We start from the raw sequence: 144179 nt of genomic DNA on the forward strand, positions 1-144179 counted from the left end.
GCGGTCAGCAGTGGTGCACGTCAACCCTATCTATTGTGGACCGATAGCGGTCCTTACAGAACAGCAGACTGTACCGCACTCAAGCCTATGTACCGTAGCACCCTATACCAAGTTACCAGTCCTTATAAGAACTTTTGTGGACCAAGCAGGTTGTGTATTAGTGTTTAGCAGACTGTACGTCAGTCCCTATACCGCTGAAGGACTGCTGCAGTATAGGGCAGCGGTCAGCAGTGGTGCACGTCAACCCTATCTATTGTGGACCGATAGCGGTCCTTACAGAACAGCAGACTGTACCGCACTCAAGCCTATGTACCGTAGCACCCTATACCAAGTTACCAGTCCTTATAAGAACTTTTGTGGAACAAGCAGGTTGTGTGTTAGTGATTAGCAGACTGTACGTCAGTCCCTATACCGCTGAAGGACTGCTGCAGTATAGGTGAGCGGTCAGCAGTGGTGCACGTCAACCCTATCTATTGTGGACCGATAGCGGTCCTTACAGAACAGCAGACTGTACCGCACTCAAGCCTATGTACCGTAGCACCCTATACCAAGTTACCAGTCCTTATAAGAACTTTTGTGGACCAAGCAGGTTGTGTATTAGTGTTTAGCAGACTGTACGTCAGTCCCTATACCGCTGAAGGACTGCTGCAGTATAGGGCAGCGGTCAGCAGTGGTGCACGTCAACCCTATCTATTGTGGACCGATAGCGGTCCTTACAGAACAGCAGACTGTACCGCACTCAAGCCTATGTACCGTAGCACCCTATACCAAGTTACCAGTCCTTATAAGAACTTTTGTGGAACAAGCAGGTTGTGTATTAGTGTTTAGCAGACTGTACGTCAGTCCCTATACCGCTGAAGGACTGCTGCAGTATAGGTGAGCGGTCAGCAGTGGTGCACGTCAACCCTATCTATTGTGGACCGATAGCGGTCCTTACAGAACAGCAGACTGTACCGCACTCAAGCCTATGTACCGTAGCACCCTATACCAAGTTACCAGTCCTTATAAGAACTTTTGTGGAACAAGCAGGTTGTGTGTTAGTGATTAGCAGACTGTACGTCAGTCCCTATACCGCTGAAGGACTGCTGCAGTATAGGTGAGCGGTCAGCAGTGGTGCACGTCAACCCTATCTATTGTGGACCGATAGCGGTCCTTACAGAACAGCAGACTGTACCGCACTCAAGCCTATGTACCGTAGCACCCTATACCAAGTTACCAGTCCTTATAAGAACTTTTGTGGAACAAGCAGGTTGTGTATTAGTGTTTAGCAGACTGTACGTCAGTCCCTATACCGCTGAAGGACTGCTGCAGTATAGGTGAGCGGTCAGCAGTGGTGCACGTCAACCCTATCTATTGTGGACCGATAGCGGTCCTTACAGAACAGCAGACTGTACCGCACTCAAGCCTATGTACCGTAGCACCCTATACCAAGTTACCAGTCCTTATAAGAACTTTTGTGGACCAAGCAGGTTGTGTATTAGTTTTTAGCAGACTGTACGTCAGTCCCTATACCGCTGAAGGACTGCTGCAGTATAGGGCAGCGGTCAGCAGTGGTGCACGTCAACCCTATCTATTGTGGACCGATAGCGGTCCTTACAGAACAGCAGACTGTACCGCACTCAAGCCTATGTACCGTAGCACCCTATACCAAGTTACCAGTCCTTATAAGAACTTTTGTGGAACAAGCAGGTTGTGTGTTAGTGATTAGCAGACTGTACGTCAGTCCCTATACCGCTGAAGGACTGCTGCAGTATAGGGCAGCGGTCAGCAGTGGTGCACGTCAACCCTATCTATTGTGGACCGATAGCGGTCCTTACAGAACAGCAGACTGTACCGCACTCAAGCCTATGTACCGTAGCACCCTATACCAAGTTACCAGTCCTTATAAGAACTTTTGTGGAACAAGCAGGTTGTGTATTAGTGTTTAGCAGACTGTACGTCAGTCCCTATACCGCTGAAGGACTGCTGCAGTATAGGTGAGCGGTCAGCAGTGGTGCACGTCAACCCTATCTATTGTGGACCGATAGCGGTCCTTACAGAACAGCAGACTGTACCGCACTCAAGCCTATGTACCGTAGCACCCTATACCAAGTTACCAGTCCTTATAAGAACTTTTGTGGACCAAGCAGGTTGTGTATTAGTTTTTAGCAGACTGTACGTCAGTCCCTATACCGCTGAAGGACTGCTGCAGTATAGGGCAGCGGTCAGCAGTGGTGCACGTCAACCCTATCTATTGTGGACCGATAGCGGTCCTTACAGAACAGCAGACTGTACCGCACTCAAGCCTATGTACCGTAGCACCCTATACCAAGTTACCAGTCCTTATAAGAACTTTTGTGGAACAAGCAGGTTGTGTGTTAGTGATTAGCAGACTGTACGTCAGTCCCTATACCGCTGAAGGACTGCTGCAGTATAGGGCAGCGGTCAGCAGTGGTGCACGTCAACCCTATCTATTGTGGACCGATAGCGGTCCTTACAGAACAGCAGACTGTACCGCACTCAAGCCTATGTACCGTAGCACCCTATACCAAGTTACCAGTCCTTATAAGAACTTTTGTGGAACAAGTGAGTTGTGAATGTTTAGCAGACTGCAGCAGAAGGGCAGCAGTCAAGTATAATATCCTTTCTATATTTGGAAGAAAGAATATTATACATGTACAAGCCTATTACTGTACCACTGATACCAGTCCTGAAAAGAACCTTTGTGGAACTAATAATAACAGCAAGTCTTTAAAATTACCCTCACTGCCTGACAACACTGCTTCCTTCCTGTCCCTATACAAATTGGCAAAAAAAGAGAACGATTAGTGGTTACTGGAACAGCTCTTTTGTGGACCTTGATAGTAACAGCTAATGATGATGATGATGATGATGATGATGAAAGACTAATCTGGCTGTCCCTGTAGCATACACCGTCCTTTCCCTTTCTCTAAACTAACAAAAGACACTCAGGCTGCTGCAAGAATCAGCAGCACAGCAAACCTATCAACACCTAACACCTATACCAGTCCTGAAAAGAACTTTTGTGTACCAAATAGCTAGTGGTTTATCTCTCCCTACTCCACACAGGAACCTGTCCCTATCTTAACAGAAGAAAGAATGTAAAATGGCCACCGGATCGGGTGTATTTATAGGTTAGGGGGAATGTACAAGTGTCCATGTGCTGTCATGTCTCAATTGGCTGTCCTGTATCACATGATAAACGTGTCACCAAAGGTTAAAGTTCTTGTATACATTAAACACGTAAGTCCGCCGCGGCGAACGACGGAAAAAGGCGTTCGAACGTGCGGACCGCGAATGTCGGAAATTCGCCGCGAAACGACCGCCGGGCGAACCGTTCGGCCATCACTACTACTGAGTACACATCAGTCACTTTGTTCATCCAATACATTGGGGGTTATTTACTAACGAAAAATCCACTTTGTGCACTTGGAAGTAAAGTCGCTGTAGATCCAAGGGGAGCATGCAAGGAAAAAAACACAAAAAAAACCCCAGCATTTTAGCTTGCACATGATTGGATGATAAAATCAGCAGAGCTTCCCCTCATTTCACATCTACCCCTTAGATTAAGAGCGACTGCACTTCCAAGTGCACTTTCAGTGTAAAGTGGATTTGTCTTTCGTAAATAACCCCCATTGTGTTACATACTTTAACACAGGGAATAACACACCATTTATATTAGTATTTGATTCCTTCCTGGTCTTGAGTAGCAGCCGTTCCACCAATTCAGACCAGCGCAGAGATTTATACACGAATATCAATCTGTGGTCGAATTCCCCCTCCCCCCCTTTTTTTTTTTTTTAATATATGAAGAAAAAATTGTATTGGGTGTAACCATTAGCCTTTAGGTAGCTAAACATATACAATACAAAACATAGGGTAGCCAACTTCCAAAAGACAGACATTACATAAGATAGGATGGTCAAAGCTGACATACCCAGTAACACCGCAGAACTGCTGAAAGGAGGTTCCAGGGGTCAGCAGTGTCTTGGGTGACCGAATGGGCTGTTCTGATTATAACAAGATCTGGAGGACCAGCAACGGGCCGCATGGTGCAAGCTGGCTGACCCTGTTTGACAGTACTCGATCAGTGATTGACTTCTGTTGAATGGGCAAGCTGGAAAACTTTTGTTGATCAGTGGTTGCAGAAGTTGATCAGAGTATGCTGACAATGGCGGGTTCCTGCTGTCAGAATACAATGGCCCAGCAGGGAGAATTCCTCTATCCACCTCGTTTGTGTGGATAGTGTAATCTGGCTGGCTGAATGTGGAAAAAAAAGAGAGGTGTGTGTGTGTGTGTGTGTGTATTATATATATATATATATATATATATATATATATATATATATATATATATATATACACCGAAACTGAAGAATATTTGCCCATATATACGCTTTATAAAAGTGCTTTCTAGCAGTTATACTTTTTTTTTTTTTTTTCTTTTTGTCACAACACATTTTTCTGGTGCCTGGGATGCCCTGGAGCTGTGTACAGCTACCCATAGGCATGAATGGGTGAAGGCATATGTATGCAGCCCACATGTCCCACTATTAGGCTGCTTTCACACTGGGGCGGTATTCAGGCGTTACAGCGCTAAAAATAGCACCTGTGTAACGCCTGAAAAAAACCGGCCCCTTTAACTCCAGTGTGAAAGCCGGAGGGCTTTCACACTGGAGCGATGCGCTGGCAGGACGGTGAAAAAAGTCCTGCTAGCCGCATCTTTGCAGCGGTGAAGGAGCGGTGTATTCACCGCTCCTATACCGCTCCTACCCATTGAAATCAATGGGACACCGCGGCAATACCGCCGGCAATACCGCCGGCAAAGCGCCGCTGCAGCGGCGCTTTGCGGGCGGGTTTAACCCCTTTTCGGCCGCTAGCGGGGGTTAAAACCACCCCGCTAGCGCCCGCACACCGCCGCTAAAACGACGGCAAAGCGCCGCTAAAAATAGCGGCGCTTTACCGCCGACGCCACTCCCGCCCCAGTGTGAAAGCAGCCTTAGTGAAAAGTAGCACACTCACATTGCTGTAACATCCCCAATGCACACTACCTGTGATTGGGATGCTATTGGGGGAGATTTGCTAAAACTGGTGCACACAGAATCTGGCGCAGCTGTGTTTAGTAGCCAATCAGCTTCTAGGTTTCAGCTTCTAGGTTTTATTGTCAAAGCTTAAAACCTACATTCACTTTTATTAAATAAATGCACAATTTTTGTCAGGTAAAGGTGCATTTATTATTATTATTTTTTGGAGTGGTGCCCCATTCAAAAAGTGACAGCTAGTACAGGTAACGTCTATCGGTACTGCTGTCACAGGGAGGGGGGAATCAGGCCACAGCTGCAGCATTGGGAACATGTTACATTATTCGTCATAAAAACAGGTGGAACACGTAACATGTTCCCAAAGGTGAACTTATCCAGTGAACAAGCTAACGTTAGAAGCTGGTTACTATGCGCAGCTGCACCAGTTTTAGTAAATCTCCCATGTCTGTGTATGTGCTCTACTTTATACTAAGGCTGGGTTCACATATATGTGAATTGGATGTGTTTTTAATCACATCCAATTTGCATAACATGTGACTGTGACCACTTCTCGGCGGAACCGGTTCACACAAGTCTGGGGCGGCCACAGTGCCATTTTGAAAAGGGTCCTGTGGGTTTTTGGGTCCCGTTCAGGTGTGAATTTAGGCAAAAATGTGCACCTGAATCGCACCTTACATAGGTTGAAAAAAGACACAAGTCCCTCCAGTTCAACCACAAAAAAATAAAAATATAAAAATATATATATCATACAATCCCATATACCTAATTCTATACCCACAGTTGATCCAGAGGAAGGTGAAAAACCCCAGCAGAGCATGATCCAATTTGCTAAAGCAGGGGAAAAAATTCCTTTCTGATCCCCCGAGAGGCAATCGGATTTTCCCCGGATCAACTTTACCTATAAATGTTAGTACCCCAATAAATGTTAGTACCGGTGCCTGAACCGGTGAACAGAAACGCACCGGACTCTGGACTGCAAACCACAGCTGGACATGTGTGAACCCAGCCTAATAGCTTTATACAGCTATCTCCTATGCATGTCTTTGACCAGCTGCATGCAACACCAGATCATCCAAGGTACCAACATTTGGAGCATATTTATGCCGCACGTGCATAAAAAACTTTATATTGTGATATAAAACAATGATCAGATGTAGCCAAACACAATAGTTAAAGAGCACTGATGATCAGTTGTATATCTCTTGCCAGGAATATTTTTTCAAACCTTTTAACCCTTTCAGGTTAGGAGTCATTTTATTGTTATCAGCATATAAAAATAATTTCTAGGGACTCTGAGCCAGAGAACCTCATCTAAAGCTTTTCCATACATAAAACACATGAACACTAAAGCTGCACTGGTTATAATAGACACAGATGGGAAGATTTGACTTTCAGTACAGTGTGGTCTGATCCCTGTTCAGTATCACACCACTGCATTTCTTTATTCAATGAGGAGATCGCCTGATCCTCATGTCTTGTCTTCCCATAAAAATCCTCTACTGGTTAAAGTGGGAGAAGAGTGGAAGCCGGAGGAGAAGGAGGGACAGAGGGAGTGAACAGCAAAGAATGGAGAGGGGGAGGAGATGCAGAGTGGATGGCTCCATGAAATCACCAGAGGAACATTATTAGTTCACTGATCGGCTGCAGGCAGAGCTGGGGAGAGAAGCTGTGGCTGAGATCAGGAGGTAAGGACCCCCTTTGTATAACAGCTCCACTTATATTAGGTCATACTGCCTCTGGATTATAGCAGTGATGGGGAAAACAGGCTCATCAGATGTTTTGACATGAAAAGCAACTTAGATTTAACCAGTTCAGACACTGCAAGAGTGAATTGTGTCTTTGATAGGAACATGCACCTATGACCTTTTGGTTAGTAGAGGTCTCTGTACTGGTAAATGCATTAGATCTGTATTAGCTATATCTAGATGGAGCTTTCACTCTTATTTCTTAAAAAAAAAAAAAAAAAAATTTAATACAAAAGCAAAGAGCATATTATAAAGCCCCATACATACTATCAGATTTTCTGCAGATTATTTATTGTCTTCAGATTTGCCATAACCATGTAGTGCCTGATTGCATACAAATTTAAACTCCTAAGGTTTGACCTCATATATTATATGGTTTTGGTAAATCTGAAGACAACAATCAGCAGAAAATATATTATAGTGTGTATGAGGGCTTTAGATCAGACCATAGAAAATGTAGGATGGATTTACTTGCCAGCTGTCAAAAGTTGTATAATGAATGCCAAGCTTTGTTTAGATTTGCTTCCAGTACAAGTTGTCTGTTCTTTAGGATGCTGATCACTACAAAGTTAGTAAAGTAAAGTTGTTTTTATTCATAAGTCCTCATTCATTAGTTTTCTGATGGCTACAAAGTTATGGTATTGTTATATTCATCCTCATTCATTGGCTTTTTGTTCTTCTGGATGTTGTTTGTTACAAAGTTGGTAATGGTATTGTTGCTGCTTTTATATTGTTGTTGCATTAGTAAACCATCATTCATTAGCTTTCAGTTCTTTTTGATGTTTATATTATTACTTGCTATGTTAATCTCTCATCCATTGACTTTTTGTTCTTCTGGATACTGTGGTTTACAAAGTTGTTATGGTATCATTTACTGTTATTAGTAAATCCTCATTCACTGGCTTGCGAAGATAAGATTTAAAAACAAACATACAGTATCTGTCTAAAAGAGCTGCCCTGCCATTCCTATAAGTCTGATTGAAATCCTGTATGGGTCTACTGCTACTAGTAGGTTGCTCTGCAAATGTGCCAGCTATAGCAGTGCCTTTTGTGTATATCGTTTATTCTTGTGTGGGTTGGGGTCTTTTTTTTTTTTTTTTTTTTTTCTCCCGCCCCTATTTGTGCCTAATTTGCTGTTGCTGGGCATCCCAGACCTTTGGTTTAGTAATTCTTGTTGCAATATCCCTCATGTCAAGTTATGAGACTGAGCAGATCAGTAGGAGTCTGGATAGGGATGTATGTAGTATGCTCATTACATGTTGTTGGCTTGGCAAATGAGGTGTAATGGAAACTGATTCTGCACAAGGATGACTATGGATAGGTAGGTGATTCCTAACGAGTCAAGGACTTCTGGCCCCCTTGCCCACAAGGCTGCTTTTAGAAAACACAGGGCCCATACAGCCTACCTGACAAGCCCCCCAAAAATATCAAATGATGCACAACAAAATTCCTGCTGAAGCTCTTCGTGTGTATGCGGTATTGGGGCTCATTCACTTGGAAGCTGTGGCTGGAGCTGTGTGCAGGCAGCCTGTGTTCTAAGGGGATGAAGCAGTTGTACAAACTCAGTTACAGGGCCTAGTTTGAGTAATGCCGCGTACACATGATTGGAAATTCGGCCAGCAAAAGACAGATTAGAGCTTTTGGTCGGAAAATGCGATCCTGTGTATGCTCCATCGGACTTTTGCTGGCCAAATTTTGGCCAGCAAAAGATTGAGAGCATATTCTCAATTTTTCGGTCGGAAAAAGGTTCCTATCTGAAAATGCGTTCATGTGTATGCAATTTCAACGTGCAAAAACTCTTGCATGCTCAAATTCAACTATGAGACAGACGCTATAGGCTATTGAACTTCCCTTTTCTAGTCCCATCGTACGTTCACTGTGTTCTTGACGGTCGGAATTTGGTGTCCCTGTGTGTATGCAATACAGCTTGAGCGAAATCCCGCCGGAATTCCGTTGGGAAAACCAAAGAGCTTTTTCCGACCAAAATTCTGATTATTAGAGTAACAGGTGAACAATTCACACAGCCAGAGTCCTTAGGGCTCATTTGCATGTGAGGTTTGGGGGGGGAGGGGGGCTGTAAAATTCCATGGTTGAGCTGCACTTTTACAGATTATGGCCAACCTTTACTGTAATTTATGTGCTTATGTGTGTGTTTAGGGTGTGGGGTGTTTTTTTTTTTTTTTTTTTTTTTTACTATACCATATAAACAGGGAAGGGAATAGCTGAGTGGTTGCCATGGTCAGCACAGGGAGTTAAGCTGGCCATAGACGGGTTGAATCTCAGCCAGTTGCACAGGACTCGCCAAGATTCAAGCCATGTATGGGCAGGCTAATTGTACCAAAATTGATTGATTAATTTGGATACAACCAGCCTGCTAGATTTTTCATGCGATTATAGCCACTGGTAATAATCACTGTGTGTTCTCCTGGCCGGGTAGCCGTGGGAATTGAGCGAAAGAAAATCAGTTCTATGATCCGCCTTAATCTTTTACACTCAGTCTTATGGCAGAACTAAACTTGCTTTACAGCTGAACTCCAGGGATTTATTTTTTATTAACCTTACATTGGGTCATTTTGGTTACATGTAATTATCCACGTATCTTGCCTGGAGGGCTGCTGGAGATGCTGACATTGACGGTCATAGTCCGTGCTGCCCTGTTCCTGGTGCTGCTGGAGCGACTTGCCAGCTGTTTACTGCACACAGTCAGTCGCTCCCATACCTCCTGCCATTTAGTAAACATCTACTATTTTATTTTTTTCAATGAATTCAAGGTGTCCTCTAAATAAATTAGACAAGGTGGAGACCAAGGGCAGATGATATCACAATCACCATGTTGTCCAATCAGAGAAAGCTTTGTATAAGGCGAAGACAAATTCTAGATTTGCTGATAGTGGAAGTAAACGAGTGACCAACTTCCTCTGTTCAGAGTACAGATGGCATGTCGCTCCAGCAGCACCCAGAACAGGACAGCGCTGACTGTATGTAGCACAGGCTACTACAGTGTATTTTGGCATACCCAGCGGCCCTCCCAGTGTGATACGTAACCAAACTGGCCCAATGCATGTTTAAAAAAAAATAAAAATAGACAATTTCTGAAGTTCAGAGTTTAATGAAAAATCACAATGAGGTGTGTGTGTGTGTTTGCTCCTTTTTTTTTTTTCCCCCCCTGTGTAAAATGCAGTGTACAGCTTGGCTCTGTTCCCCACAACTTAGTTATTTATACCTGTTGAACCTGCTTTTATTTGTCAACTCCCTTTCACAGACCAAACTGGGTAGCAAAGGTGGAAGTTGGAGTGTTGAGACAAACCATTTAACACTGACAGTGGTCAGCTTTTATTCCAAAAGGGGGGAGGAGGACTGTTGCTGTATCTGCTTTTTAAGTGTTAGCTGGTATTAAGCTTTAAAGGGGTTAAAAAGGCAGAAGGGGTGTGTGGTGTGGGTTTATTTAAAAAATCTTAATGCATTCCCAGCCCCTCTAATACTTACATGAGCCCCATCTCTTTCCAGCAATGTCCATGAGTGCCTCGGCCATCCATGACTCTCCCTCCTGATTGGCTAACTGACTTTCATTGACAGCAGCAGGTGCCGCTACTGTGTCTCAGCCAATCAGGAGAGGGAGAGAGGGCGGGGCGGAGCTGAACTGGGGCTCCACATCTGAATGGACACATGGAGCTGCAGCTCGGCTCGGGTGCCCCCATAGCAAGCTGCTTGCTGTGGGGGCACTCAACAGGAGGAAGAGGCAGGGAGAGCAGAAGAGGGACCAGATAAGGAGGATCTGGGCTGCTCTGTGCCAAACTGCTGCACAGGGCAGGTAAGTATAAGGCCTCATGCACACTGGACTTGATTAAAAAGGTAGAATGAGCTTTTCAGCGTTTTTGCATTTTTTATTATTATTTTTTTTTCAAAGCTATACTCCCACAAAAGGTTATGGCTTGAAAAATGCTGATGAATACTGACTAGTTAAATTTTTTTTTTTTTTTTTTCAGTGTTTTTAAGCTTTTATCAGCATTGGAGCTAAAAAAACTGCTCTTAACCCACTAGTTCTGGGTTTTTTTTCCAGCAGGAAAATGCTCCTACCAAAAAAAACACAGATAATAGCCTATGTGTGCATGGGCACATAAGATAAACTGCTGGGGAGTCTACTGGCTGTAGAAAAAAAAATGTCTGAAGCTAAAAACAGCAGCTGTAAAAACGTTCAGTGTGCATGAGGCCTAACATGTTCATTCTTTTTATAGAAAAAAAACAAACTTTTTAGTCCTTTACATAAAGTTCATACTACCCTGTCCAAGGGTGACTACATTGCTCCTCCATTAATGGAGAAATGTGCCTGGCTGTATCACCAGATGGGGGGGGCTAAAAGAAAACAAATATAGCCACCACATCTAAGGATTGGTAAGCTGAAATATATTAAAATTATGATGTTGGGTTTAATACACGATATTCAGATTTTAAATACTGCTTCCCTTTAATTTGTTCTGTTTTTGGATATAGCACAAGATGTGGTACTTGCATTTAATAAGAAGTTCTGGTAGGTGCTATGTTAGTTGAAATCATACATCCCCTGCCCCCTTACAGTAGCCCTCATCTTCTGGTGTTAATATAGCCACTGGACCATTGGCCGTCCTCTATTCATACACTGCTTTCCATTGAGGAAAGCTATAGTACAATTTCAATGAATGGGGTAGTCGGCACTATTGACTAGTGCTTATGACATGTCCAGTGGCTGTATTAACCCCTGTAGCACTGGTAGATTACCACTTTGGGGGTTGGAGGGTTGGAAGATTTCAACTATGGAAGAAGCAACTAGCACAAGGGACACTCTACATTCAATGTAAGTACTGTCCCCTGTGGTACAAGTGACCAGTACAAAGACAAATTGAGGAAGTTGTTGTAAGAACATTTAACTTGATTATATGGGTATCTTTCATATTTGTCTAAACTTTTTGATCAGTGTAAGATTCAGGTTGCTAACATTTTCAAAATGAGAAATGCCATGGCTGATCTATTAGTACAGATTTACAATAGCTGTGTGCAGTAGTGATGTGGCGGTAAAGGGCAGGAACCAATTAGTGTTGCAGGGGACACACAAGATCAATACTCCTGGAAATGGACATTTCCCAGAGGAATTCAGGGGGAAATCCTTCATGTGACACTAAAGCAGTGTTTCTCAAATCCAGTCCTCAGGCCCCCCCAACAGGTCATGTTTTCAGGATTTCCCTCAGATGAAACGGCTGTGGTAATTGCTAAGGCAGTGAAACTGATCAAATCACCTGTGAAAATTAATGGAAAACCTGAAAACATGACCTGTTGGGGGGGCCTGAGGACTGGATTTGAGAAACGCTGCACTAAAGGCTCCAACGCATTTCTGGATACTGGCTGTTTTGTTTGACAGGTGCAGGATTATGTTACTCCCTCATAAGTATGGAAGTGCAGACATACTGGCATGTAAACTGATATGTGTAGCTCGGTGTACATCTCGCAGAGGATTGTAAATGGGCAAGTAAATCCTCCAATCCTTTACCGCCATGGAAGCTGACATCTTAGTTTCATATGCAGTTGCCATGGTGCTGTACATGGGATCAGTTATGACATCAGCCATGTTGATGGCTGGGTTTAGTTCCGCTTTAATGTTGGGACTCTCTGGTTGCCCAACCAAGAGTGAGCAGATACTTCAGGCTTATGTTGGGGATTCATTAGACCAGGTTCCATTGGCACAGGACCTCCTCTAACCCCCCCCCCCCCCCCCCCGCCAGTGTGTGTGTGTTGCCTTTCATTTATATTTTAAACTGAATGGGTTGTTGTATAAGGTAAGAGTTCATATTTAACTTTTAAAGCGGCCTTTCTCAACTGGAGTGCTGTGACAAAATTCTAAAGTGAGCCAACAAAAGCAAGTGGATCAGGTAACATGATCAAAGCCTACCTTATTTTAAGGCGTCTCACAGGTTGAAGCCTTGACCCTGTGCTGGGCCTCCCACACGCATCATACCAACCAATGATGTCATAAATCCTAAGGAGCACAGCATCCTTAGTTCCCCTTACTCGCCTCCCCAATAGTGGAGGTTTCCCAGAAACCAAGGGGGTGCTTAGCAACTTCTCCCCAAGCAGATGGAGGTGGTGGGTGGGACCAGTGATGTGGTCAGCTTCTTCACTTCTTGCACAGGTGGCTGCTATGACTCATCCAGCAGCTGAAGATAGAAGAGTAACAGAGATAGCAGCCCTGCAAGTCCTTCATCTCCAGTGGTGCGGTAAGTAGCTGATGGGGAGAGGCTTCTCCAGGAATTCCATATGTCTCTGCTCACTGATCACCACTATATACTGCACTATCCTGCCACTATATATTGGTCATTGACTGCCTGGCCACCAGTGGGGTGGCTTCTGGGGCTATAGCCCCGAATCTCTGCAGAGGTCCCCAACCACCGGGCCATGGCCTCTCTGCAGCCAGGCCACATGACAGAACTGGAGAGCGGGTGGGCCACATTGCAGAGCCAGCTGGCAGAACGGGAGAGCAGACAGGAAGCATGGGAGACCTGGTAGGCGGGTGAGAGTGCACAGAGGTGACATCATCTCTCACTGCCTGTGCTGCATCACCGCTGTTCCACCCTCACTGTGCAGCTGCAATTATCTCTTTGTTGCCATCTATCACTGCCTGCCCTCTCTCTGGGGACCCTAATGTAAGCAGGGAGGCTCTTTGGGGACCCTGATGTAATGATACTGTGTGTGTGTATATGTATGTGTATATGTGTGTATATATATCACCCAAGTGAATACATCCCTTACATTTTTTTGTAAATATTTTATTATATCTTTTCATGTGACAACACTGAAAAAAATTACACTTTGCTACAATGTAAAGTAGTGAGTGTACAGCTTGTATAACAATGTAAATTTGCTGTCCCCTTTTTAATATAACCCAACACACAGCCATTAATGTCTAAACCACTGGCAACAAGTGAGTACACCCCTAAATGAAAATGTCCAAAGTGTCAATATTTTGTATTGCCACCATTATTTTCGTAAACTACCTTAACCCTCTTGGGCATGGAATTCACCAGAGATTCACAGGTTGCCACTGGAGTCCTCTTCCATTTCCATTGTGACATAATGGAGCTGGTGGATGTTGGAGACCTTGCGCTCCTCAACTTCTGTCTGAGGATGCCCCATAGAATCTCAATAGGGTTTAGGTCTGGAGACGTGCTTGGCCAGACAATCACATTTACCCTCAGCTTCTTTAGCAAGACAGTGGTAGTCTTAGAGGTGTTTTTGCGGTCGTTATCATGTTGGAATACTGCCCTGCGGCCCAGTCTCCAAAGGGAGGGGATCATGCTCTGTTTCAGTATATCATAGTACATGTTGGCATTCATGGTTCCGTCAATGAACTGTAGCTGAACTCGCCAAACACTTGATACGTGTGAATGTCTTTATTGTATGCAGATTAATGCTGAGCCCCAGTGGGTGTTTTTGTAAGGGTAATGCCGCGTACACACGACTGGACTTTTTGACAAAAAAAGGAACAAGTCCGTCGGACAATTTGATCCTCTGGGACTGTGACACCATAATGGGCGGGGACATCATCCGGCGATGTCCCTATACAAGTCGCCGCGCTTCACGTCGGTGCCATTGTGAGTGGAGGATGCGACGAGGCAACATCTGAACAGAAGGCGGCGACAGAAGACCGGGCCACCGCCTGTAAAAGAGCTAGAAGAAGAGGTGGCCCGGCAAGAAGAACCGAAGAGGGGGACAAGACCCCCGAAGAGGGGGACAAGACCCCCGAAGTCGGAAGAAGAGGGCGGCGGCGAGGAAGAAAGCCGGGCTCCTCCGCTAGTAAAAGAGCTAGAAGAAGATAGCGGAGTCCGGCGAGAAGACCCCCGGAGCTGTGCAATAAACTATTTTAACCCTTGTGTGTTTTTTTTTTTTTTACTTTATTTTACAGGTGAATGGGTAGGGGTACATTGTACCCCATACTCATTCACATAGGGTGGGGGGCTGGGATCCGAGGGCCCCCTTATTAAAGGGGGCTCCCGGATTCCGATAAACCCACCTCCCGCAGACCCCGACAACCAACGGCCAGGGTTGTCGGGAAGAGGCCCTTGTCCTCATCAACATGGGGACAAGGTGCTTTGGGGTGGGGGGGCCGCGCGGCCCCCCTTCCCCAAGGCACCCCCCCATGTTGAGGGCACGCGGCCTGGTACGGCTCAGGAGGGGGGGGGCTCGCTTGTCCCCCACCTTTCCTGGCCGGCCGGGTAGCGTGCTCGGACAAGGGTCTGATGTGGACCTGGACCCCACGCCGATTTTTTTAATTTTTTTTTCCCAGCGTTGGGGTTCCCCTTTAAGTCCATACCAGGTGGCGGGGCTAGTGACGTCTCCTTCGCGGCCCCGCCTACCTAGAGACGCGCTCAAAATGAGCAGACTTTTCTCCGCGTGGGAAAAGTCCGTTCATTTCAAAAGTACGGCGGACTGGCATACGCACGGCCGGCTTGTCCGGCGGGAAGATTGGAGTGCAAAACTACTTTCTAAGTCCGCTGTACTTTCGGGTCAAAAAAGTCCGCCGGAGGCTACACACGGGGGGATTGTCCGGCGGACTTGAGTTTGCCGGACTTTTCTACCCGATTGTTTGATCGTGTGTACAAGGCATTAGGATTGCAAAGGAACACACAAGGAAGAGGAAGTTGCCCCACATTAAGGGGAAGGGAAATACAGAAATACCATGCAATACAAAGAGTGGTCATAAAATGACAAAAATCCATCGACCAGAAAACACAGGCTGTATACTCAAACGCAACTGCATTTTCTATGTGCTTTGTGTACGGAGGCAGCACACCTATTCTGTGCAATGATGCATAAAGATTAATGAATGGATATTAACAATCTCCACTTATTTTATTTTCACTAGGCCTAAAACCTGATAAGGGCAGTGTTTCAACATGCATGCATTTCTTTACATCAGTTTTGCAAACTAATGCCCCATATACACGATCAGAAATTCCGTCAGAAAAAACATTGTTTTTTCGATGGAATTCCGCTCAAGCTTGCCTTGCATACACACGGTCACACAAAAATTCTCTGAACTTTCGACCGCCAAGAAAGCGGTGACATACAACACTACGACGAGCCGAGAATATGAAGTTCAATGCTTCTGAGCGTGTGTTTGTTTTGTTTTTTGCACGTCTGCATTGCATACAGATGAATGCATTTTCGGATAGGACATTTTTCCGATTGAAAAATAGAGAACCTGCTCTCAATATTTTGCTGGCTGGAATTCTGCCAGCAAAAGTCCGCTGGAGCATACACACGGTAGGACTTTCTGACCAAAAGCTCACATCCGACTTTTGCTAGCAGAATTTCTGATCATGTGTATGGGGCATTAGTGTTTTCAAGCACATTTTGAAATGTGTTAAAGGGAGCAGAAAAATTTAAATGCATGTAAAACGTGTGCGGTGTGTACCTGCCAGGCATTTTGAGGTGCACCACATATTTATGTTTGAAGGACTGAAAAAAACATACACACTGGGCTATTATAGCACAATTACACTTTTTATGTTCATTTTAACAGATTTACCTATATCTAATATGCGCAAGTTGACCAGGACCAAAAGTATTGTTTGATTTTTGCGTTGTGCTGGGGGTCCAGCATGTGTAAATACTACTTATTCTTTATGTCTTAATGTCAGGAACTTCTTCTGGCTCCAGATTTTCCCACAGATTGAAGTGGGATAAAACTGATACACTTATCACAGAAAAGGAAGTACTTGATGAGGGACTTTTATCTTGGCAGATCATGAAAATTTAAGTAGTGAAGTTAAATGGGTTGTCTAGGATCATGTGAAACTTCCAACTTATGTTGGCTGGGCCAAAGGATAAGCTTCATCTGAAGCCCTCTGTAAAGGTAAAACCTAGTATGAATCCAAATTAAAGATGGTGTCCATCTTTCTCAGCACTTCTCGGATAAACAATGTCCATAGTGTGGAAACTACAGTCCAAACAAGGGGGTTAGGGATGATGTTTTCCAGTATAACTCCTGCAGCTCCTTAAAGATCTGGGATGGATATCTGTACATGAATTGAAAAAGCAGAGAAATTTACAATATAGTGTATAGTGCAGGAGTCTGTTAAGCTGCCCATAGACACTCACTTGTTCCCCAGTACAATCTACTATTTCTCAGGTTACACATCCCCCCCCCCCCCCCCCCATTTCCCCAGATCAGTCTGTTGCATCCTGCACAATTTCCACTCCCCTTTCTGAATTCATAGACCTCACCTTAGACAGACCTGCCCACTTTAAAAACTCCCCCTCTTCCACCATGGCTTCAGTTATTGTTTCCTCCATGGTGGAAGCATGTGCCTGGAACCAGGGAAGCTACACTCTCTTCGGGGGAGAGCAGGCTTACCGGTGGTGGTGTTTGTGTTTGAGTTGGCCTGCCAGCAGCCCCTCCAGGGGCGAGGGGTGGTCTTGTGCTCCCGGTCCCGCCATCTCAGGGGAGTAAGGACCATCAGGGGGCCGGCGTCGTGTGCTTGGAGTCCGCTGGTTAGCTCAGGGAGGGCTCTGTAGCTGGCGGGAGTCGCTGCAGGTCAGCGGCATATCCCCGTTCTCAGATCCAGGTCCCGGCCGGCGAATGCGTAGTTTCCGACAAAGCAGGGCGCTCTGAGGGGGTGTGGCGCAGTGGTTCCAAGCACCTTGAACGCAGGGACTAGGAGGCGGGTCAGGTGACCGGCGCTACCGAGCAGGGCTGATGATGCGGCGGCCAGGAAATTCAAAGGAATGGCGGAATTCTAACAGAAACAGGCTATCCTACTCGGCAGAATGGGCAAGACAGCCATGGTGGAGGCAGGCGCCCGTAGCACTGATCCAGCCCAGGTAGGTGGGGTGCAGTGGCGCCTTCATTATGGATTGCTTGTTTGGGTCTTTTTTGTGTTCCTCCCTGTCAGGGGCCTGTCGCTACAGGGTCAGAGGTGACGTCACTCGTACCCTGCAGCATGGTTCAGGGGTCTTAATTGTTACCTGTTGGTGATGGGTCTCTGCACTGGCTTGGTGGCGGTCGGTTAGCAGTTAGTCACTAAGTGAGTCATTTCAGGAAAAATCACTAGGAAAGCCTAAACCAAGCCACAGGAAATGCCCTTCTTGCAAGAATCCCCTTAGAGATTCGTGGCAGAAGGCGATGTGAAGAGTTGGTATCAAGGAATTGGTGGAGGAAGAGACATCTCAGCAGTATAAGGACCTGTTTTCCTCGGTCAAAGAGCTGACAAACTCACTGAGTTCGGTCAGGTCCATCCTGATACAAAACCCTTTAGGGCAGACTGAACCTCAGAACCTGCCGCCTAGTCCTAAGGCATCGTTATCTAGACCAATAGAGACTGAGGACTCAGGCGATGAAGGGGGGAGTACTCTTGTCTCCCTCAGGGATTCTGAAGAAGATAGCGGGGCCACTCGGTACAAGCTATCACTAGAGGAGGTAGATGACCTTTTAAGGGCGATCTACACGACTCTGGAAATTCAGGAGGAAAAGGTACAATTGTCAATCCAAGACAAGATTTACCAGGGGATGGACGAAACAAAACGCAGAGTTTTTCCGGTTCACAGGGTCCTTTCGGATTCAGTTAAAAAAGAGTGGAAGGACCCAGAAAGAGCCCCTTTTTTCTCCAAGTCCCTTCGGAGGAGGTTCCCCTTTGTGGACAAGGACTCGGAGGTATGGAACAAGAAGCCTCGAGTGGATGCAGTATTTTCTCAGGTCTCTAGGCACACGGACTTAGCCTTTGAGGATATGGGAATCTTAAAGGATCCGATGGACAAAAAAGCTGACTCCATCCTCAAAAAAGCCTGGGATGCAGCATCAGTTAGTCTTAAGCCGGCTATGGCTGCCACGGTGGTGACCAGAAACCTGGAATGCTGGGTGGAAAAGCTAAAAAGCCATGTAGAAGCGGGTACATCTCGCAAAGATCTCTTAGAATCTTTTCCCCTAATCTTGAATGCAGTCAGGTATATGGCGGACGCTTCTGTTGAGTCTGTTAAGTTAGCTGCAAGGTCTTCGGCATTAGTAAATTCAGCCAGGAGGGCAATCTGGCTGAAAACATGGTCAGGGGACACAGCGTCTAAGGTTAAGCTATGTAGCTTGCCCTTTTCAGGAGATCTTCTTTTTTGGGCCCGACTTGGAGTCAGTTTTTGACAGGACAGCTGACAAGAAAAAGGCCTTCCCAGCTAAGAAAAAGCAAACCATCAAGAAAAACTTCTGTGCTCTTCAACAGTCCCATGAGAGTAAAGACCAGGACCGTAAAAGCCAGTGGGGCTCCCAGAGAGGCAGAGTTCTCTTTAGATCTCCCCCAGATCAGGCCTCTAAAAATAAGTGACAATCTCACCCCAGTGGGGGGGGGGGGGGGGGATTGTCAGCTTTCCATGAGCAGTGGGACTTGGTTTCTCCAAGTCTGTTCGTGAAAAGCGTTATCGCTCAGGGGTACAGGTTGGAGTTCTCAGAACCACCCCCGAGCAGGTTTTACGTAACAGCCCTACCAAGGGATCAGGAGAAGGCATCTGCGATGATGTGCCTGTTACAGGAACTGATACAGCAAGAGGTCATGATCCAAGTTCCTAAAAGTCAGGAGGGCAGGGGTTTCTACGCCCATATTTTTCTGGTGAGGAAACCTTCAGGAAAGTACCGTTTTGCTCTTGAACCTAAAAATTCTGAAAAGGTCAATACGGTACAAACATTTCAGGATGGATTTTTTTCCATCACAAAGTTATTGACCCCACGCTGTTTCATGGCATCCCTGGATTTAAGGGATGCCTATCTTCATGTACCCATTCACCTGGCGTCCCAGCAGTTTTTGTGCCTGGCAGTGGATCTAGGGAGTTCTGTGTGGCACCTCCAATTCAGGGCTCTGCCGTTCGGACTCTCGTCCTCCCCCAGAGTCTTAACAAAGATTTATGGCAGAGGCTTTGGAACCCCTGAAGCTAAAGGGGATTTCAGTCGTTCCTTATCTGGACGACCTTTTATTTTCACGGACTCCAGGGAGCAGGTCTTGGTGAATCTTCAGGCGTCCCAGTCTCACCTCTGATATCTGGGGTGGCTTCTGAACCTTGAGAAGTCAAATCTGGTTCCCTCGCAGGAGATTACGTTTCTGGGTTATTCCATAAACTCTGTTCTCCAGAAAGCGAGAAAGGATACAGTCAGCAGTAAAGCGAGTGCAGAGCAACCAGCCAGTTTCGAGCCAGGTCGGCCATGGCAGTTCTGAGCCTGCTTATAGCAGCAATCTCGGCCATCCAGCGGGCCAAGGTTACACTCCAGACCCCTTCAGATGAACATTCTATTCAACTGGTCCTATCAAGATCCCCTAGAGAAACGGATAAGGATCTCTACAAAGCCAAAAAGGGCTCTCTGGTGGTGGAGAGACCAGGCAAACCTGTCAAAGGGCCTCTTGGGGTTTCCCCATGGACAAGCGTCTGACGATGGACGCAAGCACCTGGGGCTGGGGGGCTCGCCTGGATGCTCAGACGTCTTGGGGTCTGGTCCAAGGGGGAAGCTCAAAGGTCTTCCAACTCCTTTTCAGCAGGTATTGAGGGGTCATCACGTTCAGGTGTTGTCAGACAACACAACCGCAGTAACCTATATAATGAAGCAGGGGGGAACCAGGAGCAGAGGTCTGATGGAGTTGGCCAGTCTCTTGTTGACCTGGGCAGAGCAGAATACGGCTTCACTGTCGGCAGTTCATCTGAAAGGTTCTTGGAACCTGTTGGCAGATCTTCTAAGCAGGCGGAAATTGATAGAAGCAGAGTGGAGTCTGAATCAAGAGGTCTTCCTGATGATTTCCGAGGCTTGGGATCTTCCCCAAATAGATCTTTTTGCCAGTCAACAAAATTTGAAAGTAAGCAGATTCTTTTCTCTTCACCGAGGGGACGAAGAGGTAGGTCTGGATGCGTTTGCCCACCCTTGGCATTACCCGCTGTGCTACGCTTCCCCCCCCCCCCTTCTCTCTGATTCCACTAGTTCTGAGAATTCAGAGAGGAAAAGACGGATCTTATTCTAGTCACTCCATTTTGGCAAAAGGGCCTTGGTTCGTGGTGCTTCTAAATATAGCCACGAAACCCCCATGGAAGCTACCGGTCAGAAAATACTTATCTCAAGGGGCAGTAAACCATCCGGAGGTGGAGTTTCTGCAGCTAACCGCCTGGTTACCTAGGAGGACCTATTGAAAGCAAAGGGACTCTCAGACAAGGTGGTAAAAAACCTGCTATCTAGCAGGAAAGAAGTCACACAGGCGATTTACATGAAGGTCTGGAAGGAATTTAATTCCTGGTGTGCGTCCAGAGACCTCAAAGTCAAGAGCACGGTGTCCGTTCTGGAGTTTCTCCATGAAGGAATGGAGAAGGGTCTAGCAGCCAGCACCCTGAAGACTCAGGTGGCAGCCTTATCAGTTTTCTTTGAAAAGACGTTTGTCGAAAGAAACTTTAATTTCTAGATTTTTTTTTTTTTAGGACTCTCGCTCGAAGTAGGCCAGTAACCCTTAAAGACTTTCCCAGTTGGGATTTGTCTGATTTGCAGGGTCTCTCGGGAGCTCTGTTTGAACCCTTACGAGAAGCTTCTCTACAGAAGGTGGTTCTCAAAACTATTTTTCTAGTGGCCATTACCTCGGCCAGGAGAATCAGGGAGCTACAAGCCTTGGCGTTTACAGAACCTTTCTTAAAGGTGTTTGCGGACAGAGTGATGAATGAATGAATGAAATGTATAGCGCACAATGCGAACTGAATCGCCTCTAGGTGATCCTTCAGACAGACCCAGCGTTTCTACCAAAAAGTATCTTCAGCCTTTCATCGGAAACGGCAACTAGTGTTGCCTACCTTTTTTCTGCAACCCCAGCTAATGCAGGGGAAGAGGCTTTCCACACATTAGACGTGAGAAGATGTTTGCTGCAATTTCTCAAGATGACCAAGGAGTTTAGAAGATCAAACGCCCTTTTCGTGGTCTTCCCGAGAGCACGCAGGGGAGAGAAAGCTTCAAAAAGTACGCTGGTTAGGTGGCTTAAGCTGGCTATAGCAGAAGCCTATAAAGCAAAAGGAGAAATACCTCCCTCAGGTATTGCTGCTCATTCTACCAGATTTATGGCAGTTTCCTGGGCTGAAAGGGCCGGTGCGACGCCTGAACAGATTTGCAAGGCTGCCACGTGGTCCAGTTATTCAACGTTTCTCCAACACTACCGTCTGGATTTACTGTCTGTGGCAGATCAGGCCTTCGGCAGGAAGGTACTGCAGGCAGTAGTCCCACCCTAGGGTAATTTTCTTGGTTATCCTCTCCGGGGTTGTCCTGAAAGGCGATTCAAGAAAGACTGACTTAGACTTATCGGTGACGGTATTTCTAAGAGCCTTTCAGGACAACTGTTACTTCCCTCCCTAGGTTAATCTTAGTAGTAATATTAAAGAGGAAGTAAACCCTGATGAGTTTACTTCCTCTTTCATTCCCTGCAAAGGTAAAGCATAATGGACTACTATGCATCCTTACAGCGAAGTCACCGCTGTCCTCTGTAGTCTGGCGTATTCATCTTCTCGTGGGTCTCGCCGCTGTCATTCGGCGAAGCCGCGATGACGTCACTCCTGCGCATGCGCACGGGAGCCGCCACACGCGGCATATCACCGTTGACGGCGGTGCGCCTGCGCGCCGCTGTCTATGGCGCATGCGCCGTAGGCAGCGGTGTCTGTCTTTCGGCAAATATCTCCTAAACTGTGTAGGTTTAGGAGATATTTCTTGGACCTACAGGTAAGCCTTAATCTAGTCTTACCTGTAGGTCAAAGTGTGTTTGTAAGGGCTTACAACCACTTTAAGTGTCTATCATGGTTGTGTGGTTTTCTGTGCTTTGTTTTTCAGTGTCGGAAGACCACAATAACTGAAGCCATGGTGGAAGAGGGGGCATGTTTTTCCTGAGGAGAAGGTGGAGCTACACTCGCTTTTTTTTCCCTCCCATGTCTTCCAGGTTCTTCTTTTCTGCTGCTTAATGTCTGTTTTCAAAAGCTCAAGTTGAAATTGAGACACACAAGCACAAATCTATGCTCTGTTCTGGAAACATTTTTGTTTCCCATAGCAACCACCATTTTTCCAATTCTACATTTCTGCAGTTGAGAAATAAAACAGATTCTGAATGCTTGTTATGAGCAAAATTTCTGGTTAAAATGGAAGTAAACCCATCGATTTTAAACAGTTAAAAAAAAAAAAGGCATGCCGGGAATGCTAACTGCACATTGGCTGTGCTCTAAGCCAAACTATCAAACCATCCAATGGCTGGTGTCATAACGAATCACATGTGCAGCACCATAGCAGTTGAAGATTAAACAGAGGCAAAGATGGCAGCTTCCTTGGCTGAAAACGATAGGGGAGTTTACTTCCACTTTAACGCACTATTCATATGCCAGTCCTTTATATTTTTTTATTATTTATTTTTTTGAGTATCACTGGAAATTTTGATCTGGACAGCACCAACCAATCGCTAGCTCCAGAAATTCAACCTTGTTGGGCTCTTGCATTGATAAAGCTAGATACATGATATTCATGTGATTTAAAGCTGGAAAGAACACCGACATGCCTAAAAAATAAATATAACCTTCATTTTTGCAAATGCAGTTGACCAATTCTCTACTCTCTCTTCACAAAAAAGTAAATAAAAAATCACTTGCTCTTATGGCCACTCAAGCAGGCAGTGTCTTTTAAGAAAGCCCAGCATGCTTTGCAAACTGAATGTTATGGAATAATGTTAGTAGTAGTGTGTGTGTGTTTGTTTTTTTTAAAGGTAAATAAAAAAATAAACATGTCATACTTACCTGCTCTGTGCAATAATATTGCCCCGATCCTCCCTTCTTCCTCCCCATCGGCGCTCCTGCCTCCTCCTCTTCTCTAAATGCCCCCAGCAACCAAGCCATTTGCTATGAGGGCATTCTTGTGTGCTCACTTCTGAGCCAGCTCTGTGTGTCCATAGGATGCAAAGAACGGGGCTCGGCCCCACCCCCACTCACTCCTCACTGGCTGTGATTGACAGCAGTGGGAGCCAATGGCTCCCTCTTCTGTATTGCAGCCAATGAAGAGACCTGGGAGAGCAGCTGCTCTTGTGCACATTTTTTTAATTTTTATTTTTTCGGGCTTGACTTGCTATGCCCTCTTCCCCAATTCCCCTCATTCCCCCTCTAAACACATACCTGACGCCTGGATTGATCAAGCACTGTGCCCGGCTGCAGTCTTCTCTCCTTCTTCAAGCAGGTACTGATAGGCAGCAGTGGGAGCCATTGGCTCCTGTTGCTGTTGGCCAAACTCAATGAGGGGGAGGCGGGGTTGAGCTGCAGTCTGTGTGTCAATAGACTCACACAGCCCAGGCTCGGGAACGAACCCACATGTCTACCCACATAGCAAGCAGACAGAGATGAGAAGGTGCAGAAAGCGCCAGAAGAGGAGGTTTGAGGCTGCTCTGTGCAATATCATTTCACAGAGCAGGTAAATATGTTTTTGTTATTTTAGTCTGTGTTTTTTCAAAAGGGTTAGAACCACTTTCATTTAATAAAAAGAAAAAAAAAAAAAAAGAAAAAAAAGTAAAGTAACACCAGAGTTTATAAATTAAGAAAAAACTAGGATTATATTATTCATGAACTCATCTGCATCTGTGACTGCTCCAAATAATAAGTGTAAGTAGTGGGGTGTTTTTATTTATTTATTTTTTTGTTCGTTTACTTCAAAGCGGTGTAAGTCATGACGTTCATATAAAAGAACATCGTATTCTACCATGGGCTAGTATTCTTTGAGTGATGCAAATATTTGCTATTTAAGGCATATTCAAAGGATAAAGAGATTGTCTTTGTTCCCGTTCAGGGTCATGTAAACATCAGTCTGTGAGCAGCAATAGACACTTTAAATGCTAATTTTATATTTTATATTTTAGGCACGTCAGGTCAACATCAGGGAAAGCTAGCAAGACTATCATTTAGGTTTGTTTACTTCTTAGCTGTTTACTGCTGGAAAATTCACTTTTTTTATTTTTATTTTTTTTGTGTTTTTATTTAAATCCACCAAACAAATATTTTGTCCCTCTTGGCTCAAAGTAAATATACAAATCTTCCAATTACTGTATTGTTTGTTAGTCAGTAAACTAAGGAAATTGCCTTGGGTGCCTAGATGGCAGTATCTTTTTTTTTTTTTTTTTTTTTTTTTTTTATTAAAATTTGTGACCCCGTAATTGGCTGTCTGGGTGTCGCAATTACTGAGGGATCTAAAATATTTTATTCAAACACTTTAATGCATTATTAAAATGGTTATCCACTTTAAAAATAGACTGGTGTATTATAGCCTTTGTTGAAATAATAATTCTATAAGCAACAGAGGAACCCTTATCCAGCATAAGAAAGCACATCCCAAAGCCTGTGTGTCTCTAAGTTAATTTTAATTATAAGTGGGGGGTTAAGGTGTTGTCATGTTTGGTGAATCTCAATATGCTTTCTCAGGTCAAGCAATAGAGAGGCTTTCTACATTAAATCTTATTTCTGAAAGCACATAAGTAGAATAAAAAGACGGTGCTCCTTTTTTAAATTGCGAAATGGTGAAAACTGAACAGACGCAAAAGTGTAAATATCCAAATTTCTCCAAATCTGCAGGTTTTCATTTTTCCCCTTACAGCTTTCAGGATTTGTGAAAGATCCCCAAAACCATATATTTTCCGAAAGAATGTGACCGCTAGAATGATGAATGTGACTGCTACTGATATTTTTTATTTTTTGACCACTAGGTATTTGCGCAAATGTTTATCGAACCAATATATTGGCAAAAAATACACTAAAACCATTATTGGCAGATAAAAACAACTAATAATTTACAAAATTCCTGCTAAATCCCTACTAAATTTTAAAAGCTTAACCTGTATGGAATCAATAAATAACAAATATTTGTACATTTTAAATTGCGCCTTTTTGCAAAATAGTGAAAATTGAACGAACCCAAAAATTTCTCACAAAAATCTGGAAGTTTTCATTTCTCAATTACAGCTTTCAGAATTTGAAAAGACATTTTCTAAAAGCACGTGGTCAGTAGAATAAAAAAAGTGCTATTGATTATTATTGTGTGTGTGTGTGTGTGTGTGTGTGTGTGTGTGTGTGTATATATATAATATAATAAATTATATATATATATATATATATATATATATATATATATATATATATATATATATATATATATATATATATATATATTTGAGCACTATTTTCACAAAAAATACTAGGAATTCCATTCCCTATCCATCTACCAGATCGGATGGTATCTGATGGAAATGGACAAGCGATCAGTTTCCATCCGACCGTTCCATAGAGAATAGCTAGCTGTGTTCGTATCTGCTGCTCCCCTGCAGCGTGCCGAACATGAGGCTCTAACTGGCTTGAAAAAAGTTGGGCTCGGGAGCATAGCATTGCACCCCGTACCCACCCACTTGTGAGTTGTGACAATAGCGAATTAATATTTGCGATCATCTTCCGGCTTCTCCTACTGGTCAATGAAGACTGATCGGGTTGGCCCTGGAGGAAAAGCTGAGGTATTCGTGGAGGGGTGAGTGCCGACGGACCTGGGGGTCTTGCGGTGTGTGTGTGTGTGTGTCTTTTGAGATATTAGAGGTCTAAGCAGATACCCATAACTTTTTTGGGGGGATCTTAGTCAACGCATGTTTACTAAAGCCCCTACTTCACCAAGATCGCAAGGGCCCCCTGTACTCTTCGATAGGGGGTGAGGCTGAGAGAAGCTCCCCGATCATCAGTCGAACTGTAATCGGCACTGTGCGGGGAGCTCCTCACATTAGCCTAAGTGAAAGCCCAGTGTGTGCTTTGTCTCCCCCCGGCAGGAAGAGCCAAGGTAAATGTCTGTCTGCTTTTTTTTTTTTTTTTTTTTTTATAAGAGTAGCTACTGTATTTGTGGTGTGTGTGTGTGTGTGTGTGTGTGTGTGTGTGTATATATGCGAGTGTGCATGTATGCATATGTATGTGAATGTGCATGTGTTTATCAGTGGTTCATCCAAAAGGGTGCACAGGTGCCGCCCCCTCTATGACCAATGTATAGATTCATGCATAGCATGAATCTATCCATGGCTACCACTGCCACCCCCATATTTAGGTGTCTGGTCCCTTTTTTGGGGTGCCGGGTGCCTGAATTACAGCGGCGCGGGGTGTTTTGAAGCACCTGATTAGAGCCATTGGCTCTAATAGGCTTCAAAATAGGTGAACTGCGGGCACCATGCTTGACGCTCACAGTTCACCCAGGTGTGTTAGCAAAGTGAATTAATATTCACTTTCCTAACACTGAACTGCCTCTCCATCAATCAGGTGTGCGGGTCTGTTACCCGTCACCTGATTTCAAAACAATCCAAAAACACTGCGCTATTCAAAAGTGTAACTAATATACAAACAGCAGCTAACACAACATCTAGGTGTACAAATGTGACGTAATAAATTTTGTGAAAAACAGTGTAGCGCTTATTTGTTTTTACCACATTACAATGTGACCAATGTAGTTAATACATATATTAAACTGTGCAAAGAAAATAAAAAAACATTTAAACATTCATTGCTGTGTATGCAAAGCTGGAATGTCCAGATAAATGTATAAAAAGATGTGTCCAAAAAAATGGAAATGGAAAAACAGCATGAAAACCAGTGAAGAGTTCTCCGAATTTTCCAAAATATCTGTATGTGATACGATGAAGTGAAGACAATCCTACACCTCCTCCAAGGAATAGTCACACAATCACCGCGTGAACCCTCCACCACATAAAATGGGGGCTTACCAGATTTAATAGATCCTGCTCAAAATTATATTTGGAGGATCATATATGCTTGTAGATATGCAAAGGCTGTTTTTGAGGTGTTGTCCTTTTCTGGAAAACTTTCAAGTGTGGCTATTTCCTCTGCGGTATGTCTCCATCCACATAAATCATCATAGGTAATGGGATAGATATAAAGGAAGAAAGCAGGGACCACAATAGTGTAACTCCGTTTTTCGTTTCAAGCAATTTAATAAATTTTTTTTTATCAAACTCACGTGTACAAAGAACATAAGCGCTTTTTCAATAAAATCTCAGGCTGCAGTGAAGTCCCGACGCGTTTCGTCTTAAGCAGACATCATCTGGGGTTACCTGATTGGCTGAAACGATAGGCGCAGCTATTGGACGCCTATCAGGAGGAGAGGACGGGAGATGAGGATGGCAGGAGATGCATGGAGGATCCCGCTCATGGCTGTCACCTGCAGCCCCACCAAAACAGGTTAAGTGGCGGGCAGACGGCGAGCGGGGGATTCACAGAGGCGGCGTTTGATGGGCACAGTGGCTGTAATTGATGTTTTTTTTTTTTTTTTTTTCAGAATTTTTCAGTTTGCTTGCGCCCCCCTAAAAATTGCTGCCACTGGTATATAGGTGTGTGTGTGTGTGTGTGTGTGTGTGTGTATATATATATATATATATATATATGTGTTTACATGTATGTATGTATGCACATTTTATGTAAAATGCTGTTTCTCTGAAAAGCGACCCATGCTCAGATCACTTTTCAGAGGCATTTGACAGCCGGTAGAGAGGCAATATGCTGACCACCTGTTTTAACCCCTTAAATGCATCATCACTATGCTGCAACTGCATGCAATGCACACAGTTGCAGGGGGGTTGAGTGCAGCTCCAATCACCTAGGGTTATACTTCAAGGGTGCCCTGACTGAAAAAAGATTGTGAAACACCGACCTAGAGGAACTGATCTCTCCATTTTCCTCCTGCAGCCGCTGAATGCCTGTGGGTGGGAGAGGAGGAAAAGCTGGGGGGAAATGGAGAAATCGGTTCCTTTTATATGCAGCCACCCACTTAGGACTGGGCCCTGGTGTTCCCCCATCGGGCTCGGAGAAAAGAGCCCTGCCCAAAGGTGGGGGGGGGGGGGGCTCCATGGTTTCTTGCATCGGGGCCCTGAAGGTTCTAGTTACGCCACTGGGGTGAAGGCAAAATACTGTAGCTGCTGATTTTTTTTTTATATAAGGACACGTACCTGTCCAGGGAGCCTGCAGTGTCGGCACCCCTAGCCGATCCGCAAATCTCCTTCGGGGGCAGGTTCTGCATCCTACTACACATGCGCAAGTCATGCAGCGCTTTCTAAATGGTCCCGCTGTCTTCTGGGACCTGTGTGTCTCCCAGAAGGCAGTGGAGGAGGAGGGGTCAGACATTGCGTAGCTCGCATTGCTCTCAACCAAACTGTCAAACCATCAAATGGCTGGTGTAATAACTGCTCACACGTACAGCACCATGGCAACAGCAGATCAATTGGTGGCTAAGATGGCAGACTCCTTGGATGTAAAGGACAGGAGGGTTTCTTTCCACATTAACAGAATGCAAGACCTTTTTTAAATGGACTAGCTGCAGAGCCATAGATCTACGTACTTCAGGCAGAACTGTAAGTTTTAGTGCTGAACAATTGGGTGCTGATTGTACTGTACTTGGGTAATGAACAAATACATTTCTAACTGTAAATTGGGTTTTTGTTTGGGAAATGACGTTCATTCCAAAAAAAAAAAAAAAAAAAATGTATAAAGCACACACAATGTACTTTAGAAAGGACATTTGTCCAGTCATTGATTTATACTCGGAATTCAGTACAAATGTTCTCAAATCTACTAGTGTTTTGCCAGCTTAAGAGCAGTAAACACTTAAAGTTGAAAATTACTCTTTCCAAAGCTTAAAACCTATTTTTTTACTTATAGCTCTACTTTAAATAACAACGCTCTGTGACCAGATGTGGTTTAGAGCCTTTTGCAAAGCTGACTAACTTTCCTCTGAAGCATGATCCACATTCGGATTGTGCATCAGAGGCAACTGTAATGCCTCCTCACCAGCTCTTTTAACCCCCCTTTTCGCCAACAAATGCTCTGCAACTGCGTGCATTGCACAGGGTTGTGGGACGCTTGCGGCACTTTCCCATTTGCATAAATGTGTTTGGCTACATGTTGGGTAGACTTTGCCATGGGCACCAAAGGAAGCATCTCAACCATGGCATATAAACTCCCATATGCTGCCTATTGCAGCTTAAGGGGGATGGGGTTGGCGGGCACAAAAGCGAGGTACAACAGCGCATTTTTCCTGCCACCCAACCACACATCTAAACAAAGCCTAACTGACAGCGGAGCCAAAATGTATCCAGCAGAGAACAGCGGTAGTTGTATGCTGACCACATACATGAGAGGACACAGGTCCCTCCACAGTAGCTGGCTTTACCACACAGGAAGATTACAGACACCGAGAACTGTTTTAGACTCAGTCGAGGTATTTTTAGGGTTCACTACTTCAACAGAGCTTTGCAATTCTCTCCCTAAGCCTTTCTAATTTTTCCAAAGAAAAACGTTGCCGTTACTAAACGCTGACAATGCTTGTTTGTGACACAAGCCATTTCGTAATATAATGTTATTAAAATCAGATTTTCATGTCCTATGTTCCTGCTCAGGGTTCTTCCTTTTTAAAAGCTTTAGGCCTCATGTACGCTGCTGCTGGTAAACGGACATTCAGAGACAGTTGGATGCTTTTTTCAGCTGCCCCTGAACTTCATCCAATGTTATCTTATGTGTACATGTACACAGGTTAGTTTTAATGTCCTTTTTAGGCAGTTGCGTTTTATAGTCCCCTTTTGTTTGTTTTTTTTGTTTTTTTTCTTTGAAGGCAAAAAAATTTGTTCCGACGCCAAATGCGGTAACATTTAGCCATGTTTCATTTACAGGCGTTTTTTCATTTATGGCAATTTTTTTTTTTTAATTAACAACTTACTGACCGAGTTTGAAGATGGATATTTCAGTAACGGCAGCAGCTGCTGCCACAACCGAGGTATCCATCTTTAGAACCGGTGGTTCTGTTTGAGATAATGGTCTCTGTGGTGGATTCGCCCGCAAGATCACAGTTATCTAACAGCAGAAGAGGTGCCACCCCCCCGCCCCTCTCCAATGCACTCTGCGCTTACCAGAGCCGTCACCAGCGGCGGAGGCGATCGGGTCCTATCAGTGGCTGGGTATAGAGATGAGTGAGGCTAAGATGGCCCCCAACCATCTCCATACCATAGCAGGGCGGAAGCGACGTCAAAACGTCACGTACGCCCATACCTCCTTCTTTTTTTTTTTTTTTTTTGCATTTAAGTCCAAATATGAGACCTGAGGACTTTTTTTTTTTTTCCCCCCAGATCTCATATTTAAGAGGACCTGTCATGCTTCTTTCTATTACAAGGGATGTTTACATTCCTTGTAATAGGAGTAAAAGTGACCCAAATTTTTCTTTTTAAAAAAAACTGTAAAAATCAAATAAAATTACCCATATTTTTTTTTAAATTTTTTTAAAAGGCACCCCGTCCCAACAAGCTCGCGCGCAGAATTGAGCGTATACGTGTGTAGCGCCCACATATGAAAACTCCTCTGTAATTCAAAACATACAACCTGTAGAATTTTTTTTTTTTTAAACGTCGCCTATGGAGAGTGTTTTAAGGGTAAAAGTTTGACGCCATTCCACCAGCGGGTGCAATTTTGAATCGTGACATGTTGGGTATCACTTTTACTTGACGTAACATTATCTTTCACAGTATTAAAAAATTGGGCTAACTTTACTGTTGTCTTATAATTTTTTTTTTTTTTTTATTATTCAAAAAAGTTAATTTTTTTCCAAAAAAAGGGCTCTTGTAAGACCGCTGTGCAAATACAGTGTGACAAAGTATTGCAATGACCGCCATTTTATTCTCTAGGGTGTTGGGGGGGGGAGAGAGTATAATGTTTGGGGGTTCTAAGTAATTTTCTAGCAAAAAAAGTGTTTACAAGTTAAAAACGCTGAGTCTCAAAAGAGCCCTGGTCTTTAAATGCGGGTTACTATCTGTGAAGTTATACTTGATGCTTGGGCATTTACACCAGAAGACTGCACAAGTCACACAAGTCAAGTAAGACATACATTGCAATGGAAGTTGAATTCTAGGGAATGCTTTGTGTATGTATGTGTGTGTGTGTGTGTGTGTGTGTGTGTGTGTATATATATATATATATATTTTTTTTTTTTCTTCTGATGTGTATTAGCAATTATAATGAAAGTCTATGGACAATTCTATAGCTTAGTGTTTGGCGCCATCTAACAGCCAAATACTGAAAGTGAACTTAAATGATTTTTGGCTTTCAAGCATTAACCTATTTACAGGAAGTGACTGTTATTTACATTGGAGAGTTGACCCTTTTACCCTGGATGCCGGGTGACCTACCCATGGACACCCTCTCTTGCATTGCATGCTGGGTAGGAGATAAAAGGACCCTGAGCGGCCATTTTAGGTCTCTGGGGAACGCATGGCCTGCATGTGAAGACTTGTGCGGAGGCCTCCCGGAGGAAGCGGCCTATTGCCCTTGCGGAACGTAACCCTGCTTGGTTGTGTGAGTGACCTGAAGTGCCAGAGAGACAGTGATCAGATTGAGGGGATCCAGACACTCGTTTGAGCATCGGAAGACCAGGTCCACCTGTCGGAATGGGATGGAGTGACGGTGCAGCAAGCTGCAACCATTGGACCAAAGTCGCCATACCAAGTTCCTTCAGTTGGTGAGCGGGTTACTACCCACCGTTTTCTAAACCATTGCACCTAGTCAGGCTTATATACAGGTCTCGCTGAGATACTTAGTCCCACGGAGGAGGAGTATAGCAACTGACGCTAGGCAGGCATAAGGCCTACTTACTATCACACTTCAAGCACTGTATTATATTTGTGGAAGCAACACTAGGATCATCCTTAATTCAAATTTAACTGCTTTAACTTTGGAATACAAATTTATAAGGAGTTATCATTGCTAGCGAAGATCAGAAGATAAAGACTGTGTACTTTAAGTGAGATCTCACGCATTGCTATAAAAGTAGGGGGAGCTCACAGATTTTATATATCAATGGTCAGCTCAGGTTGGAGCCGCTGTACTGAATCTGATGTTAGTAGTTGTGTTCTGATGGGGGGGGGGGGGGGCACTTTCCATTGGCTGAGAGCTCTGACCAGGAGCCAGTTGGCAGACCTTTTCCAATCATGAGCCTTCGACAGAAGCTGGACTTGCTGCCATACACACGGCCTGAATGTCGGACAGTTTCTATTGAACCAGCTGACATTCGGTCTGTGTGAACTAGGATTAAGGCTCATAGTTAACTGTGCATTACAGATCTACTTATTTAATCACTGAAATTTCTTTGGCTGGTAAGACCCCATGATTTGGCAAACCACTTTCTCTTTGCTATAGCTAAATCTTGGAGACTGAGCCAGCCGCTACCTCCACAGCCTGGTGCCCCAGTGAGCTATGCCGGGGCACAGCAGAGAGCCACTGACTGACATGCACCACCTTTCTACTCATTAATTGCTGAGAACCAAACAACCGCTCAGTTCTTGGTCTTAGAGGCAGAAGTGGACAGATGCAGCTGGGATCGGTGCTGCAGCTATCTAGACGCGTGTGTTTTTTTTCTCAAACCGCCTTTCAGGATAACCCCGTAGAGTGTGTAGCTCCACCTTCTTCTCAGGAAACGCATGCCCACTTTAAAAACACCTCCTCTTCCCCCATGGCTTCAGTTATTGTGTTTCCTCCATGGGGGAAGCATGTGCCTGGAACCAGGGAAAGCTACACACTCCCCGGGGGAGAGTAGGCTTACCAGCAGTGTGGATTGTTTCTCCATGACTCCCAGCAGCTTCTCCAGGGGTGAGGAGTGTCCTGGGGCTCCTGGTCTCACCATCTTGGGCGAGCGAGGACCCTCAGAGCGCTGGCGTCGTGAGCCTGGAGGCCGCTGGATAGCGCAGGGAGGGCTCGGTTTCTGGCGGGGGTCGCTGCAGGTCAGTGGCACGTCCCCGTTTTCGGGTCCAGGTCCCGGCCGGCGACAGCGTAGTTTCTGTCGACGCAGGGCATTTTGAGGGGCGTGGCGCCGTGGTTCAAGCGCCTGGAACGCAGGGACCAAGGGGCGGATCAGGTGACTGGTGCTTCCGCTTCTGGCCGGCACTAATGACGCGGCGGCTGGGAAAATTCAAATGAATGGCGGAATTGAATGGAAAAGAGCTGTCCTACTCGGTGGAATAGACGAGGGCAAGACGGCGATGGCGGAGGCAGGCGCCCCCAGCACCGGTCCAGCCCAGGTAGGTGAGGTGCAGCAGCACCTTCTTGCTGCCCTAATGGGCTGTCCTTGGGGTGTTTTGTTTGTCCCCCCCCCCCCCCCCCCTGTCGGGGGCCTGTCACTGCAGGGTCAGACGTGACGTCTCTTGAACCCTGCAGCATGGTTCAGGGGTCTCACTGGTGGCCTGTTGGTGGTGGGTCTCTGCAGTGGCTTGGTGGTAGTGTGGTTTCAGTTAATCACTTAGTGAGTTAAAACTGTATGTCATTTCAGGAAAAGTCACTAGGAAAGTCTAAACTAAGCCAGAGGAAATGTCCTTCTTGCAGGAACCCCCTTAGAGACTCATGGCAGAAGGCGATGTGCAGAGTTTGTATCAAGGAGTTGGTGGAAGAGGAAACATCCCAGCAGTATAAGGAGTTATTTTCCTCGGGTTAAGGAGCTGACAAACTCATTGAGTTCGGTCAGGTCCATCTTGATACAAAACCCATCTGGGCAGGCCGAGCCTCAGAACCTACCGCCTAGTCCCAAGGCATCTTCTTCTAGACCAGTAGAGACCGAGGACTCTGGCGATGAAGGGGGTAGTACTCCTGTCTCCCTCAGGGACTCTGTAGAGGAAGAAGATAGCAGGACCTCTCGGTACAAGCTATCACTAGAGGCGGTAGATGATATTTTAAGGGCAATCTACACGACTCTGGAAATTCAGGAGGAAAAAGTACAGCTGTCGTTTCATGACAAGATGTACTAGGGGATGGACAAAACAAAACGTAGTTTTTCCAGTCCACAGGGTCCTCTCAGATACAGTTAAAAAAGAATGGAAAGACCCAGAAAGAGCCCCTTCTTTTTTTTTTTTTTTTTTCTCCAAAGCTCTCAAGAGAAGATTTCCTTTTGAGGACAAAGACTCGGAGGTATGGAACAAGAGGCCTCGAGTCGATGCAGCTTTTTTGCAAGTATCTAGACGAACGGACCTGGCTTTTGAGGATATGGGAATCCTAAAAGACCCGATGGACAAAAAAGCTGACATCCTTAAAAAAGCCTGGGATGCAGCGTCAGTTAGTCTGAAGCCAGCCATGGCCGCTACAGTGGTGGCCAGGAACCTGGAATGCTGGGTGGAGAAATTAAAAAGCCATGTGGAAGCGGGTACGTGCCGCAAGGATCTCTTGGAGTCTTTTCCGCTAATCTTGAATGCGGTCAAGTATATGGTGGATGCATCAGCAGAGTCTGTTAAGTTGCCCGCCAGGTCTTCAGCTCTCGTAAATTCGGCCTGGAGGGCAATCTGGCTGAAAACGTGGGCGGGGACACAGCCTCTAAGGTCAAGCTTTTGTAGTTTGCCCCTTTTCAGGTGATTTTTCTCTTCGGTCCTGACCTAGAGTCAGTGTTGGACAGGACGGCTGACAAGAAAAAGCTCTTCCCAGCTAAGAAAAAGCAAACTGTTAAGAAAAATTTTTGTGCTCTTCAACAGTCCCACAAGAAAGACCAGGACTGTAAGAGCCGGTGGGGTTTACAGAGGGGTAGAGGTAGGGGCAGAGTTATCTTTAGATCTCCCCCAGATCAGGCCTCTAAAAGTAAGTGACAATCTCTCCCCAGTGGGGGGGGGAGACTGTCAGCTTTTCACGAACAGTGGGACGCAGTGTCTCCAAGTCTGTTCGTGAAAAGCGTTATCGCTCAGGGGTACAGGCTGGAGTTCTCAGAACCACCCCCGTGCAGGTTCTATGTCACGGCCTTACCGAGGGAACAGGAGAAAGCCTCTGCAATGATGTTCCTATTGCAGGAACTGATACTGGAACTTGGATCAAGACCCTTTGCTGTAAGTCAGCAAGGCAGGGGTTTCTACTTCCATATTTTTTTGGTGAGGAAACCCTCAGGGAAGTACTGTCTGATCTTGAACTTAAAAGTTCTGAACAGGTCAATACAGTACAAACACTTCAGGATGGATATGATTTTTTTCCATCACAAAGTTGATGACCCTGGATTGTTTCATGGTATCCCTGGATTTAAGGAATGCCTACCTCCATGTACCCATTCACCAGGCATCTCAGCAGTTTTTGCTCCTGGCAGTGGATCTAGGGAGTTCGGTATGGCACCTCCAATTCAGGGCTCTGCCATTCGGACTCTCGTCCTCCCCCAGAGTCTTTACAAAGATTATGGCAGAGGCTCTGGAGCCCTTGAAGCTAAAGGGGATTTCAGTCGTCCCTTATTTGGGTGACCTTTTATTTTTTGCGGACTCCAGGGAGCAAGTCCTAGTCAATCTTCACACGTCCCAATCCCACCTCAAAAGTTTGGGGTGGATTCTGAACCTGGAGAAGTCAAATCTGGTTCCCTCACAGGAGATGAGGTTTCTGGGTTATTCTATAGATTCGGTTCTCCAGAAAGTGTTCTTGCCGCTAGAAAAGCAGAAAGATACAGTTAGCGGTAAAGCAGGTACAGAGCAATCAGACAGTGTTGGTCAGGTCGGCCATGGCAGTTCTGGGTCTGCTTACGGCAGCAATCCCGGCTGTTCAGTGCGCCAGGTTACATTCCAGACCCCTTCAGAGAAACATTTTGTTCAACTGGTCCTATCGGGATCCTCTGGAGAAACAGATAAGGATCTCTACAAAGACGAAAAGGGCTCTCTGGTGGTGGAGAGACCAAGCAAACTTCTCAGGGGGTCTGGTGTGGGCTTTTCCCATGGACGAGCGGCTGACGACAGACACAAGCGCCTGGGGCTTGGAGGCTCACCTGGACAGTCAAACGTTTCAGGGGGTCTGGTCTAAGGGGGGAAGTTTGAAGATCTTCCAACTGGAGGGAGCTGAAAGCAATCTTTCTGGGTTTGTTGGCCTTTCAGCAGGTGTTGAGGGGTCATCCCATCCAGGTGTTGTCAGACAACACAACCACGGTAACCTATATAATGAAACAGGGGGGACCAGGAGCAGAGGCTTGATGGAGTTAGCCAATCTGTTATTGGCCTTGAAAAAGCAGAATACGGCTTCACTGTTGGCAGTGCATTTGAAAGGTTCTCAGAACTTGGCAGATCTCCTAAGCAGGTGGAAATTGATAGAGGCAGAGTGGAGTCTGAATCAGGAGGTATTCTTGATGATTTCCGAGGCTTGGGGGGGTTCCCCAGATAGACCTTTTTGCCAGTCAGCAAAATTTGAAAGTGAGACGTTTCTTTTCTTTTCACCGAGGGGACAAAGCGGTAGGGCTGGATGTGTTCGCCCACCCTTGGCACCACCAGCTTTGCTACGCTTTTCCCCCCTTCTCTCTAATTCCAATGGTTCTGAGGAAATTCAGAGAAGAAAAGACGGATCTAATTCTAGTCACTCCATTTTGGCCAAAAAGACCTTGGTACTTCAGAATCTGGCCGCAAAACCCCCATGGAAGTTACCGGTCAGAAAAGACCTGTCATCCCAAGGGGCAGTAAACCATCCAGAGGTGGAGCTTCTGCAGTTAACGGCCTTGTTTCTGAGGAGGACCTCTTGAAAGCAAAGGGACTCTCGGACATGGTGGTAAAAACTCTGCTATCCAGCAGGAAACCAGTCACACAGGCGATTTTTACATGAAGGTCTGGAAGAAATTTAACTCCTGGTGTAGGTCCAGAGACCTCAGAGTCAAGAGCACAGTGTCCGTTCTGGAGTTTCTCCATGAAGGAATGGAGAAGGGGCTAGCAGCTAGTACCTTGAAGATCCAGGTGGCGGCCTTATCAGTTTTCTTTGGAAAGACTTTGTCAAAAGAAACTTTAATTTCTAGATTTTTTAGGGCTCTCGCTCGAAGTAGACTGGTCGCCCTTAAAGACATTCCCAGTTGGGATTTGTCTACAGTTTTGCAGGGTCTCTCGGGAGCTCCGTTTGAACCCTTACGAGAAGCTTCATTACAGAAGGTGGTTCTTAAAATGATCTCTCTAGTGGCCATCACCTCGGCTAGGAGGATCAGCGAGCTGCAAGCCTTGGCGGTTACGGAACCTTTTCTAAAGGCATTTCCGGACAGAGTGGTTCTTCAAACAGACCCAGCATTTCTACCTTTAAGTATCCTCAGCCTTTCATCGAACGCAGGAAATAGTGTTGCCTACCTTTTCTGCAACTCCACCTAATGCAGGGGAAGAGGCTTTTCACACGTTGGACATCAGAAGATGCTTGCTGCAATTTCTAAAAGTAACCAAGGAGTTTAGAAGATCAAACGCCCTTTTCGTGGTCTTCTCGGGATCATGCAAGGGAGAGAAAGCTTCAAAAAGTACGCTGGGAAGGTGGCTTAAGCTGGCCATAGCAGAAGCCTATAAAGCAAAAGGAGAAATACCTCCCTCAGGTATTGCTGCTCACTCTACTAGATCCACGGCAGTTTCCTGGGCTGAAAGGGCCAGTGCGATGCCTGAACAGATTTGCAAGGCTGCCACTTGGTCCAGTTATTCAATATTTCTCCAGCACTATCGACTAGATCTACTGTCTGCGGTAGATCAGGCCTTTGGCAGAAAGGTACTGCAGGCAGTAGTCCCACCCTAGGGTAAGTTTCTCGGTTATCGTCTCCGGGGTTGTCCTGAAAGGCGATTTGAGAAAAACTTGTTTAGACTTACTGGAGACTGTATTTCTAAAAGCCTTTCAGGACAACTGTTACTTCCCTCCCTAGGTTAATCTTAGTAATTGTATTAAGTTTCTATCATGGTGGTGTGGTTCTTCTGTGCATTGTTTTCCAGTGTCGGAAGGCCACAATAACTGAAGCCATGGGGGAAGAGGAGGTGTTTTTAAAGTGGGCATGTGTTTCCTGAGAAGAAAGTGGAGCTACACACTCTCCGTGGTTGTCCTGAAAGGCTTTTTTTTTTTGTTTCCATCCTCAACTTCTCTTTTTAACCGCATCACTCCCGCCCGATGTCATAACGTGGCGGACTTTGAGCAGGTATATCTGAACGATGCTTGTAGCTACAGACATCATTCATATATTTCCGTTTTCAGCCAGCGATTTCCTATACCACAAGAACTATCATAGCAGCTGTTCCCCTGCTTGATCGTTCTTACGGGAGGTGAGAGGGGACATCCCCACCCCCCCCCCCCCTCTGGTGCTTCTACCGACTCACCGATCATAGCGTATCCACCGGCCCCGGATGTTGATAATAGAGATTTCCGGTGGACCAGATGGTTGCCAGAGTCTCTATGATAGTCAAAGCCCAGGCACGATGTTATGACGTCGTGCCCGGCCTCTGCATTCAAAAGAAAACTGCGCCGCTTCAGCTGGGAAGCGGTGATCGGTTTATTTTTTTTATATATATTTTTTTATTACAGGTTTCCCAGCCTAGTGGTGAGATATGGGGTCAATAAGACCCCACATCTCACTATAAAGACGACCTGTCATGTCATATTCCTATTACAAGGGATGTTTACATTCCTTGTAATAGGAATAAAAGTGATAAACAAAACTTAGTTTTTTTTTTTTTTTAAAGCACACCTGTCCGTGTGCTTGCACGCAGAAGTGACTGCATAAGCAAGTCCCGCCCACATATGAAAATGGTGTTCAAACTATATACATGTGAGGTATCGATGCAAACGGAGCAAGAGCAATAATTTTGTCCCTAGACCTCGTCTGTAACTCAAAATATGTAACCAGTAAAAAAAAAAAAATTTGAATTTTTAAGTACTGAACTTTGGCACCATTCCACAAGCATGTGCAATTTTGAAGCGCAATATGTTTGGTATCTATTTACTCGGCGTAATTCCATCACAGCACAAACTGTTTCTTTCCCAAAAAAAAAAATGCAGTTGAAAAATTTCTGCACAAATACCATGCTAGATAAAAAGTTGCAACAACCACCATTGTATGCTCTAGGGTCCTTGCTAAAAAAAAACATATATAATGTTTGGGGTCCTAGCTAAATTTTCGAGCAAAAAAATGATGCTTTTTTACATGTAGGAGAGAAATATCAGAATTGGCCTGGGTGGTTAAAGTTATTCTGTAAAATAAAGCACTAAGACCCCACACTGCCAGCGTTTTTCAGGCGCTACAGTGCTAAAAAATAGCACCTGAACAAAGCGGCTCCATTCACTCCAGTGTGGAAGCCCGAGGGCTTTCACGCTGGAGTGGTGCACTGGCCAGCAGCTTCTTAGGAGCGGTGAGTTACACCGCTCCTCTCCATTGAAATCGAGGGGGCAGCGCTGCGGTACTGCTGGCAAAATGCCACTCCGGCTGTGTTTTGCGGGCGGATTTAACCCCTTGTGCCCGCTAGCGGGGGGGGGGGGTTAAAACAAATGGCGCCGCTTTACTGCCCACGCCCAGGGCGGCTCGGCGTGAGATCCCTCTAAAATGGGTGCAAGCAGCAAATAGTTGACCTATGTAAAACTAAATTAATTTGAACTTTCTTGCAGATCCTTGCTTTTGTATTGCTGTTGGGTGCTTAATTGGCTTATGTTTTGTGTGTGCTAATAATTTTGCAAAGTCATTTAGAGATTGAATAGTTATATAGGTCTGCCAGCCTAATATTTCCTCAATTGCCCTGCCAGACAAGTCGCATAGCTCCAGAACGGAAATCCCTTTTTGTTTTAATGCAATTTTTTTTCAATTCTGCATTCTTGTGTCCAAAGTATGAGAAAAACATTGGCTTTGAATCATGTTTCATATTCCTCTCAGCCAATCAGTGTAGGGGTGTGTACTCTGTTAGTGGGAAAGTGAAGTTAATTCCAGTTGCTACTAAATAAAGCTTTGTTCCGTGTACATATAATGAACCTGCAATTATGTTGCAGGCGTCAAAGAGCACTGGTCAGGATTATTTCTTGCTATTGGAGGAAGGAGTCTGGTCCTGTTCTCATGGGCTGTGAGAACCACTTTCTCTGTTCTCTTTTGTTTCTCATATCCAGTTTTTGAGCACCGAACAGGTCACCTTTTTTAGGATCCCCTAAATCTGCACATACACTTTAACCACTTAAGGACCTTAATGACGGGGCCATTTTTTCGTGATGCTGTACTGAGTCGCTTTAATTCGTGTGACGTTTTACACAAACAGGGAAGGGGTTAACTTTAGGGGGCAATCAAGGGAGTTAAATGTGTGTGTCTGTGTGTTGGGGGATGGGACTGACTGGAGTAGGAGAGAGATTGCTGTCCCTAATCACTAGGAACAGCAGATCTGTTTCTATTCCCCTGTCAGAATGGGGAGTTGTTTACATTGACAGATTCCCGTTCTGGCTCTCTGGAGCGATCGCGAGTGGCCTTGGCTCCGGCATTGCTCCACGGGGGTTCCCCCTATCACTCTTTAAGCGCCCGATGTACACCTACGGCGATTTGCCCAAGAGAGCCAACCTGCTGCAGTATAATGATGGCGGCTGGTGTTTAAGTGGCTGCAATACCTAACCGGTTTTTACCATAAAGCGGAGTTCCAGCCTGTATAAAAATGTTGTAGATTGCCGCATTCGTTGTGCGGCGATCTTACCCCGAAGTGGGAGCAAAGTGTACAAACAAATTGTGTTAAATGATATCACGCTATGGAGTCTCTTTCTACTGTTTTGAATATGAGGATACAGCATCAGTGAGCAGTCTGGATCCATACAGCTAACTTAGAATCCCTGAGCTGATTCATATGCATGTTTGACCAAATTTAATTGCGAGGTCACACACTAAGGTGAGCGGCCATTGCCTGAGGGTGGGGAGCACCTGAGCGTGGACACCGAAACACGTTTTTATGATGTCACCATTATACCTTCTTAATAAGGACTATATACCGATTTATGTTGGCCTGATCTGCATTTGATTAGAATGTCACTGTTATATGCACTATAGCACATTATGATTCACGTTTGTGGCACCATATATTTAACTTTTATTAGTTTGCTTATTTTATCTGTGGAATGTGACACTTAACACAGAAATTATCATCACGGCAATCAAACTCTGTATACAGTTTTGTAAAATATTCTATTTTATCAAATTTTTTCAATATATATATATATATATATATATATATATATATATATATATATATATATATATATATATATATATATATATATATATATATATATATATATATATATATATATATATATATATATATATATAATTTACACATTTATTTATTTTTTCTTTTGTAAATCATCATTGTAAAGTAGGCACTTTAAAAGTATTTGTTGGAACTGATGTTGGGGGATAGCGCAGCATAGTACTTTTCTATTTATAAAGTAAGTATAACCTGATTGTTATTGTAAAGAAGAAGAAGCTTTTAAGATTTAAGAGACAGTCAGCCCCCCTGATGATGTAGCACATGCTCCCTAGAGTACCATGCGGTGTCCTGAAATTTGTGATGTTGGTATCCAAGGAGGTTGTGAGTGCTGTAAATGTTAGTCTCACCTAGGTGGGAAACCAGGAGGCACAAGGAGGGGTTTCAAAGGAAAGTATGCCTTTTGAGAGGGGGGGGGGGGGGGGGGGCCGCAAGTGAATGGAAGAGTTTATGTAAGGGAGAAGGTCTGCTTTAAACATTGCATTAGCTTTGGTGTAAAAAAAAAATAAAAAAAAATCATATCATGTTTGTGGTGAATTTTGCAGCAACATAAGCAATTTACACCCCTATAACAAACCCTTGAAGCTGAACTCCAGGATAAACTATTTTATTGTCTAAATACAAGAGCCTGTAGTAGGTGGATCTGCTGATTCCCTCTTACAGTTCTGCTCTTTGCACAGCTATGTACAGCATAGTGATGATGCAACCACTACTTTTACAAGGTAATATCTCAGTTTGCAGAGGCATTTGGGGCCCATAATGTGGGATTGTATTTATTTGGCTATTTAACCTCCAACTCTGGTTGGAGGAGGGTGCGTAGACCATGCTCCTTCCATCTGCTTCAGCTTCTCACATCTCTGCTGCTGACAGGGGCTGTAATGTTAAAAGTCACCAGTGCCAACCAGAGGCAACATTTAGAGGCTTCAGGAAGAATGTGCATCGGGCTCTAGGTAACTGACTGGAATGCCTTCAGAGATCGCTGTGAGAAACAATTCAATTTAATGAGTGAGGATGTGTAGCCTCAAATAATTTGCACTGTGGTGATAGTTTACCAGTTTGCAGATGGTGTTAGAGCAGTGTTTCTCAACCTTTTTTCAGTCAAAGAACCTTTTAAAAAAATGATTCACAATCTCGAGGCACCCTATAAAAAATGGACAGTCTTGTGACAAATTCCCCCCCCCCCCCCCATTCTAAGGCTCGTTTCACTACAGGTAAGCCTAGATTAAGGCTTACCTGTAGGTCCAAGAAATATCTCCTAAACCTATACAGTTTAGGAGATATTTGCCCGAAGACAGGCACCGCTGTCTATGGCGCATGCGCACTGAGCGCGGCATTCTCAACGACGGAGCTGCCGCGCGAGTCGGCTCCCGTGCGCATGCGCGGGAGTGACGTCATCGCCGAATGACAGCGGCGGAGCTGCGAGACCCCACCAAGAAGATGGATGCGCCGGAATATAGGGGACAGCGGTGACATCGCTGGCTCCTGTGTCAGGTAAGTGACACATAATGGGCTACTATGCGATGCATAGTAGTCCATTATGCTTTACCTTTGCAGGGAATGAAAGAGGAAGTAAACTCATCAGGATTTACTTCCTCTTTTAAATGTTGCTTCTACAGGAGTTGTGTGTTATTCCATGTTATTCCATGTGTCCATGTACTTTAGGACGATTAGAGGCATATTTTTGAGCTCAACTTTTAGAGGAAGAAAAAAAACCTTCTGTATCACGTTTTCTGATTGGAGCTAACTGACAGAAAAAAATGTAAAACTCTCCTAAACTTGTCTAGACTTTGTACAAAAAATGTATATCTATATGAGTGTCTTTTACTCCCAAGAGAACAGAGGTGAGGTGGGTTGGTTTGTTTGTTTTTTGCCCAGTGTGCATGGAGCCTTATGCCCCGTACACCCGATCAGACTTTCCAACAACAAAACCATGGATTTTTTTTTTTCCAAAGGTTGTTGGCTCCAATTTGTCTTCCATACACACGGTCACACAAATGTTGGCCAACAATTACGAGCGTAGTGATGTAAAAGGTGCATGTGATATCTCCATTGTGAACACTAGTTTTACAAGACCGAGTGCTTCCGGCTCGTACTTGATTCCAAGCATGCATGGACTTTTGTCCAACGGACTTTGTATACACATGATCGGAAAGTCTAACGCCAAACATGTGTTGGCGAAAATTTGAGAGCCTGCTAGCCAACATTTGTTGACGGAAAATTTTAAAACTTGCTAGCCAACATTTGTTGGTGGAAATTCCAACAACAAATGTTCAATGGAACATACACACGGTCAGATTTTCCAACAACAAGCTCACATCCAACGTTTGTTGTCTGCAAATCAGATTGTGTGTATGGGGCATAATAGTTTGCTGCATTATGTAAATGTCCACACACGTAGGACACCCATCCTTTAGAGGTGTTTTATTATTCCAAAGTAAATACACATTTACAAACTGGTACTGACTAGTATTCCAATGCATCTCTTCTCACTCAGTTTTTCTCCATCACTCAGCTAATGTGACCCCCCTATCGCTGATGGAGAGGGGTAGGGGAGGGTCAAACAAGGATGCAGGCGACTGACATCCTTATCAAATGATGACGCCATTAGTCGCTAGGACGCAGGCAGCTAGGAAGTTGTAATGGTGCACAATGAGAACCTGTGGCTTTGTGTAACTAATAGGCAGGCTTCATCCACATGCTGGTTTGTATACAATTTTAAGGTATTTTGCCAAGGCAACTTGGTTGTAAGTCTGTGCTAGAGTAGTAATTAAATGATATTATGTAGGATATGTTATTATTTATTTTTTTATCCCGTGTAATACTTATTTTGTGGGTCAGACAGAAGGAAAGTCTGCATAGCAGCAGTGTGCCCTGTAGCCCTGAGAGCTGGTTCACACAGGGGCAACACGACTTTCAACACGACGTTTAGAGGCAACTTGGACACGACTTATCAACACAACTTGGGGCAACTTACAACACAACTTTAAGTCGTCCCAGGCTAGGCAACTTTTGCCGTGGCCAATCAGAGAATGAGTTCTCAAGGGTGAACTCCACGCCAAATAAAAAAAAAAAAACGGCGTGGGTTCCCCCTTCAGGAGCATACCAGGCCCTTAAGTCTGGTATGGATTTTAAGGGGAACCCCCTACGCAGAAAAAACGGCGTGGGGGTCCCCCCCAGATCCATACCAGACCCTTATCTGAGCACGCTACCCGGCCGGCCAGGAAAGGGGGTGGGGACGAGCGAGTGCCCCCCCCGAGCCATACCAGGCCTCGTGCCCTCAACATGGGGGGTGTTTTGGGGAAGGGGGGGCCGCGTGCCCCCCCCCCACCCCAAAGCACCTTGTCCCCATGTTGATGAGGACAAGGGCCTCTTCCCGACAACCCTGGCCGTTGGTTGTCGGGGTCTGTGGGCGGGGGGCTTATCGGAATCCGTGAGCCTCCTTTAATAAGGGGGCCCCCGGATCCTGGCCCCCCACCCTATGTGAATGTGTATGGGGTACTATGTACCTCTACCCATTCACCTGTGAAAAAAAAAAAAAAAAAAAACACAACACACAAGGGTTGAAATAGTTTATTGCACAGCTCCGGGGGTCTTCTTCCGTCTTCGGGGGTCTTCTCACCGGACTCCTCCGCTATCTTCTGCTAGCTCTTTTATTAGCGAAGGAGCCCGGCTTTCTTCTTCGCTGCCGCCCTCTTCTTCTGACTTCGGGGGTCTTGTCCCCCTCTTCGGTTCTTCTTGCCGAGCCACCGCGCCTTCTTCTAGCTCTGCCACCGTCTTCTGTTCTTCTCTTCTGGAGATGTTGCCTCGTTGCTGTCTCCGGTCACAATGACAGGACACGCGGCGTGCGGCAACTTATATAGGGACATCGCCAGATGATGTGCCCGCCCATTATGATGTCACAGTCCCAGCATCCTCTGGGACTGTGATAAATTTGGCATGGAGTTCCCTTTTTTGAGAGCTGATAATTCTTTGAGAGTCGCCTCCGTATAGACGGAGATCCGACTTGGAGGCGACCTCCATTGAAATCAATGGGTACCAGTCGCCATCAAGTCCGGTAGAAGTAGTACAGGAACCTTTTCTGAAGTCGGAGCGACTTCAGTAGTGTGCATTAAGACGGCTCTCATTCACTTGCATTGATTTTTACATGTAACGCGACTAGGGGTGACCTGAAGTCGGATCTGAGTCGCCCCTGTGTGAACCGACTCTTAGAAATAATGTACCCGCTCGGAAATATCAAATTGGATTTTGGATAAAAATGCACTGAAATCATTGTTTGCGGACACACGCACCACAAAATGAATCCTCTGGGTTCATGTGAAGTTGGGTGGTGGTAAAAACCCCATGATTGGGCTGCACTTATGCCAACCGCTACCCCCTTTAGCAACAAAGACAGTGGCTAGGAGTGCACACATGCCATGCCGCCATGGCAGAAATTATAGAGCGCGTGTGTGTATGTATAATGTGTGTGTAATATTAATATATATATATATATATATATATATATATAATAATTTTTTTTTTTTTTTTTTTACTCCCCTGTTGGAGAGGCTTTGTTGAAACTTCAGGGGTCTATATAGATCCCTAATGTTGCGCATTTCAGACTGAGAAAGGGACATACTAATAATTTTGATCCCTTGCAGATTTTGTCCACTTACAAAGAAATGAAGGGTATATAATTTTTTATCATAGGTGTATTTTAAATGATAGCGACAGCATAGCTCGTACAGACATAAAATCACACACATAGGTTGGACTTGTGTCTTTTTTCAACCTTGCCTACTATGTAACTATATCAACCAAAAATCCAGAAACACATGATACACATGTAGTATAACATTTGCTGTGTGTGTGTGTGTTTGTAACCATATTATCATGTTTACCTTTTTTGTTTCTGGCATATTGTTGTGTTTTGTGCAGTTGCTTACATACTGGCACACCTTACTCTTTTCTGTCCACGCATTGTAAATCTTGCCAGTTTGCTGCCTACATAACAGTTGATTGTGCCTGTGTACTGTATGCATTTTCCCATTAGCTGCCCATGTATTATCTGATTTAGACACACTTTTTTTTTTTTTTTCTTCCCACTGCTGTTTAGAGCATCATATTATGTAAAATGTATTCCTCTGTACAACTGCCTATTACTGGCATTCATTTAATTTCGCAATTACACCCCAAAAAAATGTTGACGTTTTAGAGGAGTGTGGGGTGTTAATGAAAAAAAACTGCCCAGGCATCACTTAAGCTTTTGTAGTATTTCTTATTTGTTACTGAACTGTGTGAATCCATAGACTCACACGGCACTGGAAGGCCCCACTTCCTTCTCGCAGGGGTTTGACATATGGCAGACAGACTATGAATCCACTGCCCTCAGTTTCTCTTGTAATCGGGAAGTGAGGTGAGTGATGCTGGAGTTGAAGGCAGTGACATGGAACCTGGAAAGTCTTTAGAGATGAGGGGTAGGCCAGATCTTGGGTTGTTGTTCACCTTTAAAGTGTCACTAAACCCACATCATAAAAAAAAAAAAACAATAACTTCTGTATTGCATGCAGTTCATACTCATTATACTCGTACAAAAAAGACTGAGACTCGTACAAATTTTTTGTATGCTGAAAAAATCCTGGTTTATTCTGCTGCTCTCTATTTCCATTTTCCATGTCTCCAATTTAGTTGTGGTGGCCACTCTGCACATGCTGTTTTCAGTGAAATTTCTATGCTGAGCATTTCCTCCCTATTACATCTGAGCAGCCCATGTGACACAGGTGGGCGTACACACAGTGGTAAATGACGGCCCGCTCCCTCACTCCCTCCTCCATGCCCATTAACCATCTAAACACAAAGGGGGCACGATATTGCATGTCAATTTTTAATGGTGCACCTCCCTCTTAGTCTAGACACAGGGTGGAGGGGCGTGAGACAGCCTGTGACTAAAGATGAGCTTCGGCGTGTTCACACACCCCACGTGCCGAGCCCGCCAGGAAGTCGGCACTGCGCTAATTAGGCAGAGAGACGTTGTCCCGATGCGCGGCTGCAGAGATCGGGAAATGTCTCATTGCCTGTGATTAGCACAGCGCAATGCAGACTTCCTGTCTGGCTCTACATTTTGGGTGTGCTAACACGCTGGAGCTCATCCTTACCTGTGACCAGCAGAATTCCACCCACATCATGTTGTTTCCATAAAATAAAGATTTGATTAAATCACCATTACAAAATATATATTTGTAAACAGTTTATTGATATTTTTACTCTGTATTCCAAAGGCTGTTTATTTTTTTATATTTTGAACATGTGACCAACAGCAGAGCTGCTCTTGCTTGTTTCCCTGCAGACAGGCTGGGGAAGAGCTGGGTCATATGACGACTGCATATTGATTAGGAAAAGGGTACTATAGGGAATAATATATAAATGCATTAAAAAATGATATATCTCTCTCTCTATATATCTATATTATTATTTTTATATAATATATTAAAATGGTGCCATCATCCCCATACAGAAATAGAAGGGACAATGTACATTAAACAGCTTTTTGTTATTTTACATTTTGTGCTAGTTTTTTGTTTCATAGCTTTTTCCTTTTTAAACTCATCAGTATGTACGAAATAGCAGATAGTGTTGCTTTGTTTCTAAGTTTTTAATGGTCTTCTCATAAGAAACATTTTAACAGATTCTGTTGAGCCAAACTCTTTGTGAAATATGAGTTCTACTCAACTGAAAGATATTGTATTACCAACTCCCATCTGTTCAGCTGCCAAGAGCAACTGATAACAAATGTAGATGAGACTGGATGGAATCAAGTTTTATAAATGTATTGAAGGAAAAGGTGTTAAATGATTTAGGTTTGGACAGCTTAAGTTTAAAAAAAAAATGCTCATCAAGGATCGTTGGTTAGACATTTTCTGTCCTCAGAAGGGAGTAAACACTTTTCACTATCCTTCACAATCCTGGTCAATTACTGCTGCACCAAAATCGCACAGCCTGTCGCATGCATGTACTCCTTTCCCACTCTTTGTGGGAGTTGAACCACCACCAGCGGTCCCTGAAAGGCAGAATCTGTCCTCTTGACATTACTGGAGGCAATTTCGCTTTTGTCCCTGCAGAAAGCTAGAACAGTTTTTTTAGTTTCCTCCAGTCCTCCAAGTCTAAGTTCAAACATCAGTTTCATCTCAGACCTTTGGCCTTGGACACACAAATCTTCTTGGCCTTTGCAGCCACATGGACATGGATTGCTTGGCAGTCTAGAGGTAAAACCTCAACTTTTGGTTATAAAGGACCTGATCGCAGTGCCCAGAAAAAAACGCAGTTTTTTGTCACCAGTATTGCCTACAACCTCACTACAGCTAAAAAAAATGTTTTAGTTACTTCTTACTGAATTTCTATGCTTTGTTCCACATTGTATGAGGGCTGCTATCTTTGTAGACCTTTGCTGCCACCTGATGACTGGAATAATAATAAAGAAGCAGCAGGACAGGTGGAGGAAACGCAGACCCACAGAGTGAATGAAGAAAAAACAGGGAGATCTTGGACTGCAGGTCCTCAGACAACGCTAAAGCCGCGTACACACGGGCGGACTGTATGGCCTACTTAGTCCGTCATACAATCCGACGGACAGTCCGTCCTACTTTCGAATGAACGGACTTGACCACACACGGATGCACAAACAGTCCGTCGAAAGCTTGCACGGTGACGTGTACAGCACGTACGACGGGACTAGAAATAGGAAGTCCAATACACAGCAATGCAACCTTTCGCCGTGTAAATCCTTTCTGAGCATGCACCATTCTTAGTCAGTCGAACTAGCCTACTGACGAGCAGATTGTCCGCTGAAACCAAAGTATGACGGACAGTATTTCGAAAAATCTGAAATACTTAGTACGCCAGACTGCACGCTGAAAAAGTTCGCTGAAGCCCACACACGAGCGGACTGTCCGCTGAAATGTGTTTTGATGGACTAAGTAGGCCATACAGTCCGCCCGTGTGTACGCGGCTTTACTCTTAAGCAGTGAAGACCGTTGGCGGCAACAGTAATTTCTCCAAAACTCTCTCTAGCAGCCAGAGGGCGCAGTGCCTCAGATGATCTTGCATATACAAGTGGCCAAGGTATCTAGCCACACGAATTACACTGCTGATATAATTTTTTTTTATTTGTAATGTTTAGGCATAAACAACATCGCTAGAAGTTCCCTATGTTATAGCCAATCTTCTTCTTCTTTTTTTTTTTTTTTTTTTTTTGGAGTCCACTTTGAAGCGTGTTTAATCAGGACCTTTGCAATCTCCTGGGTTGAGCACAAGGATTCTAAATAGCTGGGCGCAATATCGGCATCGCCAAAAAATTAGGTGCGGGGGGATTCAGTCTTCTGACACCTACTCCAATCTAAAAAAATGAGTGTAAAAATAAAGTGAATAAACAAAGAGAAAAATGAAGCCCATGCTCGTCTGTAATTTCAGGGGAGTCAAGTTCTAAATATTCTAAAAAATATTTTAGTCCATGTTTGTGTGTTTTTTGTTTTATATTTACTTTTCTCATTTGCTTTCTTTTGCCAGCATAGTCGGTAAACTGGGAATTTACTGTATGCTTTCAGTGAGACTAGTCTAAACAAGGTTGTTAGGAAATGACTGGGTATAGTCTAAGGTGTCTATGAAGAGTCTTAAATTAGATTCTTGCTTATGCCATAGTGATGACCACTTATGATGAAGCAGAATTTTTCAGACTGCTGTGCCAGTATATTTGATGTGATCATTTTGTTCCATTATAAATCATGCTGCAATATTGCTTAGAAACTTTTGTTTATTTTATTTTTTTCTTCCTCAGATTGGTCATTACGACCAGTCTGGTTTTCTGGCAGTGGAAAGCTAAATTGGTAAAAACAAACAAAATCTGTTTTTGCTTCGTAACACGGGCAGTGAAAAATTGTGCTCATTAAAAGGTCAGTCTGCTCATAACTGAATCGACTTGTTGGTAGATGTTGACGAGTCAAAACTTTTAGAGCGTTTTCTGTATCTCCACAGGAGATCGCCAATACTGAATTTTCAGGGTCTGTGTAACTACGTTGGCCATTAAGAGGGGACCCTTCTCTCCCTGTTGGATGTTTAATTTATTTGATATTTTTAATGGAACACTAGGTGCTAAAACCATGCAAAGGGGTCCAAGAATGTCCTTTTTAAACTCTCAGGTGGACAGGAACAGAGTGGGGAAGGCAAGGCTATTTGAAAACCCAAAAGAAACAGAGTTGACTAAATTGATCGGGCTAAGCCTTTTACAAACATATCAGTTTTTGAATAAACTGATCCTTTTTTAGTTCTAAAAAAACCTTTTATGTTTTTGAAGACTTTCATTCTGGTGCTAGTTTGCTTTCTTACATTTTGAGTACAGCTATATCCAACCACAATAGGGTTTTAGCAGGAATATAAATATGTAGTAATTTTATTATAATTTGTGCAAGCCAACTTAAATTTCAGCTGGATAGTTGGGAGATCAGCTGTTAACTTAATTCTAACATTTTCTTTTAACTAGAATTGCTATCAAGTGACCTGTCCCACTTAGAATTGGGGTAAATAGAAACTGACCAGCAAACTATAGGATTAAAAGGTAATTTGGGAACTAAGGGGGACAAACTATTTGGTTGAGATGAGGAGGGGGTATGGGCAGTCATGACAAATTTTAGACCTCCCCCTTACACAGCTTTAGGCCTAGGCCCCCATCCCCCTCCCCCGAGACTGACCACCAATATTCCCAAGGGCTTGCCCACAGGCCATCCCACCGAATCCACACACCGGCCACCTCACTATTTGCACTCAGCCCCCCTCACACCTGTAATTATGCCAGCCCCCCTTGTGTGTGTGTGTGTGTGTGTGTGTGTGTGTGTGTAGCCTCACACATACACAAATCTGTAAACGCACAAGCCTCTGGCCCTTCCCTTTACACAATGGCCCCCCCTCCCTTTCCTTCACAGCCCCTACTTGTAAAGGAAATCTTCCTACTTGGTCCCAGATAGTTTTCACAAAGCTGACATGTTGCTGACAGAGGAGCACAGTACAGGCAGCTCAACTCCAGGAGTGCACATAGTAGCCAGAGGTGGCAGTAAAGAGCTTGATGTCTGAGCTCAGTGACATGGAGCAGCAGAAGCTTCAAGATCATTTCTATATTTCACAACACGGCTCCCTTTCATCCCTTAATTGTATCGGCTGTACCCCCCCGCCCCCCCGATGGTGGCCCTGATTGGGGTGTCCTGGTGGTGTTAAAACAAGTCTCTCTCTGGTTCCAGGATATCTAAATCTATAAATGCATTAAGGACCATGTGGCAGCAGTCTGTCAGGATTTTGAAGTACCTTTTTTATAAAATTCAATTGAAAACCTGTCAAGTCCTGGTACTCTATGCAGCTTCATATCTTTTAACACTGCCTGTAATTCTTCTGAGAGTGGAGCTTCTAGGGACAGGGTGAACTCTTTGGAAAGTTTGGGAATACCTGCTTCTGAAAGACAATGATGTCTTCAGTTTTGCTGCATGCATACTTTCCTTTACCCATGTTCATGTTTGGGATAGATGATTTTAGTCTAGTTTCTTTCAGGGCTCTCTAGTGAAGGCCTTGACTGGCTTATTACCAAATAAGTCTGCTATTAAGTAGGGATGGTGGTTCGACTCGAATATTGGGTGTTCGTTTGCTCACAAACAAACCAAACATATGGGGCGCGGAAAATTCGACCACCGCGGAGAACCCCATAATGCACTGCAAGATTGCAGTGCATTGACGGATGGTGATTGCCCAAAGCATGCACTTGACCTGCATGCTTTGGCCAATCGCAGTGCGTGCTGCTGTGAAAGCCATGATTGGCCATAGGCAGGGTGCCTTTAGCCACTCATGGCTCAGGGGGCCAAGTCCAATAAATATATATTTACATTTACTGTTGCGCTTCCGCTTGGGTTGCCGTTCCTCCCTGCAATCTTCTGGGACACATCACAAGTCCCAGAAGATTGCCCTGCTATGCAGTGAAGCTGCAAGCTGTCACAGCCAGATGCCCACAGTAGTATTGCCGTGCCATGGACAGGCGGGGGAGAGAATGGAGGGTTTGGGTGACCACATCGCTGGATTGTGGGGCAGGTGAGTGTGTCTTTTTTTTATTTATTTATTTTTTTTTTATTTATTAAGTCGGAAGATAAACTTTGTAGCTGTTGACTTCTAATAAACCAAAAATTTACTGGAACTCTGCTTTGAACTAAGTGACCTCACTCCCTTAAAGTGGAGTTCCACCCAAAAGTGGAACTTCTGCTTTAAGCACTCCTCGCCCCCTGACATGCCACATTTGGCATGTGTGTGTTTTTTTTTCTTTTTTCGTGGGACTTTCTGTCCCGGCCACCTAGGTGAAACCTCTTGCCCTAGGTGGCCCCTCCCTCCCAGCTATCATCTGGGACACAACACAGGTCCCAGAAGATTGGCTGGCCAATGGCAGTGTGCGCCTGGCTGTGAAGCCGTAAGCTGTCACGGCCGGGTGCCACTGCCCACAGTAGATATGATGGCGCCCAGGAGAGGAGGGGGGAGAGGAGCGAGGCTCCGTGCGACCGCATTGATGGACCATGGGACAGGTGAATGTCGGCTTAATAAATGTCAGAAGCTAAACTTTTTTGTAGCTGCTGACTTTTAATAAACTAAAAACCGGGTGATACTCTGCTTTTAAGATGTGCACTACACGGTACAGGAATTCACACACTGCTGCTGGGAGGTCAGGAAGAATTATTAGAATCCACAACTGACAAACAGCCCTGTGAAGTTCCCTATACTACTGTCTCTGTGCTGATATTTCTCTGGGCTCCCCCGTTTGCACCTTCCAGCACACCAGGAGTTGACACAGTGTAATGTGCAAATGGGGTGAAGCCGGGGAAATGTCAGCACAGAGCACGTGTAAGAGTACAAACAGATTTTTATGTTCACATAGGGGACAGACCGGGGGCTTCCATATTCCAATAAGCGCCTGCAGACCCCCACAACCACTGGGCCAGGGTTGTGGGGGCCAAGGCCTTTGTCCCCATCAACATGGTTTAACACTTTATCTGTACTGACAGACTGAATCATTAATTACTACACTTACAATTAATATGGTGTTTAAGCCAGCTTTCTGCTCATTTACAGACTGAATTGTTTAAGCCTCTAGACCATAACTTAAACATTATTAGTTATCTTTGAGGAACTATGTCATATGCTCTTGCAGAGTATACTATATCTACAGCCAAGTTTTTGCTTTACTTCCTCAAAAAAAGAAAGCCGATTTTGTTTGACAACCTCGTTCTTTCAGGAATCTGTGATGACTGTTACTTAGGGGTTTCTGCTAGAAAACAATATCTTATGTGGGGCTTTTATCAAATCTTCCAGAGTATAGACATTAAACAGGTCTATAGCTACGTGTGAAGACTTTGATCACTTTTTAAGTCTAGGCATTACATTGCTCTTGTGCTAATCTTCTGGTTTGATTCTAGTCCTTACTTCTAAAAATGTAGTAAATATGGCTTTGAAACAATAGAGCTCAGCTTTTTGATGATACGTGGGTGTAAGCCATCGGCTCCAAGTGCTTTATTCACGTTTTTATTTTGTCTAACTGTTCAGTTTTAAGATGAAGACCGCATTTAGTAAATTTGCCTTCTCACTGTCTTCAGTCACCGACTCTGAGTTATCTTGAAAGGCACCTACATGCTCCAGTTCTGAACTTTTTAGTATTAATATATTTAAATCATTTTTGAAGGTTTGTCTTGTTCTCTTTCACAGCCTGATGTTGGCTTTGAATTCTCATTATCCTGATTTTCTTTTATAAATTATTATTTTTTTTTTTGTAACTTTCAAATGATGTTCCTTCAGTTTTATATACCATATTTATTTATTGGCGTATAACGTGCACCTTCATTTTAAGAATTAAGTTTCATGGAAAAATGTGTGTGAATGTATATGTGAATTTTTTATATATATATATATATATATACATACTTGTCTGCCCTGTGTAATGGTTTTACATATAGCAGTCCCAATCCTTCTTTTCTTGGGTCCCCCATAGCACGAGTCAGCTCTGTGTTTCCATAAGACACAGAGTGGCTTGCCCCACACTGGCTGTGATTGACAGCAGCAGGTGGAACCAGTGACTCCCTTTGCTGTGTCTGAGCCAATGAGGAAAGAGCCTCTGCTCTCGTGCACATGACTCGATCGAGATCAGGCTCAGGTAAGTATTTAGGGGGGCTGTAAGGGGAAACTACATGCAAAAGTTGTGTGGGGGGTGTTTGTGTGTGTTTATTTTTTTTTTTTTTTTTTTTAGAATGCATTTTTGCAAGAATGTAGTTATTGTAGGGACAGATCAGCCTTTGTAGCTACAGGAGGGAATGCTGACCCTTTCCTTCAGGCTTTTCCGTAAAGGTAAGTCCATAGGAAAAAGGTTTGCAATCTTTGCACGATAGAATTGCGTAGGGGTATGAAATGTAATGCATGAAAAACAGAAGCAGGAATAAATTTAAACTAAAGCTAGTAAAAATCATTGCTGTGGTATCCCTGATGGTTGCAAAAACAAAAAAGTAAAAATTCAGAACTTTTACTTACAGGAAAGTTTGATGTGCATGAATGTCCATCTGATATGGACCTAAACTGTATTTAAAATAAAAACTATGTTCCAAATGCACTGCAGGCTCTATGCCTCCCTTGTGTACTGGCTGTAAGCAATTAGGATTACAACATCCAACTAACTTCCTGGATTTTGGCTCCCATTTCTCTCTCAGCTGATTAGAAACCCTCTAGGCTTCTTCCCTCCCTTCTATTTCCTGTACTGGCATAATTCCTGCTGCAGTGAATCTGAATTACTATACTCTGTGTTTGGCAAACGTCGTCATCATTTGGAACTTCCAGTTTATCCTTGGGAAAACAACAAGCATTTGATTTCTCTCCAGTACTCTGCTTTTCAAAAAAAAAAAGTTCACACTATAGCAATAATAAAAGGTCTTTACTACTTTTGGTTAGTTGAATTTACTGAGCTGAAATGGCTTTTTTTTTTTTCCCCTACGCTGTTAAAGTGATACTAAGCTTATAAGTGTTAATTGCCAGAATTCATTCATATATATCGTGCCACTGCCTTGTTGTTTATGATTATTATTATTTTATCCTCTAAGTACCATATTCCTGCAGCGCTGTGTGTGGTTTCCATGATCTTTGGTTTAGCACTAACCCCCGAAGAAGCTGCTGGTTTGATTGGGCTTACGGTTACCTTCTCCTTGATTTACGTTAAGGGGTTTCCCGTGGTAGATGGCCCAGTAACTTTAGAGACTGATGACAGATCCGCATAAAGGGATTTTTATTTGCAAAACTGTACTTAACAAACAGTCTCTTAAATTGGGATCAGAGGGTTAGGGGGAAAGTTCAGGTACTCATAGTGTCAAAGTCAATAATAAAAGACTTTCTTACTTTGACTAAATCCAGAGAATAGCCATTCACAACTGCATGTTCACTCAAGTTGGGTAGTCCCTCTCTCACAAGGCCTAGCAACCAACAAGGTACTTGAATTAGGAACAAGTCTGTGCCACAGACGTTGTTGTAGAACATGTAGGAAACTAGAACTTGTATAACCCTCGTGTGATACCTGGATCTTTCAGCCAGTTTAGCAATACCCACAAGATTGGATTCGCTTAGGTCCCTCAGCCTCACCAGGTTCTTGCTAAGAAGCGAACCCATAGGTGGCCTTCTTCCGAAGAGTCCTCCCCTGGATAGCTACGAAGTTGTTGGACCTCTCCACGACCGGAGACGGCACCGGACCACCTTGGAATCCTTTCTTTAGTTTCCTTGCCTCGGGCTAGCCAGCCCGAGACATAGTCGGGTGGATCCGCACCCCAGGCCATAGCCTTCCTGGGGGCTGGTCAGGAGGACCAGGACCATTGAGTCAGAACATATTTCTGGACTGGAACCCCGAACCATGTGACATCCGCATCTTAAGTACTCTCTCCCAGAAAGCACAGCAAGAGGGACACTCCCACTGGGCGGGCTCAGAGAGAAAGTAACCTTAAAGCACCCAACCAGACTGTAGTTCCATGCCTGCCAGAAGACCGTTTCCCCTATGGCTAGGCCGAAGACCCTATAGTCCAGTCAAACTGATGCTGAGGTCCAAATTTGGAACAATTATACCCAAACCAAACTGCAGTTCAGGTGTAACATTAACTTTCAAAACATATAGCGCATGCTCTTCAGGATCCGGCGTGACATTGGCATCTGCAGGGAAAGATCCTTGGGAGGGGCTTCTATTACTCCTTACATCAGCAGAGCACATCTGCAGTATGAGTCTGTGTCTGCGCAGCCTTGATTGGTGCTGTGCTGGTCACAAGACTATAAAAAAAAAAAGTTCCAGAAGAGCAGTTCAAATTAAAAGTCTAAATATCAAAAATGTGACGCCGCCTCAGTATGAGCTGCAAGATGGGATGGGCCCTCTGTTCTTTGCCTCAATCGTCTCCAAAAACCTTAGCCCCTCTGACGCACCAGGTTGAGTGGACAAACCTACAATATCACAGGAAATCACTGAAAGTTATACTTGGTACCCAATAGTAGTGCTTTATCAAAGAGAACCAGCACCAAGCCAGGTAGGAAAGGCAACATTAATATATTGTCAGCCAGTATCGTTGGTAACTAGGCAAGCATACAATTATTAACATAGTAATAACACAGTTAAGCATACAACGTGATAAACGGTAAGGCGTAGGCATTGGATGACATTTTGGCATCCAGATCAGCATAAACAGTAACAAGGCCACCTCAAGTGCGGCAGTGAGCTGCAGTAACATTTAATCTGCCAAGTTCTGGAACTAAACTGCCACGTTTATGGTGGCAATGCTAGTCCTAGACCAACTGGGTATGTACTGTCCAAAAGAAGAGGATGGTAACGGAGGGAGCAGGGGATCAAGGGCTTTGCAGAATGATTGATTGTTATGGGAATGGCAGTCCTTTTTGAGATGTTCTTCTGGCTATTGTCGGAGCCCATTAAGAGCGTCTCTGCACTTAGCTACAGTTAAACTGAATGCGGGCTAGGTATAGTCTTGGTACAGGTGCAATGTAGATGTGGCTCAGAAAAGGTTTGTTATAATGTGGTATAGGTGCTGTTGAGGTGTGCCATGCGGTATGGATTGGGTACACTTGTTATCCTGCTCTGTCTCTGCAAGCAGTGTCACTAATGGGCAGATGGCCCTCTTACCAGTTCCAGGGATGTCTGCTGTAGAAGGGGGGGGGGGGGGAGCCCTTAGTCTCTTCCTGAAAGCCTTTGGTGATCAGTAGGAAATAGCGGTTGAATCAACATGCCAGGCTCTCTGCGGCAGTGGCGCAGGATCTGTGATGTGGACAGTGCTGCGCTGCCCTCAGGTGTCCTTATTCTCAGTCTCCAGGCTCGCATCCCTGCTGGCAGGTAAATACTCAGATAGAGGTGCTCTGCTCTCCCTCCCTCTCTCCTTGGCGCCAAGAAGACCCTTCATGGGCAGTTTAACAAAAATCCTCTCCACTCCTTTTACTGCACAATTTCCATGGGGATTTGTAGTCCAAAGAGTCCATGCCCAGAACTCTCAGCACTCTGCATAGAGGTCTATGGACTTGCTTGACTTGAGTTCCTCTCTGCTGGCCAGAGAAGAATGGTGCAGCACAACATCAAGATCTAGAGTAGAGGGAGAGAAGAATAAAAGACAATGCCTCCTTCACTGTACTGCTGTAGCCTAGCACTTGGCTACAAAAAAATGGTTCTACAGCTCTCTATGAATCTTTATTGAACATCAAATGTGTATTTTTTGTGCATTAATATGGTGTAGGCAGAGTAAAAGATTCTAGCTTTTATTGAGTTCATTATTTTGTATTTAATACTGATTTATGTTAAAACTAAGCTTTCTTTGTGAGTTTCTTAGTGAACGTAATCAGTCAGCATACTTTATACTGCCTCAATAGAGTTTAGCAGTAGGAAAACCTAGAGAAGGGAGGGGAATAGCCTTTTACCTGTGTGTATGTATGTGTAAATATATATATATATATATATATATATATATATATATATATATATATATATATATATATATATATATATATATATATATATATATATATATATATATATATATATATATATATATTGTGTGTGTGTATGTGTGTGTGTGTGTGTGTGTGTCACATGGGCTGCACAGAACCACTAGACTTCCAGATCCAATCGCCACTGAATCTCCTGAGCTCTTCCACAGCTAGCACATTGTATACTTCTCAAGGGTCACTGCTATCCTGCTGGGTCCCTGAATTGGCACTTGCTGACGCTTCCTCCTTCTTTCCCCGGCTGGTAAGAAGACTGCTTGGGTACTGGCTCCAGATTACTCACTGTAGTTTCCGGTAACAAGGTGGAATGTCCCTTTAGTGGTGACAGCTTCCCCTCTATCTCCGACCACAACTGATTCCCCATCTGGCTGAACCTTCACAACTTTGTTGAACTCCAACCCTACAATGCTTCTCTTGCTCCTGGATAGGACTCGGGCAGCCTAGCAGCCAGGTGTCCCTGGGATAGGCCTCTGGCTTGGCCTAGCAACCCGGGGTGACATAACACACATCCACCCAGACAGATGTCCAGGTGGCACAGAACCCGCGATCACCTGGCTGCACCTAAATAAGCTCTCCCAGCAGGCCAAGGGATCAATAAATCCTGACCAATTGGCTTTAACACCCCATCCATCCATAATCTGACCATACTAGTGCTACACCCTTGTCAAGCTAATGCCACCAGCAAACGCCAACTAGTGACAGAAGAGAAAAGGTACAGCAATCGAGAGTAGGAGAGGAATCGGTGGATCTTCTAACAATCAGCCAGGATGATTAATACCTGACAAACTAAATTTAGTAGCAACCCTGTCTAAACAAAATGCTACACATGTAATGAGAGTTGTTCTTAGTCTGGGTTTATTAACACTTTAAATCAGATATTGCCTATAGCATGCTACACAGTACATTAGACAAGCCTTTTTCAACCAATGTGCCCGGGCTTCCTAGGTTACTTTCAGGTTTCTTCAGGGGTGCCTTGATAAAATGACTAAAAGATGCCCAAAAATTGTATGCAATCCAGCGGGTGGATGAAGCCTGACTTTGTTCTACAAAGCCATAGGTTTTCATTGTGCACCATTACTACCTTCCAGCCACCAGCATTCTAACAACCAGTGATGTCGTCAGTCGATGAGGACATCGGACACCTGTACAGTATCCTTGTTTACCCCTCTTCCGCCCCTTCAATCAGCCCCCAAAGATGTATTTTGCTTTGAAAAAATAAATCCCCTCTAATGTTGGGTGTCCAACGTGTGTGTGTGTGTGTGTGTGTGTGTGTTGCTGTGTTGTGCAAAACTTTTTAGAATTAGGGGTGCTTCGATTTTAACCCCTTCTCGACCAGCCACCGCAGTTGTAACCGACATAACTGTACGTCAGTTCGCCTTTTGACCACCGGAGCTGATGCGCGTGCCTGGCGGTCGTGATGACCACCAGGCACCCACGATCACTCCACACAGAGTCCAAGGAGATCAGGTTCTTTCCTCGGCTGAGTATGGAGACGAGTGAGGCTAAGATGGCCCCCACTTGTCTCTATACCATAGGAGGGCGGAAGCGACGTCAAAACGTCACTTCCGCCCATACCTCTTAAAGGAACATTTTTTTTTATTTTTTCAAATGACTTATTTTTTTTTTTTTTTTTTATTGCATTTAACTCAAAATATGAGATCTGAGGACTTTTTGACCCCAGATCTCATATTTAAGAGGACCTGTCATGCTTTTTTCTAATTTTTAAAAGGGATGTTTACATTCCTTGTAATAGAAATAAAAGTGATCCCTTTTTTTTTTTTTTTAAGTGTAAAAATAAATAAAATCAAGTAAAATAAGAAAAAACACCCCGTCCCGACGAGCTCGTGAGCAGAAGCGAACGCATACGTGGGTAGCACCGCATATGAAAATGGAAGTCAAACCACACATGAGGTATCACCACGATCGGTAGAGCGAGAACAATAATTCTAGCCCTAGACCTCCTCTGTAACTCAAAACATGCAACCTGTACAATTTTTTTAAATGTCGCTTATGGAGATATTTGAGGGTAAAAGTTTGATGCCATTCCACGAGCGGGCGCAATTTTGAAGCATGACATGTTGGGTGTCAATTTACTTGGCGTAACATTATCTTTCACAAAATAAAAATTAGGCAAATTTTACTGTTTTTTATTTTTATTTTTTATTCAAAAAAGTGAAATTTATAAAAAGTGTGCTTGCAAGACCGCTGCGCAAATACGGTGTGAAAAAAAGTATTGCAATGACCGCCATTTTATTCTCTAGGGTGTTAGAACCCCCAAACATTATATATTGTTTTTTTTTCCTAAGTAATTTTCTAGCAAAAAAAAACTGTTTTAAACATGTAAACGCCAAATCTGAAAAAGAGGCCTGGGCCTTAAGTGGCTAGGGAACACAGTTAACCCCTTTACCACCCCCTGGTGTTAACTTTCCCTGCCAGTGACATTTACACAATTGATGCATTTTTTAGATCACTGATCGCTGTATACCGTATTTTCCGGCGTATAAGATAAACTTTTAACAAAAAAAAGGCCAAAAATTGGGGGTCGTCTTATACGTCGGGTTTAAAATGCTGCCCGCTGGATGTGCGGTAATACTGTATGTAGCTTTAGCCAATCTACATATAATACTGTATGTAGCTGAGCCAATCCCGGCGAGCGATGTATTTTCTTCTATTAATAAATACAGAGCCTGCTCGGGTTGGCTTTCAGAGAGAGGCGCTGGCTAATGTTGCAGCCTCTGGCAATCCGAGTAGGCTTTGTATTCATTAAAAGAATACATCGGTCACCATACTTCCATGGGTAAATCCATTCACTGATCTCCCACTACTCTACATCCTGCTGTTTGCCTTTTGAGGTTCCAGGCACCCAAGAGGGACAGGTGAATCTGGGACATATGACAGTGGGTGGTTGTATTACTAGTGAATTTATTACATTTATTAAATGCATTTTGGTGGACAATTCCCATAGACTGTAACCCAAAAGTGGTATAGTTTTGGTTGGTGAAAATTCTGCTTTCCAGAGGTGTGGTATTCAAGAGATCTGTGTTTATAGATTTATAAAAAAAAATTTAAATGTTGCCTTGGAAGGGGGATAGTCTTTTTATATGGTGAGTATAGGCCAAAACATATGTTTTCACTGGAAAAATATAGGGGGTCGTCTTATACGCCCAGTCACCGTATACACCGACAAATACGGTAAATACCAATTGTCCCAAAAATGTGTCAAAAGTGTCTGATCTTTCTGCCATAATGTCGCAGTCCCGATAAAAATCGCAGATCGCTGCCATTACTAGTTACAAAAAAAAAATGCCAAATCTTTCCCCTATTTTGTAGATGCTATAACTTTTGCGCAAACCAATCAATATACGCTTATTGCGAGAATATGCGGTGCCTTGACTCAAAAAAGGTTGAAAAATACTGCACTAGACATATGTTCCTTTTTTTAAATGCCTGCAATGTTTTTACAACAATCACACAGAACCACACATGCTCCAAGGCCAGTTTGGCTGGTAACTGAAGATTATTTTTGGCTTGGGGAATAAAATATGGCCAAATATAAGTAGAAACGCCCCATGAGGTTAATGTCCTAGTAGGAAGTCATCACTGATGACCTTTAGGCCACAATGCTGCTGCCACTGTTGGTTTCTTTTTGTTTTTAGTGTGCTATATTATATGATACCATTTTTTTTTTTTTTCATCCTTTATGGGTAAATAGTATAAAGTATTTGCTGTAGGCATGTAAGAATTACGCTGTAATTAAATATTCCTTTCGTCCTTGCAGGTGTTTAAGTTTGCGCTTTAAAAGATCATGACGAGGCTCCTCTTGGCTTTATTTGCGGTGCTATATTGGACTTCAGCGCAGTCACAGGTTAATCCTATATCCCTTGAGGAACTTGGATCGGACATTGGAATTCAGGTGTTCAATCAGGTGGTGAAGACGAAACCTCATGAAAATGTGGTCATATCCCCTCATGGAATTGCTTCTGTATTGGGAATGCTTCAACTGGGGGCTGATGGGAAGACGAAAAAGCAGTTGACAACAGCAATGCGCTATAAAGTGAATGGTCTGTTTTTTATTTTTATTTTTTTCTCACTCGCTTTTTTTTTTTTTTTTTTTTTACTTTTGTTTGGATTATAACAATTTTGCATTTAGAGTTCTTTATGGAAATCGTGGTCTTGTGTATGGAAATGTCAAATTTTGCAGATCAAATGATTACTACATAAGACACCTTCTGACAAACAGGTGGTTGTATGGCCTTTCAAGCATGTCTGTGTTGCTGCACTGCATCATAAGGATAGCCAAAGCCTGAACAACACATGTTGATATTTTGGACTCTATCCCTTTTCTGTTCAATCCCAAACAGAAAAGTTACATTTTGGCTGGAGCTGGGCTTTAAGAAACCGCTTCACGCATTCTTCATCTAGCTCCATTCTAACTGATGTGTCCTGCTTGCCCAGAAATAACATGCAAATGAGTAAAAACATACACTAACATTGCTAAACCCTTCAGGTACAAATGGCAATTTATAATTGTGCCCTGATATAAACCTATGATGACTTTTCTCTACAGCAGTGGTCTCCAAACTGTGACCCGATGGCTGGATTCGCCCCTTCGCTTGCCTTTATCCAGCCCTTGAGACGCTGTTTATTTCCTTTCTGACACCACCAATGGGGGCATAATTCTTGCCACTAACACCAAAAATGGAGCACTATTCCTCCCACTGACACCAATGATGGGGCACTTCCGCCGAACTGACGACAATAATGGAGCACTTATACCACTTATGGGCACCCTTCCATCCATTAACACTAATGATGGGGTACTATTCCTCTGCCAACAATGATAGGGCATTATTCTTTCCACTAAAAATGTGGCATTAGTTACTTCCACTGACACCATGACATGTTCTGCTCCCACTGGCCACAGTCCAGCCCCCCTAAAGTCTAAAGGACAGAAACTGTCCCTTTGTTTAGAAAGTTTGGAGACCCCTGCTCTACAGTCTTGTTTTAAAAACCTATTATTCCTCTTACACTGTATGGAATTTAGTCCAATTTTTTTAAAATGTAGCACAAAATGGAAGTTACATAGTTACTAAGGTTGAATAAAGACACCAGTCCATCCAGTTCAACCTGAGTGAGTGTCTACAATTATCCCTATCCCTGTACATTGCACATTCACATCAGTACCTACCCTCCAAGGAGCCCACAATCCAAGGTCCCCATTCTTATACTAGGGCCAATTTTGGACAGAAGCCAATTAATCTACCTGCATGTCTTTGGCGTGCGGAAGGAAACCGGAGTACCTGGAGGAAACCCGCACAGGGAGAACATGCAAACTCCAGGCAGGTGGTGTCATGGTTGGGATTCAAACCAGCGACCCTTTTTACTGCTAGGTGAGAGTGCTAACCACTGTACCACTGTGTCGCCAAGTTGATTTGTTTCCCATAGCATCTTTCACTTTTATAGAGTAAAAATATTGAAGTTGAAGTCAGCCCAAAATGTTTTTAGTTTTGGATATTGTGGGGATGGGTAAGAAACCCTTGACTCAGATGGAACAACACAAAAATGGAATAGGGAGTGAGGGGGCCTATACCCATACAGTAACTACCTGACAATGGTTCTAATTTCTCAACTCCAACCTATCCTAAACTCCCCCCCCCGTGATAGTTGTTTAGGTAATGAAGGGTACGGTCATAACTTGACATAAAAGATGTTGTTGCATTTTTAACCCTTCCTTGCTATTTTAAAAAGGTGTTTTTGGTTTTGTTGATTTGAGAAATGCGGTGATTGTGTGTTGACAAAGGCTGCCCTTTTGTTTAAATGTTGTTGTATATGACATGAAAACCAAAGAAATGCGAGCAGCCCACTTAATGAGGAAGGGGCAGTGCCTCTGTTCAAAAAAACTTTTTATAGAAGGTTCCCTTTGGGGATCTGTACAGCCTTCATTGGGGCTAGTAGCGGGCTACCATTGTCTGTCTGTTAGAGGCTCTCAAACCCTTCCTTACTCTATCTAAGCTGAAATAAATGATTTTGACTTGAGTTGGACTTTAATACTTATTTAATGTGATAAAAATTTACTTTGCTTTACACATATAGTCAAATATATTATACCACTAAAATCCAAGTTTACCAAAAACAGATCTTATTTTATGAGATACAAGATTTTACCAATATTCCAAGAAATCATTTTAAAATACGTTAGAACAGAAATTTTTGCAGTCAAATATTTACACGGCTGTATTGATTACAATATATATTTTTTCCCAAATGTTCACAGACACAAACACAGGGATTTCTTTAGAATAAGGTGCCTTTCACATTGGCTGTCTGACCCCGGGGATTTTGCTTTGCTCAGCAGGGGATCGATCCACTGATTTCCACTGAGCAGGCATCTGACAGGTCCGTCTCTGCTCACTGTGCAGAGATGGACATGTCAGAGCCCCACTCCCCTATATGGGAGATCGGATGAAAACAGACTGCCTGTCTGTTTTCATCCAATCTGCCAGACAGATGGAAAATAGGGTCACCATCCGTCTAAATTTCACAGACAGGATCTGATCGGCTAGCAGCTGGTGTCAAAGGACAGCTGACATCCGTCACTCCATAGAAGTGAATGGAGCGGCCAATCAGGTTAGCCTGAAAAACTGACAGGCGGACCTGATCGGAAAGCCTGTGTGAAAGGGGCCTAACAAAAGAACTGCAACCTAGTTTGTGAAAATCCTTGTAATGTACATAAATCTCCCAGAGGGGAATGTTGTAGGTTTTTTTTTTTTGTTTGTTTTTTTTTTTTTTTTTCTCAACAAAAGTGGAGTTACTCTTTTCTAAAGGTAAAAGAAAATAATGTTCATTAATGGTAATCTACAAATGTCACACAAATCAGAAAATTGTGTTGGATATTTTTTTTGCAATCACACCTTCTTAGGTTAATAAATATGCATGTGTTTTTGTTGTGTGCAGTGGTTGGGAAAATACTAAAGCGAATCAACAAGGCAATAGTAGCAAAGAAGAATAAGGACATTGTCACCACGGCCAATGCTGTGTTTGCAAACAATGGATTCCAGATGGAGGATGCCTTTGTCATCAAGAATAGAGAGATTTTTCAGAGCCATGTAAGACATGTTGACTTCCAGGACAGTTACACAGCTGCTGCTATGATCAACCAGTGGGTAAAGAATGAAACCAAGGGTGAGTATTTCTCAGATGTTCTGCTAGTGTCTATTACAGGGGACAGTTGAATTAAATTCTAAGCATGGAAAAATTAATAAGCTCATTAGTAACCTGGAATTTCATGCCCCATTTACTGTGCAGAGCAAATGGGATGTGTGTATGTATGTATGTATGTATGTATAATATATATATATATATACACTTACATTTTAGTTTACTTGTCAAGACTTGAATATTGGCTTTAACCAACATGGTTTCTGTTTTTTCTACTAGTTTAGCTCAGATTTTCCAGTTACGCTAGTAAAAGTGTGCCTGTTCATTGAGCAGTATGGAATGCTGAAGTCCTGGTGGTATGAATAACCTATGTACAGGGCCGTCTTTAATATTGATTGGGCCCTGTGCAAACATTTTCTTGGGGGCTTCTGAGACATACAAAAAAAATAGTGGGTGGACTCAGAATCAATTTACTGCAGCAGATCACGCAGCAATTGCAATTGGTTGCTAGAGGTTACAGCCTATCTTTACCGCTCACTGGCTGGTTGCTAGAGGTTACAACACATAATTTCTGCTTGCCAATTTGTTGCTAGAGGTTACTGCACATTATTAGCACTCACTGATTGGTCGCTAGGGGTTACAGAATATCATTACCATAATTACCACTCGCTGATTGGTTGCTAGAGACTACAGCAGATCACTACTGTTCACTGATTGGTTGCTACAGGTTAATGCACATTATTGCCACTCACTGAGAAGTGTAGCAATCCCAAATAATTGAGCAAGTAAAATGGCACATTAATACAAATACTACAGGAGATAAGAGACTGCGGTCATGCTTCAGGTGACAATCAGAAACTGCAAACTTTATACAGGAGATGGTCAGAACTTTCAGCAATGCACAGCTTTACAGTTGAATAACACAGCTCAGGGTTCAGCAGTCAGGCATTTTATGGGTGTAAGGACATATCTGGCCAGCCAAGCTCACTGCATACATTCAGAGGTCCAGGGCGGGGCTTCCACTCTGCTCTCACTACAACTGCTCCACCCTGAGCATACAGGCATAGGGCGGGGTTAGAGCATCAGTGTAGCTCCTGCCCGTCCTCTGTATTCCCCAGCCAGTATAGAAGGGGCAGAGCCTGAAGCTACACTGACGCTCCCACTCCGATCACTGCTCTCACTACAGCTGTGCTGCTCTGTTCCGAGCATACAGGCTGCATAGGGCGGGGTCAGAGCATCAGTGAAGATGGCTAGCTCGGGAATACAGCCTCCCATATCCTCTATGCACTCTGCAAAGCGTCATCGGGCCCCAATTCGTGGGTAGTGTGGGCTCAATGCTTTGGATCCCCCCCAACAAATATTGGTCCCAGGGCAGGTGCCCGTTTGCCCTGCATTAAAGACAGCCCTGCCTAATGTGCATTATATTGGCAATACTGTAATCATTAAGGGATAACTATACTTAGTAATGTTATGCTACAGCCTATGCCTATCCCATCTCCGCTCCCCACGCCCATAAACCACCACCCATCCCACAGCCATACCTGAGTCCGATCAATGGGCCAAAGCCTGCAGCAATTTTCAGTCTGCTACTGAAGTTTTCATGCAGCTTGTTGCTTCTGTATATCCCTTTTAAACTTCTATGGGGGCATCTCCCAAAAGTCTCCTGTATTTCAAGAAGACTCAAAGAAACATGCCAGGAATTACTATGCAGGTATGGCTAGTGGGAAGATTTTGGCTGGAGGATCCGAAGAATGTTACAGGCTGTGGTCAAGACAATTGCACACTGAGGCAAAAAGGGTAACTGTTCTTTCTCATTCAGTGGTATTATAAAATATAACCTTTTAGCTAAAGTAAATTTTGGGACAAATTCTCTGCAGGAAGAAAAAAAAAACGAATTCCCAGCACACCTGGGAATGGGTCTTCTACCCAATATTAAATCTTTTTCTGTTGGGACTGTATATATGCAGTGCATGCGACACCTTTTTATTATCTGCTGCTCCAGATACATAGTATTTAGTATAGATAGTGCCATCTTATATGCACTCTATTTGATAATCCTTTTAATGATCATATGAATCTTATGTCTTGTAGGCATGATCGACAACCTGTTGTCCTCCGATTTATTGGACAGTTCCCTGACAAGGTTAGTTGTAGTCAATGCACTGTATTTCAAGGGACTTTGGAAATCTCGTTTCCAGCCTGAAAACACAAAAAAACGAACTTTCCATGGACCAGATGGCAAGGCTTCTCAAGTACCAATGCTGGCCCAGCTTTCTCTGTTCAGGAGTGGTAGGTATTTTTTATTTGGTATAGACTTTATTCTCAAACATTAAAGTGTTTGTTACCCTAAATATTTTTTTTCCTTATGTACAGTATGTTTACATATGTGCATTATATAATTTGTAGTCTATATTATTTTTATGTTCTACATCTTCCTGTCCATCACCTTTCTTCCTTGTTCTAAACAGACCACGCACAGAACAGAAACTGAGATCTGCTTGCGTAGTCAGTTTTTATCCTTTTTATCTGGCCATTCAGAAATGTGCAGACACGCAGCATGCCTGTATTAGGTAGGTTGTTCATCTACCACGCCCCCTGATCAATTAGAGCATGCCTGTTGCTCACATCCCCTTCTAACCACAGCCTGCCTCCTGCTCAAGAACAACCTAAATCTTGCCTCAAGCTAAACAGCCTATGAAATGCTGACAGTGTCCTGCAGGGACGTGCGGTGAGGTCAGTGGCTGGTAAGGCACTGGCTAATATCGGAGCCAGATACACACAGGCTACATACACTGCGAATGTAAGAGCGAGAACAATAATTTCAGCACTAGACCTCCTCTGTAACTCTAAACATGTAACCTGTAAAAATTTTTTACAGTGTTGCCTATGGAGATTTTTAAGTACTGAAGTTTGGCGCCATTCCACCAGTTGCATGTCTCTTGTCCTAGGGTGACACTCGATGTACTGGTATCTTTGGAAGTGCAGCATTGCCTACCTAGGACAGGAATTATACAACACATCACACCTCGTCTCTGTAATATTGGAAGGTGTTGTGTAGTCCAGAGGGAGCTAGGGACATGCTAACTAATGAGTTGGCAAAGATGGTGTTATTGGCTCACTGGACATTTGTACTTGTTGAACAGATATAATGCTTTCAATGGTTTATGAAAAAAAAAAACCTCAAAAGTAAGTTTGGGTTTATATAGACTTTACATTTTGGTATTTAAGCCAGTTTTACTGAAATTCTGTTTAGAATAACAGTTGTATTCTGCTGGGGATGTTTTTTTTTTATTTTTTTTTATTTTTTTCCCCCACTTCATCTTTTGACTTTCAGGGACTTTGAGGTGTAGATGGGAGTGAGAGAGTGTCTAGTATGGGGGCTGTGGATACTTGCATAGCTTTTGCAGAGGATGATTTTTTTACTTTTCTTTACATGAATTTTATCTTGGCTCTGGCCAGGACAAAAAAACTTTCTTTTTTTTTTCCTGGTAAATATTGAATATGCAAATGTTTTACCCTGTACACCAAGCTTTTACTTTTTTACACTCTTCCCTAGTTCCTGTTGCAAAAATCCCATTTGCCTAGCTCAGTAGGTGAAAGCCTCCAGCCAGACACCATTTCTGTATTTGTAGGACCACTGTCTCCTATGGCAACGATCTTGTAGTAGTTACTAGCGGCAATTGCATTCAACTATTTCATCAACACTATATATCAATACTATATTAACACGAACAGTTCTCAGCTTAAAGTCAAATCGATATTCCTATTGCGCACTCATTCCTGGTATCAATGGCTCATAAAATAGCGGGTGCTGCAGCGATTACCAGTTGGGTCCTGGAAGCATCAAACAAGCATACATATTCGCAAGCACACCATGGATTGACAAATTTTTGTCCAAAAGGTTTAATGAAGAGGATTGCATCACAAAAGAAAAGTGCAATGTTTTGGAGCCACACAGGACCCCTTCGTCAGGCATGTGATCAGTTCCTAGCTTACTCCACAATCACTCAGTGTGGGTCTTCACTCAAAGAACTCCCAGTCTTTCACTAGACTTCGGATCCAATAGCCACTGGATCCCCTAAGCTCTTCCACTTCTAGCACTCAGTATCTTCAAGTGCCACCCCCGCTTCCCTTCAGGGTCCCTGGCTTGGCACTCAGATACTCTTCAAGCGTCGCCTCTGCTGTCTTGCTGGGTCCCTGACTTGGCACTTGCTAAGGGTTTTCTCACTTCTTCACCGTCCCCAGCTGGTGAGAAGACTACTCTTTTACTGTCCTCAGCTTACTCAGTGGTTTCCGGTAACAAGGTCCCTTAGTGACTGCTGCTTCCCCTTTCTACCTCTGACCACAGATGGTTCCCTGTCCGGCGGAACCACTACTTCTGTTTGGACTACAAGTCAGCAGTCCCAACCCTGCATTGCTCTCCTGCTTCTGGATAGGCCCTCAGACAGCCTAGCAGCCAGATGTCCCCGGGATAGGCCTCAGACTTCTGGCCTAGCAGCCTGAGGCTGCATAACACACGTCCACCTAGACAGCCGCCCAGGTGGCATGGAACCCCCCGATCACCTGACTCCACCCAAATTGGCTCTCCCAGCAGTCCAGGGGACTTAAAGAAACACCTGACAATTGGCTGGCACACCCCATCCACTTATAATCTGTCCTTGCTGTGCCCTTGTCTTAGCTAATGTCAGCAGCTACAAGAGAGAAGTGCAGAATTAGGGGGAAATCAATTGCTCTCCTAACATCAATTGGCCAAGGCAACTATCGCCTGGCCACTAAATTTCATAAACCCTGCCTAAACATCAGGGTGCTACATGTACATATGTAAGTGTACAGGGCTCTTAATTATTTATTTTATTCATCCGGTATGTGCCACTATCTGAACCTCTGGCAGACACATGTCCTGGGTGTATACAGTGTATGCCAGTAAACAACAGTGGAGGTATGTCCCCTTTTCAGACTCCCTGTCAGCGCAATGACAGGCAGGACAGCTGATCACTGCTGTCACATGTACGTGTGTCGGGACAAAGGAAGTTACACTACTCACTTTCTTTGCCCAGCTCTGACTGATGACATCATCTAATTCAGAACATGGCAAAAGAAGGGAGGCTTGTACATGTCCCTCTGCCCCGCTTCTTTGTTCACATGTGATGGCAGCAATTGTTTGTGCTGTCTGTCGCTGCATCTTCTCCTGGTCCATACTGACAGGAGGCCTGAAATGGGCACAACTTTTAACTAAAGGAACAAATGCCTCTCAACATCTGTGGGTCTGATTAGTGTTGGTGTCGCTACAATCGATACGGGTTCACTCTGATGGCGGTCTGAATGGGGCAGAGAGCATTATATTAAGTTTAAAAAAAAAAAAAATCTTTGCTTTTACAATCCATATGCCATGTGCATGTTTCCTATTCTGCCACAGCTCATTCAATATGCCATGCTGTACATTTCCTAATCTGTACCCCCTCAATCTATATACTTTGTTGTTCCTTCCACACCACCTCATTCTGTTCACTGTGGTTTACATTCCTTACTGTGCACCAGCCTTTCCGGCCCAGCAGCTGTAGTGTGTACGCATGTGTTGAATGTGCCAGAACATCAAATGTGTGGACAAGGGCACAATTTCATTGTGTGCCATGCAGGGCCATCTTTAATATTGATATATATGTGTATACCCGAGGGATGAGAGAGAGGAGCACATGTGTATTTCCAAGTAGTGAGGAGCCAGCATGCGACCAGCACCAAAGGCGGCTGAACTCCGGCGGGCAGCGCAGGGCCCCCCAACAATGACCGGGCCCTGGGTAGATGCCCCTTTTGCCCTGCGGTAAAGACAGCCCTGGTGCCATGGGTGCAATGTACCCACAGTTATGCCCCTAAATGGGGATGCTTGGGTGTGATAAAGCCCCCCCCCCCACCCCAATCATTCTCCAGCCCCCAAACAGCTGACATGTTTTTGTAATATTTAACCATGTTACAATACTTTCAATGAACGGTAAAATAGGGCAGTTCCTGATATGAGATAGATCCACTGCGTCCCACTCTCTTTAAGACGGACTCTGTCTCTGCCTCTCAATAAATTGACAGAAGAAGAGGAAGCAAATGTGTCCCCAGTAGCAACTTCTAAGTCTTGACTGCCTGTGTTTTTCACTACAGCAAATACTATGGATGATTGCTGCAGACAATATTCCTTTTATTTTCTACCCCTACCTGAACTGGCTCGCAGATTGTGTATCCTCCCTTCTAGATTGTAAGCTCTAACGAGCAGGGCCCTCTAGTCCCTTCTGTATTGATTTGTATTGTAAGTGTACTGTCTGCCCTCATGTTGTAAAGTGTTGCGCAAACTGTTGGCGCTATATAAATCCTGTATTATTATTATTATTATTATTATAATAATAATAAATAAAGAGGGGTCCATTGTTGTTGCAGGGGGGTTATTGATATTTCTGGGGGATTTATTTATGCTAGAGATTTTATTGCTGATGGAGTGTCAGGACCTTATATTACTACCTCTCAATCTGAGGCCATAACCTTCTTTTCTTTTTTGTTTTAATAAAAAAAAATACAGGGTCAGCCAGTACTCCTAGTGGCCTGTGGTACAATGTGATAGAGCTGCCTTATCATGGTGGAAGTGTCAGTATGCTGGTGGCACTGCCCACTGATGAAAACACCCCTCTCTCTGCAATTATTCCTCACATCAGTACGAAAACCTTGCAGAGTTGGATGACCATGACACCGAAGAGAGTCCAGCTCATTTTACCAAAGTAAGTGCTTGGCAGAAGCTTAATTTAATTTATTTTCAGGAAACAAAGAAAATGTGTGTACCCTTTCATTACCAAACGGACTACCGCACTACCATTCAAGCACTTGCCTACACAACTGTTTTAGATACTTTTTCTGCAGTGTCTCGGGGGCTGTAATCCAGATTTCTCCACTTAATAAGCTGATCTTCCTCCCCTGCTCTCCTGGATATGCCTACTAGCCCATCACTGTTTTGTCTCAAATGTCACTTTATGAAATAAACATACCTCCGAGTCCTGAGGCCCAATATTGTATGGAGGATACGGTGGCTTGCCAATTTTAACAAAAACCCACAGGCAGATTATCCCGCTAAGACAGGGAGGAAAAATCTAATGAAAAATAAATAAAACCCCCGCACTATGGCTGGATAATACCTGAATATATATAAATATCAGCTGCTCCCCTCAAAGTGCAATAAATTGACTTTGTGACATGTGGGTTGTATAAGAAATAAGAGGACGCTAAAAAACAAACAAACAAAAAAATTTATACTATGGTTAAATAGCATAAACATAAAGTGCAATAGTGCTGTGCAATCAATAGTAATAATAAAGGGCTTCTAAATCATCAAGGTATTTCAAACCAAACCAAGCTTCATTTGACTTGCCTTTTTTATTAAAGAGGTCATGGTGATTTGGTAAGTAGGCTATTTACCCTTATCTACCGGGTGTGTTCATCCATAAATCGTTGTGATGGTGTAAAGATCTGAATAATTTCAGATAGTTTTGGACATTTTTTGTGATACCCCGGATCAAATTTGCCTTTTTATAGTTATAGACTTTATTCACTTTGATATTCTTTATGTACTTTGATTTAGAAGCACTTTATTATTACTGTTGATTGCACAGCACTATTGCACTTTGGTTATGCTATTTAACCATAGTATATAGTGTACAGGTTTTTTTTTTTTTGCGCCCTGTTATTTCTTGTACAACCCACAGGAAGAATCTAATGTAGTTCAATACCATTACTGGCCTATAATGATGTGAGAGTCATATTTTACACTACTCACCTGTTCTCTCTCTCTCTCTCCCCCCCAAAATAGAAACCGAGACATTGCAGTGAGTTATCATCCTAGGCCATTGGTAGGCCACCCCTATGTTGTTCATACAAGGACCTCTACTTTTTATATTAAACTTTGTTAGCTTTTGTATTCCGGTTTGTAAGGAATTCTACAAATAATATTTGTGTATGAAGAGGTTCATGTCATGTTCATGTGCATGTCATGAGATGAGCAGACTACCTCTTTGGTATTTGCAAATATGTGCCACGATTGTACTGTATACTGTTTTTATGCATTAGGGACTTTTCTTCTTTTTTGTGCTGTTAGCATTCACAACTGAATGGTGTTGTGACCCTTGCAAACGTTTCCCTGTATAGCAGTGTTTTTTAAACTAGGGACGGGACCCAAACTGGGTTATGAACATGCTTGGGATAAGTCACACTTGACTTTGTGGAGGAGCAATTAGCAGATCATTGGCAAATTATGGCACAGTGACTATAATTTACAGCATGGACATCTATAGGGAACTGGAGCATGTACAAGGTCAAGTGGCAGTTACCAAGACAAGGATGGGAGATGAAGAGACCCAGTGCTAGTTGGTAATGCCTACTACTAAAAGATACAAAATGACCAAGCTGTCCAGCAAATGTGGCAGTTATGGGGTTGAGAAACTGTTTTTAACAGTGACAGGGATATTTACAATGATCAGCTTTTATTTATGTAAATTCTTTATCCCAATTGGGATTAGAAAACCAGACTAATAGTTCAGCACAGTTTCATACGCATGCAAAACCATTAATGCAAATAATAAAAGGAAGTCTAAATGACAGGGCAGTGCACTAAACTATTTTGATTTCAGCTGCTCAGACTTGCTACTTCTGCTAACTGGCTGCTGTAATACAGCTCATTGCTTTATGAGGATATGGAGTAAACTAAATGTGGGTGGTAGAAGCTGTTTAATTGTTATATAATGTTATAATCATGGGTATATGTTCCCAATTAGCCATATTATTTATGTTGGGTGGGACCTGTTTGGAACTCCTGAAAGTGCGTGCACATCTGTTTGGCTTCTCCATTGTGTCTGCTATAGATATTGTAATCCTTTGGAATTTGCACACCCTGAAAGTTGTTAATTTTAAAGTAGTATTTTTTTTTTTTACGCTCCTTTTAAAAATGGGCGCTTGGGTGGTTTATGCCATAATGTACTAGTATGCAGTGCATATTCATACATTATTACAGTCTTGATTGTCAAAGAGTGCTGCGCTGTCAGCACTTCCGAGGGTCCCGATCACTTCCACCTTCACCCAGTCCTCCGTCCAGGCTCTATTTTTTGGCCATTTGAATAGCCAGGCTGCAATGACCTCACTCCAGCACATGTGCGTAAGTTGCATATTTTTGGCAGAGGGAAGGAATTTTGACAGAAAAGACGGAATGGGTCTCTTCTATCATTAAAAGCTCTGTTTGTCAGAATCTTTTTGAACATTTTAGTTGTACAAGTTAAATTCCACTTTTAAGATTAGATGACTTAAAGCAATGCTAAATGATATCCTTGTTCTCCAAAAATAATCCATGCACATCCATTCATTACTTAATAGCCTTTTAATTTTATTTTTTAATGTTTCTCTGCCTCTAATGTCTTCTAGACACTTCTGAACCTCTCCTTTTCCTGGGCAATGAAAAGCAGTTTATGAATGAAGGACAAGTGAATAATTAAAAAGTCTGCCTCCTCCATTCATAGAATGCTTTTCTTTGCTGGAATGTATAGTACAGCTTCTATGAATGGAACAGTGGGGTGGAAAGGGTGGGCATAGTCAACACTTTTAATGCGTGCCTGTGACCGGTAAACCCCACATCACTGGAGATTACAGCTGTGAGGGTATCCAGGAGGTCACAAGACTAAAGATTTAAAGGAACAGAGCAGCCACCAGCACTCGAGACTCTCCCCATTCATCCATTCATGTAAATACTGTAGCTAGTGCCGAGATGTATATGTATGTATGTATGTATATATATATATTTTTTTTTTTTGCTTTAACCCTTAACACAATAAGATGTACCTGTACATCCTTTGGTTTAGGTGTAGACAAAACAAAAAAAATATACCACTCTAATGCTCCTATTGCTCCTATCACTGATATCAGCCAGCATGACATGTAATGAACTGATGCAGCTGCAGCCATGCCTGGTGTCCTTTGTTCCAGCTGGCTCTTTAATGTAAATGTGATCCCAGCGGCTTTATAGTCACGCATTCACTTTTGCAGGAGGCAGAAGGGGTTTGCAAATCCCCCCCCCCCCCCCCCCCGCCTTTTCCGGGCTCTTCTGTTCCAGCAGGGAGCCTGGGACTGATGTGAATGGTCAGACCAGCTTGCCATAGAGGGAGGAGGAACATCTGTTCCCTTATCTCTACGGTGTATGAAGAGTTAATTACTTCTGGTTTCAGTCCTTTAATTACTGTCTGTTACCCGCTAGTAAATCAGTTGATCAAACCAATCTTGGTTTAATTGGCTGCTTTGAAGGGCAGAGGAGAGATCTGGAATCTAATAGACCCCAGCTCTCTCTATAAAGAGTAACTCTAAACTGGTAGTCTGTAAAGGCTTGTAAAGCCTACCGTAGTTTGTCACCATTCCATGGGGGTGCACAATTTTCAAGTGTGACTTATATCTATATCCATTTACTTGATGTAATGTAATGTTTTATATTTTACCAAAAAAGTGTAGTATTTTGCTTGTGTGCACTAAAATTCGTTAAAGTATTTATTTTTTTTCTGGAAATTTTGCCCTGCAAATATTGTGTGACATAAAAAAATTGCAACGACCACCCCAAGGCCTTTTGCTTTCAGAAATTTTATATAATAATTGGGTGTTCTATATAATTTTGTACTTAAAACAAAAAAAACCCCAGATCTTTACATTTTATTTATAATGTAAGAATTAACAGAATTTTGGTTCGGGTAACAACTGGTTATTGTCCATAGTTTGGCCACACTGGTTCACTTTCACATGATTGGTTGCTCGTGTATTCATAAACTATTATTTTTTTTTTTTTTTTGTGATTTGGAATGGGCATTTACAAACATACCACCATCTAATTCTTATGGGCACTTTTATTTTGTGCATGTTTACCTGCTAATACCACAAATGTTAAACTTTTTTTTTTTTTTTCTTGTAATGCATACTTTTAATAGGTTCACAGTGGAGGCCGACGCTAATTTAAAAGAACCTCTGAAAAACCTTGGCATCACTGATATGTTTGACTCGTATAAAGCTAACTTCACAAAAATTACCAGTAAGTCTCTTAATGACTTTGCTCAATTCAAATCTTTTAGATTTATCTTTGCAAATATCTCCCTTTTTTAGTTTTGAGTTATGATCTCATTTTACTTTTTACTTTTAACTTTTTTTTTTTTTCTATGTGCACATTTGCATTATAACTAATGGAGGTTCAAGGTAAAGCAAAGACTTCCAGATTCTGAAAGACTGCCATGAGTATGATATTGCAATAGCAGCTGCTCATTATGAAGGAGACTTATTGTAAAGGGAGATTCACAGCATGAGTTTTAGGGATTTGAAAAATGGAATATATTTACCTTGAAAGTCAGACATTGATCATTATCACAAGACATGTCTTCTATGTAGTGTCTTGGCAGTTTGTATAAAAAAAAAAGTGCTGAGGATTGATGTGGAGAAAAGCTGCAGTGTTTTAGTGCTATATACATGAAGAAAGATGGGCATACTACTTACTTGTCTCTGCTAGCTAGGGATGAGCTCAAGATTCGGTTTGAACACAACTTCAGAATGAAGATTGGCTGCTTGTGTGTTCTATCGCTATGCCACCATATATGACTGCTTTCCATCAACTATGCTACTATATATGCCTGCTAAGCAAGTAGTGGGGGTATGGAATTTGCAGAGGACCCTATGTGCCCCCCCCCCCAGGTGTCTTTCTTGACATCCATACCAGACTGTCATCAAGGACAAGGTTCTGGTATGTGTTTTTGGGTAGCCCCTTTTAATATAAATATCAGACCTTCATCTAGGATTAGAGTATGGTATAGATCAGGGGTCTCCAAACCTTCTAAACCAAGAGCCAGTTTACTGTACTTTAGACTATAGGGGAGGCTAGACTGTGGCCATTGGGAGTTGAACATGTCCCAGCATCAGTTGAAGTAAACAATGACCCATATTTGGTGTTATTGAGAGGAATTGTGCACCATCAATGGTGTCATTGGGCCTCAATGTCAGTGGGAGGAACTGTGTACTAACGTGGGTGTCATTGGTAGGATGTGGTTGTTCCCCACAATTGTTGGTATAGATAGATAGCGGTGCGCAGGTGCACTGAGCGCGCCGCTGACAACGGCGATATGCCGCGAGTGGCGGCTCCAGTGCGCATGCGCGGGAGTGACGTAATTGCGGCTTCGTCGAATGACAGCAGCGGAGCAGGAGACCCACCGAGAAGATGGATGCTCCGGACTACAGGGGACAGCAGTGACATCGCTGGCTCCTGTGTCAGGTAAGTGACACATAATGGATTACTATGCGTTGCATAGTAGTCCATTATGCTTTACCTTTGCAGGGAATCAAAGAGGAAGTAAACTCATCAGGGTTTTACTTCCTCTTTAAACAGGTTTTTTGTTTTTTTTCTTTGTAATTAGGTTGTGCTGCACAAATGTGCCACTTCACAGGTTATGGGCATCCCCCAGGCATATTATTTAAAGGAATTTTGAAATTATGTTGACCTTAAACTTTTTTTTTTTAATTTTTTTTCTGTTTTGCTACATGTCCTCTAGGGCAGTGGTTTTCAACCTCTGTCCTCAGGTATCCCCTGTCATTGATATTGATTTAAAGCGGCTTTGCAAAGTAAAAGAAAACCTGAAAACATGGCCCATCGGGGGTACTTGAATGAATATATAATATAGTGTGTGTATATGTATGTGTGTATATATATATATATATATATATATATATATATATATATATATATATATATATATATATATATATATATATATATATATATATATATATATATATATATATATATATGTTACTTTTTGGGGGGGGGGGGGGGCGGCAATATAACAGTATTCTAACAGAAATGTCACAATCTGAAATTTGAGCATAATTAAACCTACCTATCAACTGTTGTAGCATTGAGAGTTGCTTATCAGTCTGGTGCAGTGTAGTTATGTGGAGAAGTGGGATCCGCAATGTCAGAGCATTGTTCAGACTGGGGATTTACTTGGATGGCTCTGCCTGAACATTAATGTATGTTCTTAAACTAAACTTAAAATGAAAAATAAAAGCACATTTTAAGTCAGTTCATAGTATAGTGGATACTGCACTTTGGACGTTTTTCCTCTGCGTTTTATTGAATATTCATTTTTCCCCTGAATAGTTCTTTGTAATATGTAACTTTGTGCCATCTAGTGTTTTTAGTATTGCTCATTTCTAATATCATATAATCTTGTGCCATCTAGTGTTCAGTATTGATACTGCTATTTTACCTACAACTTTTCAACTCTTTGAGTTACTTTGTAAATTTAGAGTGAACCTATGAGGAGAAAAAACGACTGCCTTAATTCTAAAACTACAGGCATCAAGCAAGGCACTGATTCTGGCCCAGGCTTAACCCCCTAATCAGTTTTTTGAAACAACCAATCAGTAAAGTCTGAAAAGTCTAAACTCCAATTCTTCGATATTTGATCTAATTAGGTGGTGAAGCTAGAATTAGGATGACACATTCCAAATTGCAGCACAGTTATTCTTCACCATCGTTATGTGTTTTCTTTAAATTAGTGTTTATTTTCAACATTGGGCACTATTAAAAAAAAAAAAAAAAAAAAAAAGTTTACCAGTAAATTTGTCAAAATTGCTACCTCGGAATTTGCAATTTACAACCTTCAATGCTTCAGGCTCTTTCTGTCACGCTGCTGCTTCCATGAACTTCTGGTCTTCACGGAAAAAGAGTTAACAGTGGACAGTGCAGTCTGGAGCCAGTATGTTAGCTTGGAGAAGGGGAAGCAGAGGACAGGGCCTTGCCATCCTAAGCTACAGGGTTGTGTGTTTGTATTGATGCACACAGTGTAGGGAGACACACAGCTCCCTGTATGCAAGGGTGGCTTCTTAGGATTCTGCAAGAGAAAGGAGCCACCCTGAAACGGGAAACTTGAGGCAGTGGCCATGGCACCAGCTTAATCTGGAATATAGGCAAAGATTCATAGATAAAGAAGCTGCATACTCAGTAAGTGAATAAATCAGCTGCTGAAGGTGCTTATGAACTGAGGGTTTAATATCACTTTAACTTTGCTTTCTTAGAATTTAATTTTGTTCACTGAATCATGTAAACTAGAAAGGGGGGGGGGGGGGAACCCTCTATATTATGCTCAACAGTTTGGTCTTCCAAAATGCTAATGTATATGTTTCTTTTATTTTTCTTTTTTTCTTTTAGGGGCAGAACACATTTATGTGTCACATATGTTGCAGAAAGCTAAAATAGAGGTGAAAGAAGATGGTACAAAGGCCTCTGCAGCCACTGGTAATACAGAATTTGCCATTGAATCAGTTTTAATACTGTAGTTGAATGAATGCCCTTAACTTGGAATAAAAGATTGCAGTTACAATGGGGCAAAAAGTATTTAGTCAGCCACCAATTGTGCAAGTTCTCTCACTTAAAAAGATAAGAGAGGCCTGTAATTGTCATCATGGGTACACCTCAACTATGTCTGGATTTGTTTCCACATTTTGTCTCTTATAGTTGAGGTGTACCCATGATGACAATTACAGGCCTCTCATCTTTTTAAGTGTGAGAACTTGCACAATTGGTGGCTGACTAAATGCTTTTTTGCCCCACTGTACCATATAAAAACAATAGACGACAAGCCTGTTATGTTAATCATTTCACTTTTTTATTTAGAGACCTTTTTAATACATTTATTTTACAGAAAGATAATCATTTTATAGAATTTAAAATATGATTATATTTTAAAAGAAAGCTGGTTTAAATGGGTGGTTCAGATTTGTTTTAACTTTTATTGACGGTTATAAATTCCATCATAGAGTATGTAGACATTGGGTAGTAATTATTATGAATTATAAGCCCAGTGTTGTGTAGTAATCCATAGCAACCAGAGTTTAGATTTCATCTTTTTTAGAAGAGTCTAAGCAACGACTGGTAACTGATTCTCGTGGCATATAGCAATGTTGAATTATAGCCCACTCTAGACAAACATTTTTTACAGAGATGATTGGAATCAGACATTTTATGTTATGGCAGTTTGTCCCATCTGGACAGAACTTCCCATATTTCCTGTCCTGGTGACAGGTAGTCAAAAGTATGATGAGTGGTATCCATGTAGTGGTGACAGAGATGCCAATGGATTGGGGAAGGGCAAGATTCATTGATTTTTTTTTTTTTTTTTTTTTTAACTATTCACTAATTTAAGTGATGCATAAAATTCTGATTTAGACAGCTGTTATGTAGCAGCTATATGGAGCCACTCCATATAACAATTTAACGTATATTCATGTCACATGTGTATTTGATGTTTCTTTATATATTTAGCAACACTAGTTATATTTAATGGCATGCACGGAGAGCTTAAATGAATGTTTAATGTGTTACTTGTATGTCTGAAATGGAAAACTATTGTTGACAATACTCAGAATAGTCAATATTTTCAACTCTTTCAGCTGCAATTTTAATAGCAAGATCATCTCCCCCCTGGTTTATAGTGGACAGACCGTTTTTGTTTTTCATCAGACATAACCCAACAGGTAAGGGCTTTTATTCTGTTTCCAAAACTGGGCGTCATGAATCTTAAGGCAGTATTGAACTCACAATTTGCAAAAAAAATTCTGATAGGCAGGGTTCTCCTAGATCCTAGGGATCTCTTCTGTCATAAATGCATCCCTCTGTTGGCAGTAATGTAATCTGAGCGGTGTATGCGCAGCTCAGACCACATTTACAGCATCCTGCTCTGTGCTGTGAAGATATGCCTCCTGTGCACATGCGTGGGAGTGGCCACATCCCGGACAGGCCATTACACCCCTTTTACACTCGTGCAACTTGTCCTGTGACTACCCCATGATTTCCAATGAGTAACGTTCATATCTGTGCGAATTCAAGTCACAGTGGATTCAAAATAGTCCCCGCAATACTTTGAACCCACTTTGAAGCGACTTGAGGTCCATAGACCTCCAGATTACACAGGTATTGATTCAAGTCGCGTGACTTTTAGGTTATACAAGTGTGAAAGGGGCCTTAAGCAGTCAAAAAAATGGAATTCGGAGGAGGAAAACTAGACAAAGATGGAAGCTTCCGGGACCAGCGGGAGTGGTTACAGCGCAGTGCTGGTGGGCTCTGTTTGACAGCTACATCTATTAGAATGTGCTGCTATGCAATGTACTAGCATATTATAGCATATTTATTTTTTGCTTGCAGTTTAATATTGATGTGCCTCTATGGGCACTTTTACACTTGCATCTCCATATTTTTTAATTTTTTAAATTTTTTAAATAAGGCTTTCAAAAATTCTAATACATCACATTTACTTTACATAGATCATGTATACATTTTAGGAAAGTGACTACCAAATAGAAGAAAGAAGAATCATATACAGTATATTCATTCCTTCTTTCCACGATTATACTGTTATAATTAGGAAATATGAAAAGTATAAAGAGTACTATAAGGGAAATTTATTATTTTAGAGGATCATTGGGGAGGGAGTAGCCTGGTATAGAATACATGTAGGAAGAGAAAACATTTTTGGTGCAGTGACATCTCTAGTAAGGCCTTAACATGCCTTGGAGTAATTGTAAAGGCAAGATTTTTATTTATTTTTTGTTAACCACTTCAGCCCCGGACCATTTTGCTGGTTTAAGACAAGACCACTTTTTGCGATTCGGCACTGCGTCCCTTTAACTGACAATTGCATGGTCGTGCGACGTGGCTCCCAAACAAAATTGATGTCCTTTTTTTTTTCCACAAATAGAGCTTTCTTTTGGTAGTATTTGATCACACCTGCGGTTTTTATTTTATGCGCTATAAACAAAAATAGAGCGACAATTTTGAAAAAAATGCATTATTTTTTACTTTTTGTTATAATAAATATCCCCCAAAAATATATAAAAAAAAACATTTTTTTCCCTCAGTTTAGGCCAATACGTATTCTACATATTTTTGGTAAAAAAAAAAAATCACAATAAGCGATTTATTGATTGGTTTGCGCAAAAGATATAACGTTTACAAAATAGGGGATAGTTTTATGGCATTTTAATGAATACGTTTTTTTTTTTTTTTTTTTATGGCGGACACATCGGACATTTTTGACACATTTTTGGGACCGTTGTCCTTAAGGCTGGGTTCACACCGCTGCGGGGGGAGAACCGGATGTGATTCGCACAGCAAATCACATCCGATCTCCGTAGCGCTGCGAGTTCAGCCATACAGATAGTATGGCTGAACTCGCAGCGGTCCCGCAGCAAACTCGCACGGGACCCTTTTTTGGGTCCGCAACGGAATCGGATCGCATGGGGGTTCACACCATGCGATCCGATTCCTGTGCGAGTCGGCAGATCGCACTGCGATATGCGGACGGATCTGGGGGTGTCATTAACATAACATTGACACCCCCAGCCGTCCGCATAGGGCAGTGTGAACTGCCGGCGGGAGTAATGCGATGCGGGAAAACGCTGCGGATTCGCGGCGTTCCCGCATCGCAGCAATGTGAACCTAGCCTTATACAGCAATCACTGCTATACAAATGCAGTGATTCCTGTGTAAATGACACTGGCAGTGAAGAGGTTAACCAGTGGGTGGCAGTGTAGGGGTTAAGTGTTCCTAGGGGCGTGTTACTAACTGTTGGGGGCTGAGCTTTCTTTTAGTGAACACTGATCTCTGCTCCAATCACATGGAGCAGAGATCAGCATCACTTGTTGCTAGGCAGAACTGGGAGATTTTGTTTACAATGGCATCTCCTAGTTCAGCCGCCCCGTGAGACGATCGCGGGTATGCGAGACTGGACTCGCGGGATCTGGTATTGCGGGACGCGAGACTGGACTCATGGGGGTCCTGACCGGCATGAGAGCGTGCCGCCGCCGGCGCGCTCGTGATGGCAGGGCGGTAAATTTAAAGGGACGTACAGGTACGCCCATCTGCCTGACCATGCCATTCTGCCGACGTACATCGGCGTGTGTTGGTCGGGAAGTAGTTAAATAACAAACATGCAATACTTACCTGCTTTGTAAAATGTTTTTGCACAGGGCACCCCCAATCCTTTTATTCTGGTGCTCCTGGCTCCTCCCTTCTACCTAGGGACCACATAGCAAGCTGCTTTTTATGGGGGCACTCGTGCTTGCTCGCTCCCTTGTCAGACAATTAGTTGGCCTGCATACAGAATGCATTATTTATTTACGTATCAGAAAATAACATTCCATTTTAAAATGAATGTAAATTTGGTCAAGAAGTTGTGTTTTTTTTTTTTTTTTTCTGCTCCTTCGAATTTCCCCATCACTGTGCTGGAAAACTAAAGCTGATTTGACCCCACTAATGATTAGAAAATCAAATGAACGTTCTTAAAATTAAGATTTTCAAAGGAAAAATTTGTTTGTGTGTGGCCAGCATAAGTGACATCAGGCACAGGTGGCTTATATCAAGTTACCTGCCTATGAAAAGGTAGTCTGTCATGCATAATAATATATTACAATCCTGTCTGAAAATCTGCAAAACAGCGTTTTAGGTCTTTTTATTTATTTTTTTCTTTTAAATAATTGTGATCGCTGAGTCTGATGACATGTACCAGATTCAGCCTCTTACTACATGAATCTCTTCTGTATGTTGTTCTCAGAGTGAATTAGTTTGTTCCTCAACCATAAATCTGGTTGTTTACATTTAACCACTGCATATAGATATTCAAGAATAAATTGTTTATTTTATTCAAGAATATATATATATATTTTTTTAAACTTTACATATTAATGAAATTATACACCACACTGTTTTTTGAGGTTTCCATCTTGAAGCAATAATTGGCCATCTAATTGATTATGATAATTGCTAGTAGCAGCCCTAGTTACATAGTCTGGTTGAATAAAGGCCCAAGTCCATCTAGTTCAACCAAGTTAAAGGTAAAAAAAACACCTGCCTTTAGAACCACTTTCAAGTATAACATAGTTCTGTGCTGCCCTTGGCTTCTTCTGTGCTGCCCTTGGCTTCTTCTGTGCTGCCCTTGGCTTCTTCTGTGCTGCCCTTGGCTTCTTCTGTCCTGCATCTGCTTCCTCCTTCAGATCCTGCCTTAGAGATGTAATTGGGTTGGTGCTCTTCTGGTTGACGTACAGGCCTGGTGCCTTCTCCTTGATATGATCATCTTCACCTAGTTTAGTAATTATTGATGGCCATGATTCGGATAAATTATTGTTAATTTTCCTAGCTTTCATCCTAGTGTAGGACGGTTTTGGGGTGGAATGTAATATACTGCAACCGTGTAAATGATATAAAATTTATAACGTCTTTTTATCATAGTATACCATCTGTTTTTCTTTTTTTTTTCAGGCGCTGTGTTGTTCACAGGGCAAATAAACAAACCTTAAGGATGCTTACAGACGAAATGAGGCGACCATGTCCTGTACATTGATTGTTTAGATATTTGTACAGTGCTCTAGTTTGTATGTGAATTATCAAATAAATGGGATAACATTGTGTTTTTTTAACTTGGTTTTTATATGGCATTTTGATAACAAAGTTGATGGTATATGTACTACTGAAATATTTTTTCTTTTTTGTGTGAAGCATTTAGGATGTTTTTTTATTTTTTTTTTGTGTACTTTACTTTTCAGCTACTTGCAATATCCCCATACACCCAGTTGTGCCACCCTTTACTTGCAGTGATGCTTTTATGCATTGAATACATTGTGTATATGTGACCATGCACTATTTTGGCAACCGATCCTAGCAGTATTTGTGACTAGAGCTCCTGTGCATTGCCATTAAGCCAAACACTATTTGTGGCCTGTGTCCAGGGCTGGCTGGCAGCCACCCATGCAGTATATGTGGCCTTTTCACAGTCAGGATATATGAAGGGTAACTTTTGTATTAATATTTTTCATGTCTTCATAAGAGATTTGACTACATTCCATTCATTTTGTAAGAACTGGAGATCAGACCGTAAGGTTTATATTGCTTGTAACAAATGATGCATGTGTTATTTTAAATAAAACATTCCAGACTGCATCTCTTATTTGAGGTGCTTTAAAATTGTATTGCTTTGTGTTCTATTTTCTTGTTTCAGATATAAAGATTTTCCAGTACCTGACTATGTTCCAGTATTTTGACTGCATAGTCTGCTTAAAAATACACTTAAAATGCCAGTGACTGTGTAGTCCCTGTTTGTTAAAGAAAAGTAGTTATTCAAGAGGTTACTACGTTAGACCTAGGCAAATGTGTAAAAAAATAAATAAAAATAATGGTAATAATAATAAAACTGTATAAGCTTCCGATCTATATTAAAGGTTTGTTAAAAACCACACCAATAAATCCAGCTGGATTTCTTGCTACTGTTTCTGATACATACATTTAATATAATTGTATTTACCGTATATACTCGAGTATAAGCCGAGATTTTCAGCCTCTTTTTTGAGGCTGAAAGTGCCCCCTCGGCTTATACTCGAGTCACCGCTGTCTGACTGCTCGATCAGCGTATCGAGCAGACAGACGGCGGACATTAAAATTCAAAAGCCGCGCCTCCTTCTCCGCCTCCGCCTGTGATAGGCGGAACACTGAATTTCCCAGCAGTCAGTGTTCCGCCTATCACGGACATCCGCTCATTCTCATACTACGGACGAGTATGAGAGGATGTCCGTGATAGGCGGAACACAGGCTGCTGGGAAATTGAGTGTTCCGCCTATCACAGGCGGAGGCGCGGCTTTTGAATTGTAGAATGGCCGCCGAGAAGAGCGGCGATCCTGGAGCGGCGATCCATCGGCACGACACGGGACGGAGGAGGCACGGGACGGAGGAGGCACGGGACGGAGGAGGCACGGGACGGAGGAGGCACGGGACGGAGGAGGCACGGGACGGAGGAGGCACGGGACGGAGGAGGCACGGGACGGAGGAGGCACGGGACGACGGCGGCTCGGGACGGAGGCTTGGGACACAGGTAGGCTGGACACACACACAAGGCTGCACGGACACACACACACACACACACACACACACACACACACACACACACACACACACACACACACACACACACACACACACACACATGGATGGATGAATACACACACACACACACACAGGGATGGATGGATGGATGGATACACACACAGGGATGGATGGACGGACACACACACAGGGATGGATGGATGGATGGATGGACACACACACAGGGATGGATGGACGGACACACACACAGGGATGGACGGACACACAGGGATGGACAGCCATGTCTCACCCTCGGCTTATACACGAGTCAATAAGTTTTCCAGTTTTTTGGGGGTAAATTGGGGGCCTCGGCTTATATTCGGGTCGGCCTATACTCGAGTATATACGGTACTACTTCTATAAAAAATATAGATATCATAGCAAAACTTAAAACCTAAAGACAAAGGAACACTCCAAACATGAAGTGAATTTGGGATTGAAAATCGGGAGTCAGGTGATGGATGCAAGTTTCCACATTGCTGAATTTAATTTATTGTACAGTTAAATCAAGCCGTAATAAATGGAAAGCATTTGAATGGCTATAATGCCCAGAGCAGGGCATCAAGAAAAAGTGAGCGACTGCAAGGAGAGGAGACGACTAGTATAAGAGGGCAATAAGACCGCCTGGTATAGCCTTACTATACTATATAGTATAGTGTACTATATAACCTCCTAACCGTCTCTGATTATGTGGGACTGTCTTCTATTTAAATTGGAACTTAGCTGTATCTGAGCACCACAAACTGAAATCACTAATAATTTTTAATATTCAAAGCAAAAGCATCCATCCATCAATCAATGTCTCTGTGCCCTCTAGCATTTCCAGCCACTGCAATCTTGAGTAAACGCATTTACTTTCTGGATCCCATCTGCCCTTAGCTCAGGCATGCAGGCAGGAGGGTGTGCTTAGCCAAGAAAGCCTCCCTCTAGGAAAAAAAAAATTCCCATGAAGACTTCATCATGAGCTCTAGTTCTCAGATTTCATCCCGAACACCCAACATTCCCTTTGTGAAGATTCAAGAATAACCCCCAGCAGCTGGAGCAACCATATCCCCTTGGGCAGGTGAAATGTAATAATACCAGCTCTACAATAACAATAATATACCACATGTTAATGTGCTAAATATAACTTTATAAATCAGTGTTGGTAGATGTGTGAAGTTAAAATTTATTCCACATCTATAGTCCACATCTATAGTTCTCATGTGCACATTTATTTTTTAATTCACAAAGTATCAACAGCAAAGTGAAATGCATTTCATCCCACCACCAAATTCACCACTGTGTGGCAAACATCATATAGAATGGACTCTCACCAGCTTTTAAGATTCTTGGATATTAATGGGTCATATTAGGCATGATGCAATATATAAAACCTCACTAGGTGTCTCTTTGCTTTCCTCAGGACCACTCGCTAAGCAGCCATCTGTATACTTGCTATGTAATTGGCTGGCATTCACGTACAAGAATTTAGGGACACGTTTTAAATTTCAGCTGCTCACTCTGCAGGACCTGAAATGCTAATCAGGAGGATGATCTGATAGGTGTATTCCTCTAGCAGTGTATGCAACTACTATGCATTTCTCTGGGTATATCGATTTTCCTCTAGTATTGAATGTGGCTGTTCTTGCTCCCTCTATTGGTGGATGGTAGATTGTGCAACTGCCACAGAGTGTAAAGGAGCACCAGGGTTGTTGCATACTGCTAGCTGCCCCACCTCACTGACTGCCTGGCCCCTACATACAGCCCTGGCCTGCCACCAATTACTGCTCACTGACTACCTTACCACTACATACTGCTCACTGACTGCCCCGTCACTTACACCTCATTACATACTTGTGAGGCAGTGCAGTGGCCGTAAACACTGCCAAACTTCAATACAAGTTTTTTTTCTGCAACTGGACTAAATTAGCCCAACTGGAAGGCACCTGGCTGGGAACAGTCACATAATGCAACAGCAATGTGTAACAGAGCAGGTCTTAGATGTGCAGACAGCATCTGCCTAGAGGGGCAGAATATGGCCTGGCCAGTCCATGCCTAAATGGGGAGATTTCCAGGAAGGATGGCATATGCCAATCCTTTCCTTCACCTGGAATCTCTCCCTGCTGCTAAGTGTTCCTTTCAGAGGGATGACCTGTCCCTACGCTATCCATATGTGAAATGTATGCCAAGCCTGGGAGCCAGGGCCTTAAGTAGGCTCTACCTGACCAAAGATAGCTGCCAATAAAAGAACACATAGATGAGTTTTTGCTGTAAAAAAATATTTTTATGTAACGGACAGCATGGATTCATGAAAAACAGAAGTTGTCAAACCTGATTTTTTTTTTTTTTTTTTTTTTTAATGAAGAAGAGGTAAGTAAAACCTTGGACAGAGGGGTGGCTGTGGACGTGGTATACTTGGATTTTGCAAAAGCGTTTTGATACAGTTCCTCACACATGGCTAATGTGTAAGGTAAAGTCTACAGGCTTGTAGAGATCCATTTGTAAATGGATAGAAAACTGGCTCAAAGACCAAATTCAGAGAGTAGTGGTTATTGATTCTTACTCTGAATGGGTCTAAGGTTATCAGTGTTGGGGACCCTTTTACTTTTTAATATCTTTACAAATGATCGTGTCTGTGATTAAAAGTACCATTTCAGTCTTTGCAGATGACACCAAGCTATCCAGTGGAATAACGTTCTTGCAGGAGGTCTCCAACTTGCAGGCTGACCTCAATGCACTGTCTAATTGGGCAACTGTGAGGCAAATTAGGTTTAATGTTGATACATGTAAAATTATGCACTTGGTTGCTAAGAATCTGCGTGTATCAAACGTACTAGGGGGAGTAGGATCTGGGTGTTCTGGTAGATCATAAGCTCCAAAAATGGCATGCCTTGCCAAGCTTTGGTTTCCAAAGCGTGCAAAATCCTTTTCTTTATCATACACCACGGGACACAGAGCAGTTATTCATGACTATCTGGGTTATACGCTACCTCTAGGTGATTGGACACTGGCAACCAATAGCAAGAAGGTTCCTCCCATATAACCCCTCCCGTACGGGAGTTACCTCAGGTTTTTCGCCAGTGTCTTCAGGTGATGGTCATGAACGTGAAGCTCTTCAAAATTTCGTCAATTGAGCATCCCAGTGAGGACGTTGTAATCGGATCCATTCGGTATTCTGGTCATTATCTTGCCCAAGATAACCCAAAGGGTGCTTTACAGGCCCAAGGGTGGAGGACCCAGTCCTTGAAGGTCCACAGAGGCACTACCCGCTGTGATTGGGGAATATTGGGCCTGGCTTCTCAGGTCCTGAAGCGTGGACTGGTGAGCACTCCCTCTGGGATTGTTGTATTTCCCCTGTGTTACTGTGTCTTTTCAAAGCTGTTACACAATGTCTCCATGCGAAGACGCCGTTGCCGTACGAACGTGCGTGCTGTTCCCGTACGGTTGTACGCGCGTGCCGTTGAGGTGATTTTCGCCTCGTACAGTCGGCGGTCTCCAGGCACGCATGCGCCGTATTTTGGCGCCACTATACATTCGGATACCACGCCTTCCGCGCGGATCGTATGACGCTATTTGGAACCTTTAAAAGGGGCAGTTCACCTGGTGTGTGCGTGGAGGCATAGAGCTTGTTGGGCACGTAAGTCTGCAGGTTTTTGGACACAGTTGCATCAGGTTAAAGGGGACAGTGTTAACACTGTAATAGCTGCTGTATACTGGATTACAGTTAAAAGCTCAGAGGGAGTGCTGTCTTCCCATACTTGTAAGCAATGTCTTCCAGGAAAAGAGGAACAGGGAGCAAGACCAATACAGGGTTAAGAGTACCTCCTTTAAAAGCAGGAGATCAAACTCTTGATATTATCCCAGCTTCCCCTGAAGGTCCTGCGGCTTCTGGCTTGGCTGAGCCATTGCATTGTGGCCACAACTGGTGTCCCTGCCTCGACTTATGTTACTAAAGATGATTTGGCATCCGCCTTATCTGGCCTTGAAGGTAAAATAGTGGGTATGATTGCCTCGGTAACACAAGCAGGGAGAAAACGTAACAGATCTCCCTCTCCAGAACTTGATCATGATGGTGAGTCATCTGAGTATCAGGATTCTAATAACCAAGCAGGGCCAGGGGGCCCAGACCCAGAGTGGGAGGAGGATCTGGTCGCAAAGAATCGGGAAGAAGGCGAAGCTGAGGACTCTTCAACGGGAGAGTCTAGCTCGGATGAGCCATTTTCTGCCTCCCATTCCCAAAAAATATATGTCCATTCTCTGACAGGGATGGTTCGAGCTGGATTTAAATTACCGCCAGTTCGGGAAACTGGACCCTCCTGTTCTACTTTTGGTTCTCTTTGACCTCAGCAGGGTTCCCAGGAATTTCCTGTGCATCTGTTATTAGAACAGGTGATCTATGCAGATTGGGATCATCCTGACAGGATATATTTACCTCCAAAAAGGTTTCCCCTCTTGTATCCTATGGAGGAGAAATTCAAGAAGAAGTGGGGTACACCTCTGGCGGATGCCGCTATTTCTTCAGTAAATAAAAATTTGACCTGCCTGGTGGCTAACGCCCAGGTATTTAAGGATCTGGCCGATGTACTGTAAAGGAGGCCGAGCTAGAAACCTTGCTAAAGGCCTCCTTTACAGTAGCTGGTTCAGCTGTTCAGCCAGCGATAGCGGCTATTGGCATCTGCCAGTCCTTAAAAGATTGTGTTAAAAAATTGGTCAGGAACCTACCTTGTCAAACAGAAGCTACCGAGGAATTATCGGAGCTCCCTCGCACCTTGTGCTTTGCAGTAGACGCATTAAAAGATGCAATCCAACAGATGTCTCGTGCACTTTGGTCCATGCATATGCACAGGGTCTTGTGGCTAAAAAGCTGGTCGGCCGAAACACCATGCAAAAAGCTTCTTGCAGCTTTTCATTTTCTGTTTGGCGAAGATCTAGATAAGTATATCCAAAAGATCTCGGGTGGAAAAAGTGCTTTGCTTCTTGTTAATAGGAAGAATAAGTGACCCTCCTTTTTAATATTCCCCGTGCTCCAGGACCTAGTTCTTCTTCTCCCAATCGGTATCGACGGCTTCAGCAGTCCGGTTTTAAAAAACCGCAGGGTCTGAAAAAACCCTGGACTCAAAGGTCAAACAAGGCCAGTTATAATTCTACCCTGTGAACGGGCGCCCCCGCTCTTACGGGTGGTGGGAAGACTTTGGCTGTTTTTGGATGCTTGGAAAGAACAGGTTCAGGACAAGTGGGTAATTTCCATCATAACATCAGGTTACAAGATTTTGGAAGAGTTTTGGGAGTTCCCTCCAACTCGGTTCTTGAGCTCAAGTGTTCCGGCAGAACCAGAGAAAAGGAAATGTCTGTCCTAGCCTTTAGAGCATCTGCAAAAGCAGGGAGTAATCATCGAGGTCCCGCACAGGGAAAGGTTCAAAGGGTTTTACTCAAACCTGTTCACCGTACCAAAACCGAATGGGGAGGTAAGGCCCATTTTGGACCTCAAATCTCTCAATCTGTTTCCAAGTGTCCGAAGTTTCCGTATGGAATCAACTCGCTCAGTGGTAACATCCCTAAAGAAAGGGGATTACTTGGCATCCATAGATATCAAGGATGCATACCTTCATGTGCCCATCTCCATGCCGCATCAACGGTTTCTCCATTTCGCGGTAGAAGGGCGACATTTTCAATTCGCATTGCTGTTCGGTTTAGCCACGGCTCCTCGGGTCTTCACAAAAATTCCGGCCCCTGTATTGGCGGTCCTAAGATCCCAGGAAATTGCTGTGGTAGGATATCTGGACGATCTTCTTTTGAAGGCTCAATCTCGTCTCGTCCTGGTCCAAAACATCTTAAAGACTGTACAAATTTTGCAACACCTAGGCTGGATTCTGAATATAAACAAATCAAACCTTCACCCAACTCAAGTATTAATGTACTTGGGCCTAAACTTGGACACTATCCAAGAAAAGGTGTTTCTACCTCCTGTAAGGATCAACTCCATAGTGGAGTTCGTCCGGAGGATGAAAAGAGAAGAAAAACTATCTGTTCACCTTTGTATGAGTCTATTGGGCAAAATGGTTTCGTCTTTCAGTGCAGTCCCTTATGCTCAATTCCACTCCAGGTTGTTCCAGAGCAACATTTTAAAGGCCTGCAACAAAACCACTCTAACTTTGGATCATCCTATGGTCCTGTCCCAACAGACTCTACGGAGCCTAACTTGGTGGTCAAAAAACGGCAATTTAAAAGTCAGAAAATCCTTTCCACCAGTGGCCTGGAAAGTTGTGACCACGGACGCCAGCCGTCTGGGCTAGGGAGCAGTTCTGGGGGAAGCATCGGTCCAGGGACAGTGGTCTCAAGCAGAGAGGGCCTTGCCCATCAATCTCTTGGAGATTTGGGCAGCCCGACTAGCTCTGCATTTTCTGGACGACCAAGCTGCAGGGTCTCCCAGTCCGGGTTCAAACCGACAATTCCACAGTGGTCGCTTAAAACAACCACCAAGGGGGCACCAGTGGTCGCTTATATCAACCACCAAGGGGGCAACAGGAGCGTAGTGGCTCAGAAAGAGGTGGATCACATATTAAGATGAGCAGAGAGGCATGTGCCGTTTCTGCCGGGGGTAGACAACTGGAAGGCAGACTATTTAAGTCGCCAAAAGTTGTTGCCAGGGGAATGGTCCCTTCATCCCGAGGTGTTTCTCCAGATTTGTCAGTATTGGGGGACCCCGGATGTGGCTCTTCTAGCATCCAGGTTCAATGCCAAGCTGGACAGATGTGTCCAGAACCAACGATCCTCTTGCAGTCGGGACAGACGCATTGGTGACTCCTTGGCACCAGTATTCCCTGCTGTATGCCTTTCCTCCAATCCAGATCCTGCCACATCTGCTGCGCAGGATACAAGAGGAACTAAGACCAGTGATCCTGGTGGCCCCAGCCTGGCCCAGGAGGTCCTGGCGAGCACACAGACTGTCGGGCAAACCACCGCCACTGGGGGCAACTCCCTGCACCTTTATTGCCAAATTCCTGAATTTCAGGGAGAGGGATACTATTCTTCGCCTCAGCAGAGAAAAAGGGAACATCCCATTTGATAACAAAACCGTAGCAATCTTCCCCGACTTTTCTGCTGAAGTCCAGATAAAACGCAAAAACTTTATGGAAGTGAAAAGGCGCCTGCGGATAAAGAACGTAAAGTACGCCATGTTGTTCCCGGCCCATCTGCGTGTGGAAGACACCAACCGGGCCCACTTCTTTGAGGATCCTGAGACAGCCTTGACATGGCTGGAACACCGAGATGCCAACAGATGAGTATATATGTATCTACCTTTACAATCTACGCACTTGAATCATCCTACTTCCCCCATCCAGAATACCTGGCTCCATTTTTATTGCTTGGGGTGGGATCCTCATCCCTTACACCCTGAGAGTGGTTTGGAAAATGCATGCTAACATTGCTCACTGTTTCCACCACCCTCGGGTCTGAAAGTTTTGGGACGCCAGGTTTGACAACGTCCCCTCAGCCTCATATTGTCACAAGTCTCCCACAGCTCCTCTGCACCTAATGTTGATACATCCTGTGATAAGATGCGTGGCGAAATGGCATCTGACTGCATACTGACATTGCTCACTGACCCAGATAGCCACCCACGATCGAGGAGGCTGTGTCCTCCATGTTTTGGGATGTCCCTCTTCACCATGAATATTCCTCTAAGATTGAGACAGCTCCTTTTACAGATTGTTTGGATGAGGTACCTGTTGACAATGTCGCCATTCCCTGCCCTTGGCTACATGCCACATGCTGCACCATTGTTACCAAATTCACCCATGTTCAGCTCGAGACTTTACCTTTTAATATTTTCTACTGGAATATTTAGATAAGGTCCCTCCTTGCCGGCGGAGGGGAACACCTTACCAACAAGCTCACCTGGACTAATGAGCACAGTCCTATAGTGTGTCACATAGCACAGCGAAGTTTCGCCCAGTGCCTTATTATGCATTACTTGTGTTGGAACAAATGGCAAAACACTCTGCTATCATACTATGACACCATCGTGTATTTTGTTGATACAATGCCATTCTTTCACAGGTTGGAAAATGTTTATGCCCTGTTGGCTATTTGGGTTTAATGCCCACACTAGGGGGGGGGGGGGGGGTAGAAGGTTTACAGTGGTTAAAGACGTTCTTTTTATTGCAGCACATATTTGTCTTTCTTGGTGCCGTACGTATATGGTGGTGCAGTCGGAGCCCCTCCCCGGCTGGGGGGGGGGGGGGGCTTGCTGTACTGACCCAGAGGGGTGGCCCATCTCCTGGAGTTTCACCATTCTATTGTATACAATCATGGCCCCATTAAAATTCCTCACGTGGAATGTGAGGGGAATGAGGGACCCCATTAACAGGTCAGCGGTTTTTGGACAACTTAAAAAGGTGAAGGCAGACGTGGTGGCCTTGGTGGAAACACACGCCGAGGGCCCTATGTTAAGGGCACTTCGGCGTCCTTGGATGGGATGGGCGTACCACTCTGTCCACACCACACACTCCAGAGGCGTATCCCTATTAATTGCTAAACACACCCACTTTGAACTCCAGGATTCGGTAATAGACCCTTTGGGAAGATTTGTATTCATAAAAGCAAAACTACACAAGGACACGATCCTTATAATGGCATTTTATGTACCTCCGCATTTCAAGTTTGGTGTACTGACAGAGGGTTTAAACTATATAGCACTCCACCCTGCTGTTCCAGCAGTGTGGATGGAGGATTTTAATAATGTGATGGACAAATCTTTAGATAGGATGACCGTCCCCACGCAGACCTCACCGTGCACCCAACCAACGAGATTCACCCGACTTCACAATGATTTCCACCTGGTGGATACATGGAGAACCAGGCACCCTACACAGCAGGCATACCCCTGCTTCTCTGCCTCCCACCAATCTATGTCCCGAATAGATCTCGTACTCTTCTCCAAATTACTCCTACCTAGGCTCACAGATACAGGCTTTCTGCCCAGATCGCTGTCTGATCATTGTCCATACTGGGCTACACTTTCCTTACTGCACACACATCCTCCGACAAAGTGGCGCCTGAATCCCTTTTGGTGAACTCTCCTACCGGAGGAAAATTACCTGGAATCGGGCTGGTAGAAATTTTTGGAGACCAACGAGGAGTCAGTGCGACCACAAATATTCTGGGAAGCGTTTAAAATCCATGCTAGAATGACTCTACAGACCCAAATTAACAGAGTGAAGCGTTCCTCCACGACAAACATAGACGAGGCGACACATAATTTACAGACTGTGGAGAGAGACTTTATAAACGACCCCACGACAGAGAAGGCAGGTAGTCTTAAACTATGCTCTAGAACACTAGATCAATTGATTTATGAAAAATCCAAACAAAAACAGTTTTTCCTCAGGCAGAGGTAATTTGAGCATGGTGAACGAGCAGGGAAGCTACTAGCTTACTTAGTTCACAGTGAGGAGAGACCCCCAGTGGTGATCTCCCTCCGCTCGACACACGGTACACTCGAGACTGACCCCTCACAGGTCACGATGATGTCTCCAAACTTATTCACCACTCTCTGTACAACCACTGTCTCGGATGACCTCTGCCAGATGGACTCCTTTTTGATGGGGTTACATTTTCCGCAACTGACTGAGGAACAAACCCAAGAGCCCCTAACAAAAGAAGAAATTGTGTCAGCTATAGCTGAATTCCCATCATCTAAAGCCCCAGGTTCAGATGGCCTACCGGTAGAATTCTACTCTAGGTACCTAGATCTACTGGCCCCCAGACTGCTAACATTATATAATTCTATTTTTGAAAACTCTGAACTTCCGGTGTCCATGAGGGAGGCTACTATAGTGCTTATCCCCAAACCTGGGAAGGATCCGCACCTCCCGGAGTCTTACCGCCCCATTTCTCTGTTGCAGGTGGATGTCAAGATACTAGCAAAAGTTCTTGCCATCCGCCTCAACAGAGTGATCCTCTCGTTGATCCATGGAGATCAAGCAGGATTTATGCCAGGCAGAAACACATTGTTTAATCTTCGGAGATTATTCATTAACCTCCAGGCCCCCCATAATAGCGCTGGTTCTAGGATAATAGTCGCCTTGGCCCCCACCAAGGCATTTGATTCTGTTGAGTGGCAGTACCTATGGACCTGCTTGACCAAGTTCGGACTAGGGCCAAAATGTATTAAATTGATCCAATTACTCTACCAGAACCCAGTTGCCAGAATACTGGCGAATGGTTGGCCCTCAGAGCAATTCCCCCTTTCCAGAGGTACTAGGCAGGGGTGCCCCTTGTCGCCACTGCTTTACGATTTGGCGGCGGAGCCGTTGGCCATAGCGATTTGTGCGCATACGGGAATAGTGGATTTGTGTAGGGGCGAGATCACAGAGAAAATCAGCACATATGCGGACGATACTCTACTATATTTGGACGACTCAGAACTCACTCCCAACATCCCTAGCCCTGATAGAAAAGTTTGGCACATTTTCTGGTCTAAAAATTAACTGGGACAAGTCCCAAATTCTCCCCCTTGATAGCTTTCCACCTCCCAGAGACAGAGCCCTGCTTCCTCTACAGAGGGTAGACACTATTAAATATCTCGGCATCCGGACTACTAGAACCCCGTCAGACTATGTCCTACTTAACATTACCCCTCTAATCGACATGATCAAGCAGAAGACACAGATATGGGCACGTCTTCCACTAAGGGTTTTATACATGATTTGGCACTCCCCTGTATACTTAATGCTCAAACGCTTTAAGGTGATGGAAGCCCTCCTAAAACCATTTGTATGGGGCAACAACAGGCACAAACTTCCTTGGCAGAAACACAAACAACCCACTGACCTAGCAGGACTGGCCCTGCCTGACTTTAATTTGTACTACCTTGCAGCCCAATTATCGCAAATTTTTCACATAGACAAAACGGATAAAGACAGGTTGAACTTCCTATGTCCAAAATGCATCAGACTAACTTTTGACTCCATGGTGGTGATTACTGGGGGAACGGAGAATGAGGGTAGGACGGTGGACAATAAATCACTTGTTTATCTGTATAGGAGGGTATGGAACATACCTTCTGCGAAACTACGCCTACCATCCCTACACGAATATACCCCCCTTTGGCACAATAGGACTCTCCTCGAATTTCAACAGATCGTAGACAGTGGAATGTGGAGTAGAAGGGGCATTTTTTATTTATCCCACATAACCTCAGGTGGTAAATTAAAATCCTTTCACGATTTACATTCTGAATATGGGCTCCCTAATAGCTATCATTATAGATATTTACAGCTTCGTCACGCGTACTGTGCCCAATTTCCTCTAGACAATCTTTCCCTAGACAATAATTCATTGATGGCAGCCATTAAAAACACAGATCCCAAAAAACTAATTTCACAATTTTATGTTATGCTGTCACTCCCTTCAATGACTGTGGCAGCCTATGCACTAAAGAATAGATGGGTGAGAGAGATAAGACCTATTACAGATGATGAATGGAGCGATGCCCTAGAAACCTGTAAACTAGTATCACCTAAACTCTCTGACTGATTGATCCAAGTCTTTATAACGCACAGAGCATACCTCACACCACTTAAATATAACAACACTTACTCTAGCACTTGCCCTATGTGTACCCAAGTAACTGGTACCTTTTTTCATCTCCTGTGGGAATGCCCCAAAATTCAAATGTTCTGGTCACAGGTGTTGAGATTCCTACATGACACGATGGGTTCCCCCATAACACTTCAGCCAAAAGCGTGCCTTTTGGGAATCTTCCCAAATCCTGACTCTAATAAATTTACTAAAATATTTTTGCATGAAACGCTATTCTCTGCACGGAAAGTTATTGCCAGAGTGTGGATGAGACCTGATCCCCCAAGAATCTCACAATGGATCATGGAGATTAATACCATACTGCCATACAAGAAACGTATATATACCCATAGAGGTTGCCCCTCCAAATATGAGAAAGTTTGGGAAAGATGGCTCAAGAATTCTGCAACATGCATATAGTTGATTGATTCTTGCTGGGCATTGAAATGTGGTCTGGGTGGGTTCACGGAGATGTATCGAGTTTCTGTAGGACAGGGTGGTTTGTATGAGTCCGGTACCAAACAGGATACTATGCACTTATGTACTTATTTTTGTGAATGTTGCTTTATAATTTTGTATAAGAGTCAATATACGGCACACATATGTTATAGATTTGATAGCCTTTATTTTTGTATGTGCAACAATTTTTTCAATAAAAAGAACTCATGTTAAAAAAAAGAAAAGCAGGGGCACTGGCAGAATGACCAGGTATTTCACACAGAGGTAACAATGCAAAGAGAACATATATATACAAACAAATGGTACCACAGACACATATCAGGAATATAAAATGCTGGGGTAACATCCACTTTAAAATTACCAGGGTGTGCCAGTGGTGTTAAAGCATTTCTTAGCCTTAAAAAAAATAATCTTGTTCCTTTAAAGTGTTTTATACAGCTCGCAGCTTGTGCTGTGTCATTCCCCCCCCTCCCCCCACCGTATCGCCTAAAATACCTGGCTGATCCTGCCTGGCTATGTCCTCCCCTCTGTATACTGACCACGATAATCAAGGGTGCTGAGACCTGGCACCGTGGTCAGTGTATGTGCCTCCTTCATCCGCAGCTCTCCTCTCTGCTCTCCTGTGTCTTCCTCCCCCTCCCATCTCTGCCTGTCAGCTGTGTGTGTGAGAGCCACCCCTCCCCTTCTAGCACCATTCCGAGCAGTGCAAACACTACTGCTCACAATCACTGACAGCTCCTCTGCTATGGTAACCTGTAGTATACACTATATTTCGTTTTGTAAAATTCATCTTCTAAATACCTTATTCCTTCTCCTCGATCAGTGGTCACGTGACCGCCCACCGCTGTCTTCCTTCGATGTATGAACTACAGAGGAAGGTCACGTGACTGCCCAGAAAATGTCAGAGGGAGATCTTGGCCCCTCCCTCCCTAGTGTATACATCAGAGGAAGAGAGCGAGGGGCGGACACGTGACCGCTGGTCGGGGAGAAGGAATAAGGTATTTAGAAGATAAATTTACAGAAACGGTATACAGTATATACTACAGGTTATACTAGCAGAGGGGCTGGCAGTGATTGTGTGCATTGCTTTAACAACCCCTTTAACCACTTGCTGACTGGCCACAGTACATATACTGGGGCTGGTCAGCACTATTGCGCGAAACAACGTGGCGAGAGAAACCATTCAGCGGGTCCGGTGGATGCGATGTCCAGTGGCCACACGTGAATGCTCTACAGAGAGGCAGAGCAGTGATCTACCTATGTAAACAAGACAAATCCCCATTCTGACAGGGGAGGACACAGAGATCTTCTGTTCCTGCTAAGCATCCAGTGAGTCCATCCCCCACACAGTTAGCAAGCACCCCCTAGGGACACACTTAACCCTTTGATCGCCCCTGGTGTTAACCCTCTTCCTTTCCAGTGTCAGTAGTACAGTAACAGTGCATATTTTTAGCACTGTTCACTGAAATAATGCCACTGGTTCCCAAAAAAGTGTCAGTTGTCCGATTTGTCCATCGCAATGTAGCAGTCCCGCTAAAAATCACTGATCGCTGCCATTACTAGTAAAAAAAAAAAAAAAATCCCATAAAAATATGCCATAGTTTGTAGACACTATAACGTTTGCAAAAAACAATCAATATACTCTCTGCACAAAAAATAAAAACCGCAGAGGTGATCAAATACCACCAAAAGAATGCTCTATTTGTGGGGAAAAAAGGACATATTTTTTATGGGTATATCGTCGCATGACCATGCAATTGTCAGTTAAAGTATCACAGTGCTGTATAGCAAAAAATGGCCTGGTCATTAAGGGGGTAAAAACTTCTGGGGCTGAAGTGGTTAAACACTTCAGTAATGGACACTTTTCTCCCTTCCTGCCCAGACCACTTTTCAGCTTTTAGCGCTGTTGCATTTTGAATGACAATTGCGTGGTCATGCAACACTGTACCTAAACAAAATTTTTATCATTTTATTCCCACAAATAGAGCTTTTTTTTGGTGGTATTTGTTCACCATTGGGGTTTGTTTCTGTTACAAAACTTTGTAAATAATTACGATTTCTCCTTCACTGATGGGCACTGATGAGGGAGTACTGATTGGCACTGATGATGAGGCACTTATATGCAGCACTGATAGGCAGAACTGATGGGCAGCACTGACGGGCACTGATAGGTGGCACTGATATACAGCACTGATGGGCACTCATAGGCAGCACTGATAGGTGGAACTGGGCACTGATAGGTGGTACTGATAAGTGGCACTGATAGGCGGCACTGATAGATGGCACTGGCAGGCATCACTGATGGGCACTCCCTATTTGGCATTGATTGGCATACCTACTAATTCCGGGTGGGCATTCCTGGTGGTCCTGGGTGGGCATCCTTTGGAGGGCTGCACTGATAATCAATTAGCGCAGACCCCAAGCCCCCACCCCCCGACACAACTGATCTCGTGGAAAAGAGCCTATGTCAGAGGCTCTTTACCAAGATCGGAGATGCGGTGTGTCAGACTACGGGTGCATGCTGGCTTGTTATCCTGCTGGACATCATATGACACCCAGTCAGGATAATGGAAACATTTCCCAGCCATCATTCTGCTATAGGCTGGGCAGGAAGTGGTTAAAGGATATGTTCAACTTTTTTTTTTCTCTAAATTCCAGCCCCCCTATGTACCAATGTACTATTAAAGTACTTATTTTGCAGAAATAAAAAAAGTTTTCTATTTATCTTACACACCCTCTACCTAGCTGTATAAAAAAAAGTCCCCATTACTTCCTGAACTGACCTTGGTATGTGACACAGGTAGGAGTTCACCAGCTGACCTCATTGGCACACAGCCTGCGTCTGTCCTCCCCCCTTCAAGCAGATCACTACCACCCACTTCATCAGGCGCACGTTTTCCCAATGCAATCATTGAATACCTTTTGAAATATGTTCATGTATTTTGTGCCACAACTACATCAGCCAGTAGATGGCAGTATTTACAAGTTTGTAGCTGCATCCATGGTAATATTCTACCGTATGTCTTAGCTCTGATAATAAAGTTTCCTGTTCCTGTCTGCAGTTAAGCAGCAAAGTACATGTGGACTGGGCACTGTAGGAATATATACAGAATTTCTAACAATTACGTTCCCACTGAATATACAGCCATAGATCATTTATTTGACAGTGATCAGATAACAACCTATGAGGATAGAGCTGTAATACTGAAAACAGGAAAAGTATGTCCTGAGTTTTGTAAATCTCACTGTATATTATACAATCTGATTGAACAAGCTCCTTTAGATCTACCATCACTTATGTAGTGCAAGGGCCTGCCTGATTGGATACAGAGTGATTGGATAGATGGTGTCTGCCAGTTGGATAATTTTGGTAAATCTAAAGGAGATTTACAGAGATTGTACAATCAAATTGTATAGTGTGTCACCTTTATTCACCTAAAATTAACTAGTTGTGCTTTTGATGCTATTAATTGTTAATGGCACACCAAACACAGACGCAAACACACATTTTGCCACGTGAAAACATTAAAAACGCAAAGTAAAAAACGTACAACCCGCAACAAGACAAAATGTTCCATGAGGTACTTTGTCACTTGTAGAGTAGCCCATTCAAATCAACAGGCTGCCCAATGCATGTCTTGGAAAAAAAACACATTAAAAAACATGCTGTTCTCACTTCGCTTAGTGTGAATATGGCCTGAAAGCAGGAAATTGGTTTCTGTACACAAGAACAATGAGGCTCCTTTCACATCTGTGTGTTTCTAAAGGCATGGCAACGCACAACACATAAAAAAAAAATCTTTGGGGCAATTGTTGTGTGTAGGGCAGCCCATTCAAGTGAATAGGCTGCCCTCTGCGTGACGAACGAAAACGCTCAAAGCGACCCCAAAAATGCATGCAGGAATGTGAGTTCCTACGCAGAGATGTGAACGGGACTTGACAACTGAGTGTTTCCACCCACTCCCTCCTATGAACTTGTATAAAGCTGGCCATAAACTATGCAATCTGCGGCAGCGACACAGATGTTGTGATGTGGGTGGTGCTGTGCTGCCCCCAGGTGCCCTCACTCCTAGTCTCTGCTGGTATGGTCTCTAGCTGGTAGACCAATATCCAGACAGAGGTGCTACCTCTCTAACTCCCTCAGTGCCAAGAGGAAACGCTTTCCTGGACAGTTCAATAAAAATCATAACTCAGCTCCTCCTACTGCACAGTGCATGTTGGGATTTGTATTGTAAGGAGTCTGTTCATCCCATTATATGGCTGCCATCTCAAACTACAACTCCCAGGATTCTCAGTGAATCTGCATTGAGTCTATGAGCTGGCTTGCCTTTAACTCTCCCACTGCTGGCTGGAGGAGAATGGTGCAACATAACTTCAGCATGTCTTTAGAGCAGGGATATGCAATTAGCGGACCTCCAGCTGTTTCAAAACTACAAGTCCCATCATGCCTCTGCCTCTGGGTGACATGCTTGTGGCTGTCAGAGTCTTGCTATGCCTCACGGGACTTGTAGTTCTGCAACAGCTGGAGGTCCGCTAATTGCATATCCCTGCTTTAGAGGGAGAGAAGAATAAAAGGCAATGTCTCCTTCTCCATATTGCTGTAGCTCAACATCTGGTTACAGTAGTTGGGGTCATGTGCGTTTCTCTGTGCACACTATGTATCCTATAGTCTATAGTTCCTCGTTCATCTCAGGAGTAAGCAAGAAAGGGTGACCAAATTCCCATACCGCCCAACATTTTGAGATGGGAATGAGGGACACTTACTAACAAACGTATGTAGGCATAGGACACACCCCCTGCCACACCCCCTTAAAGAAGAATTAACTAAAAAAAGTTTAATTATATCCACAAGGACTTTTTTTTTTTACCACAAATATTCCTTTATATTGGCTTTTTAAATGTACAAATGCAGCAATTTAGAAATTGGATGAAAGGTTTAGCACTGGGAAACACTTTCTGAAAGATAAAAAGTGCATTTTATATACAACTATATAGATCAGACCAAAATAAGGGACAAATGAGGAGGAAAGAGGGACAGAGGGACATTGTTCCAAATCAGGGACAGTCCCTCGATTTCAGGGACAGTTGGGACCTATGCATTCCTACATACATTGGGTCTATGAAAAACAAACGTAGCCACCCTCTAACATGAAGTCAGATCACAGCAGCAAAAAAAGACAAAAAGGAGTTTGGAGGAGGCTGAGAGCAATAACAAGAATGCATACTTGAATAGATTTTTTTTTAAACCAGAGTTTTATGTCGCTTTAAATAAAGATGTATTCTGCAGCAAGGTTCCTTATACTAATCCTTTAGATTGTGCTGTAGAACAAATGGCTTTTAATCATTTAATCATTTTCATCTCTTCCTGCATTAATGATTCATCTTTCTCCTTACTGTTGACAACTACTGTATTATGCAGTTTATGTTTTTGAAATGAAATGAAATGAACATTTTCAGTAGATGTTTCCTTGCAATTGGCCCTGTTTGCAAAATATGTCAATGTCCTGTTAATCTGCAGTGCCTTTTATGTAATAAATCACGCTTTTACATTATCTCCTTTCCTATCGTGTTCTGCCCTATCCTCTATTAATCATTTCCTGTTTGGTCTACCTTATTAAAAGCTTCCTTTTCTTTTTAACTTGTCAGCGTTCAAAATGTGTGCTTCATCAAAACAGCAAAGATTCGGAATAAAGGAAACATCATATGTCCCTCCTCCACACATTAAGATCTTATCAGATGTGAGAACTGGAACATGTATAAATAGCCAAGCAAACGCATCTCAAATATGTCTAAAAAGTTAAGCTTTTCTTTTCATTTTAAAGTAAACCCATGCTGAGAAAAATATGATGGCTAGCACACTTATTTGGCTATTCCGAGTATAAAAGACTTTGGAAGTGCCGACTTCACTCAGACATCAAAAATATCTAAACGCAAATGGAATATATTCATAATAAAGTCATATTAAAGTGGTTGTAAAGTCGTAAGGTTTCTATCTTAATGCATTCTATGCATGTTCACGAGTTCCTTGGCCATCGAGGACTCTCCTCCTGATTGGCTGAGACACAGCAGCGGCACCATTGGCTCCCACTGCTGTCAAAGTCAGTTTGCCAATCAGGAGAGAGAGCGGGTGGGGCCGACGCGGGGCTCCATGTCTGAATGGACACACGGAGCTGTGACTTGGCTCGGGTGCCCCCATAGCTGCCTGCTGTGGGGGCACTCGGCAGGAGAGAGGGGCCAGGAGCCCCCCAACGAGAAAACCGAGAAGAGGTGGATCTGGGCTGCTCTGTGCAAAACTGCTACACAGAGCAGGTAAGTATAACATGTTTGTTATTTTTAGAGAAAAAAACAAGACTTTTCAATCACTTTAATGGCAGATTAAAAAAAGAAAAATAACAAACATGTCATAGTTACCTGCAGTGGTTTGCACAAAGCAGCCCCAATCCTCCTTCTCTCGGGTCCCCCACTGGCACTCCTGGCCCCTCCATCTTGCCATGTGCCCCCATAACAAACAGCTTGCTCCCACTACACAACATCAGGGTTTACTTCCTCTTTAATACTGCACTTAGGTGGCGCTTCCTGTGTTCTCCCATTTTATCTTCTTGCATACAGAGTTGGCTTTCTGAGGACAGCAGACGCCTTTACTATGCCACCGTTTTCTTCCCATGAACTGATGATTCATTTATGACCTGTTTACAGACAGATAAGTGTTTTCTTATATACATCATCACCACCTTTATTTTACACTGTTTTTTGCGCTAACAGTAAATTATACCATTGAGTAATTTTTTAAATGGAAGCAGGCAGTTTGTGTCCAGGGGCAAACTAATCACAGGCAATCGCTCCATGTGGAATTACATGCAAATATCTGCAGACAGGCGCACAGTGTCAGCACTTCATTGATTTGTGCAGGTTTGATGTCTGATTAGAAACACATGGCTGATCTGTGTATCAGTGGATGGCCCTAATTGTCCATCCACGTGCATGAGACCTTAGACAATTGGCACTAAAATAGGTGTTCCCACAGGAAGACTCTCCCTCTGTTTTTGTTACAAAGACAAATCTAAATTTTAGATTTTCCTTTAGTCTTTGCAATTATGGTCAGACAGAGAGAGTAAATATACCCAGCTGGGGGCACAGACAGAAATAAAAAATCTTATAGGGGTTCAAACCCCTCAGTACTTTAAAAGAAAAAAAAGTTTTGGCTTTAGATATCATTTAAAAAAATAATTTGATCTATAAGAAGCACAAAAGTTTTTAATTGTATTTAAGGACTACAATTGTAGCTTCTCCAAAAGAAGTTAGTAATATTCATTTCATTTATACCACTGTCCAGTGAGGCTGTTGTGAGTGGGCGTTGATAGGCAGTCTATTTTCAGCACCGGTGTGAGCGAGGACTTAAAGCAGGGATGGGCAATGAATTTTCCCATGAGAAACTGGGACTGTTGTGGAGGGCCCAACTTAACCACTTCAGCCCCAGAAGAATTTACCCCCTTCCTGACCAGAGCACTTTTTGCGATTCGGCACTGCAACGCTTTAACTGACAATTGCGCAGTCATGCGACGTGGCTCACAAACAAAATTGACGTCCTTTTTTTCCCACTAATAGAACTTTCTTTTGGTGGTATTTCACCCCCCGCGGTTTTTAATTCTTGCGCTATAAACAAAAAAAGAGCGACAATTTTGACAAAAACGCATTATTTTTTACTTTTTGCTACAATAAATATCCCCCAAAAATATATATAAAAAAAACATTTTCCCTCAGTTTAGGCCAATATGTATTCTTCTACATATTTTTGGTAAAAAAAAAAAAAACGCAATAAGTGATTATTGATTGGTTTGCTCAAAAGTTATAGCGTTTACAAAATAGGGGATAGTTTTATGGCCATTTTATTAATAATTAATTTTATTTTGAAATGGCGGCGATCAGAGATTTTTATCATGACTGCGACATTATGGTGGACACATTGGACATTTTTGGGACCATTGTCATTTATACAGCAATCAGTGCTATACAAATTCACTGATTCCTGTGTAAATGACACTGGCAGTGAAGGGGTTAACCCCTAGGTGGCAGTGTAGGGATTTAAGTGTGTCCTAGGGTTGTGTTGCTAACTGTGGGGGGCATGGCTGTGTTTTACACATCAGTGATCTCTGCTTCAATCACAGGGAGCAGAGATCAGTGACACTGTTGCTAGGCAGAACGGGGAGATGCTTGTTTACTTTAGCATCTCCGCGATCTTCCTCTTCGTGAGGAGATCACGGGTACCCCTGCAGTGATCGAGTCTGTGTGACCCGCGACCCAAGTCACGGAGCTTCCCGTGGACGCCGCCTCTTAAAGGTCAACGTACAGGTACGTGATTCTGCCGGTACGTGCCCTTCTGCCAACGTATATCTGTGTGAGGCGGTCGGGAATCAGTTAATGTGGTCATAAAGGGAGATTTTTTTTTTTATCTTAATGCATTCTATGCATTAGGATAAAAAGCCTTCTGTGTGCAGCAGCCTCCCTCAGCCCTTGTAATACTGACCTGAGCCCCCTCTCTCTGTCCAGTGATGTTTACAAGTCTCTCAGCCATTCAGGACTCTCCCTCCTGATTGGCTGAGACACAGCAGCGGTGCCATTGGCTCCCGCTGCTGTCAATCAAAGTCAGTTAGCCAATCAGGAGAGAGATGGGGGTGGGGCCAAACTACAGCTCCGTGTCTGAATGGATACACAGAGCTGCAGCAAGCTGCTTGCTGTGGGGGCACTCCATAGGAGGGAGGAGCCAGGAGCAGTGAAGAGGCACCCAAGTAGAAGATCTGGGCTGCCCTGTGCAAATTCACTGCACAGAGCAGTTGTTATTAAGAAAATAAAAGAAAAAAACTGAGACTTTTACGATCACTTTAATTCTGATCAATATTAATTTTGGACCAGGAAAGGTCTGTAAGTAAGCAAACATATAGAAAACAAACACCTAGCGCTAAGAATAATAACTGCTCATGAAATAGGTCTCTTTCAGAGGGGTGGTCAGTGGGTGGTAAAAATAGGCATCTGAGGTTGTACTGCCCCCTAAACTGTAAAAAAATAAGCCAGACTGGGCTGTTTACCTGCTGCAGCAGTGATTCTTTAATTGTGGCTACAGCATTTTTAACTAATAGTGCAGAGCAGTGGCGGCTGGTGCTCAACATTTTTGGGGGGGCACAAACAAACTGAAAAATTCTGAAAAAAAAAACATCAATTGAAGCCTCACTGTGCCCATCAAACGCAGCCACTGTACCAAACACAGCCACTGTACCATCAAATGCAGCCACTGTGCTCATAAAACTTTGCCACTGTGCATATCAAACGCTGCCACTGTGCTCATTAAATGCAGCCAATGTGCCCATCAAAAGCAGCCACTTTGCCCATCAAAAGCAGCCACTTTGCCCATCAAACGCAGCCACTGTGCCCATCAAACGCAGCCACTGTGCCATCAAACGCTGCCACTGTGCCCATCAAACGCTGCCACTGTGCCCATCGAACGCTGCCACTTTGCCCATCAAATGCTGCCACTTTTCCCATCAAACGCTGCCACTGTGCCCCAAATGCTGCCACTGTGCCCATTAAATGCTGCCACTGTGCTCCAAATGCTGCCACTGTGTCCCAAATGTTGCCACTGTGCCCCAAATGTTACCACTGTGCCCCAAGTGCTGCCACTGTGCTCCAAATGTTGCCACTGTGCCCCAAGTGCTGCCACTGTGCCACCCGCCATCTGCCCGGCACTTACTTTGTCTCAGGTGGACAGAACCAACAGCAGGCTGCGAGCGGTATCTGGTGTCCTCCATTTCATCCCTGACCCCAATGTCTTGTCCCGCCCGCTCCTCCTCTCGTCCTCTGCTATGATTGGATGCCTGATAGGCATCCAATCACAGTGCCTGTCATTTCAGCTAATCAGGTGAGAGGTAACACAGACCCGGCAACCTGACTGGCTGAGAGGCGGTTCAATGTTAGCAAAGTGAATACCTTCACTTTGCTAACATACAGCTGAGTGAGAGGCGAATGCACAGCTTTACGCCGACACATTTTTGGGCACCTATTAGAGTCTATGGCTCTAATCGGGTGCTTCCAAAATACACCCCCCCCCCCCCCCCGCCAGTGTAATTCAGATGCCCGGCACCTGAAAATGGGCCAGGCACCTGAATAGGGAGTGTCAGCACCGACCATAGATAGAGTCATGCAATGCAGGTAATTCAGGTAATGCCTTGTACACACGGACGGAATTTCCGACGTAAAAGGTCCGATCGGATTATATTGTTGGAAAATCCGATTGTGTGTGGGCTCTATCGGACTTTTTCCGTCGGAAATTCCGACAGAAAAAATTTGAGAGCAGGACCTCTAATTTTCTGACAAAAAAATCCGATCTGACTTTTTCCGATCGTTTGTAGAGAATTCCGAACGGACAAAGTGCCACGCATGCTCAGATCAAATTACGAGACCAAAGCTATTGGCTACTAGCCTCAACATAGTCCCATTGTAACAAACGGACCTCATCACGTTCCGAACAATCGGATTTTCCAACAGCTTTGTCTGACCGTGTGTATGCAACACCAGTTTAGGAGAAAATCCGTCTGAAAAAATAAGACAGATTTTGTTGTCGGAATGTCCAACCGTGTGTACAGGGCATTACAGAGTGGCAGGAGAATTTCAGGATGTCTCCTAGCAAACAAAAGCCAAGGAAAAATTCCAAGCTCTGCTTACCAACCAGCCTGCGACCAACCAGATTAACCTGTCTAACAGTATGCGTTTAAAAACAGGGGTTTAGTTGCACAAATTTTCAAATACACACATAAGCTACATTTTCCAAGGATTTTTCCTTGGCTTTTGTTTGATATGTGTTGCCTTCCAATGCTCCTGGCTGCAAAGGCCAGTTATAGATGAGGGCAGTGGCACATTTTTTGTATGCTTGATTTTAGGTCAGGCAACGCATTGACACCCTTGCAGCCACTGTGCTACATGCTGGGTGTTCAACGTGCCCCTGTACCTTTAAGGAGGGGTGAGCTCCCTCCTGTCCATCTGCCTTCATCTATCTCATCAGAATGCATGAATGCATGTGCTTCCACCTCTTATTATTTAGAGGTAGGGTCTACAGATCACAGGGTGCCTTGCCGAGGCCTGCAGCTTACGCATATATTTGCAAATTTGTGCAACTAACAGTATGCCTTTAAAAACAGGGATGTAGACAGGTCAATCTGGTTGGTCGCAGGCTAGTTGGTAAGTAGAGCTTGGAATATTTCCATGGATTTTCCCTTGGCTTTTGTTTGATATGTGTTGCTTTCTAATGCTCCTTGCTGCAAATGGCAGTTATAGGTGAGGGCACATTTTTTTGTATGCAGGATGTCTCGTAGGCATCACTCTCCTACCAGAACCAAGCCTCTCTGCCAGGGCCACCGATAAGGGGGTACCTCACCTGTCTTCCTATACTTAGTCAGAGCTTCATCAGTTCAACACAGGGGCCCAGGCAGCTGACTAGCAAAAAGAACATAAACCCACACAGGAAGGTGAGATTGGTGCTGTAGGGGGTGGCATTTATTATAACTGATCCCCTGTAGTTCCTTCTTGCAGCAGTGTAAACCCAGCTTCTTCTCCTCCCACTGGCTTTCAGCTGCTGCAGGGGGGAACTACAGAGGATAGGGTACAGGAAATGCTGCTCCTGCTGCAGTGATCACCTCCTCCTGTGTGGGCTCCTATTTCTTCTGCTGCCCGGGCCACCCCTCAGTTTCCCCTCCAGCAGCACTGCTGGCCTCCACTTCTCTCCCTCCCACAGGCTGCTGTGCACTGTGGGGCACTGGGGATCAGTGTCAGGGTGGAGAGCAGCTGTGGCATGTCCACTTCCCTCTCAAGCCTAAAATTGGTATAATATCTTCTTTTATAGATATATTCCTGTGCTGGCCAATTCTTTTTACGAGCACTGGTCTCTATTATAAGCGTGCTATGTCCCCTGTGGGGTGTTTACATATCACATGTACCTTTACACTTTGGTGCCTTCCATATTTTTGTTAATTGTTTTATTTTTTTGTTTGTTTTTGTTGTCTTTGCTGGTATGTGTGTACCACTTTTGTATTACTATTTTGTATGTTAAAAAAAAGTTTTTCAATAAACTTAGATTGAACAAAAATGATTAGTAAGACCTCATCTGGAATATGCAGTTCAGTTTTGGGCACCAGTTCACAAAAAGGATATCTGGGATCTGGTGAAAGTGCAGAGAAGAGCAACCAAACTGATAAAAGGTATGGAGGAGCTCAGCTATGAGGACAGATTAGAGCAGGGATATGCAATTAGCGGACCTCCAGCTGTTGCAAAACTACAAGTCCCGTCATGCCTTTGCCTCTCGGTGCTATGCTTGTGGCTGTCAGTCTCGCTATGTCTCATGGGACTTATAGTTCTGCAACAGCTGGAGGTCCGCTAATTGCATATCCCTGGATTAGAGGAACTGAATTGATTCTCTCTTGAAAAGAGAAGATTTAAGCCCCATACACAATATCAGATTTTCTGCAGATTTTTTTCCTTCAGATTTACCAAAACCATGTAGTGCAAGGGCCTGCATGATTGCACACAGATTGAAACTCCTGAGGTTTGACCTCATATTATATGGTTTTGGTAAATCTGAAGAAAAAAATCAGCAGAAAATCTGATAGTGTGTATGAGGTTTAAGGGGGAATATGATCTACATGTATAAATACATACATGATCCATATGTAGCACTGTCCCTGTAGGGCTTGCTGAGTGTTGACTTCATAGGCCTATCTCTGGTTACTTGCAGCTCGTTGCTAATAGTTCCCACATAGTTGCTGAGGGTTTCCACTTTGGTGCTGAGGGTTCCCACTTAGTTGCTGATGGTTTCCCACTTTGTTGCTAGGAGTCCCCGTGTGGTTGCTAGGGGTTCCAGCTTAGTTGCTAGGAGTTCACACTTGTCCCACCCTTACTTCCGTTTGTTCATTACTCAATAACCAGTCCAGGGTATTTGTGTTTTTGTATTTTATTTATGGAAATTGGATGGGAGAAGGGAGAAGGGATGAGCACCTGTGCCACTTTACACAAGTAACAGCTCATAGCTGCGTACAGCTGCCTTCATCCTTCGTACACAGCCTGAGGACATTCTTGGCCCCAGAATATGCAGTATGCTTATGCTGTAAAAGTGCATTACCATAAAACAGCTTTATTTAAAATTAAATCAAATAGCAAAATGGCAAAATGGCTACTCACAAACGAGTATTGATCAAAGGCAAAATCAATACAAATAGATCCATCGCACCAAACGTTTGGCGAATCCAGACCAGATGTCCGAGGAATTTGGTGAATACCTCTACGGAAATGGCTAACGCGTTTTCGGGAGTGACCCCCTTTCTTCAGAGCCAAAAAGGGCAAGTCACTCCCGAAACGCGTTAGCCATTTCCGCAGAGGTATTCACCAAATTCCTCTGACATCTGGTCTGGATTCGCCAAACGTTTGGTGCGATGGATCTATTTGTATTGATTTTGCCTTTGATCAATACTCGTTTGTGAGTAGCCATTTTGCTATTTGATTTAATTTTAAATAAAGCTGTTTTATGGTAATGCACTAGGTCAGTGCGCCTTCCCCTCTTTTGTATTTTCTCTCTTTAGTATTTGAACACCCAATGTTCTAAAGGAGGGCTGCAAGACTTAGTGATTACACCATTTCAAACTGTATATATCACATTTCAAAGACCAAGAAACCAGAGCGCAGGAGAATTTGCTGTTTTTATGCTGTAAAAGTGCCCATATATATGAGCCCTAAATAAGTTGATCTTAAGGCACAAGTGCTTCCCATGACCGCACCCCAATATATTAAACCACAAATATGAATAATCACAAGCTGGCTTTAGCTTGCTTTCCACCCATCAGGAAAGCTCCTCTTATGAGTTTCTCCCATGTAGGGCTTAATTATAGAGGCCTCTGAGATTAAGTAAGTTCACCTTTGTACACTTTATTTTTTTTCTCTAAATTTCAGCTTCCCTATGCACCAATATAGCATTCATGTGCTTTTTTTTGCAAAAATATCAAAGCTTTCCATTAAATCTACAGTCACTTTTCTTGTCCTAATCCATGTTTCCAGACATTTCCATTAGTAACGCCTTCTTTCTGATCAGACTTCTAGTAATGTCTTCTTCCTGATCATGACACAGGAAGGATATGACAAGCTGACCTCATTAGCACACACCCTGCATCATCCACCCTCCCATTCCCAGGTGCATGTTTTTTTAAATGAAATTAAATCAGTGATCACCCTTCTCACTAAATACAGAATATACAATCAGTTTGTATAGTGTATGACCATGTTTATCCAGCTAAAATTACTAGTTGCGCTTTCAGCGCCATTTATTGTTAATGGCACACCAAACACAGAAACAAACATACATTTTGCCATGTGAAAAATCGAAGGGCAAATGCTGCAAAGCACACAGTAAAAAACACGCAACCCACAAAACGCCAAAATTACCCATTAAATATATGTAGTGCAGCCAATTGAAATCAACGGGCTACCCTATGCGTGTCACAGGAAAAATGAGACACAAAATGTATGCTCCCAATATGCTAGATGTGAGTGGGGCCTGAAAGTGAAATTGGTGCAGAAACACAAGAAAGATGAGGCGCCATTCACATTTATGCTTTTTCTTGCTTTTCAGAAATGTGCTGCACCAAAAATCGCGGGAAAAAATGTAACAAGCTCCATCCTGAAAAAAAATTCTGAAGCTTCTTTGGTGCGATTGTGTGTAGGATGGTCCATTCAAGCAGATGGGCTGCCCTATGTGTGATGAGTGAAAATGCTCCAAAACACCTCCCCACCTCGCAAAAAAAAATAAAAAAAACGCATGTGGGAATGCGAGCACTCGCTATGCAGAGTTGTGAATGTGGCTTGACAGCTGAGTGTTTCTGTCCGATTCCTCCTATGTACTTGTATAAAGATGGCCGTAAACTATGCAATCTGATTGTGTATTTAGTGAGAAGGGTGATCACTGATTGATTGCATTTCATTTAAAAAACGTGCACCTGGGAATGGGACGGTAGATGATGTAGGATTTTTGCTAATGAGGTCAGCTGGTCAACTCCTTCCTGTGTCATGACCTATAGTTTGATCAGGAAGAAGACATTACTAAATTAAATGTCTAGAAACATGAATTAGGACAAGAAAAGTAAGTGACTGTAGATTTAATGGAAAGCTTTGATATTTTTGCCAAAAAAGTACATGCATGCTATATTGGTGCATGTATACGATGGAGCAGCGCTATATAAATACACTCTAAATAATCTGTGCAATATAGCAATAAATAATCACTAAAGATACAATAAAAATATTATAACAGTAAGAATATACAAGCGTGTAAAACGTCAGTGAAATGTTATGCAACTGTGAAAATTAACATCAAAGGTGCAATAATTAATTAATATTTCATAAAAAACAGTCCACTGCAAAAAAGCATTTTAAATAAATAGTCTCTTTAGATCAGGGCTCGACAAACCCCGGGCGCCAGGTCGCATTTGCGACTAGAATTCGTGACCTGGCGCCTGGGGCAGCACAGCGGGGGGTATCCTGTCTCCTTCCACCCCCCCTGGTGTGATCGCGTCGGGCCGCGCCGCCGCCGGCCGGTAATTGAGGCCGCGGCTTTGAGGCCTTCTGTGGTCCTATGTTTAGTTCTGTAATCTGGCACCATCTAGTGGTGGCTGTTGGTATGACAGCCAGCGATGCTAATGGAGTTTTCACTGCCCACCCATCTCACCTTTACTTAGAATAAAAAATATATATATACACTACCGTTCAAAAGTTTGGGGTCACCCAAACAATTTTGTGTTTTCCATGAAAAGTCACACTTATTCACCACCATACGTTGTGAAATGAATAGAAAATAGAGTCAAGACATTGACAAGGTTAGAAATAATGATTTGTATTTGAAATAACATTGTTTTTACATCAAACTTTGCTTTCGTCAAAGAATCCTCCTTTTGCAGCAATTACAGCATTGCACACCTTTGGCATTCTAGCTGTTAATTTATTGAGGTAAGCTGGAGAAATTGCACCCCACGCTTCTAGAAGCAGCTCCCACAAGTTGGATTGGTTGGATGGGCACTTCTGGCGTACCATACGGTCAAGCTGCTCCCACAACAGCTCAATGGGGTTCAGATCTGGTGACTGTGCTGGCCACTCCATTACCGATAGAATACCAGCTGCCTGCTTCTGCTGTAAATAGTTCTTGCACAATTTGGAGGTGTGTTTAGGGTCATTGTCCTTATTGGCCAGTCTCAGATATGGCTTTTTCTTTGCCACTCTGCCCTGAAGCCCAAAATCCCGCAGCCGCCTCTTCACTGTAGATGTTGACACTGGTGTTTTGCGGGTACTATTTAATGAAGATGCCAGTTGGGGACCTGTGAGGCGTCTGTTTCTCAAACTAGAGACTCTAATGTGCTTATCTTCTTGCTTAGTTGTGCAACGCGGCCTCCCACTTCTTTTTCTACTCTGGTTAGAGCCTGTTTGTGCTGTCCTCTGAAGGGAGTAGTACACACCGTTGTAGGAAATCTTCAATTTCTTTGCAATTTCTCGCATGGAATAGCCTTCATTTCTAAGAACAAGAATAGACTGTCGAGTTTCAGATGAAAGTTCTCTTTTTCTGGCCATTTTGAGCGTTTAATTGACCCCACAAATGTGATGCTCCAGAAACTCAATCTGCTCACAGGAAGGTCAGTTTTGTAGCTTCTGGAAGGAGCTAGACTGTTTTTAGATGTGTGAACATGATTGCACAAGGGTTTGCTAATCATCAATTAGCCTTCTGAGCCAATGAGCAAACACATTGTACCATTAGAACACTGGAGTGATAGTTGCTGGAAATGGGCCTCTATACACCTATGTAGATATTGCACCAAAAACTAGACATTTGCAGTTAGAATAGTCATTTACCACATTAGCAATGTATAGAGTATATTTGTTTAAAGTTAGGACTAGTTTAAAGTTAGCTTCATTGAAAAGTACAGTGCTTTTCCTTCAAAAATAAGGACATTTCAATGTGACCCCAAACTTTTGAACGGTAGTGTATATATATAATGTTTAGGAGTTCTAACAACCTAGAGAATAAAATGGTGGTCATTGCAATACTGTCTGTCACACCGTATTTGTGCAGCGGACTTACAAGCGCATTTTTGGGGAAAAAATATTTATTTAATTAAAAAAATAAGACAACAGTAAAGTTAGCCCAATTTTTTTTATATTGTGAAAAATAATGTTACGCCGAATAAATTGATACCCAACATGTCACGCTCATGGAATGGCGACAAACTTTTAGCCTTTAAAATCTCCATAGGCGATGTTTAAAAAAATTCTACAGGTTGCACGTTTTGGGTTACAGAGGAGGTCTAGGGCTAGAATTATTGCTCTCGCTCTACCGAACGCAGCGATATCTCACGTGTGGTTTGAACACTGCTTTCCTATGCGGGCGCTACTCACGTATGCATTCGCTTCTGCACGCAAGCTTGGCAGGACAGGGCGCATTTAAAACATTTTTTTTTTCTTATTTTAACTTTTTATTTTTTCACAGTTCTTTTAAAAAAAAAATTGTCACTTTTATTCCTATTACAAGGAATGTAAAAATCCCTTGTAATAGAAAAAAACAGGACAGGTCCTCTTAAATATGAGATCTGGGGTCAGAGAGACCTCAGATCTCAAATTTACACTAAAATGCAATAAAATAAATAAATAAAAATTGTCATTTGAAAAAAAATAAATAAAAAAAAATGTCCCTCTAAGAGCTATGGGCAATGACATGGAGACAGGTGGGGGGGCCGCACTATCCTCCCCTCACTCGTCTCCATGTCAGGCCAGGGACAGATCCGGATTGCCGTTACCGACCTGGCTCCTAACTTTTTTAGCTGGCTCCTAGATTCCAAGCAAATTTGTCAAGCCCTGCTTTAGATGTGCAAAATGTACAAAAAAAGGGTAATATAAATTGTCCCAGTTCAAAGAGATTTAAAGCGATGTGATCACACTTGTAGCCCCCTTCTTTTTTCTCTTTTCAATCCACACACAGTGTGCTCAGCCACTCACCTCTAAGGAAGACCCCAATGGGTCTAGACAGACATCTATACAATCCTCAGTGGCAATCTCCTCTCCTTTTGGAAGTGACATGACTGTGGCTGCAGACACTGGAGGCTCCTCTCGTGTATGTTTTCTGTCCTAACAGACCTCTCTTAAAGCAGAGTTCCATCCATATAAAGGTCAGCAGCTACAAAAAGTGTAGCTGCTGACTCTTATTAATTGGACACTCACCTGTCCCATGGTCCAGCGAAGTGGGGGAACAAAGCACCGCTCCTTGCCCCCTCCACTCTGCAGCGCCGGAATTGTCACTGTGGGCGTCCGGCTGTGGCTCTCACTGTGCATGCACGAGCCACGCTGTGCACTGTGACTGGCCGGGCAATCATCTGGCATCTGAGACGTGCCCCAGATGATTGCCAAGAGGGAAGGGTGAGAGATGAACTTCCTTCCGGTGCGAGGTGCCCCGGGAGGAAGTGGGAGCTGGATCCCTCTAAAAAGAGGGTACCCCACCCCAAAATGACATGCAAGTGTGGCATGTCCGGGGGTCATCTGTGCTTAAAGCGGAAGTTCAATTTTTGAGTGGAACCCCGCTTTAAACTGTGGTAGGAGCCAGGTCTAGGTGCAGTGATGGAGTTCAGTGCATCTATCTTAATATCTGGAAGCCTGAGCACATGTGCTGAGTAGGCCATGGGGCATGGAACCATCAGAACTCAGTAAGATGCAGCAGCACACGACATACGTTGGAGACGGTCACTATATTGGTGCATAGGGAAGCTGGAATTTTGAAAAAAAAAAGTGTACAAAGGTGAACTTACCCTTTAGCCACTTGCAGCCCGCCATACAGCAATATGATGTTGGAAAAGTGGTTGCGCTATGCTGACCGGACATCATATGAGAATATCAAGCCACTCATATGAGGATATCAAGCCACTGCGTGCCCCCGGGGGTGCACATTGCGACAATTGTCATTGCTGTGTGTCAGTGGGACACACCACAACTCCAATCTTGGTAAGCAGTCTCTGACAGAGACTCTTTACCATGTGATCAGCCGTGTCCAATCACGGCTGATCACGATGCAAACAGGAAGAGTCTGACAGACGCTAGTAGAGGACATCCAATTGGCTGTTTCCCTGACAGGGGGGCCTGTGCTGATTATTTATCAGCGCAGGCCCCCCTCGGATGCCCGCCCAGGACCATCAGGATGCCACCAGGACCACCAGGGATGGCCACCACACTGGACCACCAGGTATGCCCTCCTAGACCACCAGGGAAATGCCAATCTGTGCTCAGGCAGCTGCCAATCAGTGCCCATGAAAAATGCCTGCCAGTGCCAGTGATGCCTATCAGTGAAATTCAGTGCCAGTGCCAGCCATCGTGCCCATACAGTAAATGCCCATACGTGACACTTTTCAGCGCCCATCAGTATCGCCTATCAGTGCCCAGCAGTGCCGTCTATCAGTGCCACCCATCAGTCCAGCTTTTCATTGCCCATCAGTGTCGCCTTTCAGTGCCCACCAGTGCCACCTATGAGTGCCCATCAGTGCCACCTATCAGTGCCCATCAGTGACGCCTATCAGTGCCCATCGTCAGTGCCCATTAGTGCTACCTCATCAGTGCCATCTCATTGGTGCCACCTCATCAGTGCCGCCTTATCAGTGCCCATCAGTGCAGCTTATCAGTGCACATCAGTGAACTTACTTATTTACAAAATTTTATAACCAAAACAAAGAAAAGCTTTTTTTTCAAAATTTTCTGTCTTTTTTTATTTGTTTAGCAAATACCACCAAAAGAAAGCTCTATTTGTGGGAACAAAATGATAAAAAAAACTAATTTGGGTACAGTGTAGCATGACCGCGCAATTGTCATTTAAAAAGTGACAGCACTGAAAGCTGAAAATTGGCCTGGGCAGGAAGGGGGGTAAGTGCCAAGTATTGAGGTGGTTAAGCCCCACACAAGTAAAACGTATTGGAGGGGGTCACATGGTCAGGCCTGATGTGCTCGTATAAATGTCCCGGCACCAAGCAGTGGTGTTTAAACCGTCTGGTGTATTAAACACGAGAATACGAGTGGTACTGCTCTTACCGCATTTGTTGCCTATGAAAGCCTAAGAAGGATTACTGTCTGCAATGCGATCTAATGGTCTAGGCTAGAACAAAATAGATAGGGTTTCAATTTAGCTTTTATGACTTTACGATTTTCTCAGTCAGACTTAGGAGAACTGTAATGTTTTACCTCAGTGTTAGTATTTGAAATGAGAACATACCAGTGATTCAGCCTTTTGGAATAGAGTGGGCATCTATACATCCTTATAAAAATTGTGAGCAGATATTTTAATCCCCTGTGAAAAACTGTGTTCCTTTGGTTACTACACAATATGTCTGATTAGATAAGTGTAAAGTAATCGCACACCTGAATTCTCATGTTTGTACATCAAGTTTAAATGACTTTGAATTGCTGCTACACCAACATGTCCACTAGATGGCAGTAGCAGATCATACAAAAAAGAAAAGCCTGATTGTTTCCCCATGTTGGTTGTTAAAAACACAACAAAAGAAATCTTAAACGTGTACACCCAGAACACTCATGTATTTGATAAAACACTTTTCAAACAAGCCGTCGCAGTCGGAATCACTAGATGGCCACATAACTGTTTCAAATAATTGGTAACAAAAAAATGTAAACGTGTCAGTAAATGAGCTATAACCTGAGAAATGGTCATGGCCGCTATGCATTCAGCAAACGTTTCACTCTCACTCTCCCATGCTGTAGATGTGGAAGTGCATTGAGGAAAACCTGGAGAGATTTTGTAGCATGTTTGTGTTTAAAGTGATGCCATATAAGAAAGCAGGTCATTTCCTAACATTCCTAATGCAGACAGGCCTATATTGTTATGTTGTGACTTGTTGTGCCTCAAGACCGCATGCCCATCTGTCATTAGAAATCCACATTTTAGCCAATACTTGACTTAATCATTGTGCTATGATTTAGGCCAGGATTTGTCGAAACATGCTCTAAAATGTATTTTTTTTAACCTGTTGTTGTGCTATTAAGGATCTAAACATGGATTTACAAGTGTGCTGTCAGTTTTATATCCTGGACTGGTGTACACGATGGAAGAAGTGCTGCCCTGCACCATCTGCTGTGGAATTGCTGATTTGCCCTTTTAGAGAGGTGAGCTGATCTTTCATCTTCAGTCATCACAATGAACATCAGTGTAGACACATGTATACCCTGTCTAAGCTGTGCTGTATTCTACATACTCCTGACCAATGTACCCTGTAGATGTGCAGTACATATAATGATCCCAAGTGCTGCACTCCATAAACTGTACTGTACTGTACATTATATAGTTCTGACTGCAGAACTTTGTAAGCTCTGCTGTACATTACATTATTCTGACTGCTGCAGTTGTAAGCTGTGAAGTACATTATATAGTTCTAAATGCTACACTTTGTAAGCTGTGATGCACGTTACATAGTTCTGACTGTTGCACATTGTAAGCTGTGATGTACATTAAACAGTTCTAAATACTACACTTTGTAATCTGTGATGTATATTACATAACCCTGACCAAAGTATTTATTGCCTGCACAACTGCAGTGATGGATTTCTGCACAGCAAAGGCCTAAGGTGGTAGGGTTAGCACAAATGTCGTGGAGCTTCCCACACATCATCCTGCTATCTGTCTAATACATTCCTGTAAATAATGTAGTGCATTAAAGTATAGATCCACCCAAAAGGGGGAGCTTCAATAGTTTGCCTCCCACTTCCTGTTGAGTATGCCGCAGTAAAAAGGCAGAAAGCTCTGCCCTCACCACAGACGTCCCATTGAGCAAGTGCAGCGTGATTCACGCATGCACAATAGGAAACCGGCTGTGAAACCGCAAGGCTTCACTGACGGTTTCCCTTACCTAAGATGGTGGCGCTAGCATCCGAGAGCCGATTCAAGATTCCACTTGGGCGAGGACTAGGGTTGCCACCTACTCACTTTAAACCCGAACACATATTAATTACACAGGTTCTGTGGCTAATTAAGGTGGTAATTAAACTCACTTGGTGCCTTATCTGCATTTAACCACTTGACCACTGGGCACTTAAACACCCTTAATAACCAGACCAATTTTCAGCTTTCGGTGCTCTCACATTTTGAATGACAATTACTCAGTCATGCAACACTGGACCTATATGAAATTTTTGTCCTTTTTTTCACACAAATGGAGCTTTCTTTTGGTGGTATTTAATCACCGCTGGGTTTTTTATTTTTTGTGCTATAAAAGAAAAAATACCGAAAATTCTGTAAAAAAATGAATTTTTATTTGTTTCTGTTAGAAAATTTAGCAGATTAGTAATTTTTTCTTCATAAATTTTGGCCAAAATTTATACTACTACATATCTTTGGTAAAAATAAGTACAAATTGGTGGATATTATTTGGTCTTTGTGAAAGTTATAGAATCCACAAGCTATGGTGCCAATATCTGAAAATTGATCACACCTGAAGTACTGACGGCCTATTTCAATTCTTGAGACCCTAACATGCCAGAAAAGTACAAATACCCCCCAAATGACCCCTTTTTGGAAAGAAGACATTCCAAGGTATTTAGTAAGAGGCATGATGAGTTTTTTAAAGTTGTCATTTTTTCCCACAATTCTTTGCAAAATCAAGATTTTTTTTACTTTTTTTTTTTTTTTTTCACAAAATTGTCATATTATCAGTTTATTTCTCACACAGCATATGCATACCACAAATTACACCCCAAAACACATTCTGCTATTACTCCCGTGTATGGCGATACCACATGCGTGAGACTTTTACACAGTGCGGCCACATACAGAGGCCCAACATGCAGGGAGCGCCATCAGGCGTTCTGGAGCACCCAGGACAATTCTGACATTTCTCTCCTACATGTAAAAATCATCATTTATTTGCTAGAAAATTGCATCGAATTACAAAACATTATATATGTTTTTTTAGCAAACACCCTGGAGAATACAATGGTGGTCATTGCAACTTTTTATCTCGCACGGTATTTGCGCAGCCATTTTTCGAATGCTTTTTTTTGGAAAAAAAACAGTTTTGTGCTTAAAAAAAAAAAAAAACACAGTAAAGTTAGCCCAATTTTTACATAATGTGAAAGATGAAGTTACACCGAGTAAATCGATACCCAACATGTCACTCTTCAAAATTGCACAGGCTCGTGGAATGGCGCCAAACGTCGCTACTTAAAAATCCCCATAGGCGACGATTTAATTTTTTTTTTACTGGTTATATGTTTTGAGTTACAGAGGAGGTCTAGGGCTAGAATTATTGCTCTCGCTCCAACGTACGCAGCGATACCTCACATGTGTGGTTTGAACACCGTTTTCATATGTGGGCGGGACTTACGTATGCGTTCGCTTCTGCATACGAGCACATGGGGACAGGGGCGCTTTAAAAAAAAAAAAAAAAATGTTATTGTTCATTTTACTTTATTTATTTTAGTTTGACATTTTTTTCCCCAAAAATAAATTTTTTGATCACTTTTATTCCTATTACAAGGAATGTAAACATCCCTTGTAATAGGAATATGGCATGACAGGTCCTCTTTACAGTGAGATGTGGGGTCAATAAGACCCCGCATCTCACCTCTAAGCTGGGAAGCCTGAAAAAAAAAAAAAAAAAAAAAAAAAGATTCTGGATTTGATAGTATTGGCGAGTCGGTAGAAGCACCGGAGGGCGGCGGGAGGGTGTCTATGGCTGGGTATTGCAGGGTATCACCGACTATGGCTGGGTATGGCTGGGTATATCAGAGTATGGCTGGGTATCTCAGAGTATGGCGTTGCAGAGTATTGCGTTGCAGAGCATTGCAGGATATTGGAGGGTGTTGCAGAGCATTGCAGAGTGTTGCACGGTATTGGCGGGTGTTGCAGAGCATTGCAGAGTGTTGCAGGGTATTGGTGGGTGTTGCAGAGCATTGCAGAGTGTTGCAGAGCATTGCAGAGTGTTGCAGGGTTTTGGCGGGTGTTGCAGAGCGTTGCAGGGTATTGCAGAGTATTGCAGGGTAATGCAGGGTATTGCAGGGTAATGCAGGGTATTGCAGAGTATTGCAGGGTATTGCAGGGTATTGCAGGGTATTGCAGAGTAATGCAGGGTAATGCAGAGTAATGGCAGGGTATTGCAGAGTATTGCAGTGTAATGCAGACTATTGCAGACTATTGCAGGGTATTGCAGGGTATTGCAGGGTATTGCAGAGTAATGAAGAGTAATGCAGGGTAATGCAGAGTAATGCAGGGTAATGCAGAGTAATGCAGAGTAATGGCAGGGTATTGCAGAGTATTTGCAGGGAATTGAGGGGTTAATTTTCGGTGAGCAGCGATGTGGGCACTGCAGATGCAGCCCACATCGCTGCTGAGACCGATCTCCTCCCCCTCCGCTGTTCCGATCGGTACAGAGAGGGGGAGGGAGGAACCGGCGTCATAACATGACGCCGGTTTGTTTACAAGTGATCACTCCGTCATTTGACGGAGCGATTACGTGGTAAACGGCCGCGACGAGCGGCCGTTTACCGTGATCCATGATGCGACCCGGCGGTCACGGATGCTCTCGAGTGCGCGCCCCAGGGGGCGCGCGAGAGCGGAATTCTGGGAGGACGTCATATGACGGCCTCCCACAGTTAAGAAACCGCCCTAAAGCCGTCATTCGGCTATAGGGCGGTTATTAAGTGGTTAATTAGCCTCAGAACCTGTGCAATTCAAAGGTGTTCGGATTTAAAGGGATGAGGTGGCAACTCTAGCGAGGACACCACAGGATCAATGGACAGGTAATTTTCCTAATAGTAAAAGTCAGCAGCTACAGTATTTGTAACTGCTGACTTTTAATTTTCAGTGTGTGTGTGTGTGGGGGGGGTGTTGGGGGGCTGAAACTCCGCTTTAAACTGCCACTGTTGGTACACCTCCAGACTCCAGTTGATCCACTCTGGGTCTATATACCTAGAATCAAACTGCTGGCAGAGTAGATGGACAGCTGTCTTGCTCTTCTATTTGTCACTTTTAAATGTATTACCATGTAATGGACAAAGAGCTTCTTGCAACATCGCCACACTCCAAGCGTCTTATGTGGCTATGATGTCTAATATTGGTGGTTTGATACTAATGGTTAATCAGTTGATTGAGGTAGGAAGTGGCAAAAGAAGACAGTTGGCATAGGGGGGCAGGAACTATAAACCTGGCCTGGTTGCTAAGCGGCCCCAAAAATGTTGCCCTTATGTTTTGTGATCTATGTGCACAAAAGCCTATGAAATGAAATGAAAACGTTTAATTTGTAAATGTGTCCTGAGGTCACTTGTGGCACATTAGTTAGGGCACATTTTGTAGGTGGTGAATAGAACAACTATGGTAAGTGTCTACTCTCCCCTCTCTCTCCCGTGGACGAAAAGTCCTTATTCTTTTCACAGAATTCAAGGCTATCTGTGAATGAACTTGGGAAGATCTGGATGTTTACTTAAAGTTATCGTGTCTACAACATAGGGGATATATTCCCTCTCGCCTCTCCCTTCATCCATTTACAAAACAGCAGAATACAGTTTTTATTTTTTGAATGGGCTAGGGTAGAGGAGGGGGAGGGAAAAAGACAAGGTCTTTTACAGTATGAGAGAATGGAACTCTTAGACATAGTGCCAAAAGAAAAGCATCAAAGATAGGAATAGTATACTAAACAGTAGACATCTGAGCATAGAATAGCCATATTTAGAGGTACAGTAAGTTATATGATTTGTGGTGTTCCCCCTTAAAACATTTTTTCTGGAGTTCTGCTTTAAGCCGCACCCAGTGTCCAGTACCACATGCACAGCAGCAAAGCTATATGGGGCCCACCTTTTCACCTGACAATGTGCCCAAAGGTGCTGTAAGTCTTTCACAATACTGGTGAGATTGGGATACCCAGTGGCTACCAATGGTCACTTTATATATAATAAACCTTGCAGGAGAAACAGATGAATAATAATATCATATGATAACACACATGTTGTCCCTTCGTGGCTATTTATTTTATTTTGATTTAACAGTCTTCTATAGCTACACTGATCCCTCCACTGTATCTATGGGGTCAGCCATTGTTGCCACAGAGGCTTGACGTGAATCGTGTCTGCCTTTGTTCATGTTCCTTTCATGGTGGATTTATCGGATAAGTAATTTATAAAAGAAGGAAAATAATTTGTTTCCAGTTCAGCTCAAAGCAAGTGACAAGGACACAACTTTTCTCGAAAGATCAACAAATATTTTCTGTACCTGCTGAATCTGTTCTTAGTTTGAAATATTTAAAGTGAAAGCGAAAACAATTAAAAAATACAAGCAGACTGGCTTTTTATTGCAGAAGAGACATGCTATGTCTTTTCAGCAAAAAAAAGAAAAAAAAAACAACCTTACCTGCCTCTTTGAAACCTTCTTTAGAATAATGTTGCGCACACACGATCAGAAATGCCACCAGCAAAACTCAGATGAGAGCTTTTTGTCGGAAAATGTGGACGTGTATATGCTCCAACGGTCTTTTGCTGGCGGAATTCCAGCCAGCAAAAGATTGAGCATGTTCTCTATTTTTCGGTCAGGAAAAAGTCCCTATCCCAAAATGCGATCGTCTGTATGTAATTCGAACGTTCAAAAAAACAGGCATGCTCGGAAACAATTTAACGCATGCTTGGAAGCATTGATTTTCATTTTCTTGGCTCGTCATAGTGTTGTACGTCACCGTGTTCTTGGCGGTCGAAAGTTCAGAGAACTTTTGTGAGACCGTGTGTATGCAAGACAAGCTTCAGCGGAATTCCGTCGGAAAAAACATCCATGTTTGTTCGGACGGAAATTCCGCTTGTGTGTACACAGCAAGAGTGTGCAGCTCAGTTTAAATTCTATGCACACATTGGTGCTAGAATGAATGTACTCCTGAGTTAATGCATGGGACTTACATCATTCCCCTACTGGCCAATCAAGATGGATAAAGACCCTGCCTGGTGAAAGAGCTCACGGACATTGCATTGCTGGAGCTGAGGTGAGCGTTTGCGGACTTAAGTTCCTTTTTAAACAAATGCATCCACCAAATCTAAGGACTGTTATTCTGTAATATATTAAATTTTTGTCTTTGGGTTTAGATGTGATTTCATTGTAGGTACACTATTGTTAAAATGGACCAATAGCCATCACAGGCTGTGGTCTAGAGTAGTACACAGTTAGCCATACATCATGTTTCTGTCTGGGACTCTACACCTAGACCCAAACTGCTAGCAGACAATCTCAGAATTGTTGCCCCTAATTTTGGTGGTGTTGATACGGGTAGGAGCAAGGAAACAGAAGACAAAGTGCCAAGGGGGAAAGAAGTATAAATCTGGCTCTCCTTTCCATTATTAACCAAATACCCTCATGCCTATATAATAAACCTGACAATGAAAGAAATAGAATTTTAGGCTTTATAACAAATAACAGATAATGTGAATCAAAACATGGGTCATGCACTGTAAATTTCTTTCCAGCCCATGTTTGTCCTTGGAATTTATATGAAATCAGATTCTCCTTGGTTTGATTCAAAGCCTTTAGTTAGGTTGTGGAGATCAGAAGTGATTGTCAGTTGCACCGTAAAGCATGTTTCAAAATCATTCATATAACAAAGCTCTGCATTCTAAAATCAATATGCTTGTCCATTGCTGTGAAAACTTATCATCCACAAATTAATGCTGAGTGGTGTGGTTACACTGACCTTGCTTGGGCATCTGGTCATCAAAAACACTGTGCTTTTGAATTATGTAAAAATATGTTACATTGACCTTCTGGTTAGATATAGAAACTCAAGTCACAGACCATCCTTCTCCAACCTGAAAGGTCCTCGCGTTTCCAGAAATTCTTTGGTAATCGTCTAGTTCATGTCTGTCTCCCGATGGGCATTTAAATAAATTACCCATTACTAAGCTGTTGTCCGTGAAAGAATATACAGGAATTCTGATTTCCTTGCAGCATCATAAACAATCTTATCTACCATGTTAAGTGACTCAGGGGCCTGAGGCTTCCACAAAGCTGAAAATAGTAAAATGATTGGGTTATACTCCAGAGATGTCTATTAGCCACACTGGACAAGGACTTACTTTTTCTTCTGTATGACATTACATGTAAAAAAAATGGGATTTAAATCTTCCTTTGCAAAAAAAAAGGATATCTAAATTTTAATACATTAAAATAAACATTTGCAGCTGGCATCTACAAATAAAAAATAAGTAAAAATGAATTATAATTGTTGACTAAGAAGACCTCTACATGTTCCATTTTAATTGTTCCTACCAGCTGTTAGCATTGTTATGATTGCTGTATGTATTAATGAATTTGATGGTCATACATTGTTGTACTAAATTAAGCATGTCATAGTATTTTGATGTAATTTTCTATTAAGAATGTAATATGTCATTAAAAAGCAATATACGTTTTACTGGTTGCTTGAAACAAAAGGCTTTTGTGAGGTTGGTAATTAACCATGACGATAACGTTATTGCCCAGAGTGGACAGTGTTGAGTTTTGTATCAACTGATTGATGTGAAAACTTGCAAATTTAAAGGGATTTCTTTTTAAAAACCCCTATCTCAAATAAATTAGCCCTATGGGGAACTACACTGTTTTACACTGAAGCAAAACTGTGTTGTATATACTGCTGATAAATTGAAGGAGGTCTGGAACTATTGCAAATCTTATCCTCTTATTGGTAATGCATGTTGTATACAAGTACAAGAGAAAGCCTTTGTCAGGAGTCACTCTGTCAATTGATACAACTAGTTCCTCAGCATCACATAGTATGGGGGCACTATGGGCAAAAAAAGAAAATCATTTAGTAGATTTTCTTTTGTGTTGGAGCAGATAGTGGCACAACTTTATAACCTCTGCTACAAAAAATTCTATCAAAACAAAGCTCCAACAAAACAAAAAAGAAAAGCTGAAGCATAATAATGCATAATATTAAGTGTACCATTAGTGACAGTAATAAGTACACTATTAGTAATGTTTAAATCATTTATAAGCAATTTATAGTCATTCAAATTACACCAAACCAAAATTATTTTCATGTATGTATTCTTAACACAGAAAATTACCCTCTTTTACTCTCAGCTCCCTCCAGATCTATAAATTCCTGCTGTGATCTGACTTTCTGTTAGAGGGTGGCTACTTTCATTCTCCACGGTCTCACTGTATGTAGGAAAGCAGCCTTTCTCCCTTGCTCACTTCTGAGATGGACTATGGGATAGACATGTGCACCGTCAATAAATTTGTTTTGTTTTGTTCCGTTCCATTTCATATTAGCTGTTAATTCGTATTTCGTGGCCGAAATTCAATTTGGATTTGTACGAAATACGAATTTTCATTAAGTTCGTTAACTTTTGGTAAAAAAAATTCGGAAGTTTGTTATGATGAATTTATCATTATGAGGGGCTCCCACCATCCCTGTGCTGTGCTCTTTATGAGGGGCTCCCACCATCCCTGTGCTGTGCTGACTTCCTGGGTTTTTAACTTCATCATAACGAATAATCGTAATTAACGAACATTCTTATTTTGTCCGATTCTGAATCTCTCATTGACTACCAGTACCAGTCTCCCAATCCAATATCAAAAAAGGTCATTTTCTCAACCCTTACTCAGCAGCAAAAGAAAGCCTCTGATTGGCCAACAAAACACCAGTCACGTTTCCGTTGTAATGGAATTTGGATCCGAAATTCGTAAACGAAATTTTGTATTTCATACAAATTTCAGAAGCATAGCAATTCGTATTTCGGATCCTCCCGAATGTACGAATTTACAGAAATTCGTACGAATTTTCGTTTCATACGAAACTAATCGCACATGTCTACTATGAGATGTGTAGTGTGCATAGAGCAATGAACATAACCTTAACCAACGTGCACTGCTCATTGCAAACAAAGGTTGTGAGCAGGAAAAGGAGAAGTTCCAGAGCTCACAAAGGTCATTACTAGGGATGAGCCGAACACCCCCCGGTTCGGTTCGCACCAGAACTTTCGAATGGACCCCGCGTTCGTAACGAACGTTAGAACCCCTTTGAAGTCTATGGGACTCGAACGTTCGAAATGGAAAGTGCTAATTTTAACGGCTGATGTGCAGGATACTGTCCTAAAAAGGGTTTGGGGACCTGACTCCTGCCTCAGGGGACATGGGTCAATGCAAAAAAAAGTTTTAAAAGCGGCCGTTTTGGCGGGAGCACTGATTTTAATGACAATTAAAGTGAAAAAAAAAAAAATGAAATATTCCTTTAAATATGGTGTGTCTGTAGTATGCCTGTGAAGTGCCATGTGTTTCCCGTGTTTAGAACAGTCCCTGCACAAAATGACATTAACCGGAAATAACACCATTTAAAACTGCTTGCGGTTTTAATGTTATATCTGGTTCCTGCAATATGGTTGAAAATCATTCAGAAAAATGGCATGGGTAGCCCTCCCTGCCCATTACCAACCTATTTGGGTCTTGTACGCATATTAAGGGGAACCCCGTACCCATATTAAAAAAAGGAAATGTGTGTGGCCCCCAGGCCCTATATACTCAGAACAGCAGTATACAGGCGGTGCAAACAAGACAGGGACTGTGTAGGTTTGTTGTGTTAAGTTGAATCTGTTTGTAATTTTCAACTGGTACATTTTTAAAGTGTAGCTCCAGTCAAAAAAACTATTTTTAAGCTTTTTGGAAAACATAGGGAAGGGTTATCACCCCTGTATAATTTGTTTTGTCGTCCATCTTTTTTCATCTCACTTGCTGTTGTCTCCTTCCGTTTGCAAGTAGGAGATGTTTGTAAATTGGATGTTTGAAAGTAGGGGCCTGCCCTATATGCTCTGCAGAAATGGCGGAACAAGGTGTTGGTTTTGCCACAACATTGTAAGCCCTCAAAGTGACTCTTGGTGGGCGCTGGAGCGCCCTGCTGTGAACGATTATATCAAGAATTGTAATTACATGCCATTGTTGAACAGTGGTAGAAAAATTGACCTTTGGTGGTTGTGGTGCTGGTGCCACAACACTATAAGTCCTCACCGTTACTCTGGGTGGGCACAGGAAGGGGCCCTCCTGTGAAATATTATATCAAGAATTGTAATTACATGTCCCTGTTAAACAGGGGCAGAAAAATTGGGCCTTAGGCACTGGTGCCATCACACTGCAACCTCTGCCATATACTCTAGTTTTATTGCAGGAATTAGCCCTGCTGCAAAGCATTGCATCAAAAATTGTACTTAAACTCCCCTGTTAAACAGCGGCAGAAAAATTGGGCCTTAGGCACTGGTGCCATCACACTGCAACCTCTGCCATATACTCTAGTTTTATTGCAGGAATTAGCCCTGCTGCAAAGCATTGCATCAAAAATTGTACTTAAACGCCCCTGTTAATCAGGGGCAGAAAAATTGGGCCTTAGGCACTGGTGCTGGTGCCATCACACTGCAACCTCTGCCATATACTCTAGTTTTATTGCAGGAATTAGCCCTGCTGCAAAGCATTGCATCAAAAATTGTACTTAAACGCCCCTGTTAATCAGGGGCAGAAAAATTGGGCCTTAGGCACTGGTGCTGGTGCCACCACACTCCAACCTCTGCCATATACTCTAGTTTTATTGCAGGAATTAGCCCTGCTGCAAAGCATTGCATCAAAAATTGTACTTAAACGCCCCTGTTAAACAGGGGCAGAAAAATTGGGCCTTAGGCACTGGTGCTGGTGCCACCACACTCCAACCTCTGCCATATACTCTAGTTTTATTGCAGGAATTAGCCCTGCTGCAAAGCATTGCATCAAAAATTGTACTTAAACGCCCCTGTTAAACAGGGGCAGAAAAATTGGGCCTTAGGCACTGGTGCCATCACACTGCAACCTCTGCCATATACTCTAGTTTTATTGCAGGAATTAGCCCTGCTGCAAAGCATTGCATCAAAAATTGTACTTAAACGCCCCTGTTAAACAGGGGCAGAAAAATTGGGCCTTAGGCACTGGTGCCATCACACTGCAACCTCTGCCATATACTCTAGTTTTATTGCAGGAATTAGCCCTGCTGCAAAGCATTGCATCAAAAATTGTACTTAAATGCCCCTGTTAAACAGGGGCAGAAAAATTGGGCCTTAGGCACTGGTGCTGGTGCCACCACACTCCAACCTCTGCCATATACTCTAGTTTTATTGCAGGAATTAGCCCTGCTGCAAAGCATTGCATCAAAAATTGTACTTAAACGCCCCTGTTAAACAGGGGCAGAAAAATTGGGCCTTAGGCACTGGTGCCATCACACTGCAACCTCTGCCATATACTATAGTTTTATTGCAGGAATTAGCCCTGCTGCAAAGCATTGCATCAAAAATTGTACTTAAACGCCCCTGTTAAACAGGGGCAGAAAAATTGGGCTGCTGGCATCACCCAGAACCAAAAATGTTCTTCCAACATATCAGCGGAGGAGGAAGAGGATAGACAATCAACATAACAGGACAGTCACTCAGCATCAGCATAGGCAGTCTTGAAGGGATGTGGTATTTCAAAAAAAATTATTCGGTTACATCAGCTTCAGGTGCTTGGTAGCTGTGGGTGATCCAAGACTGATTCATCTTGATGAAGGTCAGTCGATCAACTGATTCGGTGGACAGGCGCACCCTGTGATCGGTAACAAAGCCACCAGCAGCACTGAAGGTGCGTTCCGAAAGAACGCTGGATGCAGGACAGGCCAGTAGCTCAATTGCATACTGTGCAAGCTCTGGCCAGTGATCCATCCTCAAGACCCAGTAAGCCAGAGGATTTTCAGTGGGAAAGGTGTCCAAGTCTGACCTTGCCCCTAGGTATTCCTGCACCATGTAAATTAGACGCTGGCGATGGGTGCTGGAACCAATCATACCTTGGGGCTGCGGACTAAAAAATTGTCTGAAAGCATCAGTCAGACGGCCACCTTCTCCACCGCTCCTTCTGACTGATGCCTCAGCAACACGTTGTCCAGGACCAGGAGTTTGTGACCTCCCAGTCTCTGGGAACGCGTTGCACAGAGCTTTCTGCAAGGCCTCCCGGAGATGTCTCATCCTCTGCTCCCTCTGCGATGGCAAGATAAGGTCGGCAACCTTACCCTTGTACCGTGGATCAAGGAGAGTGGCCAGCCAGTAATGGTCCCTCTCCTTGATCCGAAGAATACGAGGATCCTTCCGCCGGCTTTGCAGGGTCAGGGAGGCCATGCAGCGTAGGTTAGCTGAGGCATTCGGTCCGGAGTCCTCTGGGTCACTAAGGACAACATGATCCGCAGCTACCTCCTCCCAGCCACGTACAAGTCCACGTGTTTCTTGGGACTGTAAATCATCCCTATAAGACTGCTGCTGCTGATGCTGATGCTGAGTGCCAGCCTCCACCTCCATGCTGACACAATCATCCTCTTCCTCCTCTTCCTCCTCCTCCTCCTCACCCTCTTCCTGTGTGATGGGTGGCACAGCAGGAACACTGTCTGGATAAAGGGGGCCTTGAGAGGCAAGGAAGTCCTCCTCTTCCTGCCTCTGTTCTGCCTCAAGTGCCCTGTCCATTATTCCACGCAGCGTATGCTCCAAGAGGTGGACAAGAGGTACAGTGTCACTGATGCATGCACTGTCACTGCTCACCATCCTTGTGGCCTCCTCAAACGGTGACAGGACAGTGCATGCATCCCTGATCATGCCCCACTGGCGTGGTGAGAAAAAACCAAGCTCCCCTGACCCTGTCCTGGTGCCGTAGTCGCACTGGTACTCATTGATGGCCCTCTGCTGCGTGTGCAGCCGCTGCAGCATGGCCAATGTTGAGTTCCATCTGGTGGGCATGTCACATATAAGGCGGTTCTTGGGCAGGTTCAACTCCTTTTGGAGCTCAGCCAGCCGAGCACAGGCATTAAATGATCGTCGGAAATGCACACAGACTCTCCTGGCCTGTTTCAGGACATCCTGTAAGCCGGGGTACCTGCCCAAGAACCGCTGCACCACCAGGTTAAGGACGTGAGCTACACAGGGCACATGGGTCAGTTGTCCCTGTCGGAGGGCGGAGAGGAGGTTGGTGCCATTGTCGCAAACCACCATTCCTGGCTTAAGCTGGCGTGGCGTCAACCACCTCTCGATCTGCCCCTGCAGAGCTGACAAAACATCCGCCCCAGTGTGGCTCCTGTCCCCCAAACAAACCAGCGCAAGCACGGCATGGCATCGTTTTGCCTGCGTACTTGCGTAGCCCCTGCAACGCCTACGGAGCACCGCTGGTTCTGAGGACAGAGCACTGGAAGAGGCCATGGAGGAAGAAGAAGAGGAGGGGGTGGAGGAGAGAGGTGTGTCACAACCAATAGTAGCATTTTGGAGGCGTGGTGGCGGAACAACCTCCAACACTACTGCACCTTGTCCTGCATCCTTCCCAGCAGCCAGAAGAGTGACCCAATGGGCCGTGAAAGACAGGTAACGTCCCTGTCCATGCCTGCTGGACCATGAGTCAGTGGTAATATGCACCTTACCGCTGACCGCCCTGTCAAGCGAGGCAAGGACATTGCCTTCCACATGCCGGTAGAGAGCCGGAATCGCCTTCCGTGAGAAAAAGTGGCATTTGGGGACCTGCCACTGAGGAACCGCACATTGTACAAACTCACGGAAGGGGGCCGAGTCTACCAACTGAAAAGGCAGCAGTTGAAGTGCTAGAAATTTAGCCAAGCTAGCATTCAACCGCTGGGCATGTGGATGGCTGGGAGTAAATTTCTTCCGCCGGTCCAGCAGCTGGGGCAGGGACATTTGCCTGCTATAATTGGACGTGGATGTACCACTAGCAGAGTTCCCGGAAGCACTTGGCTGTGACACACCTAATTCTACACCTTCATTCCTCTCAGAGCAGGTTTCAGAGAGGACTGAAGGTCTAGTGGGGTTGGAGATGCCAGCTGATGAGGAGCAAGGAGAGGTCCGCTTTGTTCTTTGGTGTGGGTCTTTGAGGTATGCTTGCCAACGAGCTGCATGGCAGGTCAACATATGTCTGGTCAAGCATGTGGTGCCCAAGCTGGTGATGTTTTGGCCACGTGAGATACGCTTGAGACATATGTTGCAAATAGCAGCGGTGCGATCTGATGCACTCGTCTCAAAAAAGGCCCACACCAAAGAACTTTTAGAATAACGCGCAGAGGAAGCGCTCTGCGCAGGCGGAGCTCTGCGGTGTGATTCAGTCTGTGTGCTGCCCCTAAGCTGGCCCCCGGAGGGCATCCTGCCTCGTTGGACATGTGCCTCCTCCTCCTCCTCCTCCTCCCTCCTTCCAGGCACCCACGTGGAGTCAGTGCCCTCATCATCCCCTCCCTCTTCATCGCTGTAGCAAACCTGGCAGTATGCTGCAGCTTGTGGAACATGACTGCCAGATTGCTGTGCTTCTTGAGCATCCTCTCTCTCTGCGCTCACGCTGCTGCCTTCCTCTAGCTGAGTGTCATCATCAGAGCCCACCAAACACTGGGCATCCTCCTGGAGCATGTACCCAACACTGTGCTCAAAGAGTTCAGGAGACTCCTCAGGAGGACGTGGTGGGTCTAGGGAAGGAGTCACTGATGATGACATTGAGAGGAGGGACAACGATGTGTTGGCAGCTGCTTTTCTACTACCCTGAGACTGGGTGAGAGAGGATGAGGAGGATGAAGAGGGCTTGGTCATCCACTCTACCAAGTCGTTGGCATGTTGCGGTTCAACATGTCCAGCTGCAGAAAAGAAGGACAAGCATGTCCCATGGCCACGTGCTGATGACAATGCACCGCGTCCACGACCAGCACTGTTGTCTCTAGACACAGAGCCTGCTTGCCCTCTTTTATCGGCTCGCGCCTGTCTGCCTCTCCTTGCTGGCCTTCCAGACATGGTAATGGCCTGAAGGGAGTTGGGTAAAACAGTAGTTGGGTAGTTTATATTGTGCTGGAGGCACACAACACCCACTAACTCCTGCAGATGCCTTTTTTATAGAACAGAGTTAAAGGGGTATATACAGATGTCACTCCTGAGTGACACTACTGACTGCAAGCTCTATTGTTAAAGATGGACCACTAGCTATATAGGTGAGGTGAATATCACGGTGTATACTGCGGTCAGGGCACGCAGACAATAACCAGAAAACAGCAGAGTTAAAGGGGTATATACAGATGTATACTGTGCTGTGCTGGAAGCACACACAACTTCCAATAACTCCTGCAGATGACAATCGGGCCCAAATAGAGAACAGCTATGTAGGTGGATTATAGCGGTATGTACTGGGTACAGAGCACGCACACAGCACGCACTATCTCCTGAGTGACACTACTGACTGCAAGCTCTATTGTTAAAGATGGACCACTAGCTATATAGGTGAGGTGAATATCACGGTGTATACTGCGGTCAGGGCACGCAGACAATAACCAGAAAATAGCAGAGTTAAAGGGGTATATACAGATGTATACTGTGCTGTGCTGGAAGCACACACAACTTCCAATAACTCCTGCAGATGACAATCGGGCCCAAATAGAGAACAGCTATGTAGGTGGATTATAGCGGTATGTACTGGGTACAGAGCACGCACACAGCACGCACTATCTCCTGAGTGACACTACTGACTGCAAGCTCTATTGTTAAAGATGGACCACTAGCTATATAGGTGAGGTGAATATCACGGTGTATACTGCGGTCAGGGCACGCAGACAATAACCAGAAAACAGCAACAACAGAGTTAAAGGGGTATATACAGATGTATACTGTGCTGTGCTGGAAGCACACACAACTTCCAATAACTCCTGCAGATGACAATTGGGCTCAAATAGAGAACAGCTATGTAGGTGTATATAGTGGTATGTACTGGGTACAGAGCACGCAGACAGCACGCACTAACACTACTGACTGCAAGCTCTATTATTAAAGCTAGATCACTAGCTATATAGGTGAGGTGAATATAGTGGTGTATACTGCGGTCAGGGCACAGACAGTAACCACTACACAAGAGCAAGATAGTAAATCAGCCAAAAACGATTGGTGTGTAACTGTGTTGAAGGTACACAGAACACCCACTGCTTCAGACGCCAACACACTACACGAGGCCACCGCTATGGCGGCCTTATATAGTGTGGGGCGTGCACTACACAGCCTGAGCTATGATTGGCCACAGGCAGGATGCCTGTGGCCAACCATGGCTCTCCTCGCTGCTGGCGCTGCGATTGGCCAAGCATGCGGGGTCACAGTGCATGCTTGGCCAATCGTGAGACAGCAATGCATTGCGCCATCGCAGTGCATTGTGGGCCACACGAATTTTGCCGCGAACGGCCCAAACGTTCGGAATTTGGCGAACGCATGAACGACCGATGTTCGAGTCGAACTTGCGTTAGACTCAAACACGAAGCTCATCCCTAGTCATTACATAGAGGCAAAAACACAGTTAGAAACAGTTTAATGAAAAATAGATGACATGACCATTAAAGAAGTTGTATGGCTTATCTTTTTTATTATCTTAAAATAATATATATGTTTTACAAAGGCTTTGCACAGAGCCATCCCAAACGTCCTCTACTGGGGTCCCCTGCTGGCACTCTAGGCACCTCCTTTTCTGCGTGCACCACCATAGCAAGCTGCTTGCTATGAGGGTGCATGTGTGGGCTTGCTTCCGAGCTGGGCTGTGTGTGCCCATAGACACACACCGTGGCTTGGCTCAGTTCCCCGATCCCTCCTTACAGGCTTTGACTGACAGCAGCAGTAGCCAAATTGCTCCCCCTGCTGCCGAGAGTCCTGTGAGAAGATGGAGAGAAGAGAAGAGCTGCTGCAATTGGGCACAGCGTTGGATTGAAAGATTAATCAGGTCAGTATTTAAAGGGAAGGGCTGGGGGGGAGCAGCTACTGAAAGTTTTTTTTTTAACCTTAACCAGTTCTTGATCAGTGCACGCCAATGTACGTCAGCAGAATGGCACGGCTGGGCAAATGGGCGTGCCTGTACGTCCCTTTCAATTTGCCGCTGTGCCATCGCGTGCATGCCAGCAGGGGCCTCTGTGAGTCGGGTCACGGGTCCCGTGGACTCGATGTCCATGGGGATACCCACGATCGCCTTACGGAGAGAAAGAACGGGGAGATGCGAATGTAAACAAGCATCTCCCTGTTCTGCCTAGTGACAGTGTCACTGATATCTGCTCCCTTTGATCGGGAGCAGAGATCACTGATGTGTCCTCCATGATGTCGCAGTCACGATAAAAATGGCTGATCGCTGCCATTACTAGTAAAAAATAAAATATTAATAAAAATGCCATAAAACTATCCCCTATTTTGTAAACGATATCACTTTTGCGCAAACCAATCAATAAACGCTTATTTCGATTTTTTTTAATATATATTTTTGGGAGATATTTATTATAGCAAAATGTAAAAAAGAATGCTCTATTTGTGGGAAAAAAAGGATGTCAATTTTGTTGGAAGCCACGTCGCATGACCGTGCAATTGTCAGTTAAATTGACGCAGCAAAATGGTCCAGGGCTTAAGTGGTTAATGCAGAGAATGCATTCGATGTGTATGGCTTATTTTTGGAGAATATGGATATTGTGCAACTTTAAAAAGCAACAGGAACAGCAGTTGTGTCTTTATTGTTTACTAGTAGAACTAACAATTCACAATAAATTCACAAAGGTATGCAAACAATAGAGAGGTTGTAAAAGCACAGTATGTTTTGTTAGACGCTACTGTGATGGAACTGTCCAGCATCCAGCTTGGGTGCCTTCATCAAGATATAGCTTCCTCGAGTCTGGACCCAGAAACCAGGTATTATTATAAATACTAGAACCACCAAAACTCAGTGAGGGTACTACCCAAAACCAGTGAAAATGAAGTATACTAAAATGCATATATAGCAAAATTCACAGTTGCGCAAAAATAACACCTAATTCATTTAGCGTGCAATACAAAAATGTAATGATCGAATATACAGTATCTCACAAAAGTGAGTACACCCCTCACATTTTTGTAAATTATTTTTATATCTTTTCATGTGACAACACTGAAGAAATGACACTTTGCTACAATGTAAAGTAGAGAGTGTACAGCTTGTATAACAGTGGAAATTTGCTGTCCCCTTAAAATAACTCAAAATACAGCCATTCATGCCTAAACCGCTGGCAACAAAAGTGAGTACACCCCTAAGTGAAAATGTCCAAATTGAGTCCAAAGTGTCAATATTTTGTGTGGCCACCAATTATTTTCCAGCACTGCCTTAAACCTCTTAGGCCGCGTACACACGCGGGGACTGTTCGCCCAACTTTGTCCGCTGAACAGTGTTTCGGCAAACAGTCCGCTCGTGTGTGGGCTTTCAGCGGACAGTTTCAGCGAACAGTCCGCTGAACAAGGTTTTTCGGAAATTCCGAAAAACTGTCCGCTGAAACAAAGTTTCAGCGAACAGTCCCCTCGTGTGTAGGCTTGTTCGTCAAACTAAGTTCCGCGCATGCTCAGAAAGGATTTACATGCCGAAAGTTATAATGCAGTGTATAGGACGTCGTATTTTTCGTCCCGTCGTACGTGCCGTTCACGTCATCGCGCACGGTTTCAGCAAACTGTTCGTTCGTTGTGTGTGGCCATGTCCGTCCATGCTAATTTTGAGCGGACTGTTTGCCGAAACTGTTTGACGGACAAAGTTGGGCGAACAGTCCCCGCGTGTGTACGCGGCCTTAGGCATGGAGTTCACCAGAGCTTCACAGGTTGCCAATGGAGTCCTCTTCCACTCCTCCATGATGACATCATGGAGCTGGTGGATGTTAGAGACCTTGCGCTCCTCCACCTTCCATTTAAGGATGCCCCACAGACGCTCAATAGGGTTTAGGTCTGGAGACATGCTTCATACCCCTTGAAATTTTCTACATTTTGTAAAAACTAAAAGGTACTTTATTGGAATTTTATGTGGTAGACCAATACACAGTGGCACATAATTGTGAAGTGGAAGGAAAATGATAAATGGTTTTCAAATTTTTTACAAATAAGTATATGAAAAGTGTGGTGTATATTCATTAGTATTGGTAAATCTGAAGACAAAAATCAGCAGAAAATCTGATAGTGTGTATGGAGCTTTACAGGTTTTCTTGAAAGATCACCCTGTATTTTGTTCCATCCATCTTCCCATCAGCTCTGACCAGCTTCCCTGTTCCTGCTGAAGAAAAGCATCCCAACAACATGATGCTGCCACTACCATGTTTCATGGTGAGGATAGTGTGTTTAGGGTGATGTGCAGTGTTAGTTTTCTGCCACACACAGTGTTTTGCTTTTTGGCCAAAAAGTTCAATTTTGGTCTCATGTGAGCAGAGCACCTTCTTCCACATGTTTGCTGTGTTAATTGCTAACTGGATGAGAGGTTTTTTACTTTTGTTTGACCTACCTGGAGTGGTGATATCCCCTTCCCACTCTTCCACAAAGGCCAGATTTGTGGGGTGCACGACTAATAGTTGTCCTGTGGACAGATTCTCCCACCTGAGCTGTGGATCTCTGCAGCTCCTCAAGTTACCATAGGCCTCTTGGCTGCTTTTCTGATGAATGTTCTCCTTGCCCGGCCTGTCAGTTTAGGTGGACGGCCATGTCTTGATAGGTTTGCAATTATGCCATACTCTTTCCATTTTTGAATGATGGATTGAACATTGCTCCATGAGATGTTCAAGCTTGGGATATTTTTTATAATCTAACCCTGCTTTAAACTTCTCCACAACTTTATCCCTGACCTGTCTGGTGTGTTCCTTGGCTTTCATAATGCTGTTTTCTCACTAAGATTCTCTAATAAACCTCTGCGGGCTTCACAGAACAGCTGGTTTTTTTTTTTTTTTACTGAGCTTAAATTGCACACATATGGAGTCTGTATAATAATTAGGTGACTTCTGAAGGCAATTGGTTCCATTAGATTTTAGTTAGGGGTACGAGAGTAAAGGGGGCAAAATACAAATGAACTCCAAACTTTTCAGATATTTATTCATAAAAAAAATTAAAGACCATTTATCATTTTTCTTCCACTTCACAATTATGTGCCACTTTGTGTTTTCTATCACATACTATCCCAATAAAATACATTTAAGTTTTTGGTTGTAACATGACAAAATGTGGAAAATGTAAAGGGGTATGAATACTTTTTTCAGGGCATTGTATACAAGTATTTATTTTCTTTTACCTTTGCTCCACAACTACTACATTTTTATTTTTTTCACCCACTTTTCCTTTGTCATTTCTTTCCCTATTTTGTTTTATCATGCTCTCCTGGTCTACCCAGCAAGACAGACAGCAAAACAGGTTGAAATACTGGGATGGTGGACATTGTTTATGGCAGTTCATGTCCTAGTTTCTATTTCTTTTTTGAGGTTTATTAGAGTGCATTTATTTATTTTTATCACAAGAGCCTGCAAAGCATTGCACTCCTAATCAGTGGAATGCAGATGCAATGTCAAGTTCCTGCAGACTCTTCCTTGCGCTCTCTGCCCATACCTGTGTATGGGCTGTCAGTTTTAGAGCTGGAGGAAGTGTCATTGGAGTGGGGCAGCTCAGGGTGACAGGGTGGTCATCACTTCATGCATGTTTCCCTCCTCATTGGGCGTCAAGCAAAGGTTACATGAGAGGCCTACCCTGGGGTGGGTTCTTCTGGGCTGCACTCTGCACCTTTAACAGGATCACTCTGCTACACATGGGGTACCTTTACTTCTGTGCCGTCCATGCCCTGGGACAAGGCTGAGGCTGCTGTGGGGGAATACTCAACCTTAAGGCAGGCCTCTGCTTTTAGAGATGAAAGTACACCATGTACACCTGCACTATAACTGTTCTCTAGTACACCTCCATAACTTGCTTTAAGGAGGGCCATGCTGAGCCTTCTCCACATCCACTTGTCCAGTGTATTCCACTACCATTCCCCAGTAGAAGGGGGGGCATCGTGAACTTTGCATGTGCTCCGCACGTGCATTTAACCCTTGAACGTGCATACCTCTGTGGTGCAAATCCACTCCCATCTCTCTGGGAGACAGACCGCTGGTGGAAGGAGTGACAACAACATCTCCCTCATTACTAGAGGCCGTTCCAACTGCAGCAGGTACTGTACATGCTACTGACAGGCTGCTTGTTAGACTTCTGTTACCCTAGGTAACCATGGGATGGTGCTGGTTACATGCATTATGCCCCCTTGAGTAACTTCAGACCAGGCAGGAACAAGGTTTCCAAAACTTTACTTAGAAAAGTGAAAGGCAAGACAAGTTCAACATTCAGAGACATAATTATTTCCTACATCATTAACCCTAACGACTGGCTATGTGCTGCCCCGGGATACCTGCAAAGGTAGTGTCCATGTAATTACAGTGTCCAACAGAGGCATTCTCCAGCAACTGGTATCTTCTGGAGGAACCCCAAATTCTGATGACTTTACATCCAGGTACCTTAGTAGTATGTGACATTCGTCTGCTCTTCATGGGTGTTGTTCTCTGTCTCTCTCCCATAGGGGCATACTCTCAGCTCTCTCTAGGGTCTAACATGGGCCCTGAAACTCTACCACTACCCAAAGTAGACATATACAATATATATATATATATATATATATATAATGTATTGTATGTACAATTTTTTTTTTTTTTTACGTTTTTATTTTTTTCATTTTCATTTCTTTTTTTTACATACTGTGACCAGAGCATTACAATGTTAACACAGTGACACTGTACTACTCGGGGGAGGTGATTGAATATAAGAATAGTAATCGCTGTTATAAGCAATCAATTTTATGAATGGCATCCATTCATTACCGGTGTTTACTATTGTGATAGCTGTGGTTGGTGCAACTATCACAAATTACACAGGCGCTGTGATTGGCCCTTTCTGTACCATGTGATCAGTGATTAATCATAGACTAGGAATGAAAGTCATTCATTGTTTACAACTGTCATGTGATTTCTGTGATTGGTCACTTCAATCACATGGTATCGGGCCAGCATGGTACAGCAAGCTGTCATCTGCTGTGTGCGGTGGACACAGTAGTTGACATATCGAGCTCCAGTGTTGCCTCTAGAGCATGCAGGAGGCACATCAATGGGAGGACATCATATGATGGGGCAGGGGCTGCAGAAGGGGTTATACCAATTCAGGTACCTGGTAAGAGGGTCCCATAACAACAATAACCAGTTAGCTCTTGTTTTCAACTCAGGCACGAGGGAGGGCCATTATCCTCTATTGAAATTTTTCCAATTAGAAACAGTCACCAAAGCTGCCATTACTCTAGACTGCTGACTTTTATTACCGCTTGTGCACCACTACTTTCTGCATATTATCCTAATGTTAACTCTTCCTAATCCGCTCTCCACTTTGCATTTGTCTTTCTTTTGAACGTGTTTATTTTCACTTAGCTGCCTTAAAGGGGTATACACACCAACTGAGTCAAACTCCTCATTTAACTGTTCTTGAACTTCACCCTGTGGAAATATTTATCTGCTTTTGCGGGCCAACTTTAAGGCCCCTTTCACACTGGGGCGGGAGCAGCATCGATGGTAAAGCGGCGATAAAAATAGCGCTGCTTAACTGTCGTTTTAGCGGCGGTATGCGGCTGCTAGCGGGGTGGTTTTAACCCCCACTAACGGCCGAAAAAGAGTTAAAACTGCCGGCGGTGTAGCCACGCTGCCCCATTGATTTCAATGGGTAGGAAAGGTTTAGGACCGGTGAATACACCGCTCCTTCACTGCTCCACAGATGCGGCTAGCAGGACTTTTTTCACTGTCCTGCTAGCGCACCGCTCCAGTGTGAAAGCCAGATTTTTTCAGGTGCTGTACAGGTGCTATTTTTAGCGCTGTAGCACCTGAAAAACGCCCCAGTGTGAAAGGGGCCTTCAGGTCCCCAACTGTGCTGACAGAAGCTAATGTCCAAGAACTGTCTGGATCTTGTTACATACCTGGGGGCAGAACTGGGTTGCTGAAGTGTGTCAAACTCACATGCCTAAGCCTAGTCCCTCTTATCTGAGAGCTTACAAGTGAACTAGGCTGTCATACCTATTAGTTTTCCACAGTCACTTGGTGCGTAATCTCCCAGTGAGAGAGCTATTGTTTATGCTCTTGGCATTGCAGTGTACACGAGTCTATTATTATAGGTACTTGGGTTAATTGTATTGTATTCATATTACACTTTTTTTTCTCATATGTTGACTCTGAACTACTAATTTGCTGTGTTAACTTTTTTTTAAACTTTGGTCTGCTAATACAATCTGTTTATTTTCTAACTAGTGTGTGCCATCTTTGCTTGACTGCTGGGAGCTCCCAGCAAAGGAATTCTTGGTAGTGTCAGCAGGATTGAGTTTCTATCTAGAGCCAGAGAAAAGCAGAAGACCCAATATTACCAGTGGCTCCTGCGGTGGTAGTGCTACAGACCAATATGCGGTTTTTGGCAATCAGAAAAGATAGAAACCCAGGTTCCTATCATGCTATTCTCATTCTCTGGCAAAGGGAATAGATGGTAGGTGCTCCCATCCCTCCATGGCATTGTAGGTTATGCTTTTCCTTAACTCACACTGAGGTTCTTAGTGGATCTTAAAATGATAGGAATTTTTTCGCTATTGGCCAACTCTTGACCCACAGGGAATTTCTACATCCTCAGCCAGGTTAGTTTATCCTTCATGGCTAGATATTGAAAAGGAAGGCTTGGAGAAATAGGCTGCACTTTGCCTTATAAAATCATGCAAAGTATTTGTGAATAACATTTACTCATTAAAACTGCACAAGTTTGTGACATTGGCAACAGGCCAAAGATTTGATCCTTCCACTCCAAATGTGTGGCAGCTGCTAGCATTTCTGGAAATGAGCCTGCCCTAATTCCCTAAAGGTCCATTTGTCTGCCATGTTGGCAGTTCCAGAAAATAAGTGGGCTAACAAACTGTTAGTAAAGCAATTCCTTAAAGCATTCATAACATTTTGTTCTCCAAGGAAAAGTTTTCATGATGGGTACTACCAGCTTTCCCAACAAAGCAAGAAGGTTCAGGCTTGCACAAATTCGATGTCTCAAGAAAACTAAATCTGCAGGCGACATCCACCTTCAGATTGTGAGAAAGACTGTTTATTCTACCAAGTGGCAGATGCAGATGCAAGGAAGCCACCTTATCAACA

General features: G+C 43.6%; 1 protein-coding gene across 1 annotated transcript; it reads left to right on the plus strand.

Annotated features, from left to right (window-relative positions):
- Positions 1-6563: 6563 nt before the first annotated feature.
- Positions 6564-86099, plus strand: SERPINE2 (serpin family E member 2). Its single transcript, XM_077488287.1, has 9 exons — positions 6564-6726; positions 62668-62950; positions 65844-66071; positions 68139-68336; positions 72607-72802; positions 77027-77127; positions 80290-80376; positions 81531-81614; positions 85393-86099. The coding sequence occupies exons 2-9, from the start codon at positions 62695-62697 to the stop codon at positions 85428-85430; spliced, it is 1188 nt and encodes a 395-aa protein (XP_077344413.1). The 5' UTR covers positions 6564-6726; positions 62668-62694; the 3' UTR covers positions 85431-86099.
- Positions 86100-144179: the final 58080 nt, after the last annotated feature.

The sequence above is a fragment of the Lithobates pipiens genome, unplaced genomic scaffold (genome assembly GCF_037356315.1).
Source record: "Lithobates pipiens isolate NorthernLeopardFrog02 unplaced genomic scaffold, aLitPip1_a1.2 Scaffold_18, whole genome shotgun sequence".
Taxonomy (NCBI): Eukaryota; Metazoa; Chordata; class Amphibia; order Anura; family Ranidae; genus Lithobates; species Lithobates pipiens.

Excerpts from the sequence above, each read along its gene's own strand:
- SERPINE2 (XM_077488287.1), top strand. The coding sequence starts at position 62,695 with ATGACGAGGCTCCTCTTGGCTTTATTTGCGGTGCTATATTGGACTTCA. Across the intron at positions 66,072-68,138 it reads GGTAAAGAATGAAACCAAGG|GCATGATCGACAACCTGTTG; the intron begins GTGAGTATTTCT and ends TATGTCTTGTAG. Across the intron at positions 77,128-80,289 it reads TAACTTCACAAAAATTACCA|GGGCAGAACACATTTATGTG; the intron begins GTAAGTCTCTTA and ends TTTTTCTTTTAG.